This window comes from Ostrea edulis, chromosome 9 (assembly GCF_947568905.1).
Source record: "Ostrea edulis chromosome 9, xbOstEdul1.1, whole genome shotgun sequence".
Lineage (NCBI taxonomy): Eukaryota > Metazoa > Mollusca > Bivalvia > Ostreida > Ostreidae > Ostrea > Ostrea edulis.
In genome coordinates this window covers 36,466,726-36,610,904 of record NC_079172.1, presented here as the reverse complement: position 1 = coordinate 36,610,904, position 144,179 = coordinate 36,466,726, and the positions used below count along the sequence as shown (strand labels likewise).

General features: G+C 35.4%; 4 protein-coding genes and 1 long non-coding RNA gene across 8 annotated transcripts in view; 2 read left to right on the top strand and 3 right to left on the bottom strand.

Annotated features, from left to right (window-relative positions):
- The window catches only part of LOC125668589 (sarcoplasmic calcium-binding protein-like), a 15,525-nt gene extending 12,256 nt beyond the window's left edge, over window positions 1–3,269 (bottom strand). The window contains exon 1 of the mRNA XM_048902886.2: window positions 2,945–3,269. The gene's annotated coding sequence lies outside the window, so the exon portion shown is untranslated. The remainder of the gene's footprint in view (window positions 1–2,944) is intronic.
- A 21,153-nt stretch (window positions 3,270–24,422) lies between these two features.
- LOC125668554 (transient receptor potential cation channel subfamily M member-like 2) lies at window positions 24,423–78,217 on the bottom strand. 3 transcript variants are annotated; one of them, XM_048902820.2, is made up of 27 exons: window positions 77,904–78,208; window positions 73,247–73,573; window positions 72,840–72,949; window positions 72,571–72,674; window positions 69,786–69,955; window positions 65,215–65,388; window positions 63,253–63,447; window positions 62,675–62,849; window positions 62,295–62,460; window positions 60,293–60,440; window positions 58,869–58,935; window positions 55,389–55,508; window positions 53,955–54,085; window positions 52,414–52,661; window positions 51,719–51,862; window positions 50,944–51,085; window positions 48,228–48,305; window positions 43,862–44,002; window positions 43,455–43,586; window positions 42,069–42,320; window positions 37,307–37,484; window positions 36,894–37,065; window positions 33,473–33,651; window positions 32,193–32,316; window positions 31,477–31,717; window positions 27,961–28,505; window positions 24,423–27,779 (listed from the first exon to the last, which is right to left on the bottom strand). In XM_048902820.2, exons 2-26 carry the CDS (start codon window positions 73,505–73,507, stop codon window positions 27,969–27,971), a joined length of 4,389 nt encoding a protein of 1,462 aa, XP_048758777.2. In that variant the 5' UTR covers window positions 73,508–73,573; window positions 77,904–78,208; the 3' UTR covers window positions 24,423–27,779; window positions 27,961–27,968. The 3 variants fall into 3 exon arrangements, with proteins under 3 accessions (XP_048758777.2, XP_048758776.2, XP_048758788.2); XM_048902819.2 differs by having other exon boundaries at window positions 24,423–28,505; window positions 77,904–78,217; XM_048902831.2 differs by lacking the exon at window positions 48,228–48,305 and adding an exon at window positions 48,101–48,175 and having other exon boundaries at window positions 24,423–28,505; window positions 77,904–78,217.
- A 3,528-nt stretch (window positions 78,218–81,745) lies between these two features.
- LOC130050116 (uncharacterized) lies at window positions 81,746–83,869 on the top strand. The gene is made up of 2 exons (XR_008798517.1): window positions 81,746–81,825; window positions 82,065–83,869. It is a non-coding gene; the product is annotated as an uncharacterized LOC130050116 (long non-coding RNA).
- Window positions 83,870–85,270: 1,401 nt separating this feature from the next.
- Window positions 85,271–132,214, bottom strand: LOC125658700 (MMS19 nucleotide excision repair protein homolog). Its single transcript, XM_056149032.1, has 26 exons — window positions 132,081–132,214; window positions 129,021–129,069; window positions 127,058–127,161; window positions 126,713–126,798; window positions 126,036–126,186; window positions 124,196–124,321; window positions 121,589–121,650; window positions 120,830–120,991; window positions 117,793–117,870; window positions 117,551–117,631; window positions 117,299–117,356; window positions 116,750–116,904; window positions 109,995–110,070; window positions 109,176–109,383; window positions 106,792–106,886; window positions 105,189–105,296; window positions 104,152–104,395; window positions 103,299–103,386; window positions 102,987–103,058; window positions 101,975–102,101; window positions 97,435–97,592; window positions 96,942–97,128; window positions 92,129–92,211; window positions 88,857–89,024; window positions 88,421–88,581; window positions 85,271–85,348 (listed from the first exon to the last, which is right to left on the bottom strand). The coding sequence occupies exons 1-26, from the start codon at window positions 132,160–132,162 to the stop codon at window positions 85,315–85,317; spliced, it is 3,003 nt and encodes a 1,000-aa protein (XP_056005007.1). The 5' UTR covers window positions 132,163–132,214; the 3' UTR covers window positions 85,271–85,314.
- A 166-nt stretch (window positions 132,215–132,380) lies between these two features.
- On the top strand, window positions 132,381–142,587 carry LOC125668548 (ubiquitin domain-containing protein 2-like). Of its 2 annotated transcripts, none has more exons than XM_048902808.2 (3): window positions 132,381–132,725; window positions 135,676–135,903; window positions 138,684–142,587. In XM_048902808.2, the coding sequence occupies exons 1-3, from the start codon at window positions 132,659–132,661 to the stop codon at window positions 139,070–139,072; spliced, it is 684 nt and encodes a 227-aa protein (XP_048758765.1). In that variant the 5' UTR covers window positions 132,381–132,658; the 3' UTR covers window positions 139,073–142,587. The 2 variants fall into 2 exon arrangements, with proteins under 2 accessions (XP_048758765.1, XP_048758755.1); XM_048902798.2 differs by having other exon boundaries at window positions 132,393–132,725; window positions 135,667–135,903.
- The last annotated feature ends 1,592 nt before the right edge of the window (window positions 142,588–144,179 follow it).

Here is a 144,179-nt window from a genome sequence, read left to right as displayed (position 1 = left end):
CAAACTACACAGTGTGAGCAAAGTTACATCTCCACTCTTACGATAGACTTCGTGAAAGCTGTCACAACATGCAATGCTCACACTAACTATTGCTGTTATGGCCGCCATTACACCACCACTCAATACGAAAATATAGGCATTATGAATGGGATTTACGAATTAGACAATATTGACTCCGTTACATCACCGTTCTCTCGAACTTGACATTGTGAACCTCTTTACATCATCGCTCAATCGATAGACATTATGGATGCTGTTATACTTCCGCTCAAAGAAACTAGATATTGTGAATGCAGTTAGATCAGCGCTCATACGATAGATGTATCAACGTCGTTACACTCTGCTCATATGAGCTACGGTAGACGGTATGAATGCTTTTACACCACTACTTATACGCCACCAATTATACAACTAGACATGCAAACGCCGTTATATCACCGCTCAATACGACCTAGACAATGAGAGCACAGTTAAACCACCGCTCAATACGAACTAAACAATGCAAACGCTGTTACACCACGGCTCAATGCTAACTAGACAAAGTAAACACCGTTACACCACCGCTCAATACGAACTAGACAATGTAAACGCCGTTACACCACCGCTCAATACGAACTAGACAATACGAGCACAGTTACACCACGGTTCAATACGACCTAGACAATGTAAACCCCATTACACCACCGCTCAATACGAACTACACAATGTAACGCCGTTACACCACCGCTCAATACGAACTAGACAATGAGAGCACAGTTACACCACCGCTCAATACGAACTTGACAATGTAAATGCCGTTACACCACCGCTCAATACAAACTACACAATGTAACGCCGTTACACCACCGCTCAATACGAACTAGACAATGAGAGCACAGTTACACCACCGCTCAATACGAACTTGACAATGTAAACGCCGTTACACCATCGCTCAATACGAACTTGACAATTTAAACGCCGTTACACCACCGCTCAATACGAACTAGATAATGAGAGCGCAGTTACACCACCGCTCAATACGAACTTGACAATTTAAACGCCGTTACACCACCGCTCAATACGAACTAGATAATGAGAGCACGGTTCAATACGACCTAGACAATGTAAACGCCATTACACCATCGCTCAATACGAACTACACAATGTAAACGTCGTTACACCACCGCTCAATACGAACTATACAATGTAAACGCCGTTACACCACCGCTCAATACGAACTACATAATGTAAACGCCGTTACACCACCGCTCAATACGAACTAGATACTGTGAGCACAGTTACACCACCGCTCAATACGAACTTGACAATGTAAACGCCATTACACCACCGCTCAATACGAACTAGACAATGCAAACGCCGTTACAAAATTGCCGTTGCACCATCGCCCATACAAACAATAGACCGTATGAATGTTAATACACCATCGTTCATACGACTATTGTTTCTTGTGTGTTCGCGCGTGTTGAAGCATGTGTTATCTGCACTAAGCAAAAGAGGATCTTATATCCTATAGCACTGTTTATTGTTGTTTTTATCTTATATCCTATAGCACTGTTTATTGTTGTTTTTATCTTATATCCTATAGCACTGTTTATTGTTGTTTTTGTTTATTGTTGTTTTTTACTGTTGGTCCTTGCACATGTTCATGCTGTAAACTCTTACTTATTGTATTACATGTACTCTACTTTTTCAACACATTCATAAGTGGACACATTGTCTTTTAACACCGGTTCTTGTTGTAGACACATTGTCCTTTAACACCGGTTCTTGTTGTGGACACATTGTCCTTTGACACCGGTTCTTGTTGTAGACACATTGATGTCCTTTGACACCGGTTCTTGTTGTAGACACATTGATTTCCTTTGACACCGGTTCTTGTTGTAGACACATTGATGTCCTTTGACACCGGTTCTTGTTGTAGACACATTGATGTCCTTTGACACCGGTTCTTGTTGTAGACACATTGTCCTTTGACACCGGTTCTTATTGTGGACACATTGTCCTTTAACACCGGTTCTTGTTGTGGACACATTGTCTTTTAACACCGGTTCTTGTTGTGGACACATTGTCCTTTAACACCGGTTCTTGTTGTGGACACATTGTCTTTTAACACCGGTTCTTGTTGTAGACACATTGTCCTTTGACACCGGTTCTTGTTGTAGACACATTGATGTCCTTTGACACCGGTTCTTGTTGTAGACACATTGTCCTTTAACACCATTATTTATTGCTCTGTGTCTGTGTGTATTTATTTATTTACTCGATCAAGACATATCTTTGTCACTTAGCAATACCACTATACACAGTATATGCCTTCACTTATCATTTTGAGCAAATGACTAGTATATTGTAGCTGTGTCCTTAACTTAAGCCATATTCATTAAAGACTCAATGTTATAAACTAATAGAATATATACAAGTTAAACAACAAGAAATCGCACAATATCTTATGTTAATTAAGGAATTTAGTAATCATTCTATATCTTTATCTGAACAGGAGTTTGTTCTGTCTGGTGTGCAAGTGTAATCGTGTGCTATATGTCGACGTCATGAAACTCTATTTAAAAACAAAACACACATCAATGTATATATTTCACTATGATATTGTATATTTGCATACCTATATACATTCCTTTGACATTACTTTTATCAATACACGAAATTTCTGTATTAGAAATCATGCACCACTTTCATTGTGTTTTGAGCGAATAAAGCGAATGTATGGCTGAATGGAAAAAATAATTCTAATTCTAAATCGGTGTTTGGTGGATCTCAGGCGTGGGGTTAAAGGGATTTATTCAGTGTTGGGCGCATTTACCACCTAATGTCGCAGAGAGAGAGAGAGATCTTTACGGAATATTGACAGCGTACAGCACATAGCCCTGGCGTATACATAGGAAAATAAAAACTTTACAGCAAACAAAATACAAAAAAGCGGTCTTACCTTACAGAAGCACCGTCCTAGGTTAATGGCGTCGATGTAAAATATGAAAGTAAATTGTATTACTGGCTAACTATAAACTCGATAATGTATCCCAGTTGATTCAGGGAAATCCAACACGGCAACGAGAGGGTGTTTCGTTTTCTGTCTTTTTCCCCCCTCAGTGTGAGTGGTTTGTGTGTGTGTGTGATTTTAAAAGCTGTAGATGAAGAGCTATGGAAGTACAGTGTAGTAAGTCGGGCACCGATTGTAACATTTATTTGATCGCCACTACACTTAAATGTAAAACTCTTAACATACAATTCACTTAGAGGACTCCATTTATAGGCATCACAGGCCATCTAACATTACATACTGTGTCTGACCCAATTTTCCATTGCGACATTCATGGTACAAAAAACAGTAGCCCCTTTATCATTGTTTAGGAAGAATGCATCAAAGCTACCCAAGCGCGTGAAATGTCTAGCATGTTTCCCTTAGTAATCGGGGTCGTTATGTTTCTTTCCCTTAAATACGCGTTTGAAATATTTGTCTCTTTTTTTTTCAAAATGAAATAGTGTCTTTTTTCATTTTCTGATAAAGTGTTTACAGCTTGTGGCGAGCGATGGAAGTAATGCAAACTTAAGTATTTTAAAAAGCAGAATCGCTATCAAATCAATGAAAAGTTGACAAAAAATACTGTATTGCTCGCATAAAAACAAAGTCATTAGGTCTAAATACCAAATGAAACGAAATTGTAAAATTAAAAGCAAAAATTAAGCAGAGAGAGAAAGAGAGAAAAACAGAAAGGAGATATTCAATTTAAGTCAGGAACATAACTGTATTCTTCATTGAGAATCAGAAGGTTTGTACTCTCTCTCTCTCTCTCTCTCTCTCTCTCTCTCTCTCTTCAAAATATGGAAATTAAGATATTTACCACCACAAGACTTATTTCACGAGAATACAAAAACAGACCTATGAGTCAAACATTGACACTCTTAACATAATTCACATATTGTACATCCATGAAAATGTGTATGCAATTTTTTTTTTGCTTTTGAATAATTAATGTACATTGGTTCAGGAATGAGGCATTTTCCTGTATCAGTCATATATAGCCATCTGGGACCAGTGCTGGCTTTTCAGCGACACTGAAGAAATTGAAAAACACACTGGTGGATGCAATAAAAACAAGAGGCCCATGGGCCACATCGCTCACCGGAGTCACCTTGGCCCATATCTGAAGACTTTCCATGTAAAACCTTAGTCCCTATTATGGCCCAAACTACCCTTTGCATACTTGAATCTACACTATGTCAGAAAACTTTCATGTAAATGTCAACTTCTTTGGCCCAATGGTTCTTGAGAAGAAGATTTTTAAAGCTTTTTCCTATATTTGTATGTAAAACTTTGAACAACCCCCCCTTATGGCCCCATCCCACCCTCCGGGGGCCATGATTTGAATAAACTTGAATCTGCACTAATTCAGAAAGTTTTCTTGTAAATATCGGCTTTTCTGACTCAGTGGTTATTGAGAAAAAGATTTTAACTATATATTTGTATGTAAAACTTTGATCCCCCCTTGTGGCCCCATCCTACCCCCGGGGGCCATGATTTGAACAAACTTGAATCTGCACTATGTCAGAAAGTTTTCATGTAAAAATCAGCTTTTCTGGCTCAGTGGTTCTTGAGAAGAAGATGTTTCCTATATATTTGTATGTAAAACTTTGATCCTCTATTGTGGCCCCATCCAACCCCCGGATCCCATGATTTGAACAAATTTGAATCTGCATTATGTCAGGAAGCTTTCATGTAAATCTCAGTTTTTCTGGCTTAGTGGTTCTTGAGAAGAAGATTTTTAAAGTTTTTCCCTATATATTTGTGTCCAAAACTTTGATCCCCTCTTGGGGCCCCATCCTATCCCCGGGGGCCATGATTTGAACAAACTTGAATCTGCACTATGTCAGAAAGTTTTCATGTAAAAATCAGCTTTTCTGACTCAGTGGTTCTTGAGAAGATTTTTAAAGATTTTTCCTATATATTTGTATGTAAAACTTTGATCCCCTATTGTGGCCCCATTCAACCCCCGGAGCCCATGATTTGAACAAACTTGAATTTGCATTATGTCAGGAAGCTTTCATGTAAATCTCAGCTTTTCTGGCTTAGTGGTTCTTGAGAAGAAGATTTTAAAAGTTTTTCCCTATATATTTGTGTGTAAAACTTTGATCCCCCTTGGAGCCCCATCTTATCCCCGGGAGCCATGATTTGAACAAACTTGAATCTGCACTATGTCAGAAAATTTTCATGTAAAAATCAGCTTTTCTGGCTCTGGTTCTTGAGATGAAGATTTTTAAAGATTTTTCTATATATATGTATTTAAAACTTTGATCCCCATTGTGGCCCCATCCAACCCCCGGGGCCCATGATTTGAACAAACTTGAATCTGCACTATGTCAGAAAGTTTTCTTGTAAATATCGGCTTTTCTGACTCAGTGGTTATTGAGAAAAAGATTTTAACTATATATTTGTATGTAAAATTTTGATCCCCCCTTGTGGCCCCATCCTACCACCGGGGGCCATGATTTGAACAAACTTGAATCTGCAATATGTCAGGAAGCTTTCAGGTAAATTTCAGCTCTTCTGGCCAGTGATTCTTGAGAAGAAGATTTTTAAATGACCCCACCCTATTTTTGTGATTATCTCCCCTTTGAAAGGGACATGGCCCTTCATTTGAACAAACTTGAAAGCCCTTCACCCAAGGATGCTTTTGGCCATGTTTGGTTGAAATTGGCCCAGTGGTTCTGGAGAAGAAGTCGACAATGTGAAAAGTTTAACGGACAGACGACGGACAAAAAGCGATCAGAAAAGCTCACTTGAGCTTTCAGCTCAGGTGAGCTAAAAATTCATTGAAAACAAGGGGGTGCGACCCAAGTTTATACGGTTATACCTTTTCAGCCTAACAAGGGTGATGGCAAAAAAAATTAACTTTAACCACACACACACACACATATATATATATATATATATATAAAAATATACTCAAAGTTTGATAAGAATCACTAGGTTATATGTGTGTAATTTACCACTAACATAACAAAAGACATAAATTTGACTCAGAAACGTGTTTACTCAGGTTATGAATGAAAATTCATGAACGGCATGAACTTTTATCTATACGGAATGCTTGAAATCTGATAACAACACCAAAAGGCATTTCATTACAAAAAGTTAACAGCAAACCAGAGAAAGAATTACACAGTTTTTGGGGATAGTCCATCACAACACTTAGTCGATGAAGTGTCAATACCGGGTATGGCCTCCCCTTGCATCAATGACGGCTTGACAACGTCGAGCCATGCTGTCAATAAGCACCCGGATGTTTCCAATGGGAAGGTTGTTCCACTCTTCCACGAGAGCGTTTCCGAGCTCTGCCAAAGGCGTGGTTTGTGCTCTACGGCGTGAAAGGGCAGCCTGCAGCATGTTCCATACATGCTCAATCGGGTTCAAGTCCGGCGAGCGCACTGGCCAGTCCATACGGACAATTGTCTCCTGCTGAAGGTACTGCTCCACCACCCTGGCGCGATGAGGACGGGCGTTATCATCCATCAGGATGAACTCGGGGCCAACAGCACCAGCGTAGGGTCTGATGTAAACATCGAGGATCTCATCCCGGTACCGCACCCCCGTCATTGTTCCTCTCTCCAGGACATGAAGATCTGTTCTTCCATCCCTGCTGATTCCACCCCAGACCATGATGGAACCACCACCATAACGGTCATGTTCACTGATGTTGGCATCATGGAAACGTTCACGTTGTCGTCGCCACACTCGGTGCCTCCTGTCTGTAAAGTCCAAACAATACCTGGACTAATCGGTGAACAGAACTTGAACCCAATCGTTCTGTGTCCAAGTGGCATGATCTTCAGCCCATTCCAATCGCTCCCGCCGGTGTCGAACAGTTAGAGGGACTCGAACACATGCCCTTCTCGAGTTGAGACCTGCATTGTGAAGCCGATTCCGTATCGTCTGAGTGGACACATTCACCCCCGAGGCGTTCAGGAGGTCGTTACGTAGGCTGGTTGCTGTCCAGAAGGGATGGCGTCGTGCCTGAAGAGCCACAAAATGGTTTTGACGTTGGGTTGTCGACCTCTGACGACCACCCCTATGTCGGTGTGCTGCTGTACCAAAAGTTTGCTGTCGGTTCCAGGCCCTGTTTACAACGCTCTGGCTGACGTTTAGTGCATTTGCAACGTCACGTTGTGAATAGCCAGCGTCAAGCATTCCAATACATCTGCCCAGTTGTTCTGTCGTCAGGCGACGCCTTACACGTTGAGGGGGCATTGTGTTGGTAAACGTAGTGTAAACACTCAAGTGAGTTTGAAATTTTAGAAAGAATCAGACACCGATGCCTGAGTGAAAATCGTGCAATGGTAGCAAAAGCATAAACTGTGATGAGAAACGCATTTCCCATGGCATGAAATGCACGTGCAAGTTTGTTGAAGACGTTTTTGATTTCACTTGGACACAATATTGCCAGTTATGCAGTTATTAATTTTTTAAACAGAAAAATATCTATGATCCTTATCAAATTTTGAGTAGTATATATATGTGACAGCTGGTGACACCGAAACATTAGTAACACACATAATGAACTCGACCTACATAATGCATCACAGTAGTACACGCCACTTCGTCTTTAGTGAGAAAATTAGCCCGCTTAAAAATTTTGAATCGTCAGGAGTGCATATTCAGAGACTTACGGAAGCCGATAGATGCCAGGGTAGAGAATTATTTATTTAACTGACGGCCACCACTTAATTTCTTATTATCTGGCGGCCGCCATATAAATTAACTGGCGGCCGCCACTTTCAGTTTCTTTTTATCCGTGAGGTATGGCTGATTGGATTCACACACACAAACACACACACATATATATATATATATATATATATATATATACATGTATATATATAGGCAGTACAGTAGATATAAAGATATAATACATACTGAATTGATGTGGCGGCAGCCATTTAATTCATAATTCAGCTGGCGGCCGCCAGTTATTCCTCTCTCTCTCTCTCTCTCTCTCTCTCTCGCAATCTCGCAAAATGAAAGGGGTGCAATTTACCAAGTTATATAAATGTTGACGATATCAAATGTCGACAGATTCGCACACGGGCAAATCTTCATGTGTACTTAATATACCAACGTATCAGGCACGTAGAACCAGGGGGCTGACCCTCCACTTTTTTGACAACGTTCATTTTCTGTTATTTTCATATGCAAACTAAGTTATTTTTACGTGTGCAATAAGATTGATTGGCGGATTGGCCCCCACCTCCACTCTTTTGGTGGTAGTAATGAATGGTAAAAATGTAACATTTAATGAATGAACTGATATATTGAAAACGAATGGAGCCACCTCCCTCCAATTAAGGAGGATGAAGTTTGTGCAATAGAGAATTTTTTTGGGTTTTTTTTCGCTTGTCAGCAATTGTAGAAGACAATTTCTCTTCCGACTGTCCCTACACTTTGAAAAACGATGTTACGTGTTTGCTTACTATTCCAAATCTTTCAAAAATAATTACTCGGCAATATGAATTAAATTGTTTTTGAAATTGGCAGTCGACATGTATATAAAAAAAATTGCCGATGACTCATATTTTTTCCCTTATAATTAGTAAGCTTATTTATGGAGCGCCAAATTAACATAAACTCAAATAATTGAAAATATCTTCAATTATTTGAAGATATCATCAATTCAATTATTGCTCTCTGTAATTGAATTAATGCGCGCATTAAATCAATTATTGCTCTCATCAAATGAATTAATGCGCGCTTCAATTCAATTATTGCTCTCATCAATTGAATTAATGCGCGCATCAATTGAATTAATGAGAGCAATAATTGATTTAATGCGCGCATTAAATCAATTATTGCTCTCTTCAATTCAGTTGGTGCGCGCATCAATTTCTGTAGTGCAGAAATCCTGGCCCCTGAGGTTTACAATAGAGATTCTCAGTTTTACTTGAGAACATATTCAACAGTAGCGGGGCCACATTAAACAAGTTGAAGAGAAATAATATATAGGAGTATATCACTATTATAGTGAGATATCATTACGCTGTATTTTCAGCCGTAGATAGCCTCGCTTTCCTCAAATTACATACTGGCTGATTAAAGGGTAAGTCATGGTGGGTATAAAAATGAACAATAATTGGCATGCTTACATTTTATGAATTTTATTAAATTTTCTACGGAACGTTTAATAATGCGAAAACGGCAGATACATTTTTTACAATGCAACCGGTGATTGCGCTAGTAATTCAAGCATGATTGAATCTCACTTTAAAAGAACATATGGGCCTATATAGTTCAAAAATCTTATGTGAAAGTACTCATAAGTTTCCATGAAGCTTCCTAGCAACAAGGAGAGTTAATTTTGTTCATGTTGGGCTTCAATATTCAACGTAGTGAGGGGTTTAAGTACATCACAAAAAATGTGCGACTCCTGGGCCACCACCCGGCGTTCGTTATAAATATATGTAGCATACAATGTATGTCTGTTCATGTTTTATGTTATATCTTGCTTTTATGTACATGTATATTACGTTTTGTTGATTATGCATTTATTAAGCTTTTATACTCAATGAAATTAGGGTATTATTTCTCTTGTGTGGTAACATTTATAATCAACGCTTTAAATATCCTTCGTGTAACGTATGTACTCAGAATTTTCTCCAATATATGACACAGATTCAAGTGCCTGAATCAGCAGGCTGACCTTGATTGTCGGTAGCCTGCAGACGGTATGGTCTCTGAACCATTCAGAAGAATCTCGGCTAAATGCCAATTACATCGATTTCTGTATAATATGCCTTAATGCCTAGTCATCTGAAAGTTTGATTTACAGCTGTGTTTATCTGATATCCGATGTAAAGTGCACACTCGTGTAACTGTCCGTCCAACTTTCGAAAATTTAAGGAGGTATAACACTTTTTTATAAAATCAAAGTAAATGTTACCGTTTCAAATTTCAAAAACTAATCAAAACAGCTACTAACAATCTGTAGACTTAAGATTTACTGAACTTATTTCATCGTAACCCAACTTACGATAATAAAAACCCGTTTACTTATGTTACGTTAAAAATAAAACTCATCGCAACTTTACGACAGGCTGTAGACTATATCCTAAATTAAGTTAAATTTTCTTTCTTTAAAACAAAAATGCCTGTCCTCGTGCTGTTTCAGGACAGTTTTAGAGAAATGAAGATTGACCCCCCCTCCCCCCCCCCCCCCCCCCCTGTCATGATCGACTTTTAAGTACTTAAGGACAAATTTGATTTAGTAAAACAGAGGAGTCATCCTTACGAATTTCTTAAGTCAGAGAATTGGGGTTTTTTTTCCGTGAGATAAAAAGTTTAGTAGGCCTAGCATATTCAGCTACTGAGATAACTAGCAAAGTAAAGGAATTAAATGTACAAAAACTAATTGTGGTTGGAAAGGAAGTCAGCCATTATGGCAGTGTGTTCTACCTCCTTAAATGTAACACTGGTGTGCTGGGGTGACAGGTCGACAGGGGATGCTTACTCCTCCTAGATACCTGATCCCACCTCTGGTATGCCCAGGGGTTCGTGTTTGCCCAACTCTCTAATTTGTAAATAAATTTGTAATAAACAAAGTTGTCAGATTTATTTTAAATCTAGGTCCTACGGTTAGCATTTCTAGTGAATTCTAGATTCTTTGGGCATGTTAAGAGTGGATGACAGAGCTACTCAATTAAGACTGAACCATGTATTTAATATATTTCATGGTAAAGCCCCACGTTATCTCTGTGATCAATTTGTTCTAAACAATAATAATACTAGAAGTGCTACCAACAAACATTTATCATACCTAAGATAAAAGACAAAGAATCTTCTTGGGTTTTTGTTTTGTTTTTTGTTTTGGTTTTTTTTACAATGCTATCAAGGATTGGAATGATTTACCTTTCGATACAAAAGATTTGGCAACTAAGCAAAGTTTTTAAAAAACTGTAAAGTCCTTATTAGCCAGCAAGGCAAGGGACATAACCAGATAACATGTACAATTTTGTTTAATACTTACTAGTATTTTTTTAATCACTTTAGTATTCTAGTATAAAATATGTTTGAAGCTTGTCATTTTTCAATGCATTATGCAACTATTAATCAAAACCTGCCAAAAGTCCAATTGTAAGTCATGTAATGTTTATTCTTTCTGTCTGTTGATCATATATAATATAATATAAATATAAGGACCCCATTGAAAATAAGCTAATTTAAGCTTTTATGGGTTATCCTTGGGTTATTTTACCATCCTTTGTCATGTTATTCATACAGTCACTTATTCTTTAACTGTTATAACTGCATAGTGCTATACATTATGCCAGGTTTGAATTTGTTATTTTAAATTTACAATCATGACATTCTGTGATATTTTATACCTTAATAAAATGAAATTCCTTTTGGGAGTTATGAGATTGATCACTGTTCGTTATCTTCACCTTTATAGGAGTTATGAGATTGATCACTGTTCGTTATCTTCACCTTTATAGGAGTTATGAGATTGATCACTGTTCGTTATCTTCACCTTTATAGGAGTTATGAGATTGATCACTGTTCGTTATCTTCACCTTTATAGGAGTTATGAGATTGATCACTGTTCGTTATCTTCACCTTTATAGGAGTTATGAGATTGATCACTGTTCGTTATCTTCACCTTTATAGGAGTTATGGGATTGATCACTGTTTGTTATCTTCACCTTTATAGGAGTTATGAGATTGATCACTGTTCGTTATCTTCACCTTTATAGGAGTTATGAGATTGATCACTGTTCGTTATCTTCACCGTTCATACATTAACATACTCTGTTTTGTATGCGGTATCGTACATCTATATACTTTTTAGTACATCTGAACTGTCCATTGAGCTCTAAACATCATGCTGAAGTCAAGCGTATTCGTCCGTATGTGTACCAACAACATTACAGATTCTGGATAAAATACAGAATTGAGTCATCATAGTGAACGGTGATTTACGAATATAAAGAAACAACTAATATGAAGAAAAAAAGTGCAAAATGTTTTGAGCATCAATGTAGTAATAAAAACCGCATGAAAGAGTGTTCCTACAAGATAAAGTCAATTTTGAAATGCCACTTTGTCAGTGTTCAAAATTGTCTGAAAATTCTTCTCAAATTCTAGCATGTTTTCACCATTTCTATGTCCAATTAATATTTTAGTGAATTAGAATGGAGATTGAATGACCTTGCGTCTACCTTCAAACTTCCGCGTCAGATTACAATCTTCTATCTGTATACGGAATTACACACGACCGTAAACGACCATTCTAGAAACCCTTTTACAAGATCGGAATCGATAGGAAGCCAGGCAACAGTGGATGGAGACAGATGGCACCGGGACTCCATATTTCATACGGTTCGTAGTTTCCCCCGAGGCCACATATGTTTGCCTGAGCATCACGAAGCGGCCCTTGGTAATCAGGCTTTTTGACTTTGTTAATGGGTTTTTATCAGACAATATGAGTCTGTACGATTTGTTGACTTAATTAGTCACGAACGTTTTTATCCTAGGCTAGCTTTTTTTTTTCTTCCCCCAAATGCCTGAGCTGATTCATAGACATGGTCGATATCCTTTAAGCACACATGATATCATCATTGAGTGCTGGTGACAGTTTTCCAATGTTGTCCTCTTTAGTTTAAACTGTGTTTATTTCACAGATTAAACATACAGGGCATTTGGAAAAGTAGTGCGTATGTACCTATATCCAAATGGCGATCACGTTTTAGGCAAGAAAGGAAAGCGGGCAAAAGCAAGACCTGAAGAACAGAAAAAAGAGGTTTAACTGGAAGAATTACAAGTAAAGCAAAGGCAAGAAATATGAGAATAAATGATATAATACGAAATTTACACAATATGAGTGTTTACATGTGTATGTAGCATGTTCATCGTGTAGATAAACAGCGGATTGGCATTATAAATAATAGAAACTAAAAATGTATGACAAATTTACAATATGAATACAAGAGGTACTGTGAGCAACGCTCACTGGGTGTAAAAAAGAAAGGGCATGACAAAACCTTGGGTAGTCTCATCTCTAGGAGTGCGCTTGACCTTTGACCTTTTGATCCCAAAATTGATAGGAGACATCTTCGTCCCATGGGTAGTACATATGTATGATATGGTGACTGTAGGTGGAAAGGATAATGCTTTAGAGCCCGGAAACCATATTGCTACTTTGATGTCCAGTGCGCTTGCCCTGTTGACCCCAAAATCGATAGGGAACATCTTCGTCCCATGGGTAGTTCATGTGTATGATATGGTGACTGTAGGTGGAAAGTATAACGCTTTAGAGCCCGGAAACCATATTGCTACTTCAATGTCCAGTGCGCTTGATCGTTGATCTTTTGACCCCAAATTCGATAGGGAACATCTTCGTCCCAAGGGTAGTCCATATGTATAATATGGTGACTGTAGGTGGAAAGGATAACGCTTTAGAGCCCGAAAACCATTGCGTCTACAGACGGACGGACAGACGGACAACCCGATTCCAGTATACCCCCCACCCAATTTTGTTGGGGGGGGGGATAGAAATACATGTAGACAAGAGATACTTCCGTGGGGATCTTGGTTAGAATAGGTCCTCGGTACCCCTTGCTTGTCGAAAGAGGCGACTAAATGGGGCGGTCATTCAGAAAATCGGAGGCTTTTATAAGAAGTGGATCCGTACCTCTCTGATACATGTATACCCCCCACCAAAGTCGGCCCGTGGGGATCCGGGTTAGAATAGGTCCTCAGTACCCCTTGCTTGTCGTAAGAGGCGACGAAAAGGGGCTGTCCTGTGGATGAGACCGCAAAACCCGAGGCCCCGTGTCACAGCATGAGTGACACGATAACGATCCCTCCCTGCTCAAAGGCCCTAAGTGCCGATCATAGGCCTAAATTTTGCAGCCATTCACCGGCAATGGTGACGTCTCCATATGAGTGAAATATTCGCGAGCGGGACTTTAAACAATATATCTTTACAATCTATGTTGTAATTGAACGGAAGCCGGTAGGTGGTTGGGTATAGAATTAATATTACTTTAACTGGCGACCGTCAGATCTAATTTATGTGGCTGCCACGTTCTATTAATGTAAAAATCAAGTGGCAGCCGCCAGCATCCCATACCCTGGTACCCACCGGCTTCCGTAGTTTTTACATGCTTATTTACGCATTTGTCCAAGTGGTAATGTAACTCAACAAACGCGGATTGCCTCTACCTTTGCAACAATCTACAAAATACTAATACTTTGAATGATAGTTGCACAATAAGCAGAAGTTCGTGACCGGAATGTATAAAAGTGTGGAAAACTAAACCTTTAGCATAAGTTCATAAAACTCTTAAAATTCAATCCACTTTGACTTAAACATGTCTGTAAACATATATTAGTGAATCACGTACCAATTATCAGCTTCCTAAATCAAATCATATTGAAAAAAGTCTGGAAAACAAACATACTGTTCATTCAACCATGAAACCAAGTCTTATGAATATTAGTTAAAATACTTCAACCATAGCAAAATTGAAAATTCATCTGAATCTACTCATTGGGTAACCACATGTCAAATTTCAGAATTTTATTAATATGTTAAACTTCTCCAAGTTTATTTTTGAAATATCCATTGCTCATATTGTTCATTTTGACTGAAAATGGTGTAGGTTTGTATTATTTGTCATTAGTATGAATTTTTGGCAAAATGCCCAATTCTACAGTTTTCATGCTACAATAGATCAATTGCACTACGTTTCACCATTAATCTTTTTATTTATATTAAAAGTCTTTGATATGGACATCCTGATTATGCTGTATGTATTTTCCAAATTATCTAAATTCATAAACGAAATCCAACAAAAAATCACTTTTTGACAAAGTGCCCAAATCTACAGTTTTCATGCAACAATAGATCAATTGCACTACGTTTCACCATTGATCTTTTTATGTAGTAGTACAAATCTATTCTAATTATTTCTTATGTATTTATTCATTTTCGTTTGATTATATTTTTGAAAAGTTTAGTAAATTTCGGATTGAGTAGGACTTCTACTGCGCATCTGATTGAGTTGATATTTTTGTAACGCTAAATTTCATTCGTCGTTAAGTATTACCCATTAGTCATAATTCACCTTTAACTATATAAGTTACCGTTCAAACTGAGTAAATCAGAGCAGTTTACATTTTACTTCAAAGATCTAGCTGTCCAGCTTTCATCAGGTGCATCTTGGGGTACGCAAGAATCATATTTACTTAGGTCTTACTTTATTACAATATTTTTGTATATGACTCTTATTCTTAATTGCAACGTTTATACTTTATTGCATTTTTGCAGTTAAAGTTGTCTAAGTATATTTTCAAAATTTGTTTGTAAGTCCAAAGGTCAATTTCTTACAGAACATATTTTTCTATTATGAATGTATGCTGTATTATTGGTAACTTACTGTCAACAGTTTATCTACATTATGAACTTGTACTTTTTGTTTAATACCATTGTTATTTGTTTTGTTTATAGGTCAATGCCTTATCCTTATCCTTATACTTGTACATTTCTACAAAAATAAACAACGTTAACATAAAGCCAAATAAAGATTTTCCCTGCTGCTCGGTTACATTTATATATATTAAGAGTCTTTGATATGGACATCCTTTGATGACAGTTGATTATGCTGTATGTTTTTTTCCAAATTATCTACATTGTAAATTCATCAATGAAATCCAACAAAAAATCACTTTTCGGCAAAATGCCAAAATCTACAGTTTTCATGCTACTATATATCAATTGCACTACGTTTCACCATTAATCTTTTTATATATATTAAGAGTCTTTGATATGGACATCCTTTGATGACAGTTGATTATGCTGTATGTATTTTCCAAATTATCTAAATTCATCAATCAAATCCAACAAAAAAATCACTTTTTGGCAAAGTGCCAAATCATAATACAATGTACATTGGTACAGCGGTCAGTAACACACTCTTTACCATAGGTGGATATAGATATCATAAATAAGGAGGGAATTTTATGGGGAATCGAGATTTATGGAGAGAATTAGTTATCTTTTTTTTATTTTTGATATACCACAAAGACAAAACATCGGTAAAACGGGCTGAATTTTGCAGTTCAATTAGCCCTCATAGACTGCTGTCAGTTTCCATGACAACGGATGGTAGAAATGTGGTGGTGGGGTTAAAACTATGCAAGATGGTGCAAGTAAAGTTAATACTGTGAAAATTACAGAAATCTGTGACATTGAGTGGCCAGACCCTATCTAATTTCTTTGATTTTTACATAGAATTGATCTTCACGTCCCATAAACATTGTGAAAAGCGCTCAACTGTGACGAAACTTAAGTATGATCTGTAAACAAACCAAATGTACCAATTTCAGCTTCCTTAAAAAAGCATGATAAAACAAGAAATGTTTCAGAAACATGCATGTCCCTATATAGAATGTTCTGTCATCAAAGTGATAATGTCCTACGGACCCGGCCTGTCCCGAGACACAGTTAGATTATTCTAACTAACATCCACCCAAGGTGCAAATTAAAAAGGGTAATACACATGTACCATTTAATTGATAGTAGTACCAAAACAGATCATGATATTGAGTGAATAATATCTCCCTATATCCAAAGTGGATTGACCTTTGACCATGTGACCTCAAAATCAATAGAGGTCATCTAATCTCGGCTGAGATTTGGCTTGGCTGAATATTTGGACTGACACCTTCACCGAATCTCGGAGCAGTCCTTCATAATTCATGTCTGGAAATTTACTTTCAGCTTCGGCCGATTCAGGCAATTAATGTGCTGTTCGCTTCAAATAAGTTACTTGACTATTAAACCAAATCTGTGTCACTATTAATGCTGCATTACTTACCGCCAAAGTATGTAAATTCCATAAAATAAACTATTACTAAATTTTTCGTTCAAATTATGACTTCAATGGCGCAATATTTTATCTCCCGAAATTGAAGAGTTCCAATAGCTTGTTTTTTAAATTAGCGATATATAACACGGTATGTGGAGATATAGTGTATCATTTGAACGGAAAATTTATTGCATATTTTCATTTTGGGATTTTTATACCTAAACGGTAAGCAATACAAAATTAATAGTGATAGAGAGTTTAGTTAGTTTGATATAGTCAAATCACTTATTTGAAGCGAACAGCAGTGTCAAATAAGTGCACATTAATTGCTAGAACTGGCCGAAGCTGAAAGTAAATTTCCAGACATGAATTATGAAGGACTGCTCCGAGATTCGGTGAATGAGTCAGTCCAAATATTCAGCCAAGCCGAATCTCAGACGAGATTAGGGGTCATCTACTCCTTAGGATGTACCTGTGTACCAAGTTTAATGTCAATCAAGCTAATGATTTTCAAAACATAGAGGAGACAATATATTACTATGACTAGTTTGACCCTGGGCTGCGACTGAACCTCCTTGTGATGTAGCAGTGTACCAAGTTTGATGCCGGTCAAGCAAAGGGTTCTATAGATAGAGAGCGGACAATATCTTCCGATGTCCATAGTGGATTGACCCTTGATGATGTGAGCTCGAAATCAATAGGGGCCATCGACTTCTTACTTTAAGATGTACCAGTGTACCAGGTTTGATGCCGGTCAAGCCAAGGGTTCTAAAGATATAAAGCGGACAAGACCTGGTTTACAGACCGATCGACAGGGGCATATCAAATATACAGCCCTCTTTTTCTAAGGGGGCATAAAAATGTGGAAAACCAAGTCGAACAGGGTGCGTTCACAATTCTCCCATTGGTTGATATTGATGGTGCAATTTACCATTGGCAAAACATTGGTACTAATGTTTACCATTGGTAACATTTATTGGTTACCAATTCTGCAGGCCAACCACATTCACCGTAGAATTACCAACGCGAGTTTTCGTTTATTAGAGTCACCGACAAGATGGCGGTGGAAATCGTTACTGATAGTATTTGGCATAATTTTAACTAGTGCAGATCCTGTTCTTTTCATGGATTTGTGAAAAGAACTTTTTGAGACATTAAATCGGTCTGACATGGATCTTATACTCTCAAGGTTACCTGCAATGATAACGTTTAAGTCTGCAATGCTAATACTACTGAAACCCGGTAATAAGACATTTTACTTTATAAAACAAGCAAGTTTAATTTTATGTGTTACAAATATTTGCAAGCAAATGAGAATTTTGCATACCCATGAACCATAAAAACATTAGAACATCTTTTTCAACATTTGGAATTGGTCCAGTTGTTTGAATATGTTCAGGTAGTGGTCGCAAATGCAAGCATGTTGCCTGTTAGGTACCTCTTGACATTCGAAAGTGACTTTTAACTTTTACTGTGGAATAGTAACCTCAACATAGTGTTGCATACGTGGTACAAATGATCGCTTTTTTAGCAAATGAATATCACCTGATGACAAGTGATCATGTCCATGAGATTAGTTTCATTTTGTTTCAGCAGTGCAACAAATATTCTTGTAAGGTTTGTCATTGCTGAAAATAGCGGAAAACTAAACATTTGGCGTTGGTAACCATTGACTATCACTGGTTACCATTAGTAACCAGTGGTACCAATGGTCAACATTGGCAACCCGTTGGCTGTTATTTTGTCTTTGGTTTGCCAATTTGTCGTTCACTGTTTTAAGGCAACCAATTGTACCATTGTTCAACATTGGTACCAAAGACAACCAATGGCAAAATCGATATTTGTACCAATGGAAGAATTGTGAATGCAGATGATATTCGTGATCATTGAATGTGATGTGACAGCATTGTAAACTATTCCTGTTTTCGCGCTCCTGACATTCTGATGAAGCCAATGCGTCGATACTAACCGAGAACTGTATACGTTAACCGCCTTTGTGATGAACTTTTCATGATATGGACTTTTCTTTGAAGAGAACTTTTGTTAGCTCTTCTGAGACGAAGGCTCAAAGAGCTAATCATATGGCCATATGTCTGGCGTGCGGTGTGCGTCAACTTTTTGGGAAAAGGGCAATATCTCAAGAACCCCTTGGCCAATTGTTGTCAAATTTGTCACAGGGTATCCTTGGCCCAAGGGCTTTCATTTGTACTAAAATTAGGGTTGTGACCCTTTAACAAGGGGAGACAATTAGGAAAATGCAAACACAAGTAGTGGTTGCTAAAAAAAATCTTCTTCTCAAGAACCACTGGGCAAATTATCACCAAACTTATGCATAAGGATGAGGATAGGTTGTAGATAAAAAAAAAAATGTACAAGGCATCATCCTGGGGTAAAGGGTGCGGTCTTAAGGTCACTTCAAAGTTGACCTAATATCATGTTGTTTCAAAAGTAGGTCATGGTGACCTACTTTTTGAATTTCGCAGGTAATTATTATTAAATGGATTTTGATGCATATATTGGATACTTTTAAGCCTATGATCATCAAAAGTTGTCAGTTGATGGATCATGGGACCTTGAACTGCGTCATGTGAAAAGTATGCCACCATGACCTACTTTCTGAATTTTATGGCTAATCATTTATGAATACATTTTAGTTTGTTATTTCAGATACGGAGAGGTTTAGAATCATCAAACCTTGTAAGTTGATGCGTCTAGAGGCCTCGAAACATATTTATAAAAGAGTAGGTCACAGTGACCTACTTTTGAATTTTGTAGACATTAAAATTTCACATTTTAAATTTTAAATGCATATTTTGGACACTATGAAAACTAGGATCATCAAACTTTGTCAATTGATGCATCTTGAGTCTTCATAGTTTGTTGACTAAAATGTAGGTCATCGTGACCTACTTTTGGAATTTGACGGCTATATTTTAATATTTCAGATACTATTTGAATTACAATTATCAAACTTTGTCAGTTGATGCATGTTGAGTCGTCAGAGTGTGTTGACTAAAAAGTAGGTCACCGTGACCTATTTTTGGATTTTGACGGCCATATTTGAATATTTCAGATACTATTTGACTTACAATCATCAAACTTCGTCAGTTGATGCATCTTGAGTCTTTGGAGTGTGTCGACCAAAAAGTATGTCACTGTGGCCTTCTTTTGGAATTTGACGGCTATATTTGAATACTATTTGACTTGTCAGTTGATGCATCTTGAGTCTTCAGTTTGTCGACCAAAAGTAGGTCACCGTGACCTACTTTTGGACAGTTACATTTAAATTTTCAGGTACTATTTGACTTAACATCATCAAACTTTGTTAATTGATGAATCTTGGTTAGTGAGAATTTTTGCCTGTTCTACAATGTATCAGAAGAGCGATTCTAGGCCCATGGGCCTCTTGTATATTATGTATACTGGACATTTATATATTTTGTACATTGTATACCATTGCTTTTCATGGAAAGGAGTGTCTTTTTTCATTTCTATTATATATACTAGCTTTGATTAGGCATGTTCTTTGAAAAGGAGAATATATTACTAAGATTGCATTGAGATGGACACCTGATGGAAAGAGAAAAAGAGGACGCCCAAAAGAGACATGGCGAAGGATGGTAGAACAGGAGATGAAAGAAATAGGGGGATAAAAAAGAAGGCAAAAGACAGGCAGTTGTGGCATCAGCTTGTTGAGGCCTTGTGTGCAGATAGACACGAAGAGGATATGTAAAGTAATATACTAGCTTTTTAGTCAAATGTATAGCATTTGTCTTTATCAAAGGTGGGTTGGGATATGGTGGTTTCTGTTTAACTCTTCCTTTTATTTCTGAATTTCGATCCCAGTGTAAATTATTCACCTGTTCTATTTGACGACGCCCACTTTATCTTTCAGCAAATAACTTTAATGACAGTTTCTATTGTCCAAGTTACTATATAAAGCCATGCAGCGAACAGTTTGTCGACGCGAAACAATTGGCCTTGCTAGCTATACTTCTTCCATTCTTCCTATACTGGGATCGTGTCTTGTTCGTCTGTTTGTCCCTTTTGACTTACTAAATTATTATATCATCTTGGGTTCGAGAGATAGTCTAAATTCTAGGCTTTAGGAGTGTGTATTCGTCACTTTTATACTGGTAATAAATTTGGCAGTAAAGCGTTGTTAATCTATTTTCATTTCTATTACTTTTACTTTCAAGTTCCTAATCATAGCGAGGTCGTTTCGAAGTCACGGCCATAAAACAAGCACAACGCGAAGTACAGATTATATGAACGGCAGACCTGCTACACATATTATAGGTACAGACTATAAGAGCGGCTGACCTGCTACACATACTATAGGTACAGACTATATGAACGACAGACCTGCTACACATATTATAGGTACAGACTATATGAACGGCAGACCTGCTACACATACTATAGGTACAGACTATAAGAACGGCAGACCTGCTACACATACTATAGGTACAGACTATACGAACGGCAGACCTGCTACACATATTATAGGAACAGACTATACGAACGGCAGACCTGCTACACATATTATAGGTACAGACTATAAGAGCGGCTGACCCGCTACACATATTATAGGTACAGACTATATGAACGACAGACCTGCTACACATATTATAGGTACAGACTATAAGAACGGCAGACCTGCTACACATATTATAGGTACAGACTATAAGAGCGGCTGACCCGCTACACATATTATAGGTACAAACTATAAGAACGGCAGACCTGCTACACATAATTGTAACTTTGTAGTTCTCAAACTGATTTTCAATTAATTTTCCTACGTATTCCAATGTAAAAATTGACCTGGATATTATGATCTATGTACCACAGCCACAGGAGTAACGATTTTTATTATATAGTTAATAAATCGTCTGATATAAAATCTGCGTAAAATCTAGAGAATGTTAGCGTTCAATATCCTGAGAATTTATTGAACGCTAACGTTGCATTGCGTAAATTGTATGCGCCCGAAACATTCCGAGTATGAGCGTTCAATATTGACGTTACCGTAACGACGTAAACAAGCCAAAATGGCAGACGACGGTCCTCCGAATCTGACAGAGCCGGTATTTGCTATTTGCTTAAGCAAAATGTTTTGCTGTACATAAATTATGATGTCTCCATTTACAAAATCAGTTTGCTTCATCCATTAATGACGGGTTGAATATTGAACAGTTAAGAAATGCATACTGTTATTGCACACTGCCAAAATGGATGAATTCTCGTCTATTTTGGAGTAGTTTGAGTGAAAAGAGATATAATTTTTACAACTAAATACTTTAGCTATATAATAAAAGGGTTATTGAACTTATATAGGTGAATATTGGCACTCGTTGGCTGTCAAAATGCACTCGCAAGCTCGTGCATCTTCACAGCCAACTCGTGCCAATATTCACCAATATAAGTTCAATAATCCTATAGTATTCACTTGAATCTCATTAAGGTTTTATACTAGTTTTCTGATTGGTACCTGTAAAGTGCGAAACGAAATCTACCGAAACGAAACGAAATCTACCGAAACGAAACCTACCGAAACGAAACAGATTGTATAACCGAACTCTTTTAATTATAATAATTAAAAATGGTATCTTGGGTCCCTGTAAAAGTTACCACATATAAATAAAATTCGCCTCCCCTTTAATGTAGGATTTCGGCTTGACTGATACAAAGTTTTAAAAGTTGGAAAGGGGGAGGGGGAGTCAGCACAAAGTACATATCGGAAGTTGATTAAATTCCATGTCCAATTAGTTTCGGATCCATAAATTTCAGAACGGAGCTGGGTTACAATTTCAGAGGTCTGAGGAAACACACTAAACGAGGGGTGGGGTCACCGGCGGTGGATCCACCGTAGAGTATAGATACATTGTTTGAAGAAGCTGGTGTCTGAGAAAGTTGAAAGCAGGAAGAGCTCTTAACCCCTTATTTTATCTCTTACTGCTGAGGTGCGAGTACTTTCAATAATGGAAAAACATTAAATAGTATACCATATTATATGAATGCAATTCGGTAAGATATATATACATGTATTATTAAAAATTATTATTGATATGTAGTGAGTCTAAAGATAACTCTATACATTTAGGATGTTGCTAAGACGGGGAATTGAAAATGGGACGGAAAACGGAAATGTGTTATGCAATAATATCAGGAGGAGGTCAGCATTTTGTAAAATCAAAAGGCTTATGAACAAGGGAAGCAGAAATTACAAAGAGAACGGGAGGACATACTTAGAATCCACCGTTTGATATACGACATACAAATACACAATATCCACATTTATACATAGATTTGTCTTTAGAGCAAAAAATACTGAAACATGTATTATGCCCAAAGGTGGATCCAACACCGGCGACCCTACCCTCGTTTAGTGTTTCCCCAGACCTCTGACTTATAAGACTGTAACCCTCCGTTTTATGGATCATAACTAATTACACATGGCATTTAATCAACTTCGGATACGTACTTTGTGCTTAATCACCCCCCTTCCAACTTTTAAAACTTTGTATCAGTTAAGGCGAAAGCCTACATCAAAGGGGAGGCGAATTTTATTTATATGTGGTAACGTTCACAGGGGCCTAAGAAACCGTTTTTAATTATTATAATTAAAAGAGTTCGGTTATATAATCTGTTTCGTTTCGGTAGGTTTCGTTTCGTTGGATTTCGTTTCGTTAGATTTCGTTTCGTTTCGCACTTTACAGGCACCCGTTTTTCTGATACATGTACTGAGATGTTTTAATTATCTCTCCTCGCTAGGGGACATGAAAAAACTGCAAATGATAGTATTGTTTTGCCACCTACTTCTTGAAATTTTTTTAAGTTATCATTTTAAAATGATTTTTATGCCAATAAAGATATCCATATGAATTTTCATAAAAGTTGATTTATTTGACAAAACAAAGAGAGATAACTCTATAATTTGGGTTAAAATCAGGAATCATTGGAAAACGGAAATTATTTGAACCCCCAACCCCACCCCTGGTGAAACAAATTCCTTTTTGCAGGTATTTTAAATTGTCATTTAGCAAATGTATACCAATACTTTCGTTTTAACGATATATAATAATATATTTAATATTATTTACTCAATGATATAAAGTAATTTGACAAATTAAATGGTGATTTATTGATATCAATAAAGATTTTAAAATATATGATGTTTTAAAGCCCAGTTTCAAGGAACACGTTTTTCTAACCCCTTATCAAAAGTTGAAATTAAAAGGAATTAATTACTTAACACTGGTAAAAAAGTTGACAATCAATTAGTAATGGATTCTACTTTGCATTTAAAAAAAATATCATTAGCAAAATGGCAAAGCATTTTAAAATATACGAGTTGAAAATGTAGGTGGGGTTCCAGAGTTAGTGTGTGTAGTTCTTTGACTGACCCCCTTTACCTCTTTTAAAAAATGTAAAGTTCACAGGCAGACAGATAGACAAACTATGATTAAAAATGCTCACTTGAGCTTCAGCTCAAAAGAGTTTAAAACAATACCCATACCCTACCCCCTGCAATAAAGATGGAAACAAGACAGAATTAAATATTTATTCATCAACAAATGTAATAAACTATTTAAATATAAACTGAAAGTTAGAGCAGACTAAGTCAGTGAACATTAAACACTTCGTACTTGATTATATTAAGGAGGCATGACACATTGTCACCATTTTTCAATAGGACACTATTAATCAGATATATATTTTTTGTCCTTTTAAATTTTTCACCCGTCTAAGGTTACTCAGTGGATTAAAGTGTGAAGCTGACAATCTAGACATCCTGGTTTGAGTCCTTGGGATTCAATGTTTTTCTTGAGCATTTTATACTAAATAACTTTCCACTACACAAGGCAATATTTCAATATCTAACACTATAACATGTTGTAATTTCTTTTTTCATGACAATTTTTGTGGATGAGTTATGCCTCCTTAACTATTTACTTTCGTTTGGTTCTACTATATGAATATGCATGAGGCACATTAATTTTGGTCCTAGTACATGTATCTGATTATGAATGAGACACTAAGTATATGACTGTGTATTTTCTAGGTACTTATCAGCATATCATACATATCAATACCTAAACAGCTGTGAGTAATATCAGCACATAAATTTACGTTAGATCTATAAATAGATATACTGGCTGGAAACTAAGTCACCACAGATCCACAAGTAAAACACGTTTCACATTTCCCATTGTTACAACAAGATTCTATCGCATCTTCACATTATATAATTGTGCAATAACCTGTAATAACACTCCAAAAAACAAACCCGAGATGGTGCATCGAGGACCGGTGGGAATTTTCTTGACTTATTAACAAGTCCGCATTTCCTGGTTTGTTTTTTTTTACCATGAGGAGAAAATTTGAAAATGTGATTGAAATATTCTACTAACACACACCTGATGTTACTACACCCCAACCCTTTTCTTCTTATCATTATTTATTTATTTTTCTTTCTTTTTTGACAGTGATAATTTCTCCAAAATGTGTGGATTCCCTGTCAATCTCATCCCAATTTCGATTTATGTAATCGTTTCACGCTTTTTGTAAGCTTCAAAGATTGGCCTTTTACCGGTATAATAAAATACATTGTATTAGTAGTAGTTGTATCCATTCTTCAGGTGCCTGTGCTTAGACAAATAATCAATGAAGATACCACTAAGGGTAAACTTTGGAAACTCGTAAATTTGCAGACATTACTCACAATAGAATCATTGTGAATAAAAACAACTTTGAGCAGTGGGTGTGTAACATAATAATTTCCATGGCAATTATTTTGGACTGGAAATAAAACAGATAAAGACAGTTCCTCTATCACAACACACTGGTTTGTTTTACTATTCAATTGTGATCAAAATTATCACAGGGTTTTTATGTAAAGTATGATAAATCATAAAGAATGTAATGAGCATTGAGAAAAGTGTACATGTATATGGACGGAATCATCGAATTAAAATAATATTAATCTCAAAAGGAATACACAACAACATAATATTCGAAAGATACCTAGGTTCATCGGTAAAAAATGAAAATAAATTACAGTATACAAAAATAAGAAATTAAAAAAGAAAAAGTAAAACAGATGAAAGGGCAGACATATTATCACAAAATCAGATAAAATTTATAACCCTGTATAAATAATTATTGAAATATTCTATCATGGAATGTTTATATGATATGGTTATTATTATAGAATAAAATGGTTTTCTGGAAAATCAGATCAAACATCTTACAACTTTCATTGCATAAGTCTGAGCAATCAAAATACTAATTGATGAAAACTGACTGCAAGCTTCGCTACAAAGTGACAGCTACGCTACAAAGTGACTGCTACACTACACAGTGACTGCTAAGCTACATGAATAAATCAGCAATGACTAGGAGATGTATTGGCAATTAGTGTGTGATTATAAGCATCAAAATACACGTCCCAAATTTAACATCAGATACATGTATATCACAGTTGATCTGCTTTGTTTAAAATCTGCACTGACTACAAAAACACTAGCTAATTGTACACCTTTGGACAGTCAGTCAGTGCTTTTAATGGACTATGTTACTATCCCTGACAAAAACTCAACACCAGGATTGATCCGAATCACTGATAACATGATCCAGATATTTCCATGGTCCTCATTCGCGATACAGAAAATATTAATTTCATTGTCGTAAAATACAATTACTTGTGTTAATTTATATAAATAAAATAATTTTACAAGTACTAAGCATTCCTTTAAAAACATATGTACATCTCAAATTCAACAGTACCAGTAAGGAAACAGACTGTGATAGTCAAGACCTGAGTATTCAAACCAAAGTTCTGTGTCCATAATTTGTAACATCTATAAAACTAAATTTGATGAATATTATATTCACAAACACAATACAAAGAAATCCTTACATAGAACTGAACTTGCCCCAAAACTCAATAAGGAACTATATTGAGTGAAATTCCTTGAAACCTTAAAATCGTTATGTACCACTCATTACATAGTTTCAGAAAGTCAAAATGTTTGTCACAGGCACAATATAGGTCTTTATTACCCGTGAATCACTCAATGACCTTTAACCCTAAAAACACACAACGAACCAAATTTTTCCTAATATTCCCCAAATTTAACAATCTGAAAATTATAAAAATTAAAGTCGAATTTATGTAAAGTCCACATTTTTTCAATATCCAAACAAAGAATGAAATGATGCGATAGATTGAAAGCCATGAGAGGCATTAAAAAATCACACACCCTGTACATACTACAGTTAGTTTCACATGAAGGGACATAACTCTTCCAAAGGGAGTGAAACACAAGTTCAATCATTTACCATAAAATAGTATGCAGCTAGTTTCAATTCACAATATTATTGGGAGAACAGTGCAGAAAGCCTGGACAGACTGACAGACATCATGGTATCACAATATCTCCTGTCCAAAGACAGGCATATAAAAATAATCATAAATAAAATTTAAAATACATAATTTCATACATCATATATACAACCATAAATACCCCGGTTTCAAAATAGTCTCTCTTGACGGAGCTCTCTAAAACAGGAGATTAATTTGGCCAATAATAACATCAGAAAGTGGAAAAGATTTATGTTAATTTGTATACATTACAACTATGTACATTGTTGCATGCCAGGATGCATATCTTCAAAATTCAGTGACTTGGAAAAATATCCTCATATGAGATGTTTTTATACAGCTGCATCTTTTCAGCGTTTTAGAATTACCCAATGTATCACTGCTAATGTCATGTTTATCTGCTAACTTTTCCAATCTGAATTTGTAAAAAATCAGGTCATTGTAACAGAAAATAAGTCTTTTGTGCTCTTGCTTCCAACGAAAAAAATTCCTGCTACAACTGTTTTCACAACTCCTTGACCTAAGCAATAACATAAAACATCTTTATAGCAACTCATCATCTCATACTCGCTTCTAATAATGAAATTTGAAATTTTCATTCATATATTGAACAAAACATTCAGTTTCTAACATCCTCAATTCTTCAACATTATAATCCTAAGAAGGTAATTATTCAAAATAGCCTACACAAATAACCATACTTCACAGTTTAATCTGATTCGGACAATTGCCGACTTCGTCGTTTAAATATCCTCTTCTTGGATTGTCGCCGTTCATCCTCCGTACTGCTCTCCACCCGAAGTTTTGTTTTTTTCATCCGATGTCGTCTTGGCACATCAGAATCGGAATCACTGACCTGAAAGTTAGATGACCTTGGAGAGCGAGCAGGGGTGCTGAGAATATTGTAGGGCTCTTGACCTTTGACACGCGAGTTTTCCTCACTGTCCTCAGAGTCTTCAGACAAATTATTTTGCGGTGTGAGACGACGCTGCAAAAACAGACTTGTGGGAGCTGACTCAGGACTTGTTCTCGTGGAGAGAGACAGGTTTCTGGTGTCTCGGGGCTGTAGGCCCCAGGCAGGGGTGGGAATATCTTTCCAAGCCTCGCTTTCAGGCTTGGCATTATTTTGCTGGTCCATGTTTATGATTTTTTCCTCTTCCTGCTTCTCTTTTTTATGCTTCTTTTCCTTTTTGTGCTTTTTCTTCTTCTTTTTATCTTTTTTGACATGGTCATCATCAGCAACATCCTGTTAAATAAGAAGGTTGATCATTGTGACAGAGATCATGCAAATCATATACTCTAGTGTTGATGCAGGCTTTCTGCTTGCAGCTTCTAACAAATACACTTATACCTACATGTACACCTCCACTTATACCCACATGTACACCTAGACTTATACCTACCTGTACACCTAGACTTATACCTACATGTACACCTAGACTTATACCTACCTGTACACCTAGACTTATACCCACATGTACACCTAGACTTATACCTACATGTACACCTAGACTTATACCTACCTGTACACCTAGACTTATACCCACATGCACATCTAGACTTATACTTACATGTACACCTACACTTATACCTACATGTACACCTACACTTATACCCACATGTACACCTAGACTTATACCAACATGTACACATAGACTTATACCCACATTTACACATAGACTTATACCCACATGTACAAATAGACTTATACCTACATGTTCACCTCCACTTATACCTACATGTTGAACAGTAGCTGCAACAATATAGCCCGATCAGATTTGTTAAAATTCTGACGTTTTCGGGATAGGCTACAATTCGATAGGATCTCCGTACTGATGCAAAATAATTTTATGAATAACCAATAATAAACTCCGTGTATTTGTCCCAAATGTTGTTTATACCAAAAGGAGTACCAACTTTGTGCTTGGGCATGTCTAATAAAGGTGTTTTTAATTAAACATCATGTTCAGCATGCAAATTCTTCGTCTGCTCCGCCATGCTTGTTATCGCGAGATCTCATGGGTGGATCTACTGAAAAACCTAAACACTGACAATCTGCGTGAAAATGTAGTTACTCGAGCCACTCCGACAAAGAAAGGGGAAGCATATGGTTGCAGAAATAATTTAAACTCTGCTGTTCCTTTTTTAACTTGATATTAAATCTAAACCTTGTTAATACCGACGAAATAGCTTTCGCCTCCGTACTTGTCCATTGATGTAAATACTACCTTATATGGCATATGCAAATAACTTGACATCGGAAGTTGAAACTTCAGTACATCAAACATCTTGACATCGGAAGTTGAAACTTCAGTACATCAAACATGGCGCACAAATATGAATCAAGAAATTGGAATATATCGAAATTGTTGAAAACGGTAGAATAGAGCCTCACAAATCATAAATTTCGGGTTGTAAATTTATATATTGACTAAGAAACATAGAATATCATTTTATTTACGTAAAGAAAGTTGGCAAATGTTTAGAATGATCGAAAATGTTGCGGGAGTGAATCACTCCCGCATTTGCACCATTACGGAGATCCTATGGAGCTGTAGCCCTCCCCCCCCCCCCCCCCAAAAAAAAACAAATCAGAGGGCTACATTATTGCAGCTAGTTGAAGAGCAACTTTAGCCCCATGTCTCTTGATATCAGGGACAAAAGTAGAGAAACAAGTGGCCCATGGGCCACATCGCTCACCTGAGTCACCTTGGCTCATATCTAAAGATTTTTCCTATATATTCGCATGTAAAACTTTGATCCCTATTGTTGCCCCAACCTACTCCCGGAGACCATGATTTTTACAAACTTGAATCTGCACTATGTCAGGAAGCTTTCATGTAAACATAAACTTTTCTGGCCCAGTGATTTTTCAGAAGATTTTTAATGATTTTCCCTATACATGTATATTTGTATGAAAAATTCTGACCCCCTACCTTGGCCCCATCTTACCCTAGGGGACCATGACTTTTATAAACTTGAATCTGCACTATGTCAGGAAGCTTTCGTGTAAATGTAAACTTCTTTGGCCCAATGGTTCTTTAGGAGAAAAATTTTAAATATTTTTTTTCTTTCTATTAGTTATGTAAAACTTTGATCCCCTATTGTGGCCCCATCCTAGCCTCAGGGGTCATGAGTTTAACAAACTTGAATCTGCACTATGTAAGAAAGCTTTCATGTAAATATCAGCTTTTCTGGCTTAGTGGTTCTTGTGAAGAAGATTTTTAAAGATTTTCCCTATATATTTGTATGTAAAACTTTAATCCCGTATTGAGGCCCCATCCTACCCCTGGGGGACATGATTTTAACAAACTTGAATCTGCACTATGTCAGGAAGCTTTCAAGTAAATTTTCACTTTCCTGGGCCAGTAGTTTCTGAGAAGAAGATTTGTAAAGATTTTCCCTATATATTTGTATGTAAAACTTTGATCCCCTATTGTGGTCCCAACCTACCCCCGGGGTCCATGATTTTAATAAACTTGAATCTGCACTATGTCAGGAAGCTTTCATGTAAATTTCAGCTCTTCTGGCTCAGTGGTTCTTGAGAAGAAGATTTTTAAATGACACCACCCTATTGCATTTTTGTGATTATCTCCCCTTCATTTGAACAAACTTGAATGCCCTTCACCCAAGGATGCTTTTGGCAAAGTTTGGTTATAATTAGCCCAGTGGTTCTGGAGAAGAAGTCGAAAATGTAAAAAGTTTACAGACAGACGGACAGATAACAGGCGATCAGAAAACTCACTTGAGCTTTCAGCTTAGGTGAGCTAAAAAACTTGAGGGGACAAAGTATTTCTCCAATGAGCTTTTATAAAATAGGTCTTCAATATCGTATAAGCAGAATTTTTAGAAGAGGATTTAATTTTGGCATTATTATCGAAAGGGATGAGATCGCTAAAATTGAATATCGCTCACAATTTATTCTATATTGTAGGTAATAGTTATCTTTCCTGAAATTATAAAGTCACTATTTAGTCCGCATTAAATACATAAGTACATGTATGTATTACACATTTTTATGGGAAAATCGCTAAATCTGTGTCTCGCTTAGAATTCCGCTGATACATTATTGAGTCTTTGCTTTATATTGTGACAAAGTTTTGTATCCTTAACTTCGTAGATGCTGAAGTCATTATTTAATCTAAATACATGAAAGATAAGGACGTAGAAACATGGACAGTTAACAAAATGTTCAGGTGAAAGAAATGGTCACCAACCTCTGAATCCTTCGCGTCCTGCTTAACCCCCTCACCCTCCTGTCCTTCTAATTTCTTTGCATACTCGATGACGGCATCAGTTTTTGGCCAGCCACTGGGTTCTAGAGGACAGGTGGCATCCAGCTGTGTGGTCTCTCTGGCCATCTTGACCGTCTGGGTGGCACCTAAAGTCTGGTTAAAGGAACTGCTGCCATGGTCTGCTGTCAGTTCCTCCTCCACCAACTTAAACAGTTCCTCAACCCTGAGAAACAATATGTTTCATCTTATATGATCTTCATCATTAAAAACAAATTACTTGTAACTTTTTTTTTTTACATCTTATCAATCAGGACACTTTACTTTTTTTCACATGCATGTATACAGATCAAGTAAACATTTACATTGTTTTCTGTCCCTTTGAGAAGTTTTCACCGTTTCTATAGTTTAGACTTAATCAAATCTGTCTGTATAGTAAATACTGACCATTTCTATAATTTAGACTTGGTTGAGTCCATCTGATAGCAAGTACTGACCATTTCTGTTCTTTAGACTCAGTTGAGTACTTCTGAGTAATGAATACTGACCGTTTCTGTAGTTTAGACTCAGTTGAGTCCTTCTGAGTAGTGAATACTGACTGTTTCTGTAGTTTAGACTCAGTTGAGTACTTCTGAGTGGTGAATACTGACCATTTCTGTAGTTTAGACTCAGTTGAGTCCTTCTGAATAGTGAATACTGACCGTTTCTGTAGTTTAGACTCAGTTGAGTCCTTCTGCTCTGACTTGACTTGGCGAAGATAGTTAGCCATTTCCTCCTTCTCGAAAAGCTGCAGGAATTCCAGGTGTCTTTGTGTAAACTGTACACCTGTAGTCAGTGAAATAAATAATACTAGAGATTGTTTTTATGAAAAACTCACCAGCTCCCAAATTGGAAGTGCTCCAAATAAAACCTCCCCCCTTTAATGTACTGCATGGCATGGAGGAGAAAGCATGAGCAGGAATATAGACATTATGAACTCCCATAAGCCACATGGAAGAGGTGTTCACAAACTATTTTATAACCTACACCCCTCAGATCCACTATAACTTAAAGGAAACAATTGGACCCTCCTGTCCCTACAATATGCACATTTGCAAATGGCATTGAAGTATTGTATAAAATTTCAAGTCCATCAGATAAGCCATATAGGAAAAGCGTTCAGAAGCTATTTTAACATCCGCCATCCCTCTTAGATCCATTAGAACTTTTAAAAATAATAATTAAATCCTCCTGTCCCACAAATATGCACATAGATCTACAAATGGCAATGAGCATTGTACAAAGTTTCAAGTCTTTCTGATAACCTACAAAGGAGAAGCGTTCATAAGATTTTGTAAAAGAGAGACAGACGGACGGAAAGTACAAAAATAATATGTCTCCCCCTGAAAGAGGGGAGACATGACAATTTGTAAGTATACCATCAATCTACCAGGTGTCTTTGAGTAAACTGTACGCCTGTAGTCAGTGAAATAAATACTGTATACAGGGAAGTATTCGCTCCATTTATTTTTGTCCCTATCACCCTTGTTGTCACTGGGCAAATTTAAGACTGGGCGAAATTGGTTTTTTCTCATATCTCTCTTTAACACAACTGTGTCCGGGTGAATTTAAAATGGAGTGAAACCGTCAACAAGTGTAGAAAGGCGAAAATAACACGGGACGAAAATACCCCTGTATACAGTAATGTAATTAACAAGTATACCATCAATCTAAGACTATGGAATTCATTGATTTCACTCTTTATGATTTCTGATGTCTTAAGTATCATTATGTCTTGTTGCCCTAGATTTAAGCATAGTTCTTTAAAGTCTATAGCACAGTACTAGATATCAAAATATATCTCCCCTCTAACACTTGAGATGTACATCCCTTCAATCTCTACTGTTCAGAAATCCTCTACCAAACTGTTCATATCCTGTACCCTGCCCCTCATACCCATTTAACAAATTTCCTCTTGGTTTGACTACTGGTGGGTGCTTACCTTTAGACTTCTTTACACAGCAGGTCCTCCTGGCCAGCCACTTCAGACACAGGTATAGGTGGGGGAATATACTCAGGGGTGGCACCAGGGCAGTCTTGTTATCAAACTCCATTGTTAAAAAGTACATCTGAAACTTCCAAATCTCATTGGATTTCTCCTCCACTTTTGTAAAGATGTGGCTGGAAAACGAGTGAGTCAATTAAAACACCAGAAGGAGTCACATTAACCACCAGAGGGAGTCACATTAACCACCAGAGAAAGTTACATTAACCACCAGAGGGAGTTACATTAACCACCAGAGGGAGTTACATTAACCAACAGAAGGAGTCACATTAACCACCAGAGGGAGTTACATTAACCACCAGAGGGAGTCACATTAGCCACCAGAGGGAGTTACATTAATCACCAGAGGGAGTTACATTAACCATCAGAGGGAGTCACATTAACCACCAGAAGGAGTCACATTAGCCACCAGAGGGAGTTACATTAGCCACCAGAGGGAGTCACATTAACCATCAGAGGGAGTCACATTAGCCACCAGAGGGAGTTACATTAACCACCAGAGAAAGTTACAATAACCACCAGAGAAAGTTACATTAACCACCAGAGGGAGTTACATTAACCACCAGAGGGAGTTACATTAACCATCAGAGGGAGTCACATTAACCACCAGAAGGAGTCACATTAGCCACCAGAGGGAGTTACATTAACCACCAGAGGGAGTTACATTAACCACCAGAGAAAGTTACATTAACCACCAGAGGGAGTTACATTAACCACCAGAGGGAGTTACATTAATCACCAGAGGGAGTTACATTAACCACCAGAGGGAGTTACATTAACCACCAGAGGGAGTCACATTAACCACCAGAAGGAGTCACATTAGCCACCAGAGGGAGTTATATTAATCAACAGAGGGAGTTACATTAACCACCAGAGGGAGTCACATTAACTACCAGAGGGAGTCACATTAACCACCAGAGGGATTTACATTAACCACCAGAGGGATTTACATTAACCACCTCTATCTGTGCAAATTATTGAATAGAGTTACTGCATTGCTCTCTTACATATGTAGGGATTACCTCCCTTAAAACATTGGATTTTTTAGAAAATACTCACCATTTCAAAAGTATTAATGACCTGATTTTAAGCTGCAATTTACATTTCTCTACAGATGAACAAATTGACAAAATTTGTTGATTCTAGGACTCAAATCTACAAGAGCCCAAAAAAGGGTTATGCCATAAATGGCCATATCACCTTTATTATATGTCACATGACCTTGATTTAGGGTGCAACACAACTTCTTAAGATGCATTAACTGACCAAGTTTGATGATTATAGACAAAATAATTGTCCATTTACGAGTCAGACAGGATTTTCCAACATTTGGCCATATTATCTTAATCAAAGGTCACAGTGACCTAACTTTAAAGTGCGACCCACCCTCTACCAAAAATGTATCATCTGACAAAGTTTGATGATTCTAGGTCTCATAGTATATAAAGTAATGAGCTGGACACGAAGTGGGACAAATGGACACGATCACCATACCATAATATGTCCCGTCTTAGAGGGCGAATAAAAAAGCCCATCAGTTAGCAAGGACTGATACATTGCAAACCTCTCATTTTTCCCCATTTGGGTAATTTGCCCCTGATCAAAATTACAACATTTTTTCATCATTGAATGGCTTTTCTGAGGATAATATAAAGTCTACCACACTCACTTAAAGATGGGCACGAGAAAAGGTGAAACACCATCTCACCCAGGAAGTGTGTGCCAAAGTCATCAATGCAACAGTCATATCCCACCTTGACTATCACAATGCCCTCCTGCTTGGCATGACCGATTGCCCCATGCACCGACTACAAGTGGCTCAAAACAATGCTGCATGTTGTCTCACAAGAACATACTACAGACAACATATTTCGCCGGTACTTCAACAACTACACTGGCTGCTTGTAAAGCAACGTGTTATGTTTAAAGTGCTGACAACCATACATAAGTCACTACACTCTTTCTCAGCACCAGCATACATGAGAGAGCTATGTCCTGTTTACCAGCCACATAGGACCTTGAGATCATCATCTGACCAATGGAAACTGATAGTGAAGAAATCATCAAACAAATATGGTGCAAGAGCCATAAAAACACTAGGTGCACAATTGTGGAATAAAATGCCATTGGAACTTCGAGAGCTTGAAGCACATGGAGCATTCCGCAAGAACCTAAAAACACTCTTGTTCAAGCGTAAATTTGCCCTGTGAATGTAAAATTCAGTGCAATATCAAGGATTCCATGTTCAATCTCTTGCAAACAGAATTTTGAGCCAGTATACGAATACCTGTGTGCCAATTGTATCTTGTCTAGTCAAAGTCAACCATTTTGTCATAATACTACCATGTTTTATTTAAATTCTTTCTATTGTTTTATCATTTCCTTTATAGCTCTTGCAGGTCTTTTATTGGTATATTATAATTGATTATTAGCACAAACATTGTACAGCGCATAGAAACTATTTGTAGTTTTGTGCTTTATAAATGAATAAAATAATAATAATAACAAGATGTACTGTGAGCAATGCTCACTAAGAATACCCCCCGCTAGTAGGCGCTTACCCCAATCTCCCAAAGGGTATTGTTGATAGGTATAAATTACCTCTTTCCTGAGTGTAAAAATATGGTATGCCTTTGTAGAGAAAAGGGAAGATATAGTCCGAACACAAATCCATGGCATAAACCTATAATTTTGACCTTGAGATCAAAGGTCATAAAGAGGTCATGAATGTACATGACACATAGTCTCATGGTGATACACCCATGTCTTATGGTATGACTATGTCAAAACCCTATAATCAATTTTGACCTTGAGGTCAAAGTTCAAGGTCATATAGAGGTCATGAAGGTACTCGACACATCGTCTCATGGTGATACACTCATGTGTAAAATATGATATGCCTATGTCAAAGAACAAAGAAGTCATGGCCCTGACACGAATCCATTGTAAAAACCTTTAATTTTGACCTTGAGGTCAAGGTCATATGGAGGTCATGAAGGTACATGACACATCATCTCATGGTGATACACTCATGTGTCAAATATGGTATGCCTATGTCAAAGAACAAAGAAGTTATGACCCAGACACGAATCCATTGTAAAAACCTTTAATTTTGACCTTGAGGTCAAGGGTCAAGGTCATATAGAGGTCATGAAGGTACTCGACACATCGTCTCATGGTGATCCACCTGTGTGCCAAATATGGTATGCCTAAGTCAAAGAACAAAGAAGTTATGGCCCGGACACGAATCTGCACAGACAGACGGACGGACAGACAGACAGACAGAGTGATTCCTATATACCCCCCAGAACTTCGTTTGGGGGGTATAATAAAATAAGAAGTGTACATTAACACTCACTTGAATATGGCGATGAGGAGGTTAAAGAGGAGAACATTCCCCATAATGAGATACCCCGCACACAGAATGTACACCAGCCAGTAGTCATGGCGACATTTCATCAGGGCCACCATGCGCGATTTTGTGGAGTTCCATCTCTGGCCCTCTACCATTGAGACACAGTCTGTATCCGCTGAAAACAATCCATCTCAGTCAGTTCTAACTGTACATCGTTTATTTCCAGGATTATATATCAATAAGATTGATATGAAAATCCTTCACAGAATATAATTTGTTGTTGATTCTGTCTCTCTTTTTTTAGACAAAGAAATAAAATTTTCAAACAAGATGCGTTTGTAAAACACCCCCCCCCCCCATTCCCTCCCTTTTGTATAGCACTTAATCTGGCATCTATTTCTAAATTGGCTACTTACTTGACATGGCAGCTTCGAAATCAAGTTCTCCATACAACTGCCAGTATGGATAAAACACAATATCTCGCAGGATATCCCATGATGCATCTCTCTGACTGAAGAGCAGTGATTGGCTGGCAACACCATAAGCCAAAAGGAAGACAAACAAGACTAGCAGGAACATACGCATTTCGTCAAACTAGAAAAGACACAACAAGATGCATCTAGAAATCCAGTAAAAATATGTGTCACATCAATTCATTGAAAAAAGAAAAACATAGCATATACTGTACATCCCATCAAACTTTCAGAAACATACAGTAAAATACACTTATAACAAAGAGATGGGGACAAACAATTTTGATTCATTATAAACATAATTCACTATATCCAATAACTTCATAAAATGTTTTAAAATTAAAGGGAATGGAAATCACTTTGCTGTATTAAGCATGAATTTATTATAAGCGTGTTCACTGTAACTGTGTTTTACTGTAAGTGAGAATTCATTATAAGCATGTTCACTGTAACCGTGTTTAACTGTAAGTGTGAATTCATTATAAGCGTGTTCACTGTAACCATGTTTAACGTAGTTCCACACTCCTGTGACGTCATAGGACTTTGCAAAGTCAATGATTTAATGATAGGAATATAAATTTTGTTGGAATCTTTTTCAATAGTTATTGTAAAAAATCTTGTTAGCCATAAAATATTTCAAAAGTCTTAGTTATATTTGAATAGTCAATGATATGTTTCAAAATATTGAATCCAAGGACAATAACTCTGTTCTCATTAAATTATTTATCAAGTCCATAATGCGATAGATTTCCTTCATTTTTGACAAACATTTTACCAAGGTGATAAGGAATCATTATCTGTGTCTTTTCATGAAATTACATAAAATTTTAATCCCGAGTGATTTTAAATAGCTCAGCTTTATGGTGCAATACTTCAGTTTTTGATGGGGGTATATATAATCTGAAAGCTATAGATCTGAAATTATTAAGGAAAGGTATGGATTTTTTCCCATGAATAACTATAACAAATGTAACTTTACTAATATACACAGAAAAAATGATATGTAAACCATGTTATAAGGAAAGTGCGTCCACATTTGTTTGTTTTTTAACATTTTGGAGAATAACGCTAATTGAACATATTGAAAATGACATGTGTTTTAGTTATTGACATGTTTCCCGATAAATAAATGCAATTCAAAAAATATTTTGTTGTTTTTATATTAAAATAAAAACAAATAACTGTTTCCAATGAATTTCATAAAAATCTACATCGGGGTACATGGCTTTAGTGGTGTATGTAATGAAAATTAATATGGAAATCCTTAACTGTTTTGCCTTTTTTCATTACTCTGAATGTTAATTTATTGATTCCAAACAAAAAAATGCTACCTAAACCCCAAAAATCCAGGACTAAGGACCCACCTTAATTAACTGTAAGTATGAATTCATTATAAGCATATTCACTGTAACCGTGTTTAACTGTAAGTGTGAATTTATTATAAGCATGTTCACTGTAACTGTGTTTAACTGTAAGTGTGAATTAATTATAAGCGTGTTCACTGTAACCGTGTTTTACTGTAAGAGTGAATTCATTATAAGCATGTTCACTGTAACTGTGTTTAACTGTAAGTGTGAATTAATTATAAGCGTGTTCACTGTAACCGTGTTTAACTGTAAGTGTGAATTCGTTATAAGCGTGTTCACTGTAACCGTGTTTTACTGTAAGTGAGAATTCATTATAAGCATGTTCCCTGTAACTGTGTTTTACTGTAAGTGAGAAATCTTTATAAGCATGTTCACTGTCACCATGTTTTACTGTAAGTGTGAATTCATTATAAGCATGTTCACTGTAACTGTGTTTTACTGTAAGTGAGAATTCATTATAAGCATGTTCACTCTAACCATGTTTTACTGTAAGTGAGAATTCATTATAAGCGAGTTCTCTGTAACTGTGTTTGACTGTATTTATGATGGAATCTCATTAAACTTTTAAATACAGAAACATACACATCTCATCAAATCATACAATACCAAAACAAGAGGGCCATGGGCCACATCGCTCACCTGAGTCATCTTGGCCCATAAATTTTTTTCATATATATTTGCATGTAAAACTTTGGTCCCTATTGGTGGCCCTAACCTACCCCTGAGGGCCATAATCAGTGATTTTTTTGGTTTTTCAAACTACCACCCCTCCTTTTGAATTGGGAAAAATTAGCGACATTTTCCTCAAATTGGGAAAAATCATTCCGTAGTAAATTAAAATGGTAAAGATGCATAAAATAATCAAATAACAATTTTTTGTTTGAGGTTTATTTCAGATCTGATTTAAAATCATGAAATAAATCATTATTTAACATTAAATATGTATTGGAAGTCACACCTTGTATAGATATTATTTACTTTTTCTAAGAAATACTTATTGTTTAATTTCATAAACAAAATAATAAATTTTTATTTTCACCAGCATTTGTACCCATAATCTTGTAAATATTATATTAATAATCAAGTTTCCAGAATGTCTCTCCTGTTTGTATTTTTCAGATTTCAGTCTTCACGAAAACTCAGTGGTCCGAAGACCGAGGCCAGTGAATTTTAGGGTCGGGTCAGTGAAATTAAAAATTCAGGAAGTCCGATGGGCTTGTAGACTTTTTGTAAGTCACATTGAATATAATGTTGGATTTAGATATTCAAAACGTCTTATTTACTTAAATTACCATCAAAATAAAAATAAATCAATAAATAGCGCATAAAGTAAGTGTTTTGACATCGTGGTTTGTTTATTTCTTTAAAGTAAAGAACAATAACTATGTCTATACTTGTAATTGTTAAGATAACTTGTACGTTGATCACGTGAATATTCAACGAACACTTATTGAAACAACAAAAATGACTGCATTCTGTATCGTACTGCGCACTGGTAACTGCTGCTTTATTGCATTGTCAAATTAAAATGAACTTCGTCAATTGCAGTTATCTCTGATTTTATCAATTTCTTTAGTTTATAGAAATAATCAATCGTTTACATTTGATGTTGGTAGAGAAGGCTACTTCCTAAGGTGCACTCGGGCTGTTTTCATGTTTGTGAAAAATACGTGAATTTGTAGTCTTGTTGTTTGCGGGTGAAGAGAGAGAGAAAATACCATGTACAGTGTTGCTTTTCTGGTATCGACAGAAAGGATGTCTTAGGGTGGATATGAATATGAGTAATACGCATAGTTTCAGTAAATTGATTGTACAGTTTTACAATGCATTCCATAATGTATGTGATAAACATGTACTATGGAAATTTTGGGGGCCAGTAAATTTCACTGTGGGCCAGTAAATTCAGACAGTTCACTGGTCCGACTGGCCAGCAAGTTTTAAATGTTTTCGTGAAGACTGAGATTTTAGTAAAACCCTATACTGTTGACCACTTCCTGTTATTAGCCTGACCCTACATATAATGGCGGTCAAACTAAATTGTCAACAATGGCTTAATGTGTATCTGGAAACTATATACTTTGCTGCATATCTGCTTATATGGATGCCTCTATTGTTTTACATATTCTTTACAAAACCTTTTGCATGTGCAGTGGTTTGGAGAATAAAACTGAAGAAAAAAACATATTTACTCTTTGTCAGCAATATACGGTAACCTTTTTAAATGGCCTAATTTCCCTAGATTTGAAATTGGGAAAAACATATATATATAATTAGGAAAAAATAGCTAATTTTAGTGAGGGAAAACAGCCGAATTTCGGTGGCATTTTGGCCCCAAAAAAATCACTGATAATTTTTACAAACTTGAATCTGCACTATGTCAGGAAGCTTTAATGTAAATGTAAACTTCTTTGGCTCAATGGTTCTTGAGAAGATTTTTAAAGATTTTCTCTATATATTTGCATGTAAAACTTTGATCTATTGTGGCCCCAACCTAACCCCGGGGGCCAAGATTTTAGCAAATTTGAATCTGCACTATATCAGGAAGCTTTCATGTAAGTCTCAGCTCTTATGACCCATTGGTTCTTGAGAATAGGATTTTTATAGATTTTCCCTATTTATTCCCATGTCAAATTTTGATCCCCAATTGTGGTCCAAACCTACCCCCGGGGACCATGATTTGAACAAACTTGAATCTGCACTATGTGAGGAAGCTTTCATGTAAATTTCAGCTCCTCTGGCCCAGTGGTTCTTGAGAAGAAGATTGTCAAATGAACCCATCCTATTTTTGCATTTTTGTGATTATCTGCCCTTCATTTGGACAAACTTGAAAGTCCTTCACCAAAGGTTGCTTTGTGCCAAGTTTGGTTGAAATTGAAGATGAAAATGTGAAAAGTTTATGCTGATGCTGACACCAAAGTCAGACAATGAACAAATTTTGAAACGTTCATATGAGCATTCGGCTCAGGTGAGCTAAAAATTTAATTAAAGTCATTATAGGAAAATACTGTAAATTTCCTAAAGTACAAGCATCTTGCAAATAGTCAGTGAAATTCAACATGCATCTCAAGTTATCTACCCCCCCCCCCCCCCTTTTCATTGAACATTTTAACAAATTGGGTCATTTTTTGGCTATTTTAAGGTCTTCAAAAGGTCCAAACTTATGCCGCATCCCCCCCCCCCCCCCCCCCCCCCCCCATCCCTTTGAAAATGTTCTGGATATATATCTATATCTATCAGCTGGACATCCATTAGTTGTTGTACACTGCTATGTCTTTACCATAGACTAAGGAAAGCTTCTACAGGGGGATGAAGCTGCTCAGTTTATGTGATAATCTTACCATCATCTTAATCATCACAAGTTTGGGTCCTAGACTGCTGTTGGCTGTGTAAAGTTTCATGATGCGTAGGTAAAAGATGATGCAGTTCACAGAGAAAATGACCTTGGCTTCATGAGCATACGTTTCCATGGCAATGACCCTGATAATGAATGCCACCAGCGCTAGGAGCAAATTCAACATGTCCACCATCTTCAGGATGCCATACCAGTCACGTATCTTTCCATGAAACGTTGGTGACGGAAATGTCAGAAGCTGAAACGCAATTTTTCTGTGTCATAAATAGAAACTCTTCATTGAAATACATTTAAATACTAGCTTTCATTTTGGTGTCGGAAATTTTTGTTGCAAAATTGTGATTTACTATTTCAAAGACAGAAAACAATAAGGTTTAATAAACTTTTGTTATTAATATTTGTGTTTGAAAACCTATCCAGAGGCTCTGAATGAAATAAATCTATATCATTGTCTCCCTGTATAAAAATTGATTTCTTTTTAATGCTATATATTCAATAGAACTGAAATCTTTATTTTGATGAAATCTTAAAACTTTATTTTGATCTGATCAATGACTATGGTTAAAGTTACATACAAAACAATTATAAATCATTTTCAAAACAAATTTAGAGCTATTATTACTATTATTACTTTAAATGTGAAAGAAATGAATGAGATGTAAACTAGATGTGTGGAAGCAACATAAATATCCCTGCCCAAGGACCATAACTCTGCAAAAAGTTATCCAACTGGATTGACCCTTTAAAGTATTTGACCTGTTTATTTTCATGATATATCTATATCCTAAATTTTTCAAAGTCCTAGTTGCTCTACTAATCCAAAAATTATTCGAACAGAATTAACACGACCTTAACCAAGGGGCATAACTCTGTCAAAAATAAGTAAAAAATTGACCTAGATATTCTTATAATGTGTCTATATAATAAATTTCAATTGAATATGTGCATCTGTAGCAGAGATAATGAACGGAAAATGGATTATGATGAACGAAAAGGAAAAGGCCACATTAAATGCCCCATCCATTACATCATCATCAGGCGGGGGGCATAAAAAATGTTTGAGTCAATGTATTTGCAAGATCTTCATTCAGTTTGTTGATTCATATGTGCACAATCTACGTATTGTAACAAAAAATATTTGAAAAAGATCATTTTTCATTTCATAAAATAATGCATTTAACAGTATTAGATTTTTTTAAAGTCTAGAGCATATATGTATCTCATGATTACATTTGCTTTATAATCATGAGTGTCCAGAAAAATGAGAAATTCATCATTAAACTAAAATTAATGGCCATGTAGCAAAGTATTTTACACAAAAGTATTTCCGAATTTTCAGTTCTTATTCCACAATGGATTCATTGAAACTTACTGTGTAAAGTTCATCCACTATAAACGTGAAAATCCACACTATGCAGACAATCTCTAAGTTGGTGATCTCATAGAACTGATAGTCCACCAACAGGAAGTATGTAAACACGGCCACAAAGAACATGTACAGGAACTGTAAAAAGACACGGTAATATGTTTACAGGGCCACACAGAACATTACAGGAACTGTAAAATGACTTGATAATGTTTACAGGGCCACACAGAACATTACAGGAACTGTAAAAAGACATATGTTTACAGGGCCACACAGAACATTACAGGAACTGTAAAAAGACATAATATGTTTACAGGGCCACACAGAACATTACAGGAACTGTAGATAATAGTACATTTACAGGGCCACACAGAACGTGTACAGAAACTATAAGTGTTAAAATTTCTACTCACTGCATGATGGGTAAACTTTGTAATGGGTGCTGTGTAAAATGTTAGGATCTTCTGGAAGGTTCCCGCTTTCTTTTCACCCATCGCGTTAACTTCCAAAAAGGATGAAAACAGAAGGAACGGACAAAATACTGTCACCAGCACCTAAACGTTAGAAAACATTTAGAGATCTGAGGCATTTGCTAATTAACTGATGAGAAAATTAAGATACTTCGATCACTGCATGATTACAGCTGTTCTACACACAAATTTTAATGACATTATAGTAATCATAATGTTCATATGCATTAAAACTCTCCAGAATCACCATCAGTAAGTGAAATTTCCATAGGATATATATGTAATATCACTCTTATATGTACCAATACGTTGTGATAAACGGTGTATCGGTGAAGAGTTACAGATCCTGAAGCATACTACAACACCAAATGAACTGTTCCATTACAGTTCCGTTCTAGACTAGAATTGTTCCATTCCTACACTGAACCAGTCTGTTTAAACTATTCAGCATTCCAATCTCAAGCCAAGGACAAAGAAAACAAAATAAATTTTGATAAAAAAAACCATGAAATTTGTGGGATTTTTCCCCAGATCTGTCGCTAAAGGGATTTTGATATAAAATAAGATTTTTAAAAATGATATGCATTGTGTGGTTGCATTTACTAAGTTTTAGATTGATAAAAACTCAACATGTTTTGGTAAAATTATTGAAAAATTAAAATGAATTTTTTTACTTGTTATAATCTTCAAGTGAAATGCTGTCTTCAAGTGTGGATCATGTAAATTGAGAAATTATGAGTTGCTGGAGCAATGGTGTACTATCATATGAATATAGTCCACACCTCAGGTGAAATATTAGCTTCCTTGATATCTGCGTCTTCATTTGTGTCAAAACAGTACTTACCCGAGCATGTGTACTGAATGGATATATATATTTATTTATTTATAATTTATCCATTTAGTACACACACATATATATACATGTATATGGGAAAAATTATGAATAGAAGTTATTTTAAATAAATTTAAGTCACATATACGTAACTGTCAGCAGCCTAGCTTGGGGAAGATAAATATGGAAGCAGAAAGGGCAGGGGGTTTGGGTGGGGGCGAAGCCCCCAGAAGCTGGTGCATTTTAGACAATTAAGAAAGGTATTTTCAAAGTCTCCAATACACATTTTCTTTAATTTTAAACACAGGTAAGGACATCGTAACTTCCTTCAATTAAAAAAAAAACGATTAGGACCAATAGTTTTACTGCAATTTTTTTTTAATTTTGAGACGTTTTGTACTCTTTTTTAAACAACTAAATTAAACAAAATGACGGCGTAATATGATCAACTAAATATGGTGACTAACAATCCTACAAAATTTTAACAAAATCCATTGAGCGGTCTCTGAGAAGTTGCATCTGCAAAGTGTTTCTATAGTGTAGCATGTACAAATTTAAAAAAGTCCCATTACTCCTGTACAATTTGTTGAATCAAAATGGCGGTGCCATATGATCAATTACATATGATGACTAACAATCCTACAAAATTTGAACAAAATCTGTTGAGCGGTTTCAGAGGAGTTGCGTCCACAAAGTCAAGTGGGACGGACACACGAACACTGGTATTTCCATGTCCCCTTTCGCATTGCGGTGGGGGACAAAAAAATTGTCAAGAAATATTAGTGCAATAGTTTTTTTTACCATGTTGTATAGAAATTTGAATATCAAAAAGTTGAAATGTCAAAGAAATGCTGTATACAGCTACTACACTCATGCTGAATTATCACTTATTTTGAAATACTGCCAGCTTGTTTTGAACTAAAACAAAATCCCTCAGTCTCTCAATTTCTTTAAATTAAAATATCGGTTATTAAATTTGAAATATCGCTTATTTTGAAATCAATTATCAGTCTAGTGTAATGATTATGACTTGTGTTGTTTTTATAAGTTACATTGAAGTCCCCCTAGTTCTATGAAGATATTCATTAAGATGATTTGTTTCTCACTTGATTTGTTTTCATTGCTTGTTTTTATATCAGAATAAAATAACAGCAGAGTATGGCCACTCTTTGACAGCTTGTGGACATGATCATTAGTGAAAATGGACATCCCATCAAAAAAGAAAAACTTTGTTGAAGGACACAAAATAGGAATTAGTAACTGCAGTATATAAAAAAATAGCAATGGATTTTGGGGTTATAACCCCAGTATTTCAACTCTGGTTTTCAAACAATCTGCTGCTATCATTAATGCTGTAGAGTATACTCGCGGTTTTCCCCAGAACAGAAACGTATGAGATATGGAAACTACAGAGATATATGACTGTCTCTGCAAGCGGTTAACAAATGCTAAATCATTGAATATAGCGATTTCTAGCTAAGTCCTAGCAGAGAAGTCTGAGGAATTCGCAGAAATATACAGTTAATAAATTGACAACAAACAACACAACTGATTTGGGTTTATATTCTGGGGTGTTTTTTTTATCGAATTTGTGCTTTCAATATGGTTGACATTTCCAATTTTACTAATTCTGAACTTCGGTTATTGAATGACAAGAATATCAGTAAAACTGATGGATGGGGCCCAAACTGTATCTAACCAATGAACTACTTCATATGACGAATGATTCACACAATGATCAATAACAGTTAAACTACTGTTGAAATGAAGGGTTTTTTTAATATAAGGTATACATTGAGTTACCTTCACCTTTCCAAAATGACCTTGAGTGACCTTTGTCTTTGAAACCATTTGCCTGTTACTTAATTGTTTGATGTATGATCAATACTTGTTCAGAAACTGTTGAAATAAGAAACGTTTCTTATAAGGTATTTGTTCTGAGTGACCTTGACCTTTCCAAAATTACCTTGGTCCAAAATTCTCTAGTCCCAAGGAATATTTGTGATCAATTATGATCAATTTCTGATGAAAGGTTAAGGAGATGCAACTTTTATATGAAAAAAACTGTTGAAATAAGGATTTTTTTATATGTTCTGAGTAACCTTTGATCTTTCTAAAATGACCTTGAGAGACCTTTGTTCACACGTCCTTGTCTCAAGGAACATTTTTGATCAATTATATGAATTCCTAATGAAAGATTTTGGAGATTTGAGCTCAGTCAGACAGAAGGACGGACACAACAGCAACTATATGCTCCCCCAAAATTCTCCAAGGAACATAAAAAAGGTTGTTTCCCCGAATTTCAATAGGTAAGCTGTATACAAACCCTATTCCAAAGAAAGGGCAAACTATGTGCATATTATAGACCATAAAATGTCTTCTAAGCCAGTTCAGTTGATTTAAATAAAACAAGGAAGTGTGGTTTTGTTATCATTATTGGGGAAGATGACGGCAATCAGCATTGTAGGAGAATTGCACACGTTTACGATGACAACAAAAGTGCACTTCCTTGTTTAATTAACAACTGAATGAACTATATTGATCTATATTAACAGTAGTGACCGCCCCACACCTGATGGAGTGGGTATAATCTCAAGGTTTGCGTGGCAGTCCCCCTGGAACAGCTAGACGCCACACCTTGTCCTGTTATGGTCATTCCAGTTGTGAACGACATGTGACCATTAATCCCCACCACCACCACCACCACTGATACACTAATGTTAAAATTAAGTGCTTACATGCAAGGCAAATAGTTACAATACACCGTACACAAAAAACACAGAAATACATGTTACAGTAGCATGCCCCAAATGGAATGTTAAAATCATGGAGATCGATGTTAAAATAATCAAAATTCAACAAAATCATCCATCTGGCAATTCTCTTTTTTATTCATTCTGAGAATACATGTATAATGTGACTTTAAAAATTCTGTGTATAAACCGTGAAACATTTTATATTATATAAAGTAGCAAAAGAGGTGATATTACGTGTTCAGTATTACATATGTATTAGAAAAAAAATCAGGAGAAAACTAAAGCAGCTACCAAGGACACTGACAGTGGACATCAATCAATGGTTTACCAAACCCGGCAGAGACAGGCTGTCAACAAAAGTCTGTCCAGTCACACTGGGTATTATAAAGAGCCAAGACATAAAAGTTCAGAATGTCTGTTAAATTCAGAGATGAAAGTTTTTCCTTTTTATTCTAAAATATAAATGTGAGAACCGATCTCACTGCAGGACATGTTGATCTAATGAAGTTATTCAAAGCCTTCTTTTGTTGACAGTTTGTGCTCAGTTGTTAATCAGCACGTCTACGACTTAATTAATAGGGTGCACTTGTTTACCTTCCATCGAGAATAGATTCCACGGCGCCATGTGGCATCGATTGAGTTTCGACATGCCACAGAAGAAAGATATACCTTCAAATACACAAAAGAAAAATTACAGGTGTGATATCTATGTTGTGTTTACCTGTGAAGGCTGTGATTGAATTCCTCTATTCCAGGTGTTATCTATAGAATTCTTGCATGCCACAGATGCCAGGTATGCCTTCAAAATAATAGGCCAAGGTGAAAACACTGCAAATGTACATATTAATCATTTTGATTCATATAAATTGAAATATTGTATGCCCTTGCAGCAACAAAGAAATGCTCCAAGGTCCAGGTCACATGTCAAAAAACTTTGGTACAAAAAGGTCTGGTCACATGGAATGCACAAGTAAAATAGAGAGCCCTAGCCATCACTCACTATTCAAAAGTTATGACCAAGATTAAAGTTTTGGTCAAAGTTTTGAAATTTAATGGGTCAAAGGTCAAGGTCAGAAAGTCAAAGATCATGGTACCAAATGAAAGGTCTTGTCATAAGAAATCTATGTACAAAATATCAAATCCCTACATTCAATACAATTGTCAATGAATATCAGTGGTTATTTCGAATACCCTACTTATGTCTAAGTCGATTGCCAATCCTAGCCATTTTCCCTACATATATGATTTGAAAAACTCCTGATAATCTCAAATACAGTGATCTCAAATAACCGCCTTCTGTTAATGTGTCTTCAAGGTCCCAACATGTAATTTTAAATGGGATATATCTTGAAGTGCATTTAATTTTTCCAGTCTGCTTAAGATACCTGGTCTCATTAATTCACACATTCACACCTTTGGCTATTCACTTCAGGTCAATCTAATTAAAATCAAATGTTAGATCCAAGTATGTGAGCAGATCTAAGTTACATCTAAGTTAATTAGATTTACACCTGCAGGTCCTATTAAAACTGGGGGTTGCTAAATGAACCCCACTCTATGCAGGGTATCTAAGTCACCCTAATTGGTGATAAGTACCATCTTTCTTCACTCATAAAAATGAATTAACACATCCAATATTACTAACAGATAGTAATTATCTAATAATTAACACACAATATATAGTTAACAAGTCTTATAGGTATCAACTGAAGCCAAGATTTTAAAAGTGAACTTAGATTTCTACAACAATTATCAAAGCATGATAAATCATGCCATATACTATTACCATGGAGATTAGATCAGACACGGAGATTTTTAAAGTAACACGTCAGCTGTCCTTAAAAAGAAGCACAAAAACTTATTATCTGACAACTTGTCTCAGAGATGTCACACAACACAAGAGATCTTTTCCCGGGACTTCTGAGAATTGAACACCGTACAGAGGAATTACGATCTACAATGCTACCACAGACTGTATTACAGTGTTCTGAGACAGAGAGGGTGACAGAAATAGGTAGTGGTTTCTGATTTATCCAGTATTATAACAGATCTTCCATGGCAATGACAGATTTTGTGTGTTTGAGATTCTCAGGTTTGTCGAAGCCTTAGATACATAATGTAATACATGGTGCTGTTTTTATTGTATGACTGTGTATTTTTTGTATTTTATATAATGTACTGTTATCAATTGTATAAATATTGTCAGTCTGATTAAAATCAAACCTTCACTATCGCTTTTTTAATTTTGATTATTGCGTGAAGTGCGACAATCAAAACATAAAAAGAGCTAGCGAAGGTTTGATTTCAATCAGACTGAAATATTGTGTGTTCATTGTGCTACATTAGACATTGATACCCCAAAACAATTTTTTAATTCCTCGTTTTTGTTTTTTAACTACAATATAATAACTACAGTCATTTCAAGCTTGAAAATCAATACCGTAGGCGGTCAATATATTCCCCGCACTTTTTCTGGAGACCAGCAAAGTAAAAATGTGACAATGTTATTTTCAATCAATCAATAAATGTGAAGTAATGATTTCAAGATTATTGCACTTGGTGCAAGCCTGTCGGCATACAAAGATGAGAGTGACCAAGGTCTGGCCTAGCTGTCCTCGGTCTCCCAGTGGTCAGTGATCCGGGAGTATAACTCCTGACCGACAGCAGTAAGCAAGGGATCTGTGCAATCGTATTTTAGATATGTACAATGAATTATAAAACGAGGGGGGGGGGGGGGATTCTCTGAATTTATATTTACTATTTTGATTTATTTCTTACATGGAATATAAATAACAGAAAACAAAGGAATTTGTTGCTTATAGTGCAAGTGTTATGCAGCAAATGAAATTATGCAAATATAGGGGAAGTACATTTAACTGAATTGAAATTGGAAGACAAGTTCGGATATCTTGAACACCTGGATACCTCGAAGTTTTGTTGAAGACCTCAGGACTTCGATATACAGATATTTGACTGTTGTTCAGGAAATATTACCTTTAATTTCATTTAAAGTATGTCAAGCTCCAAGGTCAAGGTCACACAAAAAAAAGTTCGTGTCAAAGGGAATGCACTTAATAAATGTGAGAGTCCTATCACTCACCATTTAAAAGTTATGAGGAAGGAAATAAATAAACAGATAGACGGACTGACAGGATGAAAACAACATGCCTCTCAGGGGCATTTTCTTCGAATAATCATCTTCTGTCAAAATTTTGTATCCCTTTGGAGTTTTTTCTACTTCACCCTTGACCGTTGATAAAAGAAAATTGAAACTTCATGATGTCTTTTCATGTGTGTGTATACACACATAGTTTAAAATTACAGGATCTTCTTAAGAATGCATTTTAAATAAATTAAAACCTTCTGAATCCATGCATTATTTGTAGATTAATTGCCACATTAGCTTCATTCTATCTGATCTAATTAACTCTCTGTACCCTGTTTTCGGCTGATGCTGCGATTTGTAAACTGGTCATCGTGCTCCAGGTCGGCGACTTCCTCTCTGCTAACATCATCGCTTTCTCTTGATGTTTCACATGACACTCCTCAAGGACACTCTTAGCCAGATGTTCAAACTCACTGGAAATATATCAATCAAATAATGCTGTATTCACTTACCAAGTCATGATGAAACATTAAAGTGTGAAATCTGCCGGCTAAACACAATTCATCATTGTACCTCTATAATTCTCAGCCTACATATATTAGATGATTCATAATGAATGAACTTTTTCATTTTGTGCTGATCTGTCCCAATATTTCTCAGAGAGCTACAAGTTCTGCAGCTAGTTAAAGGATACATAAGTATTTAATTTGCCTCAGGATGACTATTTGCTCCAGAGTGACTATTTGCCTCCTAGGTGACTATTTGCCCCCAGAATGACTATTTGCCCCCAGAGTGTATTTGCCTTAGAATGACTATTTGCTTCAGATTGACTATTTGCCTCAGGATGACTATTTACCCTTCGAGTCACTACCAGGTAGACAGTCTGAAACTACTATAGCAGACATGTAAATGTGCGCTCCATGACATAAACTGTTTTACATGTGAACTTAAAATCTCATGTACAAAATCGAGTCAAACTCATGCACAAACTTGAGTCCAGCTCATGTACAATCTCAAGTCCAATTCAAGCACAAGTCATATACAACTCATATACAAACTCAAGTCCAATTCAAGTACAACTCAAGTACAACTTGGCCATGACTTACTCCTTGTACTCCACAATCTTCTCTTTCAGAGCAGATTCGTTGCGATGGATGTGTTCAGCCATGCTTCCATAAATTCTGGACGCTGCCACAGCACTGGTCACTGGTTCGCTTCCCATCTGCCAGGCAAATTTTGCCATCTTTTGTCTGAAAAAGATAGACTTGGCAATGACCTCATATCTACATGGATATCTCTATCTTTAATTCTTTATCACAGTCTTAAGACAAAAACCACTAAAAAAAATATCTGTAGCATATACACATGTACACGAATAACATTTCATTTGTTATTTTTTGAACATCAAGACCCATCAGATAGGTCGTTTCAACAAGAACACACAAAACATGTAATAATTAAAGAACACACAACACGTAATAATTAAAGAAGGAGATAAAAATCTTTGGAACAATTGGGTATCAAACCCGGGACCCTTGTATTTCTAGTTATAGGATCTAACCACTGAACTACCCAGGCTAAAAAGCATGGTAAATAACATTACTGCAGTATCAAATTTCAACCTACTTGGATTTACAGAAAATGTCAGAAACATCACATAACATTGAACACATTGAACAAACAATATTTCAGTCTGATTAAAATCACAAGAAAGGTGAAATTTGACAATGTATATTTTTAGCAACAAAGAGAATTTGGTACACAGACCTACATGTAACCCACTGTAGTATTTCATACACACCTTAACATCAAGATTGACCAAATCATCAGCTGTTTGTACGGCCACTTAAAGTGCCTCTGCCCGGCTGTCCGAACTGTAGTGACCTTCACACTATTCTGCCCATCTGACTCCTCTTCTTCATAGTCATGGTCGTACTTGTCCATTAAGGACTCCAGGAGATGCGCGAGATTATCATACGAGAACCTGTGGGTGTTGATCTTACGGTCCATCAACTTCTGGAGGTGAATACTGTCTGTTCGTGCCAGGGACTGTAAAAAGCAATTGTAAAAAAAAAAACTGGATTCACACATTATCGTAATGGCTGACAACTTGATCCGAGTGCTGCGGACTACATCACAAAATACAGTTTTTATAGCGCAAGATTTCTTGGATTTCTGCTATATAGTTTGTAATGGTGGTACTTTAAGTATCATTTCCAAGATAAAAATCACAAGACCTTCTCTAATAACATATAGCTGATTAGCTGTACAGAAGAAACAAATATTAGACATTACTAAAATATCATGGGTTTGAAATACTTTTGAACTAATGCCACACCCAGAATCATTCCAGATCAATGACTAAATGTAACTACAACTGTATCGTGATATCATACCGTACACACATTTAATTTCATTGGAATTTTTTTTTTAATTGTTTGTGTAGTGAAAACAATTTCATGAAGATTGATTCTAGTTGTTTGTGATCACTTAAAAAATTACATGTTAAGCATACTACAATGTATGTATAAACACTGTTGCTTATCTGCAATCCTAAAAAAATTACATGTTAAGCATACTACAATGTATGTATAAACACTGTTGCTTATCTGCAATCCTAATTTGCTTAAAAACATATTCCATTTATTCGTTGAAGAGTCGTTAATACCTGTTCACGAAAAAAATTAATACTCAGCGAACCTACATGTATGTAAACTTGGGTCATTAAATTGATTTACTCAAAACAGCCATATTCTAAAGCATTTATTTGGGTGTCACCCACCTATCAAGTTTCCAAATAACTGTTGTATTACACAAACTAAAAGCCATGATTGTTCTACTTCCAAATCTTGTCTACCCTGTTAGTTCTAAAGATGAATGCGTACTGTTGTCAGGCTGGATAGCTCAGATTGAGGATTAATGCATACACCTGGCTAAATAGCTCAAAGGACTAATGCATATGATTGCTTAGCTCAATAGCTTAGAAGATTAATGTGTTAATCTGTAGATCGAGAAATCGAGTCCCACAAGGGTTTTAATTTTTTCCTGTGACTATTTGACTAGATCTGCAATTATCTAATTTTAATAAGTTTTAAATTTTAAAAATTTTATTGTATACTTTTTTCACTTCCCATCCATAATAATTTTCTGTGATGTATCACTCCTCCTTAAACGACAGCGAGATACCATTTATTGTGTCCTTGTGAAGGCCTTGGGTTTTATAATTATCAGTCTTCGCAAATAATCCACCATCCCGATGTACAAGGCTACTAGATTCACCACTTCTACCTCAATCCTTTGTGTACATTGACAAAAAGGTCTTTAACATGTGTGTAAACTGACCTTCTCATACAGATCCTGCATTCTCTGCGATGTCAAAAACTCTTTCATGACGACATTTTGTTGTAATATCAAGGCTACAAAGTCCACTCTCTCCTCAATAATGGCCTCCATTAAAACATCATTCAGACTCCCTGAGAAATTTCAAAAGTTGGATTTAAATACTGCATTAATTGAAGGTATAAAGATGAAGATTGGTCATGTTAAGATTCAAAGGTAAAACCTTTTATTTCACAAATGTTTGCAATAATTGTGAAAGAAGTTTTTAATAGTTCATTGCATGTAAAATTGTACTATAAACTGAGAAAATAAAATTCAATACTTTTGGTTTCTTGTTTTTTGTTGTTGTTTTTTTCACAAAAATTATTGTAAGTACAGTGTAAGCAATTCAAATGCAGAGCTTATGTCCCCTGATCGTTCAACCAATCAAAATACTGGATACATCTCAATTTCTGTGAAATCATTAAATTTTGTGGGAGACTCAATATTCGTGGATTTTGTGGGTAACCTTGTGAAAGGTGAAGATAACAAACAGCAATCAATCTCATAACTTTTATAAGCAATATAAAATAGTTGGGCAAACATGGACCCCTGGACACACCAGAGGTGGGATCAGGTGCCTAGGAGGAGTAAGCATCCCCTAGCTGTCAACCGGTCACACCTGCCCTGAGCCCTATATCCTGATCAGGTAAATGGAGTTATCCATAGTCAAAATCAGTGTGCCAAGAACAGCCTAACAATCGGTATGAAACACATCAGACAGCATTTGACCCAATGATAGGTTGTATTGACGAACTAGATCGTTATAACGACAATAGAATTTGCCAAATGCTGATTTCAATCGAGACTGTTGAAACCCCTGTACCATCAACTTGTTTGTCAGTAGCTTGTCCAATGAATTTCAAACCACAACAAAATACAAATTTAAACAATGAAATCAAATCCACGATATTAAATCCCAATGAAACCGTAAAATCTCCACAATCCACAAATATTGGCTCCCATAAATTTAAATGATTCCACAGAACAATCAATTACAGCTCCTTTTGTATTTCGGTTGCTTACCTGTGGAATAATTAATTACAGCTCCTTTTTGTATTTCGGTTGCTTACCTGTGGAATAATTAATTACAGCTCCTTTTGTATTTCGGTTGCTTACCTATGGAATAATTAATTACAGCTCCTTTTGTATTTCGGTTGCTTACCTATGGAATAATTAATTACAGCTCCTTTTTGTATTTCGGTTGCTTACCTGTGGAATAATTAATTACAGCTCCTTTTGTATTTCGGTTGCTTACCTATGGAATAATTAATTACAGCTCCTTTTGTATTTCGGTTGCTTACCTATGGAATAATTAATTACAGCTCCTTTTTGTATTTCGGTTGCTTACCTGTGGAATAATTAATTACAGCTCCTTTTTGTATTTCGGATGCTTACCTGTGGGCCAGAGAACATCCTCTCTGAAGATTTCCTCCTGAGCAATGTCTGCACGATCCCAGGTCAGAGCCAACTTCAGCTGGTTCTGTCGAATTTCATCTGATGTATCTCCAGCTTTAGCTATAAAGACACAACAACACAATACTGAAAAACACAACAACACAATATAAACAGAACAACACAATATAAACACAACAACACAATATTGATAGACACAACAACACAATTTAAACACAACACAATATTGATAAACACAACAGATTTAATGAAGACCACAACAAGACATCATTCAAGGAGTGTGGTCTTCACTTGAGCTTTCAGCTCAGGTGAGCTAAAAAAGATAGCCATTACGATTATGGAATTTTTTATTTAAATTTTTTTTATTGAATACAGTGGAGTCTCTGTAATCCGGACGCCATTAATCTGGACGCTTCACCTTCCGGATGATTTTTCTAGGGAACGGAATTTTTATACGTTAATTTGCATCATTAATCCGGAAATTCGCGTGCCGGATCCAGATGGTCATTTTTAACTACAAAACGTTAAAATGCTTTGAAAATTGTACCGTTAATCCGGACAGTAATTTTTTCGAGGGAAGGTCTTTGTTGGACAATTTTAGCAAGGCGTAAATTGTAAAGAAAACAAGTCAAACTGTCTAATTGAAGGGATTACCTGTGCCCTGTCAACGCCTTCCTTTGATTAGGTGGCGTGTGATGATAAGTCAGTTAGATAGCACGTGTCGATCGAGACATTGTATTGCCAATCTTTGCACATAAGATCTGTATTGCGTGTAGTGTTGAATTTTGTAAATAAATCTGTAGCATATTTCCTAATAGTCTTGATCAATAGCCTAATAGTACAGTGGAACCCCATTATTACGTTCCCCCTTTATTACGTTAGTCCGCATATTACGTTGGAATTTCAAAGCACAAAACCATTTCTTAACAAACCTATATAAAATAGACCTCGTTATTACGTTGTCCTAAAATGCCGGGACTCTGTATTACGTTGTAAATATTCCGACAAAAACGTAATAAACCCCTAATTATTCAATAGTGATTCTCAAAAATAATAAGCCATTCACACCTTGACTGCCTGAGGCAGTCACCACGTAAATTTCCTGGTCTGTTTGGGGATTAGAGACGCTTGACTGATCACGCTTCGATAGATATAGCGACATCAATACAGGTGAATACCCCGTATAGAAGCCAGTGATAAACAATTAAATAACGTTTATTTAGAAATTGTACTCTATGAAATTTACTTCATTTTTCATATTTTGATAATCAAAAAAATAATTTCTCAACCACCTGCGTGTTCAGCATAGTGTGATTACCTTCGCTATTAAAACTCTATTCACGGACAGCTTTGGTACCAAACAAGAAAGACAAAATTTATCGTAGCAAAGTTACAACCGCTTGGGTAACTGCTTGGACATAGGTGACTAAAGGTGTTCAATTAAAAAAATTGTTCGTTGTTTGGACATGCAGCTTGGGTGTTCGTAAATCTCGTCCATACATACACCAATCTATCGGCCGATTTGTGCACGGCATTTACCTCAGTGAATATTTTAAAATCCCTTGATGCGCACGTGATTTTAGTGCCATCATTTAGCGTTATAAATGAAATCTTCGTGCATCATTATATTTTTTTTTTTATGTGGATTGAACTTAAATTGTTCTCCGTGCATGTTTATCGTTGGTGAGAAGTGTGCAAGTGTTGGGAATCGTGTGCGTTTTGTGTCTATAGTTTTGTTGTTTTTTGGGTGGGATTTTTTTTATTGTGTTGTGTATTGTGTAATTAGAGAACTTAATAAAAACGATGTTTTGTTATTTTTTAATATGAATGTTGAATACGAACCGGAACGAGTTATTGAGAGAAATTTACATGAACGCATTGTTTTAAAGTTGAACAAAATGGCGGTCCATACGAATGCAGAAAAAGCAACGTTTATCAAAACATCCTTATGTATCCTACACCGAAATAAAGAAAAGGGATAAGAACATGAAGAATTACGGACATATTAAAGATAAGATGTAAATAAAACAAAGTATCATAGTCTTTTAAACAAAGAAACAGTAAAGATATATTCACACACCCCTTCACGGAGTACCAACGGATGATATACAATTTCCAAATGATATTTTTAACGGATTTCACTGGGAACGTTTATTACGTTGCCCCCGGTATTACGTTATTTTATCGTGACAAAATGGAAAACGTAATAACGGGGTTCCACTGTATTAATGAATTAAACATCATGCCGTAATTATATGTTTTATTGAACTGCTACACATATCAGTTGTACTCATTCGTAAATTGATATCGTCTTATTCAAATCTGAAGAGTGTAAATCATACTTCTAGATTCTGGATTTTATACTGTTGATTGGCGTGAAATATACATGTATGTTCATGCACATGTATATGTAGTAAGTTTTTAATGTTTAGAATGTCATGCATGTAGAATGTAACTGTGTACGATTGATTCTTATTACGATGTTGTAGAGCTTTATTGCTTTCGAATTCTTAAACTCTGGGTAGAAGTGAGAAAATTACCATTTTAAGGAAATTGACAATTAAATTTTGCATGTACCCGTAATGTTGGTTTCACCTGAGTTTTGTTCCGTTATTATCGCATCATGAAATTAATAGGTGCGCGTGGCTAGATCACAGCAGTAGTAGATCTTCATATTACGGGCTTAAATGATTTTGTTCTCCCGATATTGGCTTGGATAATTATAGAATAAGAAATATAAGTTCTGACAGATGGAATTTTGGTTAAAGAATAATGTCAACTGACATGATAAACACGAAATTCTTAAATCAACTTTGAACGATGAAGATTGTTTTAACAGACCGCCGAATCCGTAAATCGTGACAGATGGAAATCACCGGCCTCTTTAAGAATTAAAAGTGTGATGAAATGTTTGAAGTGTAAATGATTATGTTAGTTACTAATGATTTATTTATTTATAGTTATATATACGGCTTCATTATTTGTTTTAGTGCATACGGTGCACAGTTTTGTGTATTTATTTGTAGTGTTATATACATGTATAATGTCAGTATAGGCATAATACACTGCACATGTATATTTCAATTTTAGTGCTTTGAAATGCATGTAAATATTAACATTTTCATAATTTATTTACTAATGCAAATGGTTAAATCCAATGATAGAATGTGTTTTATTCACTACGAATCAATAAAGAAAGCATATTGGTTACTTATGTATAAAGATTTTAAAAAATATGCGATTCAGTTATCCGGACGCTTCATTTATCCGGACGATTTTGCTGGGAACCAAAGTGTCCAGATTAACGAGGCTCCACTGTATATATGTAGACTCAAATTTTCTCTGTCCAAATCCTTAAAACTCACCGTTATCTGCAATTCTGATGGGAGCAAGGTCTGTAATTGTGTTTAAGGTATTGCTAATAAAGTTTACTACTGCCATATTGTGAAAACCTGTACTTACAATTCAACAGGGCTGTTAAAATGGCAATGTCCAAGTCCTCATGCTTGTTCATAGGGAATATGTTGATCTGAAACCAAAAAAGGCAATGCAAAAAAGATATAAGATATAATTTTTTTATTTTCCAAAAAAGTAAAAGTACATTAAGTAAAATATTCTGCTTGCAAGAAAAGAAATATATTTTCAGAAATTTAAGAAAGCTAGCCCGACATAGACTAATATTTGTGCACATTAAATTGGGTAAGTAATCAACATCCGAATTTTAAGAGGCAGTAATATAGCTCATTCTGCACTACAAATCAATACAGATGATTTCCCAGCTATGAAGATGTGCCTAAACTACATAAAAGTTTCAAATTTTGAAAGCCAAAAAATTCAAATACTACTCCCTTAAAATTAGAACATTTCTATGGCTAATGAGCCCCACCCCCTCCTAATAATAGTCATTAGACATGTGGAAATCAACAATTTTGATAAGTTACATCAAATGTAGTAATTTGTAGTGGGCTGTAGTAATTTTGCAGTGATCTGTAGTAAGCTGTAGTGATTTGTTATAGGTTGTAGTGATTTGTTATGAGTTGTAGTGATTTGTTTTAGGTTCTAGTGATTTATAGTGGACTGTGCAGTGATTTGAAGAAGGTTGCAGTGATTTTCAGGGGGCTGTAGTGATTTGTAGTGGGCTGTAGTGATTTGTAGTGGGCTGTAGTGATTTGCAGTGAGCTGTAGTGATTTGTTATATGCTGTAGTGATCTGTAGTGGACTGCAGTAATTTGTAGTGGGCTGCAGTGATTTGCAGTGGGCTGTAGTGATTTGCAGTGGGCTGTAGTGATTTGTAGTGGGCTGTAGTGATTCACATTGGGTTGTAGTGATTTGTAGTGAGCTGTAATGATTTACAGTGGGCTGTAGTGATTTGTAGTGGGCTGTAGTGATTTATATTGGGTTGTAGTGGGCTGTAGTGATTCGTAGTGGGCTGCAGTGATTTGTAGTGGACTGTAGTGATTTGCAAGTGGGCTGTAGTGATTTGCAGTGGGCTGTAGTGATTTGTAATTTGTAGTGGGCTGTAGTGATTTGTAGTGGGATGTAGTGATTTATATTGGGTTGTAGTGATTTGTAGTGGGCTCTAGTGATTGAATGAGTATTCTGGAAGTTGCCTGAATGAGTTGTAGTGAATACTAATGGGCCATATTGAGAAACAAAATGTTGTAGTGAGCCATATTTGATAACAGTAAGTTGTAATGGGCCATAATGAACCACGATGACTCTTAGTTAGCTAGGTTGAATCGTAGCGAGTCATAATGGGCTGTAATGAGCCCACTGAGTAAAACTGAGCTAGAGTGAGTCTAAATGGGCTGTGGAGAGTTGACACCTTTAAAATTTGGTTCATTATTTGTTCAAGACCTTAATTCAATACTGAAACACCCACTTACCAAATCTCTGTGATCCATGCAACTTTTGACATTTTTCAAATGCTTCTGTAAATTTTCATCAATCTCCTTTTCTTTCCATCTTTCTCCATAAGCATCAAAAATCTTTTCTTTCAATTTCTCCTCATGCTTGGGTTTCAGCTCACCTTTACTGTGCAGAATTACAAATTTCATAAAATTAATCAACATGGAACCCAGGAGCACCTGATTTTGGCAAAACGTCAATCAGGAAACTGAAAATATTCTTAAACCATTCAATTTCATCAAAGTGAATTTGATTTTGAACATACAGGCAGTGTTTATCAGACCTCAGTGTGCTTATCTTAACATCTTACAAAATCAATTTTATAATTTTTGAAAAAAGCATACCACTTTATACCATGACACTAGCATTAGTTTGTGCAACTCATTTCACTAGATACAGATTGACTAAGGTCAGTTTGACTTTCTGGGGGTAAGTGCATGACTAGAATATATCTGCAATACTTCCTGAAAGTCTAAGCTTCAGCAAATTTTATCACACCAATACCAATTTAAAGAGCAAGATAATTTGGCCATATTTGTCTGGAAATTAAACCGATACACAAATTATAGGATTTGTATACATTTTTCATATACTGTAGACATTGAAGCAAATATATAAAAGCTTCATAGGATTGAAGTTTTAATTCTTATACATACATGTACTATACAGTCGAACCTCGTTATCTCGAACTAGATGGGACTCAGAAAAAACTTTGAGATATCCAAGGATTCGAGATATCAAGGGTACAATACTTAAAGAATAAGTGGTTGGGACTTCTGAATCACTTCAACATATCATGGTATTCGAGATATCCGTGTTCCAGATGCCGAAGTTTAACTGTATTACATGAATATCATTATCGTTAAAATGCAAATTCAACACAAATTAAATTCAGTGTAGATAAAATTTTGTGCATATTCAGTCATTCGTTTTTGGTTCAGTAAAAAAATAAAACTTGACATCACAAAACTCCACAAACAAAAGCACAGCAGCATTGGCAATGATGGCATTACACGTACATATAAATTCTGGGATTATTGCATGATGAATCACGATCAACACATCAACCTGATGTTACATAAATAGATGGTACGGCACACTATCTAATGCAACAAGAGATTAGGCCTTAATTATTACCGATCTCTGAGAGTTTTGGAATCATGATGAACGTGTCTACAGAAAGGAAAGCCATTGTTAGATGATACTGAATAGAATTAATATTCCAATGTATTTTCTAGTGTTAAATGTTATAACTGTAAGCAAGAAACATTAATGTGGCCCCGTGACCCACGTTTCATGACTGAAGAAAATACAAGCACATGTGATGCATTTCTAAGACAGTCTTTTCTAATTTGTCACAATAAAATCTACAGAAAACTTAGATTAATTCTAAAAACAATTTAGAAATTTTAGAAATCCTTACTAGATCTATATCAAATCTTTATACAAAGCTAAAATAGAATATACACGTTGCTATATAAAGTCACTCCAAATATTTTCTAATCTTAAGGTTTATGAAAACATTGCAAATTGCCCGAGAGTAAACCATGGCTGCCCAAAAATTACATATTTCATATGATGTAGGATTTGTTTGAAAGGGGGATGGTTACTTTTTTCCGTGTGGTGCATATTTCAGCATTATCCACAGCAGTGAAAAATTGGGGTATTTTAATTTTATTTCAGCCAACTAGAGGTTTTCTAAACAGGTATGATATCTATAGAATTGCACAAAATCTGCAGAGTCTTGTACTTGTGGATTGGCCTGAAAAAGTGAATCTGTGAATTTCAAAATACATGTAAAAAGTCTGTTGATGCGTACATTACATGTAGAGTACACAACATACTGTCCTGTTCCTTGTTAGTACAAAACTTATCAGACCTAATGACTTAGAACTACATTGACACAAGTTAAAATTATAACCATTCTACCTCATATAAAGCCACATATACATGCAAAGGGAAATTACTCTAAAATCTTACTTGCTGCGTGTGTGGGAGTATGCATAAGCTAAGATGTCAGCCGCTCGCCCAGTCCCTGAGCAGACAACCACTGGAATGTTATGTTCGAGGGACACCATGGCATCATGAATCGCATCAGTTCCGCCCTCCAGAATCACCAAGACAACGGGAATTCCCAGACCCCCCGCTGAAATTAGAAAGGATTAAATGCTGCAGTCTATCTGAATTAAAAAATTTACGAAGTTTACAAACTGAAATGTACAAAATTAGAAATCAAATTCATTTGAATCATTAGTTTGAAATGAGAATATGTACATAAATTTTTAAATCAGGCAAATAAACACAAATCTCGAGAAATTTAAAATGCTAGAAGATTTCATTCAACAAATGAAAGACCTTACCCTCTGTAGGTTTGGAAACCTTCTGTTCAAACTGCGCTCGGAATTCCGAGGCTCCAGTGTATGTATTTCTGACTCCGTCATCAACAAACACAAAATGGGTGTGGTTTGGATTGAGTGGGACGGGCTTACCATGAATAATCACATTGCTTGTCTTAAAATGCACTGGAAAACGACCCTAAAAATTGGAAGACAGATTTAACAAATTCTAATTCACTGGATAAAATCATCTAAGTAATGCCCATCTTACAGAACAGTAATTCAATATAATCCTACACAACAGAATTGTTTTTTTACCTAGACAAACATCTGCACAATACTGTAGATTCCAAGATATATGTGAGAAATTTATTATCCCATAATTTCACGAGAAACATTACTTATAAAATAAAATTATTCACTTGTTTTTCTGTTCTTTTAAAAATTACATGCAAGAACTCTTGATTAACAGACCACACGCGAATTCATGTTTATGCAGTTTGAGGTATATGTGTCATTTTGCCATATCAAGTACTCACTGAAAATAAGAAATCTACTGTACTATTTATCAGACAAACACCTGCATACTGTTTTTTACGTACATTCCCATCACTCTCGAGGTATTTCCTATCTTTCACGTATCCCCAGGGACCGATGCCAATCAATCGCAGGGTGTGAGTGATACGGTCATTGTCCCACAGGAAGGACTGCCCCTCACTGACCGCGTTTCCCACTGCCTTCATCACGCCCACATTTGATCCTGTTGTAATCAGCCAGGCATTGGTTGTCTTGGCAGCCTGCAATATTTAAGGACACCACACAGCTACAATATTGTGAAAGTCAGTCATAAAAAATTTAGGACACAACACAGCTAAATGATTGTGAAGGTCTCTCATGAAGAATTTAGGACACCATACATCTACGTGATTGTGAAGGTCACACATAGAGTTTTTAAGACAAAGCACAGCCAAAAGACTGTGAAGGTCACTCAAAAGGATAGCAGATTTCAACAATACAATGCAGATCCAAATTAATTCTTTAAATGATAAATTCCCTGTATAACAAATTTAAGAAAAAAAATGTTGTACCAAATTTAGTTTAATCTTTACAAAACTCTCCTCCATGTTCATTCTAGTTTTAATATGACTTTTAAGGCAAACAAATGCAATAAGTTGTTTTTAAAACATTGCAATGCCTTTAGTATGTGGATATAGAAGAAACTCTTAACAGATCTCTTAACAGATTTTATAAATAGATACCAATAGCAAGAGTTCGAATTGACCGGCTACCTAACATGGCTACGTCAACAAACGAAATCATCTGAAGCTGCGAGTTTTCTGGTCGTGTGTGGCTTTAACGAATATTTGAAGGTATGTTTGGACACAAAGTATATAGTATGAAAATATGTTATGATTTTTTTATATTGAGTTTATGAGGCAGCAACACAAGAATACACCGATTTCAGGCCTCAACCGTCCGCAGCTTTTTGTGACCCGTAAATCGAAGGTTTTCATAAGAGGTGGATCTTTTCAGAGAGCTATGTACAGTTCTCCAGCTACACTGAATCTGCTCGAGAAAGTGGGCGGGCTGTAATCGGCCAATGAAAACTCTTGTTGTATTACATCAAGCATGTCATTCAAATTGTTCAATCGTCTCATTCAATTGTGTCGTCACACAACGCAATACTATATAGGGTAAAGTGTTCTAATTCAAAGGTGAATTGCAATAATATGAATAATGTAGCATCATACATGTATCATTTTACACATTTTAAGTTCGTTACTTCCAAACAACATTTCAAATGTTAATTTTTTGTAAATTTTATAATCCTGCATTTTGGCATAGAACATCACCATGCAATACATGCATTTATCCCAAGCATGTGTTTCTTACAGATGTGTGAATGTGAGAAGATTTTTTAAAATTGGCCAATTTTTGCCTGGCCCCAAAGGTCCTGGGGGTTGCAAAAGTCCTGAATTTTATAACATATGGCTCCCTGTTCCAAAGATGCTTGATACCAAATTTGAAAAAATTGAAGAATTGGAATGGTAGCTTTTAAGAAGAAGTTTAAAAATGTTCAATAGTTCAACACATATCGTACGATGATAGACGCGGACCAATTACTGTAGGTCACCAGAGTGACTCAGGTGACCTAAAAATATTCAATTATTAATGCACGAATGACGATGGACAATGTATGATGCTGATGGACACAAACCAATAGCAATGGGAACCTGAATGATTCTGACTCATTCCAATTTACAAAAGGGTTAAAGTCAAATTCCTCCAAAAAAAAATTCTCCGCAAAACAGTCACCAATGGTCAGCTTATATGCAAATGTTTACAGAATATTGATAAAACTTGTTGGTAGGGGCAGTGAACATACAATAAAACATAGTTATGGTAAACCACTCAAAAACAGTTTATTATTTACTTTGTTATATCCAATAAAATTTTATTTATTTTCCTCTCATAGTGAAATAGATAAGTGTGAAATCATTATATGCGTGTTCTTCATGTTTACTGTACATTGATGAGACACACAGGGAGGGCAGTCCACGTACCTTGATGAGACCCGTGTTGAAGGTTTCCCTCATTTTGTTGTCTAGCTTGAAGCTCTTCGCTCCTCCGATCACGGAGATACATAAGCTAGGCGGCTTAGGTTCCATTATCTTCCAGTGTTTCCCCATTAACTCCAGACATTTATCGACTGAATCTTTGTGACTCAGTCGTACATACTGCAAAAATACTGAAACTGTCAACCAATTTACCAGTACAATAAAATATTGAAACTATCAACCAATTTACCAGTAAAATAAAATACCGAAACTGTCAACCAATTTACCAGTATGATAAAATACTGAAACTGTCAACCAATTTACCAGTAAAATAAAATACTGGAATTTGTCAACAAATTTACCAGTATGATAAAATACTGGAACTGTCAACCAATTTACCAGTACGATAAAATACCGAAACTGTCAACCAATTTACCAGTAAAATAAAATACCGGAACTGTCAACCAATTTACCAGTAAAATAAAATACCGGAACTGTCAACCAATTTACCAGTAAAATAAAATACCGGAACTGTCAACCAATTTACCAGTATGATAAAATACTGGAACTGTCAACCAATTTACCAGTACGATAAAATACCGAAACTGTCAACCAGTACGATAAAATACTGAAACTGTCAACCAATTTACCAGTAAATAAAATACCGGAATTGTTAACCAATTTACCAGTAAAATAAAATACCGGAACTGTCAACCAATTTACCAGTACGATAAAATACCAAAACTGTCAACCAATTTACCAGTACAATAATGAATGCAGGCATTGTCTATTCAAACAGCTAACCTCAATATTAATCCCACTATAATGTGTGTATACATACTTCAATGACTGAATAGAACTATATATCAATGTTTGCTGACTGCAGTCACATGCCAATATTCCTGCCATTTTTTCTTAAACACATTTTCATCTCTTCATAAAAATTTCTTGCAATGATTTCCAAAATTGGTCTAAATCATTTTGTTGTACAAGTATTACTATATTTCGTATATCGGTTAGCTCTGTGGTTCGACCTAGTAAAAATAATATAATTCAAGTTTTTTTTTAGAAAAAAGATTGAATGCAAGTGGATTGCCTAAAATATTGCATACATTTATACATGTCAATGAGAGAGATTGTGTGTGAATGTCTTTAAAGGTCAAGTGTAATAAAAATAGATTTGAAAATAAAGTTTATAATTCATTAAAACCCGTTTTGAAAAGTTTATTGATGTGTTTATTTTTTTTTTTTTAATCCAGGTAAATGCGCAAAATATCTATTCCAAAATCGTTGTTTATAGAAACGAATGAAGGGATTGTCGCCCTTTCTTATGACATCATTTGAGACAATTGTAGTTGTTTACGCCTGTATATCATCGTTTTAAATTCTGTGAGAAATTGCCAGTTTTAGCAACACCGTGGATAGTGACGGTGAAATACCGTAGATACAATTGAGTTTAGGGATTCAACCTTTATAATGTTTGTACCTACACCCGTTTCGAAACCATCAGATAGTAATATTTATATGATATATACATTTATATGTTCGACAAATATCTCATTGGAATCTCATTTAGAAATTATTTACTGTGCCAGTCCATAGAAAATTGGGAATAATATTGGAAAAAAATGTTCTATCAAAAGATAACCTTTGTATTTTACACAATCGAGACTAATCAAAATCAGACTTCATAGATACTCGCCATATACTCTATTGTAGCGATTGTGAGCGTATTTAACTAGATTGACTCTCACGTTTGTATTTTTTTTATTATGGGATTTACTTGTATGAGATTAATCAGATCCAGATTATAATGTGTTTAGCTAGATATATATTTAATTGAAAAATGCCTTTTTGAAAAAAGAACAACAAAAGACAAAAGAAACAAGAGGCCCATGGGCCACATCACTCACCTGAGTCACCTTGGCCCATATCTGAAGACTTTCCATATATATTTGCATGTAAAACCTTAGTCCCTATTATGGCCCCAACTACCCCTGGAGGCCACGATTTTTGCAAACTTGAATCTACACTAAGTCAGAATGCTTTCATGTAAATGTCAACTTCTTTGGCCCAATGGTTCTTGAGGAGAAGATTTTTAAAGATTTTCCCTATATTTGTATGTAAAACTTTGACCCCCCCCCCCCAACACTTGTGGCCCCATCCTACCCCCGGGGTCCATGATTTGAACAAACTTGAATCTGCACTATGTCAGAAAGTTTTCATGTAAAAATCAGCTTTTCTGGCTCAGTGGTTCTTGAGAAGAAGATTTTTAAAGATATTTCTTATATATTTGTATGTAAAACTTTGATCCCCTATTGTGGCCCCATCCAACCCCTGGGGCCCATGATTTGAACAAATTTGAATTTGCATTATGTCAGGAAGCTTTCATGTAAATCTCAGCTTTTCTGGCTCAGTGGTTCTTGAGAAGATTTTTTAATTTTTTCCCTATATATTTGTATGTAAAACTTTGATCCCCCCTTGTGGCCCCATCCTACCCCCGGGGGCCATGATTTGAACAAACTTGAATCTGCACTATGTCAGAAAGTTTTCATGTAAAAATCAGCTTTTCTGGCTCAGTGGTTCTTGAGAAGAAGATTTTTCCTAAATATTTGTATGTAAAACTTTGATCCCCTATTGTGGCCCCATCCAACCCTCGGGGCCCATGATTTGAACAAACTTGAATCTGCACTATGTCAGAAAGTTTTCATGTAAAAATCAGCTTTTCTGGCTCAGTGGTTCTTGAGAAGAAGATTTTTCCTAAATATTTGTATGTAAAACTTTGATCCCTATTGTGGCCCCATCCAACCCCCGGGGCCCATGATTTGAACAAACTTGAATTTGCATTATGTCAGGAAGCATTCATGTAAATTTCAGCTCTTTTGGCCCAGTGGTTCTTGAGAAGAAGATTTTTAAATGACCCCACCCTATTTTTGCATTTTTGTGATTATCTCCCCTTTGAAAGGGACATGGCCCTTCATTTGTACAAACTTGAAAGCCCTTCACCCAAGGATGCTTTTGGCCAAGTTTGGTTGAAATTGGCCCAGTGGTTCTGGAGAAGAAGTCGAAAATGTGAAAAGTTTACAGACATACCGACGGTAAAACAAACGGACGACGGACAAAATGTGATCAGAAAAGCTTACTTGAACCTTCGGTTCAGGTGAGCTAAAAAACTTATTGTGCACAACGTTAGTTGTAACCGCCCCCCCCCCCCCTTTTTTTTTTTAAAAGATCTACATGTAGATACAATATCATAAAATGTAAATTAGGCCAATTAGTACATGTAATTTCTTCACAACACACGTCAAATGCGAAATTGATATATTACGGCACAAAGTTAACAAATTGTAGCATTTTGAGGTGAGAAATTTTGCCTGAATGATTCATGATATATTAATTGATGTAGCACTTAAGAGCATATTAGGAAAAGGAAAAACTTGTACTTGTTTTCATAATGAACTTGAAAAAAAACACTTTGGAAATTGGACTGACCTCGCAATAAATAAGGTTTTATCAAAATGGGTTTTTAAAATTAAATTCCTTTCCATTTTTACTATACTTTATTTTTTCAAAATATATATAGTGAAGAAATGAAATGATGACGATGAGTCCCTTATAAATATAGTATGAGCACGACAATATTCGAAAGATATTTCATTTAATAAAAGAAATGAAATCAATTCGAACTAGGTAATGGGTGACATTAAATTTTATGTGCAATCGCAAACCCATTGAATACAATGTCGCATTAAAGCATTCAGTTGTGGATGTAGAGAGGGGTGGATTGCATCCCCCCTTTCTGGGCTGAACTTTTTATATAATTAAAATAACATCCCTCCACTTGTTTTGTAGGATGCCCAGTTAATCATCACTTTGCACTTTGTTTGGAGTCAAACAGGATGATGCGTCAGGGTTGATGGAAACCTGATCCTTGTTAATTAAAGTGTCACTCACTGATCCTTGTGGCTTGTCACAAATCTCAGTGTCTCTTTCCAGTTTCAGTGTCCAAATTCTTCGAAATTTAGGGTCTTTTGGGAAAAGAAACATACTTAATCCCTGTCCTGATTTCACATTGCAGTTCAAAGCAGCGTATTGTACCATAAATACAGGACTTTTCTATGTAAACACTATAAAACCCTATCAATGCAATCAAAAGTTGTCTCAGATGACGTCATAAGCTACGAGCGATAACTCACGTCACAACACATTTATCGATCGCTCAGGTAAAAGTTTGATAGCGCTGTGTAATTCACGCCAAGTGATTTTTATCAAAATTGCCATGGAAATTAATCCATAAGTGTACGACAGACATTTTTCTGTATAAAATCACCGTACTTGACCTTTAAATATCAAATCATTTGCTCCAAATTTTCTGAGATAATAAGACTGATTACTGCGTATATCATTTACTAATGTGCATGCCTTCTTTAAAAGTGTTGAGAAAAAGCGATAAGAAGCTACGTATATCACGAAACCTATATACTGTACCATAGTTTTGGTGGCAGATATTCATGATAAATCAAATCAAAAATTTGAATGCTATGGTATAAAACAAGTCACCCTAAAAAGCCACTTACCTTTGCAGGTTTTGAGCCCCCAATCTGGTTATCATTGTTCACAAAACTTATTTTCCCAAAAGTCGTAGAAATATTCTCGCGGAAAGCTTCTTCTTTGCTCCATGGAACTACAGGAATGTTTTCTGGAGGGGCTTTGAAAAGGGTTTCGCGGTTTACGATTCTACGTAACTCTAAAAAAAATACACAAAAAACCCCACTGAAGAATTAATCAAATATAAAGCCAAGTTTCATATATTACAGTATAATAATTATTGCAGAAGTCATCGCAACAATCATTTCAAATTGTCAGTCCATAATCAATTTTACGCTAGTCCAATACATAATTCTATAAAGCAATTTTACTAGCCTGACAAAAAATAGGGTAGCCACGATCATCTGACTAGTGCTTTTATACCCAACCTGATCAGCGCACCAAGTGCATGTTTATATCCAACCCAAATCAACAGGTCAGTGGTTTCTATCTATAAACTATGATTACCGGGTTAGTGGTTTCTATCTAACTATGATTACCGGGTTAGTGGTTTCTATCTAACTATGATCACCAGGTTAGTGGTTTCTATCTAACTATGATCACCGGGTTAGTGATTTATATTTAACAATGCAATCACATGTCTAAATATGATTGAAAAATTCTCAATGAGACTTTAAACAATCAATCAATCAACAGCAATCACCGGATTAGTGGTTTTTATCTAACTATGATCATAAGGTTAGTGGTTTTTATCTTACCACAATCATCAGGTTAGTGGGTTTTATACAACCACAATCACCAGGTTAATGGTTTTTATCTAACCACATCATCAGGTTAGTGGTTTTTATCTAACCACAATCATCAGTTTAGCAGTTTTCATACAACCACAATCATCAGTTTTTATCTAACCATAATCATCAGGTTAGTGGTTTTCATTTAAACCACATCACCGGGTTAATGGTTCATATCTAACCACATCATCAGGATAGTGGTTTTTATCTAACCACATCATCAGGTTAGTGGTTTTTATACAACCACAATAATCAGGTTAGTGGTTTTTATCTAACCACATTATCTGGTTAGCAGTTTTTATCTAACCACATCATCAGGTTTGCAATTTTTATCTAACCACATCATCAGGTTAATGGTTTTTATCTAACCACTATAGCCAGATTAGTAGGACTGGGAATCGCTTGGAAAAGTGCAATACGTAATAATACAGAGAAACAATACATGACGCATATTGCCAGTTGTCAGTCCTGCTCTACAGCAAATCTAGTACTCACTCTGAGATATGATATAAGTTTAGTACTCTGAGATAAGGTATAAATTTAGTGCTCTGGGATAAGGTATAAGTTTAGTACTCTGAGATAAGGTATAAGTGTAGTACTCACTCTGAGATAAAATATAGTTATTACCGTATACAATCGCCTATAAGTCGGTCCGCCTATAAGTCGGTTGTATTTTTTAAGGTTATTTTGTAGGAATTTGCTATTGACCTGCTTATAAGTCGGTACAAATTTTTGTCAGAATCGGTTGACAATTTCAAGTCAATGCTCTAGTGTTTTTACCTATGTTTCAAAAAATATTTTGTGGAATTAATACTTATGAAGTGCTCAATATCCAAGCCATATCTGTTTGGGGTTTAAATGCAACCCTTGATCTATTATGGGCAATGATCACTTGTTTACCTAAGCAATTATGGTCTCCTAATTACCAGTACCTGACACCGTGTTTACTTAGTGGCACGAACCTTGTGAAAACTGTTATTGTGGGATTCCGGTATAATTCATTGTATCAACAATCGAGTTTTTAAGAGTCAAGAATGATGATCTAAATCATCTGTTAACAATATTTGATCTTTTATGAAATATATTTCAGTCAGTATACATATGAATATTTCAATATTAAATCGCGTTCGTAATTCAATTTTACCGATAAACGATAGATTAGTTGAATTGAAAGTATTTAGTTACCGTTATGTAAGTAATTTTTAACTAGATAAAAATATGTAAATACTTGAACATTATACATTAGAATTATACATAAACAATATGATATGTCTAGATATTTGTGAACAATAATCATTTGTGTGGTAGTCCATGATAATCGTCAGAGTTGTTTAAAAAATACTACATTACGCCGCCCAGAAAAATACCAATCTTCTTAGGACACGCCTATAAGTCGGACATAGAGTTTTGGACCAAAAATTGACTCCCAAAAATCCGACTTATAGGCGAGTATATATGGTAAGTAGAGTACTCTGAGGTAAGATATAAGTATAGTTCTCTGAGATAAACTATAAGTTTAGTACTCACTCTCTGAGATAACATATACATTTAGTACTAAGGGATAAGGTAAAAGTTTAGTACTCTGAGATAAGTTATAAATTAAGTACTCTGAGATAACGTATAAATTAAGTACTCTGAGATAACGTATAAGTTTAGTACTATGGGATAAGGTAAAAGTTTAGTGCTCTGGGATCAGGTATAAGTTTAGTACTCTTGAGATAAGATATAAATTTAGTATTCTGAGATAAAATGTAAGTTTAGTACTCTGAGATAGAATATAAGTTTAGTACTCTAGGATAAGGTAAAAGTTTAGTACTCTGAGATAAGTTACAAATTTAGTACTCTGAGATATTAGGTATAAGTTTAGTACTCTGAGATAAGGTAAAAGTTTAGTACTCTGAGATAAGATAAAAGTTTAGTACTCTGAAATAAAGTATAAGTTTAGTACTCTGGGATAAAATATAAGTTTAGTACTCTGAGATAAGGTATAAGTTTAGTACTCTGAGACAAGTTTAGTACTCACTCTCTGGGATAAGATATGCTTCCACAATGTCCCTCTGAACATTATTCATTGGTTGTGCATTGGACAATCCGGCATGTTCCGTCAAAATCTCTCCACAGTGGCACCTGGTAAACATAGCATGCATAGTTTTTAGCTTCTTAAACATTTAAGTCATACTTACTTGAAGTGTCTGACTGAGATTTTGGACCAAACTTACTTTAAGTCTCTGATTGGTTTTGAGGTCAAATTTACTTTTAAAAGTCTCTAGCTGAGTTTAAGGTCAAACTTACTTTAAGTCTCTGATTTTCTTCACTAAGGTCTGATTAGGTTTTGGCACAAATTTACTGCACTCTATCTGTCTAAAATTCTGCTTCACAAAAGTGACATGCTCTTGCTTCCTCTGAAAAAAAAATTAAGCATTTTACAAAATTCATTACCAGTGGCAGATCCAGAAAATTTTCAAAGGGGGTGGGGGGTGAAAACCACAAAATGACAACCAAAGAAGGGGGGTGTAACCCCTGTAGTCCTCCTCCACCTCCTCACCACTGCTCATATACATATACAAACATACAGTCATTTTTACAAATTGTGTATTTGAACATACTGATGGGTAAAACTTTTAGAAAATCACCATCAAAAGCATACATGTAAAAATAAATCTTGCACATATAGAGAAAAGAAAAATGTTAGTGCATACTTTCCAAAACTCAATATCCTGATCCTGTTTGTGAATGCGGTCCTTGGGAACACGACCCAGTCCTGGTATTTTTTTGCGCATTTCTGAGTATCGCGCCTCCTCAAGTGTTAGGGAGGTCTGCACCTCATAGAATCTCTCTTGCTGGTACCGCTTGTAGTCTGGCATGGAGGAGGAGGCTGCACCACCCTGCTCTGCCGAAAATGTGACTCGGTCATATTTTTCTCTGGGATAAATCTTTGTGTCCACCCCAACACCAGCCATTTTGAAAATATTTTCTTCCTGTGGTGGAGGTGTGGGTCACTAACAGGGTATCACTCAATGAGAAATCTGAAATAACAAAGACGCAACAGTGAACATGATGAATCAAGGAAGCTTAAAAAAGGTCTCACTTACACTATGATCAAGAAATAAAAGCATTAAGATGCATCTAATATTAGCTTACTTAAATTAAGAATTCCATCATTTCTAAACACGAATTCAACACAATACTTATACAATTCAAATATTATCCTGGCTATATAGCAAGCTCTGATGGTAACCTATGTGCATTGTATAAAGAAATTAATAACATTTGATCAAATTATCAAAATCAAATATAATACATGCTTTGACAAACATTAAAGGTCATATGAAACGATATCCTGAAGAAATTGAGTTATGTATGGAAATTCATTAATCAAGGTTTATCAAACAATATTTCATTTTTAATTTTTTTTATTCAATCCATTATAACGTCACAACAGCTGATCAAATGTACTCGATCACGAAAATGATTTTTGATGATCGCAGCTTATCTCCCTTGCTGATGACGTCAAAAAGACCCACTGTGATGTAAACAACTAGGCTTATAACATGGTATAACTAAGTATAATTAACTGCATAGCTTTGAGATATGCCACAGTGTGCTGCATTTAATTGTAGTACATGTGTTAGAGGGTAGAAGAGGGTGCATATGTACCTCTTCCCAAGGGATACTAGATTTAGAATTTTAAAAAATATAGGCTATGGGTACAAAATCTCTGACGCGATCACGCGATGGATTTGCTACCATGAACACTGCACTTCAGTACATCCTAGCCAAACAATGTGGACACAGATAGATCAATTTAAAATCAGACGCTGTGCCAATCATTTTTTACTATCCAAAGACGAGACAAATCAAAATATAAATTAAAATCAACCGCCTAGTGAAAGCGAAGACACTGGATGTAGGCCCTATTAGCCTACTAAATTACACAACCGTTGGTTATCATTGTAATCACAAAAACACATTCCATCAATGAACGTGAACTTTGAATAAATCTACTCAAAATTATATTCTATTTTCAAATCTTATCTAGCCTACATTACAAACTCTATCAGTCAACAATATTCGTATAGTTTCATGTTAGCCTATATAGCTACTACTAGTATCCCAAAAGTGTGTAATTTTTATTTTCTTGTTATTAATTGTAAAATTCAGTTGAATTAAAATTATCAATAAACCTTTCATTCTCAAATTCAAAAAGAAAATCATGAAGTATCATTCAGAAATTATAATTTATATTCCATATACTATAAATATCAGTACAGATAACTATAAGCATGCTTATTAAAAAATCAATAATAAAAAAATTCATTAAAATATTTGAACAGCGGGGATGTAAAGTAAGAAAGTAAATACCTGCTATAGAATTAACGCAAGCAATATTTATGTATAACTTACGATTGAAAAATATATAAGCACCCTCTCCCCCATTAAAAACAACAATTTGTGAATTTTATACTTAAATTGGGATACACAAAGAAACACTAGTTATCTGATTATGAAAAATCGTGCGTCAGTATCACAGATAACATCCATGAAACATTTGCCACATTTAGGGTACTCTACACCTACAAGAACATTTAAGCTGTGGTTATTCGTATCCCGTGGGATCCGGGTTAGAATAGGTACTCAGTATGCCTTGCTTGTCGAAAGAGGTGGTCCTTTGGATGAGACCACAAAAACCGACGTCCCGTGTCACAGCAGGTGTGGCACGATAAAGATTCCTCCCTGCTTAATGGCCATAAGCGCCGAGCATAGGTCTTTTGCAGCCCTTCACTGGCAGTAGTGATGTCTCCATATGAGTGAAATATTCTCGAGAGGCCGGGGTGTAAAACAATATTCAATCAATCGCATAAAAAAGAAAATGCCCGGGATTACCATTACAGATGTTAGACTATTTTTATTACGATAATTCATAAATGAAATGTACACAAGTTCATACGACTTCTAATCCTTTTAAAATGATAGTTAACCTTCAGTATCTGATGGCATGGGGTTTTGAAATTCACAGGCATCTGATGTATGGACAGTACTAACCCCCCCTCCCCCCATCCTGATTTTTTTTTTTTTGCGGCGATAATTTCTCCAAAATATATGGATTCCTTGTTTATCCCATGCAAATTTCGATTTATGTAATCGTTTGACTTTCCCACTTTTTGTAAGACTGCCCTTCTATCGGCTTTATTATTACCGGTAGAAGGCCAATCTCTATAAAGCTTACAAAAAGTGGGAATGGATTACATAAATCGAAATTTGCATGGGATAGACAAGAAATCCATACGTTTTGAAAGAGAAATTATCCCCGAAAAAAAAGTCAGAAGAGGAGGGGGTAGTAGTGGCCATACTTCAGGTGCCTGTGCAGTGTTGACTTCTTCAATATCATCCTCTGTTGAAGAACGTTATTCGCTTGCCGTGCATCATTCCTGACTGGTTTAAACTGATATGCTTGAACCACAAAATCGGGCAGTTCGTCAGAAAACAGAAATTAGTCCATATCCATTAACTGCAGTAAGATATTTCGTTGAACAAAACGTTAGGCCTACACTATTTTCATTGCGTGATTTACATTGATGGGTCGTTGTGACGTCACGAACACCCAGAATCAAGAACGATAAGCGGGTAACAATTTCATTCTATGTACAAGTTTACAGCTTTATTTCTCATCAATCCAAAGACAATAATTTTTTATTAAACGCTATTTGACCTTCATTCATATACCCATCTTTATGTTTTTAAAGTAAAATACCACTGTTAGAAATCGGTTCATATCACCTTTAAAATCTGATTTGTAGATTATTCACTGAAATTTCTCACAAAGGAACTTCAGACTGAACACCAATTTTCACTTTCATATAAATTTCAGGTTAACTGCTGATTTTTTATCTTCTTATACATTTCAGGATAAGCACTTTTTTCACCTTCTGGCTAGGAACTTGAAAGAGTATGAATACCCAAGTCACTTTTGTGGATCACATCAACTCGGTGTCTAAATTTTTACCTACCAAACCCAAGGACATCCCTATCTATACAGGATTTCACAATTAGTTATATAAGCTAGTTTACATTGTGGTTCTGTCTATAACATATATACATATCGAGAACATACATCACAAAACATGGAAATATGAGTTTATATACATACAGATGAGAAGTACATGAGAAGAGACCATAAACACATGAGTATTATTGAGGATCAAAATAATGTTCGAGATAGGCTGTTTTAAAAGATGTGTTACTTGTGCATTTTCTAATAAAACCTGGTAATGAGTTATATAAAATTGCTGCTGAATTGATATAAGATCTTCTAAAATATTCTGTTTTGGCTCTAGATAACACAGATAAAATTATTAGAGCTCTGTCTTGTATTTCTTGTGTTTATATCATTCACAAATCTAAAAACATACTCTGGAGTCATATATTGCAAAACTTTATAAACAAGAATAACTTTTCGATATATGAAATAGTCAGACAAAGGCATCCATCTCAAATTTGATAGCATACAAGAAGTTGACATTGAATGAGGTAGGTGAAAAATGATCCTTGCTGCTCCCTTCTGTAATTTTAAAATTCTATCAGTATTTGTCTTGTTCTTTGTGTCCTGCCATACTGTACAACAATAATCAAAATGAGGAAAAACAAAAGTATTGTAAATTTTGAGTAGTCACTAGTGTCTCCTTTGACATAAATGTGTTCAATCAAACTCATATCTTATTGATTCTAACGTTTTATATGGTATATAAAAGTAGTTTTTCATTACTGAGAACAAAATTTTTTTTCAAGTAAATCACCACAAAAGCAGTATAGATGTGAAATAAATATTTTATCATATTTATTGTGCCCAGTCTTCATTTTGAAGTTATAATAATGTAGAACTTTATAACTACATCGTGATGAATATATAGTTTATATCATATATTCGTGGATTTAAACAAGATTTTTTTGGTGCAATCTGATATGCCCAACCCCAAATTTTCTCATAAACCAAAGTCTGCCTCGAACAGATTTAGTTCTATCGAATAATTTGCAGACCTCCTTGGGAGTAATACATATTTCACACGAATGAGATTTGCAACAATTAGTTGTGCTTGTCCTATCGATACAACCAATAGGGCAACAACAAGTCTGTAACCTCCATTTTAACCAGCACTACCCCCTTTAAATACTTACTTTAAAGTGGCTATTGGACCACAGGACCGGGGTCGTAACGAAATATTTAATCGAGTCTTCAAAAAGTTGACCATCCAAATTTAAGTTTTAACTAAAAATATTTCATGACCAGCCTCTGTTCATACATAAAATATAATTAAACTTTGTACAGTAAGCAGTTAATAATATATCACTTGTCATTACCGATCTTTCAAGTCGTCATTGTTCTTCTTAACTATTTCGCCATTTTCTTCTGCATGTTTCAAAGACACACCGGAAGTTTATTACGCTGCCATGACGCCATTGTTTACAATATAGGCCTATAGGTTTTGCAAGAGACCTAATTAATGAAATCTTTTACTTGATTTAACCGCCTTTTTCTTGATTTTTTCCTTAAATAAAAATCCTCTCAAAGATTATTTCGAAAATGAAATCATGTAGACGTCAAGGCTAGTCTAACTTCGAAATTGCAGTGCTTGACATCCACGTGCATAAAATACAGAATTGGAATAAGCGTCGTTGAAGATTCCGGTTATAGCTCTTCATCTGATTTTTTTCTCTCCTTTTATCTAATTGTGATAGACAGTTGCACGTTTTGAGAATATTGACAAGTACATCTGTTTTATACCAAATGGCTGTAGATCAGTAAATTATGTTTTATGGAAACACACTAGGGCACATGCAGGCACCTGAAGTATGGACACTACTACCACCCCCACCCCCTTTCTGATTTTTTTTCGTTGATAATTTCTCCGAAATGTGTGAATCTCTCATTTCATCCCAATTTAGATTTATGTAATCGTTGCACGCTTTTTGTAAGATTTAGAGATTGGCCTTTTACCGGTACACGTGTAAAATTATCACTGTAACTCACGAAGCGTTGATAGAAATACAACAACAGCGTAAATCCTTGTTTAAAAGTTCGTGTTTATATTTCATTCAAATAGTATAAATTGAAATGCCCTGTAACAAACAGAAAGCCGCATATCAAAATGACATGAATATGTACATCACGTCAAATACATATATACATTTTATACATGTTATATATACATATAAATTGTATCATTTGAAACTTAGCATAAAGTTATATCAAATGATATTCAAGCACTTTAATCACAATTTATAAAAGTGATCCACCGAACTTATTTATATTTAATAAGTGAGAAAAATAAGATTAAAAACAAAATATTTATATTATTGCTTTAGTTGACTTTTATATTGTTTAAACAGTCTAAATAGTACAACTTACCAAAGTTATTGACTTTAGGCTTGATATTTATCAAATGTAAAGCTGTAAACTATATTTCAAAGCTTCTTTGGTGCAACTGCAATAAAAGTTAAACATGTACTTTGTTAGATATTAGCAATATAATTAATAGCGCCAACTGCGATGCTTTTGCTTCCATAAAAACAAAGAAAAACCAGACATACCACGATGGCGAAATAACTCCAACTATAACTAAAACTCAAACGTCTGAACAATTCAAACCCACTGGACAATATGAAAAAATCCAACCCTGGTCTAAAGTCACATGACTATAAGAGGCGCCAAATGCTCACCAAACTTTTGGCGGGAAAATACTAATTACATCAAATTGGAAATTAAATAAAATCAAAGCTGCTTGCCATTGTTTTGGCATAAGTTTCTAGTAGAACTTTATTATACAATCTTATCAATTGCAAATTCAATTCTTTTTAATCATAAAACTTAAAAGTTATTTACAAAATTTTCACACGGCTACATTATCACCACCAAAACAAAACAACAAAAAAAAAAAAACAGAAAGGAGGGGGTGTCGTACTTGGTGTTCACACTGTGTATTATGGCCACAGCAATATCTTTTGTTTAGTTTGTTTTATCAAATTATCAACATCTGGTATAACAAATTATCAATTTGTTATTTCAAATTATTAATTTAAAAAAAAACACAACTATAAACAGTTTTCAGTGGCGGATTTCGTGGTATCTTGTTTAGAAAAATGTACTAAACGACAAAAGAAGCAATAAATGACAAAATCTTTTGATTTCTTGAATTACTTTATTGGGAGAACTTAATTTTTTCGGAAAACCCTTAAAATTTGCTTCATTTTATTAATTTCACCTTATAAAAAATGATAGAAAATAGTACAAATGACTAAATAGGAGACATATTTCAAGCCCTATAAAATCTGTAAAATCCAGGAGCTTACGGGGGCTTCGCCCCCTGGGCCCCCACCAAGGTTTCGCTTCAAGGCGTCCCCCAGCCCCCCTGCCTCATAAAGTGGTGCCCCTCGTAACTGCAATTCCTGGATCCGCCCCTGGTTTTGCTACAAAGGTCTAAAATCACAAAGTGTTAGCGTTTGGAAATTATAATTTCAAATGTTGCAAGTTCAAGTATAAAATATTCATGGATAATATTTAAAGAAAAAGGAGAATGAAATCCACCAGTACAAAAACTTCTCAATCAAAATTTTTTTAAAAATAATTTTGAACTGTGGAATGTAATACTACAAGTATTACATCTCATTGCATTGTACACATGTATACTTAATTCATGTTTTACTTATAAGCTGTTTTGGTTACTGAGAGTACAAGACCAACAGTCTGGTACAATGATTTCTTACCAGACTGTTAACAGCTGACATTGGATCGTCCTGTAACCAGGTCAGCAAAACATGCTTTCTTAACCATTTTTAATCACATAGTGCAATTATTTTCATTTTAATATATAATACATCATTCTAACATACATGCTTTAGACATGAAACATTCAGAACATTTGGATCCTGCATATATTGCGCTATCAAATTGTATTCACTAAACTCTTGAACAGCTGTTGAATTGATATTGGTTATAATTTTGTATGTATTCACCTTACATTATCCACGGTTTCTGAAATGTGTGAAGCAGTTTGGTTTTTCTTATTGTATATCTCATTATGTTAATTCAAATTTCGTCTACAGTCAGTATTACATACATGTATCACTGTGTTAAATGTGGGCAGTGCAGCAATGTGAACTCTGACACTAATACTAGTCTGAAGCTAGCAGCCACTAATCGGCAGCCAATTAGAAAATTAATCAAAGTACTGATAGTACTCCTACGGAATACAAAATATTAGACAATGTTTCATTCATACAACGTTTAGTAAATGGTTACTGAGTAAATTTTATTCAACAGTGAAAGGTTTATTCAGTAGGTGGTTTATTCAGTGTGTGATTTATTCAGTGAGTGGTTTATTCATTGAGTGGTTTATTCAATGAGTGGTTTATTTAGTGAGTGGTTTATTCAGTGTGTGGTTTATTCTGTGAGTGGTTTTTTCATTGAGTGATTTATTCAGTGTGTGGTTTATTTAGTGTGTGGTTTATTCAGTGGGTGATTTATTCAGTGTGTGGTTTATTAAGTGACTGGTTTATTCAGTAAGTTGTTATTTTCAGTGGTGGTTTATTCAGTGTGTGATTTATTCAGTGAGTGGTTTATTCATTGAGCGATTTATTCAGTAAGTGGTTATTTTCAGTGGGTGGTTTATTCAGTAAGTGGTTATTTTCAGTGGGTGGTTTATTCATTCAGTGGTTTATTCAGTGAGTGGTTTATTTATTGAGTGGTTTATTTAGTGAGTTGTTTATTCAATGGATGATATATCTAGTAAGTGGTTTATCATCTCTATGGTTTTTATCAACGTTGCTTTACAGAAAGAACATTTATTGAAATATGTACGAGAGAAAAAGAGAGATGTACGTCCATGAAAACATAAAAATCAACCAGGTTCATCATTATCATCAAGTGTTTATGCTTAGTGTAAATGAGGGCAATGGAAAATGATACTGATTAGAAAGCGGATGCTTAACGACATCAATTTGTTTTCTACGGTACTTCAGAGCTCGCCTATTGTATCAGGTCAAATTAAGATTATATGGAAATGATAAGATGTCAGAGAAAAAAACACAATCCAAATCAATGGGATCTTTATATACGAACAAATCACTGTTCCACCTCTTCATTTTGCTATTTTAGCATCTAATTGAACCACTTCCGTTTGAAGTGTGTAATATTGTTTGTGCACGTCACGGAAATATCCTCGAGCTCAGTCGAGGAAATCGATATGTGATGGCGAGGTGACGTGAAAGAATCAATATGATCCCCGTAAGTATAAAATATGTAATTATGGTACACCAGACGTAAACATTAAATAATCTTACATATTGTGAATCTTTACTTGTATTATATTTTCAAATTTTCCAGTTATATTGTATATTATCATACTCATATTACGCCCCGATTATAATCCCCTATCACGTTACAAATTAAATTGTTCAGCTAGAAGCACGGGTTGTATTTATTCCTGTAATAGCATTAACCGACGTGGACGGTTCTTTTTCTAGATACCATATGCATACTTCATATAGCAGTTTCGCACAAAATGGCCGTCTTGAATGCTGCGGCACAACACTACCTAGAATGCGATGAGTGCGAACACCACTGCGAGTTCTATTGCCTCATATGTCACAAGAAACTGTGCAACCATTGTAAAACTGAACACCAAATAAATCCTAACACACAAACTCACGACGTGGTCTTATACCAGCACCGACACAAGAAGACTACAACAGAAAAGTGTCCCCTGCACCCCGATAGTGATGTAGACAAGTTGTGCAAAGAGCGTGAGGTCCCCTTGTGTTGTAAATGTTTAATGAGCCCTGATCACCGTGGGCATAAGTTTGTTGATCTTGAAGAGATCCATGCCGAAAATTCAGAAATGTACCAGAAGAAGTTGTATGCGATCCATGAATATTTCTTGCCGGTTTCCAAGGAAGTTCTAAAGGACATTAAAGAAGATGTAACAAAAGTGAAGGAAAGAATTGGTGTAATAAGAGTAGCTATGACGTCAGAAGCTGATGCTGTCAAAAGAATAGTGGACTCTGTGGTCTCTGAGAACATGATTGAGACGAGATTGAGAGGCATATTCTTCAGGAGCTCAACACTCAGGACAAGACTCTTACTCTTGTTGACTATATGTCAACTCTTCATGAACTAGAACTGAGCTTTCAATCCAAACTTCCAAAGAAAGACTCAACAGGATTCACTTTCAAAGATGGCGAAGAAAACTTTCAGGGGATAAAACCAATCCCTGAAATCTTAGTCCCTGTACTTCCGGTGTATACGGAGGCCCAGATCAACAAATATGAGATTATAAAATTACTAGGGAAAGTGGAAAGTCTTGCAACAGTGGGAGAGAAAGGAAATGCTCGGCCCGAAACAAAAACTGTAGACCCCAAGCAATACAGGATCGAGAGGAATGCAACGAAACACAAACAAGAAGAATGAACTCACGTTCAAACAAACTAGCAAATTCGATATACTCCGTCACAAAGGTTAAGGACATTATGATACCGGGTATAAGTCAAACTTACCACATCTCACTCGATAAATCCAGCAAGCTCTGGGTCAGTGATCATTCTGGTCACCTGGTCCAAACCGATTTCCATGGTAACCTAATACAGAAAATTCAAGTTAGCAACATAGGAGCAGTATATCGCACCGTCACGTGGACTGGAGACTTACTATATACAGATATGCTGTGGAAAAATGCCATCATGATCAATAAACTAACGCCTGACAGAAGGGTGACAAAATTTATTTCAACTGGAGGTTGGGAACCCCTGTGTTTACTCTTCTCGTCTTAATGGGCACGTTCTGGTTGGGATGTGTAAAGGTAGGGATGCGCGGATGACGAGATACAGCACCAGTGGGAAGATGCTTCAGCATATCAAGATGAAAAACTTAATACATTCGATGTATGAATTTCCAAAATACCTCGTGGTAAACGGCAATGCGGATATATGTGTATCCGACTGGGGCAAACAGGCCGTGATCGTCGTGAATGAAAACGGCAAGCATCGATTCACTTACACAGGTCATTCAGCAGTCTGGTTTCTACCCCCATGGAATATGTACGGATGTCCTCGGCCACATCCTGGTGTATGATGCCAACAGTTCCTCTGTCCACCTCCTGGATCAAACTGGACATTTCCTGTCTATGTTGATCACGCAGCAACACGGAGTATCCGACCTTCGGGGTCTGTGTGTGGATGATGAAGATACTCTTTTTGTGGGAGAGGGTATCAGTAACTTTGTGAAGTTGTACAAGTATTTAGATCTTTGACCACAATAAAGTTCATTCACTTAACTACCGAGTATATCTCAATTCACCAGTCGGCAAAGTTTACATGATCAAATCTTCCCAAGACCTTGCTGATATAAGAAACAATGCATTCCTACCTCTGTAGTTTGACGGAACAGTGCAACCTTTCCGTGCGGATCCGGGTTAGAGTAGGTCCTCAGTACCCTTGCCTGTCCAAGGTGGCGAATCACGTGACTGACATGATCAGTAACACGAAAAAATGGCGACCAAAGTCAACACAAGGGAAAATTTAAACGAGAAAGTAACACATTTATCATGAACGAATTGTCACATAACTTAAGCAACATTTGAAGAATGTTCTCAGGAACAAGTCTATACTAAAATGGTAGTTCTACGTGCGATAGCAGAGAATACTGATAGTCGCACAGTGTTTTGTTTTCAGTCAAAAACTTTCCAACTGGCAAAAACAATTCATTATTGATTAAAGTGTTACTTTCTCGTTTGAATTTTCCATTGTGTTGATTTTTTCATGTCAAAATCACGTGATTTCCCACCGTATTATCGTAAGAGGTGATTAAATGGGGCGGACCTTTCGAATGAGACCGCAAAAACCGAGGCACCGTGTCACAGCAGTTGTGGCAAGATCAAGATGAAAAGTGAAGATAACGAACAGTGATCAATCTCATAACTCCTATAAGCATAAAATCACAGCAAAATTCAGACTCTAGAGTATTTTATTTGCAAACAAAGTACCTATTTTGTCAATCCCGGATAAATCACAAAAGAAAAAAAAAATCATATAAAATACTTGAGAGCTTGTATCACTTATTCGATGGTGAAATCATATTTCATAAGAGGTGTTTTAACGAGCTATTAATTAAAAATTTAGTGTAATGAGCTGCCTTAAATTTGTTTATCATAGTTGCTGTATAGTTCTGATACTATATTCTGATGTTGACCCCCCTTTTTTTATTTATAGCCCACTGTGTCGTTTGATACTGCTGAATATCCTGCGCCTAGCTTGGTATTTTAAACTGTCTATTTCATGATAAGCGCCTATAATCACCATCTTATTAAAATCAGTTCCTCGATCCGCTCCTTTATCTTATGATGTCGTAACTTCTGTAAAATAAAGGAGTGGATTTCCAAATCAGGTTCAATTTGCAATTCAAAACGTTTCAATTGCTTGATCCATGCATATTTATGCAGCTACACATTCCCATCATTTTCAGATGTGGTCCAATTATCCATGACCACAGGCACTTGTTTCTGAAAATAACTTACGACCTCTGTATACTAATAATATAATGTATGACCTCTGTATACTAATAATATAATGTTATTATTACTATAAAGAGGTTGTAAGTTATTTACAGAAACAAGTGCCTGTGTCGTGACCCAATTTAAAATTCCCAAGTCTACACCTGAACGCAGATTAAAAATAAGAAGATTCAATCCTTTATTAACATAAATACAGATTATACAATGAATCAAGGCCTTCCTCCTGGTTCTCCCAGCAAAAACCTAAAATTCAAGTACCACACCATTATTAATCAAGGTACTGAAACAAGTATCACATCATTAGTAATCAAAGTACTGAACAAGTCCATTAGTAATCAAAGTACTGAAACAAGAATCACTAGAATTCATCCATTAGAAATCAAAGTACTGAAATAAGTATCACACCATTAGTAATTAAAGTGTTGAAACAAGTACCACACCATTATTAATCAAGGTATTGAAAGTACTGAAACAAGTATCACATCATTAGTAATCAAAGTACTGAACAAGTACCACACTATTAGTAATCAAAGTACTGAAACAAGGATCACACCATTAGTAATCAAAGTACTTAAACAAGAATCATATCATTAGTAATCAAAGTACTGAAACAAGAATCACATCATTAGAAATCAAAGTACTGAAAAAAGTATCACACCATTAGACTAAGTAATTTTAAAGTGTTGAAACAAGTATCACATCAATAGTAATCAAAGTACTGAAAGTACTGAAATAAATATCACACCATTAGTAATTAAAGGGAAAGGCAACCCAAAAGATTGTTACATGATAATTGATAGGATTAATTATATGATAAAGATATGTTGATATACGGTCTAGATAAGCGTCAGTACTAATTTGAAAATGCTAAAATTTGAAATTCCCACTATTTATAGAGGCTGCCATGATGTGGAACTCTTTTGTATTCAAGACCACAAAAATCAATGATTTTGACATCACACCGTCTGTTCTGGTTTTGATGAGATTCTAAGATCATCAAATAGGTATGAGGTAGATTTTACGAATAAATAGGTTGGTGCATTCCTCTCAAGCAGTTAATTACACTATTGCGAAGGCTAGGTGTGAAAAAAGTTTCTTCTCTCGAAATACCCGACCCAACCAATTCATTTGAAAAGAAAAGACTACGTAAACTGTGGATCCATCATTTCTGTAATGACAAAATGAGATTAGAGACATTTGTATGAAGAAACGTCTACCATCTGCCTGATCTGCGACTCAACCGAACATCTTTTCTTAATTTCTTCTTGCGAAAGAACAGGCTTAAATCTATACATCTCCAAACTTAACTGTTCATGACTTGTCATGTTTACAGTTCTACTGATGAAATAAACCGAAACAGACGGTGTGACGTCATAAATTAAACATCAATGGTCACTCGCTTAGCGGTGGGTAATTCAAAATACTTGATACATTAATATTGATTTAATTGTTAAGCAAGGATTTTTGTTGTTAAAGACTGTCATATACGATATCAGTAAGTAATACTTTATTCATAACAGCAACAATGTGGTTAGGGTTGCCTTTCCCTTGAAAGTGTTGAAACAAGTATCACATCATTAGTAATCAAAGTACGGAAACAAGTATCACATCATTAGTAATCAAAGTACTGACAGTACTGAAGCAAGTATCACATCATTAGTAATCAAAGTACTGAAACAAGTATCACACCATTAGTAATCAAAGTACTGAAAGTACTGAAACAAGTATCACATCATTAGTAATCAAAGTACTGACAGTACTGAAGCAAGTATCACATCATTAGTAATCAAAGTACTGACAGTACTGAAACAAGTATCACATCATTAGTAATCAAAGTACTGAAACAAGTAATATACCACTTTCAAGTTTTTTTTTGTCAGTATTATGCTGTTTAAAATTAATTCTACGTTTAACGTCACCTCAAGACTTCAAAACCTACGAGGGAGGGAGGAAAAAAATAAACAAACAAAAATTTTAAACAAATGTGTATTTATAGAAAATCACCTATTCAGTAACCAAAAAAATCAATAATTTCAAATAATAGACATTGTAGGGTTTTATATTTAAGTCCAAGTCAATTAAAATCACCAAATTTTATGACCAAAAAAGTAATATGTCAAATTAAACACACTGTAGGATTTGATTTTCAAGTCCATGTCAATGTTTGCGTTTTCCCACCAAAGACTTTTTCCTTAATCTGGGTTTGTATCCCTTCTGAGAACACACCATGCAGATTGGGTGAGCAGAGGAGTAGCTTGCGATAACATCAGGTGGTATATCCAATGGATTTTCATCACCACGAACATAGCAAACTAAAGGAAAACTTTTCCTTTTGTGGAAATAGTTGTTAGACACATGTGACTCACAGTTACAATTAAAATTATGATGACAATATTTCATACATTTTTGTAATGACACATCTTAAATTTTAAAACATGCTTTACTTTGTTTTGTTTTGATTTTTTTTTAATATACAATTTTCTATGTACTATTAAACAGTTTTGAAAGGAAGATGCTAATTTGGTGTACCACAACTAAAAGATCAGTATTGTACCTTCACTTCTACAAATACAAGGCAGGGTTCTGATAGTTTAGGACGCCTTCAAATATTACACAGTTTTGCTTTTAATTTTTATGATTAAATGCTTTGTACAAAGTAATTATCAGTCAGTAAGTTCTGTATTTCCAATCGAAGTATAAACTGTCATGAAATAGTATATCGGAACTCTTCAGTGTTGAGAAGGTAAATATGAAATGGTGGCCATTTGCAATGGCTTCGAAAACAGCCATCTTTATTTACTGTGGGATTTACACCAAGTAAAGGTAAGAAATGCATGTTTCATTGTGATAGGGAGTTAATAGGACGTCTAAGTCGAAAAGTTGAAGCGATCAAGGAATTCAGTTTAACCCATTTTAATCGCAATAAGCGGCCGAAGTCCAGGCAAGATTTCCTGAATCACTTTGTGCGACACTGGTCTGAGATTCGCAAGAGGCATCAGTCCAAATATCCAGCCTCGACCAATCTCGCTGAGATTAGTTCGGTTCAAACCTTCTTTGTACGTTTTCTTTACTTTAATAGTGGCATATACTTCCATTTTCTTCATGTAACTTGTAAGGACCTCTGATTAAATTTTTCAGTGCATTTTCCTCTTACGCAGATGCAGAATTAAGTTGCTACATGAAAAACCAAACCTGAACGACTACTTCAAATCCGGATTTGTTTGTTTTTCAAAACGGCAATTTCGCCGAAACCTACGCGCGCGGGTGACGTTAAACGTAGAAATAACTTTAGGCAGCCTTAACAATGAACTATACCATTCATTCCTAGCTCTGACAGCCTCTAGTCTTACGAGCCTCTTTTTATCATCCAGCACTCCCTCCAGAACCTTCACCACTCGCATTTTGTACGGTAAAATTACAGGAGAGGGAAGGTTCACCAGGTCACACAAACACTGCAATGCCCCACATCTGACCCTCTGTAAAATGTTCATTATAATCTTGTACTTTTAAATCATTCATTTATAATTTTTGCGTTAACCTTCATGATGAGGTTTTAAACAAATGACTCTTTAAAATTTTCTTGACAGTATTAAACATGTACATGGAATTCAATTGTATTCACTTTCTGACAGGTTAGTTTTTTTCTTTCTGTTTAAAAGTTTTTTGAAATAGTACTTTTTCGAAGAAGAGTTTAAGCAGAATGAAATGAACACATCTTCATAATATCCATGTAATCTATCAATTTACTCACCATGGCTGGTGTGTATGTGGTTAATTTCAGAAGCTGAGGAATCACTGTATCCACATGTTTAACAATGATGTCTGGGGTATCCGTGATCATTGTACACAGTGTTTCCATGGTTGATTGCTGTAGTTGAGTGTTTTCACACAGCAGAGATTGTACAAGCATTGGAAACAACTATCAAAATCAAAAATGCATTTTTTGTATATGTACCTATCAAATATTATACTAATTTATTATATATCAGGATAGATGCAGGATTTTTTGCCAGGAGATGGAGGTTGGTCATCATATGCCGGACATTTACTGGGAAAGGAAAAGAGAAAAACTGAGGAATACCTTGCTTTAGTGAGGAATACCTTGCCTCTGTGAGGTGCTTAGTGAGAAATATTTGTTTATACAGTGAGGCGTTTAGTAGCACTTGGGGAGTGGCCATACTTCAGTCATGTGACCATGCAATGTGGTTCCTCTACATAATAATCCACAGGCACCAAACCTTGTGAAAACTTTCCCCCATCATACAGGCCTAAAAGTAAATCAAATGTGTGGGGAACCCAAATCAGGAAAACAAGGCAGGTATTCGTAGGGGGCTTCATAAACAGGGTCCTTGGCAATGCCGTAATAAGGAACAGCAATATCCTGGGCTTTAACATACATATTGCCTGGTGGCATTTTGCCAGAAGAGATATTGAATTCCTTTGGTTTTAGTAATTTGTGACCTGGAGGGGGCCCATAAGGTTTAGCATACACTATATATTGTGTAAATTTGGTGATTTAGTTTGAGACAATAGCAAAATAGCACTTCATCTTTTTTCCTGTAATAACAAATGCAAGGTTTTCATACTAAGTGATACTATGACCTTGACCTTGAAAAACAAAAGGCATCCTCTGCTTGGTATAAGGTGTATGTGTACGAAGTTTGATGGTCTTAGCACAAACAGTTCGGTCTGTATCCTGCCTACAAGATTTTCCTACTACTGTAAACTTTTTTATTATACCTATTCTGATTTTTCACTATATAAACTTAGATGGTTAGATGTGGCTAATTCCTAGATATTGCCGTTGTGGGACTAATTCCCGTTTTGTCATGCGTTAGTCCATATTGAACTAATCCCGGCTTTCAAAGCTAATTCCCGGTTATCCGTAATACTCTAGATTTTACTTTGGAATATAGAAAAAGGTCCGAAATGTTCGCCATAGTTTTTTGGCCAATGAAATCGCGTTACTCGGCAAGTGATTTCTAATTTTACAGATAACAACAATTTGATTGATCATGGCGACGTCAACAAGGTTTTATGATTTAGACGAGAGTGAATTGGAGAATCTACTTGACTCTAGAGATAGTGAAAACACAAAGAAACTCATTAGGGCATCATTGTCTGTATTAGAAAACTATGCAACCGAGAAAGGCATGGATTTATCAGAAATTGAGCGACAACCAACGGATCAAATGAACTGTTTTCTGCGAAAATTCTATGCGGAGATGAAAAAAGTTAATAGAAAACGATATGGTTTACAGAAACATTTTTTGAAGGTGAGAAAAGAAGACATTAACGATGAGAGATTCAAAACTGCAAATGAAATGTTTAAAGCCGTGCTTGGCTTGTGAAACTGAAGAAGTCTGGCACTGGGGAACCTAAATCGAAGGAACCTCTCACACAAGAAGACATGAATACACTATGCAAGACTGTTTTCAGCTTGGAAAATCCAGAAAATCTTCAGAAAAAGACAATGTTTGAATATATTTATTATTTCTGCAATCACGGACATGAGAATCTGTATGAACTTCAAAGGGACGAGTCACGATTTCAATATAGCCATGGATTCTACAGGAAGGGAATATGTAACAGTCAGGGAATGTCAAACGAAAAACCATAGGGGGAACGACCTACAGGATATGACAGTAAAGAATGTATAACAAACCTGGTAAGTGAAACGTATGTCAAACTAGTATTTTCCGGAGAGGGTTGGTTGGTTGGTTAGTTCAATTCAATTTCAGTAGATTTTAAAATTATTGAAAATGAAAAACATTTTTGTTTCATGATTAACTTTGTTTATTCTAAAGGTGATCCTCTTTGTCCAATAAATTCCTTTAAAAAGTATATATTGGAAAGCTTCATCCAGAAAACCCTAATTTCTGGCAGCGTCCCAAGAAAAGGAAATACAACGAAAGTGAAACGTGGTATGAAAATTCATCCGTCGTGTCGGAAAAAACACACTTTATTCTTTCATGGCAAATTTAAGTAAAGAGGTCAATTTTAGCAAAACATACACTAATCATTGCAACCAAGCCATGGGTATAACGACCCTGGACCACAAGGGGGTGGAGGCATGACACATAATGGGAATTAGTGGACATCGTAGTGAAACATCTATCAAATCTTACAGCTCCAAACTTAGTGAGGCGAAAAAGAGGGAAATGTCTGACATTTTGTGTAGAAATACATGTATATCTGCAACATCTGACATGTCTGAAACTGTGTCAAAATCGGATAGTGCAGCTCCACCTGAAAATGCGTGTCCTGATTTTCTGGAAACCAATCTAATCAATAAACTGTTGAACAACGAGTTTATTCTAGAAAATGTCGAAAGTGGTCCTTTTGGAAATGTGATGCAATCTGCCAACTTGTCATCCACAAGCAACAATTTGTTTAGATTTGCAAACTGTCAAGTCACTTTTAATTTTTCTAAATAAACATACTTGTATACAGTGAAATAATTTGTCTCTGGAATTGATTTTTTGTGTTCAAAGTTAAGGACATTTGAACTTGTTAATTTTCTCAAAATATTTGTTTTATGTTAATATAATTCAACAAGAATATAAACATTTGTTATCTATATTTTCAATCTGTATCGGTATAATAAAACAGTTAAATTATAATCATTGAGGGAGTTAGCAAGATTCCAGTTCCCCTCAGCCAGGACTTGGGACCTCGGCTAACACCTTGGAAAATAGTCCTGGCTTCAGGGAACTGGAATCTTGCTAACTCCCTCAATGATATACTTTAACTGTTATTAATTTGTTTCGGATCAAATTTCGTGGGAGTTCTCTGACAGACTTACAGGTGGAAATCCTCAGACAGACTTACTGATGGGATTTCTCAGACAGACTTACTGGTGGAAGTTCTCAGACAGACTTACTGGTGGAAGTTCTCGGACAGACTTACTGGTGGGAGTTCTCAGACAGACTCTGACAGACTTAATGGAGGGAGTTCTCAGACAGACTTACTGGTGGAAGTTCTCAGACAGACTTACTGATAGGATTTCTCAGACAGACTTACCGGTGGAAGTTCTCGGACGAGAACTGACTTGGGAAGAGATCGGATACAGTGTGACAATGCCACCAGGTAATTCCTCTTTGTCTCTGTAAAACAGTATGTTTATATTGTACAATCTTTGTCTCTATAAACAGTACGTGTGTATTGTACAATCTTTGTCTCTGTAAAACAGTACGTGTGTATTGTACAATCTTTGTCTCTGTAACACAGTACGTGTATATTGTACAATTTTTGTCTCTGTAAAACAGTATGTGTATATTGTACAATCTTTGTCTCTGTAAACAGTACGTGTGTATTGTACAATCTTTGTCTCTGTAAAACAGTACGTGTGTATTGTACAATCTTTGTCTCTGTAAAACAGTATGTTTATATTGTACAATCTTTGTCTCTGTAAAACAGTATGTTTATATTGTACAATCTTTGTCTCTGTAACACAGTACGTGTGTATTGTACAATCTTTGTCTCTGTAACACAGTACATGTGTATTGTACAATCTTTGTCTCTGTAAAACAGTACGTGTGTATTGTACAATCTTTGTCTCTGTAACACAGTACGTGTATATTGTACAATTTTTGTCTCTGTAAAACAGTATGTGTATATTGTACAATCTTTGTCTCTGTAAACAGTACGTGTGTATTGTACAATCTTTGTCTCTGTAAAACAGTACGTGTGTATTGTACAATCTTTGTCTCTGTAAAACAGTATGTTTATATTGTACAATCTTTGTCTCTGTAAAACAGTATGTTTATATTGTACAATCTTTGTCTCTGTAAAACAGTACGTGTGTATTGTACAATCTTTGTCTCTGTAAACAGTACATGTGTATTGTACAATCTTTGTCTCTGTAAAACAGTATATTTATATTGTACAATCTTTGTCTCTGTAAAACAGTATGTGTGTATTGTACAATCTTTGTCTCTGTAAAACAGTATGTGTATATTGTACAATCTTTGTCTCTGTAAAACAGTACATGTATATTGTACAATCTTTGTCTCTGTAAAACAGTATGTGTATATTGTACAATCTTTGTCTCTGTAAACAGTATGTGTATATTGTACAATCTTTATCTCTGTAAACAGTATGTGTATATTGTACAATCTTTGTCTCTGTAACACAGTACGTGTGTATTGTACAATCTTTGTCTCTGTAAAACAGTACGTGTGTATTGTACAATCTTTGTCTCTGTAAAACAGTATATTTATATTGTACAATCTTTGTCTCTGTAAAACAGTATGTGTATATTGTACAATCTTTGTCTCTGTAAAACTGTACGTGTGTATTGTACAATTTTTGTCTCTGTAAAACAGCATGTGTATATTGTACAATCTTTGTCTCTGTAAAACAGCATGTGTATATTGTACAATCTTTGTCTCTGTAAAACAGTACATGTGTATTGTACAATCTTTATCTCTGTAAAACAGTATGTGTATATTGTACAATCTTTGTCTCTGTAAAACAGTACGTGTGTATTGTACAATCTTTGTCTCTGTAAACAGTAAGTGTATATTGTACAATCTTTGTCTCTGTAAAACAGTATGTGTATATTGTACAATCTTTGTCTCTGTAAAACAGTATGTGTATATTGTACAATCTTTGTCTCTGTAAACAGTACGTGTATATTGTACAATCTTTGTCTCTGTAAACAGTACGTGTGTATATTGTACAATCTTTGTCTCTGTAAACAGTACGTGTGTATTGTACAATCTTTGTCTCTGTAAACTGTACGTGTATATTGTACAATCTTTGTCTCTGTAACACAGTACATGTATATTGTACAATCTTTGTCTCTGTAAACAGTACATGTGTATTGTACAATCTTTGTCTCTGTAAAACAGTATGTGTGTATTGTACAATCTTTGTCTCTGTAAACAGTATGTGTGTATTGTACAATCTTTGTCTTTGTAAACAGTATGTGTATATTGTACAATCTTTGTCTCTGTAAAACTGTACGTGTGTATTGTACAATCTTTGTCTCTGTAAAACAGTACATGTGTATTGTACATTATCACGCCTCAGACAAAATTGTTGAAATCTAATTGGTCAGATCTTGGTCACATGACGCCGTGAAAAAAACCGTATCATGCGAGTAAAATCCGTATTGGGCGAGTAAATTTTATTTATCGTCGGGTTTGACTTGCAGCCGTGTCAAAAGGAAAGACATTTGACTAAGTTGTATGATATAGACCCCCACATATACAGTTAGAGGTCTTCGACGTGATAAATTCGTTACACAGTTAGTTAGTGACCTGATACGGAAAAATACATGGTGTGAAAAGAAAACCCGTATCGGGCGAGGCTTCGCCTCGCCCGATACGGGTTTTCTTTTCACACCATGTATTTTTCCGTATCAGGTCACTAACTAACTGTGTAACTAATAATCTTTGTCTCTGTAAACAGTACGTGTGTATTGTACAATCTTTGTCTTTGTAAACAGTATGTGTATATTGTACAATCTTTGTCTCTGTAAAACAGTATGTGTATATTGTACAATCTTTGTCTCTGTAAACAGTACGTGTGTATTGTACAATCTTTGTCTCTGTAAACAGTACGTGTGTATTGTACAATCTTTGTCTTTGTAAACAGTATGTGTATATTGTACAATCTTTGTCTCTGTAAAACAGTACGTGTGTATTGTACAATCTTTGTCTCTGTAAACAGTACGTGTGTATTGTACAATCTTTGTCTCTGTAAAACAGTATGTGTGTATTGTACAATCTTTGTCTCTGTAAACAGTACATGTATATTGTACAATCTTTGTCTCTGTAAAACAGTATGTGTATATTGTACAATCTTTGTCTCTGTAAAACTGTATGTGTGTATTGTACAATCTTTGTCTCTGTAAACAGTACGTGTGTATTGTACAATCTTTGTCTCTGTAAAACAGTATGTGTATATTGTACAATCTTTGTCTCTGTAAAACAGTACATGTGTATTGTACAATCTTTGTCTCTGTAAACAGTACGTGTGTATTGTACAATCTTTGTCTCTGTAAAACAGTATGTGTGTATTGTACAATCTTTGTCTCTGTAAACAGTACATGTGTATTGTACAATCTTTGTCTCTGTAAACAGTACATGTGTATTGTACAATCTTTGTCTCTGTAAAACAGTATGTGTATATTGTACAATCTTTGTCTCTGTAAACAGTACGTGTGTATTGTACAATCTTTGTCTCTGTAAACAGTACGTGTGTATTGTACAATCTTTGTCTTTGTAAACAGTATGTGTATATTGTACAATCTTTGTCTCTGTAAAACAGTACGTGTGTATTGTACAATCTTTGTCTCTGTAAACAGTACGTGTGTATTGTACAATCTTTGTCTCTGTAAAACAGTATGTGTGTATTGTACAATCTTTGTCTCTGTAAACAGTACATGTGTATTGTACAATCTTTGTCTCTGTAAAACAGTATGTGTATATTGTACAATCTTTGTCTCTGTAAAACTGTACGTGTGTATTGTACAATCTTTGTCTCTGTAAACAGTACGTGTGTATTGTACAATCTTTGTCTCTGTAAAACAGTATGTGTATATTGTACAATCTTTGTCTCTGTAAAACAGTACATGTGTATTGTACAATCTTTGTCTCTGTAAACAGTACGTGTGTATTGTACAATCTTTGTCTCTGTAAAACAGTATGTGTGTATTGTACAATCTTTGTCTCTGTAAACAGTACATGTGTATTGTACAATCTTTGTCTCTGTAAACAGTACATGTGTATTGTACAATCTTTGTCTCTGTAAAACAGTATGTGTATATTGTACAATCTTTGTCTCTGTAAACAGTACGTGTGTATTGTACAATCTTTGTCTCTGTAAACAGTACGTGTGTATTGTACAATCTTTGTCTCTGTAAAACAGTATGTGTATATTGTACAATCTTTGTCTCTGTAAACAGTATGTGTATATTGTACAATCAGGGGGTTGGAAGCTTGTCTTTACTGTGCGGAGACACATTCATCAATGTTGAAATTTTTGTGCCTCTTTTAATATGCAGCCGTCATCTTAATTGTCTAATTTCAGTTCACTTTGAACATTATTTTCTCTATTTTTCCATGCCTAAAGCATAATAAATATTAGTCTTCATGTATACTTGACATTTATTCATAAATCTTGTTAATAATACAATGTGTATCATTAAAACAATACTCACAATATCGAGTGTGTTTATTTATAACTGGCTATGAACTTAATCATTTTATGTTCAAAGATTATTATGCTAAATACCCAAGCTATCCTACTAATTACCGTGACATGAAAACCTCGAATAAGATGGAGGTTGATTAGCAATATCCAGTTATAACTGGACTGTGAGTAGCTGCAGGTGAGAATGTGTGAAGTAACGAGACCAGGCATGTTTAGTAGACCGAAAAATTGACTGCGCTTTGAGATAAACCAGGTGAAAATAGGGTTAGGGACATTGAAGACACTTTGACATCAGAGAGGTACATGTATTTGAGATTACTGTGTTCGAAATATCAGGGTTTTTTTAAAATTATCTACGTAGTGATCACAGCTAGAACTGTTGATTGGCTTTGACATAAGATGGGTGTTCAAGATAATCAATATTCGAGATATAGATATTGTACTGTATTTCCTAGTATGTAATATGTTATTACATATCTCCTAAGTCTACGCAATATGTAACTGTATATCTCCTTGTAAATGTAATGAAATACTCTCTCTATGTTGATATCAATACGTAATACATACAAGTATATCTGCTATGTTTTGATAGCCTTGTATTCTTCCCATGTTAAGAAAAAATTATGTATATTTTATAAAATATTGTAGTCTACATACACACTGCCATGATTACCTGATGAAGCCTGTTGGAAACATTCGATGAGGTGGCTGGAGTTTTCTGTGAAGAATCTCTGTTTGTACAGGAAGCGAATATTGGCATGCATGACTGGATTCAGAACGTCTTCATACATTGATAAAATGATTCCAAATCCCTCTGCAGCCTGGTTGCCTAGAGACTCACATCCCAACAATGTCAGCAGCTGTCAAGGAGAAGGGGTTGTAAAAGTGTGTGAATTCCAAGCCCTTTTCTAAAAAGTAATCCAAAATTCCTCCGACTTTTTCTCCCGCCTTTATAAAGTGACATGTGGGGGAGAGTCAGAGTGGAAGCCATATTGAATATTGGGCATTCTGTGACATCAAATGATGCCACTACTTCACCTTTTTTTCACAACTTTACTTCCCAGATCTGGCTTCCGAGATGCGAGAAGTTTAATGTACAAATTAATCATGACTATTATGATGCCTATTTGATGTAATAGCTGTTTATTTGATCATTTGTAACTCACTATTTTGACAAACTTGTAGGCTTCCCTGTGCCCTCTCATGACAAGAGCCTTTGTGACCCAGATGGACTGCTGCAGACAGGAGCTTTCTTTGTTGCCCGAGATCAGATTCTGTTCATAAGATTCATATCTCCTTTCTAAGTATACGGTCAGAACTTCATCTGCAACAAACAAGGAAATATTTCTTCATTAGGTTTTTACACGTCATCAGTTATACGAGGGCTGTTCGATATGTAATGTGTATTGTATGATATCTCAAAAGCATTCGACTCAAATAGTGAAATGAACGTTACATCCCTTCAAAGTATTCTTCGCAGTTTGAAATACATAATTTCAATCTCTGAATGCAATTTCTGAAATGTGTCACAATACGCTGATTTAGATAGACTTCTGAGGCACTGACTGATGGCTGAGCCAAGGGCTTGTCGGGACTTGTAACAACGACCAGATAAGAACTTTTCAAGTTTTGGAAAAAGGAAAAAGTTGCATGGGGCTAGATCTGGAGAGTATGGTAGGTGTGGCAAGACAGTAACCTTCTCCCGACTTCAAAAAATTGCTTCACAAGCTCAGATGTACCGTATTTCAGGTTTTTTCCGCGTGTATCCAATTTCCGTTTTGTTCACGACGATTTCCAAATCGCGGAAAATAAATCTGCATAAATTTGATTCAAAGTTTTGTTTTTGTAATAGAGTTATATATCTTACAGGTAAAAGTACGATGAAAGTTCTCTTTTCAATGTGTTTTGTTTCCCCCTGTATCCGACAAGCGCCAGGTTACAGATATGTAAGCCTTGGTGTTTATGTAATAAAGGACAAGCTAATTAAATGGGTCACATTCTTTGCTTCAATCAATGTATAATTATACCTGAGCTACTCATACATGTAACGGCACATGGTTTATGGCCGTTTTAAACTGAAAATAATTATCGATAAATATTTTGTATTAGTACCATTATAGCTAACGAACAGTGATTTACGTTACTATACCATCAAACTGTACATATTTACAATATACTTGAGTGTAAACATAAGTGCAAAATTGTTTTTGAAAACTGGTTCGCAGCATAGGTGTATGATCAGCTGAGCGCGTCTTCCGAAATTGACGAGGTGAAGTTCGATTTATCTCTCACCCGGATGAAGCCACTTGGAGCGAAATGGATGACAAAGCTCTATGATTACATGCGAATAAAACCTGACATTGTCACAAATGGATTCAGAGAAGCAGGAATATAATCCATATTGAGATTTGATTATAATTGCGACAGTAGTTCAGAAATCCTGTAAATCGTTTCATTGACTGAATTTTTGCATAAAAAATTAAGAGTTATACGTACAAATGATGGTCCCCCCCATCCCCCACATTGCCTTCATAAGTTTAAATAATCGTGAATTATATTTTCGCTATGACTTTGATATAGTGAAAATTTGATTCGTGTAAATTTGATATACTGTTTTAGAATCTGATTCACGGAAAAAACCATGATGCGGAAAAAACCTGATATACAGTATGTGATGGAGCATTATCATGAAGTAGACGAACATGCTTAAATCCTGACACAGGGTGTCGTTTATGATAATATTTCTTGAGCTTTTTTAGTATAACATCTTGGTAATACCAACCTGTAACACTTTTGCCCTTCGGCACCGGAATTTGTACGGCTATCCCATCACATGAGAAGAATATGCAATAAAGAACCTTCTTTGTGCTTATGGTTCTTTTGGCAATTACAGGCCTTCTACCGTGTTTAGTTAGCCATATTTTGTTTCCAATTTTTCTTACTGGTTTGAAATAGTGAGCCCATGTTATGTGACCAGTAACAATGTTTGCAAATTGTCTTTGATTGAATTTGGGAAACATTTTGAGCAATTGCCTAGCGGTTTGTACTTGTACCCGTTTTTGGTCATCTGTCAATACATGCAGTATCCATCTGGCAGAAATCCTTTGAACTTTCAAAATATGCTTCAAAATTAAATGCACCCGCTATAGCGAATTGCCAACAGCTTTGGCAATTTCACAAATGGTGTATCTGCCATCACTTTCAATTATTTCCCTGACTTTTGAGACATTTGCCTTGCCTGTTACAGTCTCAGGTTGGCCAGATTTTGCTGCATCTTTGACAGACTCTGTGCCAGTCAGAAATTTCTTTCTCCGTGTACGAACTGTCTCATAAGATACCTTATCAGACCCATAAACTTCCCCCAATTCAGTAAAAATCTGCATTATTGAATGACTTTTGTAAACTGATTTTTATTTCCATGCCACAAACACATGTCCGTAACTGATCATTATTATATACTTTCAATTTCATCTCTTCTTTTTTCTTTAAAAGTTTGCGGGCATATATCACACGATATTTGCCCGGAAACATTCCGGCCCGCAAACATTACGTCACAATCAAATTTCTACGCCGTTAAAATTCAAATTTTTCGTGTTTTTCATCCTTTACTCAGTTAAACCGATAAAGTTGTTGTTAAAAATAAAATTATTGTTAGTTTCTAAATGAAATTGAAAGTATATAATAAAAAGGTTATAGACTCTGTATGGGAAATATGACGACCTCGTTTTTTGTCGCGAACAAAAAACTCGGTCGTCATATTTTCCCATACAAAGTCTATAACCTATAATAACAGCCCTTTCTAATGAGTATTTGCCACCATAAACATTCACTTCTATGCAGAAATCAATTAAATTTCCCATCAGCATTCACTAAATACTAGAGAACTACAAGGAACATAAGTGAAGAAATGATTCATAATACACCCACCACAAGATTGTGCAGGTTGCTTTTATTAAAGGGAAAGGTCAGGTATAACATACATGCATTTCTAGCGAAATAAATAAACTAAAGTATGTTGTATACACCCACCATATATCTTATCTTATAATGTCATCTAAAGCCATAAAACTTGGTTCAGTTATACGGTCAGTGTTAATTCTCCTGCAAGCGCATGGAGGCTGTCATGATAGCATCTCTGTGACGTCAGCAAACTCCTTTGTAAACTGACCTGCAGATGGTTACAGCTAAACAAGAATGGCACAAGAAAATAACCTTGGGATTGTTCCATATGCATTTGAGCCTTGAATATATGGAAGAATTACTTGAAAACATCACTGATAGATGCACCAAATGCAGTTATTCCTACATTAGAGGAATGGTGTTCCTGTGGACAGTGTGAGGACATGCCTACTGCATGTGTTGTAAACAATGTGATTATACAGTAGGGAATATGGGGGAGCTCCAGTGTATAACTGACCATGAACAATTTGATTTATTGATTATAAACCCAGATGTTCTTGCAGTTGCATTTATTCAAATAATGATGTACAAAAGACAGCAAGGATGTGCACCAGAATATTTATCTAACAAGTAAGATAGTACACAAAAGTTTCATAACACAACTTCCCATTCTTCAAATTAGTTATTCATTGTTTGCATCTTCATTTGGATGCAGCATCTTTAGCAGGGTTTAATATCACAAAGAAACTTGCCGTGCATTGTCCTTGCTTATGTGTGCAATTAAAGGCTTGACAAGCTGGCAATTTTAGAAACACATTACTATTATCAATCTTCCCTAGAGAACTGATAAGAACAGTGAAAGGGGTTTGCTGACGTACAGTGTAGCAGAGCATTTGGAAGGGATCAGGATTCTGGGATAAAACCTGATGATAAGCTACAACATATTTAACTCTAAACAATGAAGAGCATCAAAATGGCAGCCTGCATGATTTTGTCAAACTCTGATTTTTAATCAGTGATTAGTGTTTAATTGTGTATATTTTGAGAAAATTAGAATGATTAAATATAATTGTCATGGTAATAATCATTATTTCAACTCTTTTTTCTTTTTGCCTGACCTTTCCCTTTAAGGTGCTTGTTTTCTATGACATTTTATTAGTTCACGTGACAAAAATACCAAGAGTTGTAGAACTTTACTTAGATAGTATCATCCATCATCAAGCTGTGACATACTGTACTCTATAAATAATATTTCCAAACAGAGTCTAACAACCTGCACATCTTACATACCCATACAAACACTTTGTAAAATAAGAAGGTTCTCATTTGGAAACAGTGGTATAAGTTAGAATTTTCTCAAAAATTCAAATTCCTTGCCACATGCACCTTCAATACTAATGTAAACACTTTGTAGATTAAGAAGGTCTTATCCTGAAAACTGTAGGAGAAGTTAAATGAGTTATATAGACAATGAACCCTCCCTCTCAATTTTCAAATAAAGGGGCAAAACTCCTGCAAGAGACGTCAAAATTAATTAAAATTGCAATTTGTGACTTACAAAGAAAGTACACAGCAAGTTTCAGCTGGATATATGACAGAGAAACGAAAATAAAACAGTAAATTTCATACAAATGAATAGACAAACAGACAGTAAATCAGATGACAGAAAATGTGAACAGATAGTATTGCTGTGCTTTGACACAAACAGCAGTCGCAAAAAAAATAATAAAAAATTCAATCATAATCATTTTCTCAGAAAGATATTTTCACTGTGAGGAATAATTCATATGATCAAGGATAATTTACCGTCAGTGGCTTTGTTCAGAAGGCCGGCCAAACATTTTGCTGCTTCAGACTTTGTGTAGTCATGGTTACTCCTAAGTGACAAGTCACAGAGTTTGTCTCTGTATCTCTGGACATCAGGTAACATATACTGGAATCAAAATCATATGATTTCATAAAGATAATATCAAAGTACATTTTTATCTGCTAGTAGGAAATGATTTAATCTGTACATCTGATACATTTTTCAGTGTTTTATTATGTATGGCAAGCTATTTAGATAATCAGAGTGAATGTTTAATGAATCTGTGATGTAACAATAGAATAAAGTTAAATCATATCGGTTTTAGTTTTCTCTTCTGAGTATGAGAGATCTTTAGTTTAAGGATACATGCGACATATTTCAATATTATATATTTTTCACAACATTTCACGTACAATTCACCTGCATTTTATCTCGTTTCTACTACAAATCTTGTGGTATATAACCATATCTGTTTTAAAGTTAGTATATTTCGGTAGTTCTTGGTTGTTGCAAGTAAAAATATAGAGTCAGCTTATGTAGTATGTTTACTGTAGCAAAGAAGGGAAGGAATAAATCTTTTGGAGCAATCGGGTATTGAATCCGGGACCATTGCATTACTTGTTAAGTGATCTAACAACTAAATTACACTGGCCAGTATATGTATAGAAATGTGGCATATGTCCTATAGATAAACATTTGTGAATTGGCAACTTTACTGAGTGTGTATTTAAACAGAAGCTGTGTGATAATGAAGAGAGAAACAGAAGAATGGATTGACTCCACCCACCTTCTGGCTGTGTGATAATGCAGGGAGTAACAGAAGAATGGATTGACTCCACCCACCTTCTGGCTGTGTGATAATGCAGGGAGTAACAGAAGAATGAATTAACTCCACCCACCTTCTGGCTGAGTGATAATGCATGGAGTAACAGAAGAATGGATTAACTCCACCCACCTTCTGGCTGAGTGATAATGCATGGAGTAACAGAAGAATGGATTGAATCCACCCACCTTCTGGGGACAGGAACACAGCACAGGTGTCAAAAGTGTCACGAGTGAGGTCTGCTGCCACGGCGACGACCACTGTAACAGTATGATGACATATTACACATCTATTATCAGACATCACCATTCAGTTTATATCAAAGCATTTTATTGAGAAAATGCATTTTAAATCATTCGTTTTTGACAATTACTGAGCAAATAACACAAAACATTGTGCTGACATCATAACGTCCATTGTATTACATAGTCATGTATGTCAAAAAGCATAATCCTTCACGGATTAAGTAAAATCTCATAAAATGATTTGTATCACAATACCTCAAGCGGCATGAACTGTTTTTGTAGATCATCCTTATCAACTTCACAATACAGGTTTGTTACATAGGTGTATAATGTGGTGTACATCCTGTAAAATGCATAGATACACGAATTTCACTTAAAATTACAGATATATGAATAAAAAAATAAAAATAATAAAACCATTAGCAATATGTGTATACCAATTTCAAAAATAAAGAATAAAAAGAAAATTTCTAACTTGCAATAATTCTAATTGATAACTTTTATATATTTTTTTAAAGAAATTAATCAATGATTATCACATTGACTCTAAAACCATTACATTTTTTTAGACAAAAATATTTTTGCTGCAATGAAACCATGAAATTTTAAAATGTTATACATGTACTATAAACTAATATCATTGTAATCATACACATTGTATTTTTACTTCTATGTATTTCTATGATGATAGTCAATAACTTCACTCGGCAATGGTATAGAAAATTTTGCATAAAATCATTATGTGCACACTAATATACTTATCAACACTTAGCGCAAGTTACATCCCTTGTCTATCATCTTGCGGTTAAAAAATCGTTATTTCCCTATGTTGGACTTTGTAATTTTCTGATCTGCAGCTTTGAAATTTGCTATTTTTCCATCAATTGTAGTCAACTACATTAATACCCCAAGGTGGTGCAATCCATATGAAAACTTAATCAGCTATAAATCACGGTAGCAACGTCTTATAACCTGTACAGTAAAGATGGAAAACTTGACTTTTCGCCAACTTGCCTTTGGCTGACCCCGCAAAGGGACGTAACTCACGGCGAAGCGTTGATACGTGGATTACATACATCTCTAATTATACATTGTTATAATTACTTACGTTAAGTCTAGCATAACCACAGTATTTCTTATAAATGTGGACAATGACTGTAGCACTTTGGGACTAGACAAGACTTCACTGTAGTTGTCAGACAAAGCATTACGCACAACCAGTTGGTAGACCCCGGGGACCGTCTCAGCGCACAGCGTGGACACACAGTCCGAATTTCCTCTGACATACATAGAAATGTCAATGAGACAGGACGTCAGTGATAAGCAGGTCTGTGACGCTGACTCAGACATGGCTGATTAAAAAAAACAACGATCTAAAAGACATGACATCATTGATAAGCAGGACCGTGATCTCAAACAAACAAAAACATTCAAAAGTAAATATAAGAAGACAATGCAATCAAAAGCTGACCTCCGTGATTCAAATGAAGAGATTAATAGAATCCTTCATTAGTACGAGTGTGAGATAGGGAAATTCCACCGAGGGAACAAGATTCGCAGTCTTGGACGAAGCTTTGCCGAGTCCTAGACAGCGAATCTTGTTCCAGAGGTCGAATTTCCCTATCCCACACGAGTAAATAATGAAGGATTATTTTTCTCACATTTTAACTACAGTTTAGTGCATAAAATTAGGAGCTTTCAGAAAATTCTAGGTTATCAAAATCCTCATTTGAACTTCGATGCAAAACCTAATTAGATAGGCAGAAAGAGCATACCCGAAAATGGTTTACACTGTAAGTGTAAACAAAAACACCCAAGGTTGTCCACCAGAAAGCTACCGGGTATACTACATTAAAATTTAAAGATAACAATGCAAAATATTTTTACTTCACTGTGTAACGTAAATCAACACCATGTAACGTAAATCATAGAAAATATATGACATCACAATCAAATGACATCGCAGCAGTGTGAGACAGAAAAATCTCAGGCTGTCTCACATGGGTAAAGTCGATCTCACACTGGTGATAATGTGAGAATAAAAGATCTCATTATAAGTAGATTGTATGTGAAGAATTTTTTAAATTTATTTTCACCAATTTCAACTGAATGATGCTGTGCTCTGTGTGTATAAAATATTTTTACCAAGAGATTCTTGTTGTAGCTTATTCAGCAACTGTTGGGTGGTATTTGAAATAACTCTGCTGTCTGCTGCAAATATGGCAACAAAATCAAAAATGTCCTCTCCTTCCCCTGTAGAAATTTTTTAAAAAATTCATCATTGTAAGTGTGCAACAATAAAACTAGCCTTCTTTTCATATGTATGTACATATGTATTTATGTATGTATGTTTGATTGAATATTGTTTAACATCCCACTAGAGAATTTTTCACTCTTATGGAGACGTCACCATTGTCAGTGAAGGGCTGCAAAATTTAGGCCTATGCTCCGTCCACACAGTATTTGAGCAGGGAGGGATCTTTATTGTGCCACACCTGATGTGACACAGGGCCTCTGTTTCTGCAGTCTCATCCAAAGGACTGCCCTATTTAGTCACCTTTTACAACAAGCAAGGGGTACTGAAGACCTATTCTAACCCAGATTCCCATGGGTTGTATGAATGTATGTATAGATGTATATACTGTATAGCTAAAAATAAAAATAAACAAGAGGTACTGTGAGCGATGCTCACTATGAATACCCCCCGCTTACCCCAATCTCTCAAAGGGTGTTGTTAATAGGTATAAATTACCTCTTTCCTGAGTGTAAAAAAGAAAGTCCATGACAAAACCTTGGGTAGTCTCTTCTCTAAAAGTGTGATTGACCTTTGAACCCAAAATCGATAGGGAACATCTTTGTTCCATGGGTAGTCCATATGTATGATAAGGTGACTGTAGGTGGAAAGGATAACGCTTTAGAGCCCGGAAACCATATTGCTACTTTGATGTCCAGTGCACTTGACTTTTGACCTTTTGACCCCAAATTCGATAGGGAACATCTTCATCCCATGGGTAGTCCATATGTATGATATGGTGACTGTAGGTGGAAAGGATAATGCTTTAGAGCCTGGAAACCATATTGCTACTTCGATGTCCAGTGTGCTTGACCTTTGGACCCCAAATTCAATAGGGAATATCTTTGTCCCATGGGTAGTCCATATGTATAATATGGTGACTGTAGGTGGAAAGGATAATGCTTTAGAGCCCAGAAACCATTGCGTCTACAGACAGACAGACGGACAACCCAATTCCAGTCCCCCCTCCCAACTTTGTTGGGGGGGGGGGGGTATAAAAAGAAATATGAAGATGTATACCTAGTAGAGTTTTAGCATTTTTACTTTTCATTTCAAATCTTCAGAAGCTTTACATTTAGTAACATAGCGTCATTAAGTCACAAACATTGGAAGTTAAACGCATCTCGATATCATAAGACACTGAAAGTTGAAACGTATTGTTCATAGTGACGTCATCGTAAAACGATGCGGTAAAACTGTAAAACTACATTATGGTAATGTTAAGCTTCTGAAGATTTGAAATGAAAGCGCTAAAGCTTCACTATAAGTCTTCATGGTTATTTTAATTTTTTTACCTATACTTTTACCAGTCATTATTATCTATATGTGTGTGTGCGTTTTTCTAGTTAAAGTGCTAAAGATATAATGTAACAAGTTATCAAGAGATGTATTAATTGATTGAAATAAAGTTTAACATTTTTCCAAAATTTCAAACTTGATTTTTAAATGAATTACCGGAGTTAATTCTGTCCATCAGTCTCGGTATAATTTCTGCTGATAATTCTGGATAAACCTTCATCATCTCTTTACAGGGTTCCACACAAGAACTCCTACGATAGAATAGAAAAGAGAGATGTATTTCAGCTCAAGTGAAAGAGTAAGGAATCATCATGTTCCCTGTTAGACCAATGCAGGAAGAGGATCATTTCACGGCATTATCTTTGAGAAATTGAATTGGATCAATTCCTGATGATGTGCAAATTTCCTCTAAATTAATTGCTATTATTGGTAATTGTGACCATGTCGTTATGATTCTGACAAATATTCCTCAGACATATCTAATATTTCAAGACCATTTGTGTTTTATTGGACTGACCACAAGGCATTCTGAAGTCTGGAGAATTTGTGTTCTATCAGACGGACCACAAGACATTTGGAAGTTGGGAGAATTTGTGTTTCATCAGACGGACCACAAGACATGGAAGTTGGGAGAATTTGTGTTTTATCAGACAGACCACAAGACATTTGGAAGTCGGGAGAATTTGTGTTTTATCAGACGGACCACAAGACATTTGGAAGTTGGGAGAATTTGTGTTTTATCAGACAGACCACAAGACATTTGGAAGTCGGGAGAATTTGTGTTTCATCAGACGGACCACAAGACATGGAAGTCGGGAGAATTTGTGTTTTATCAGACGGACCACAAGACATTTGGAAGTTGGGAGAATTTGTGTTTTATCAGATGGACCACAAGACATTTGGAAGTCGGGAGAATTTGTGTTTTATCAGACGGACCACAAGACATTTGGAAGTTGGGAGAATTTGTGTTTTATCAGACGGACCACAAGACATGGAAGTTGGGAGAATTTGTGTTTTATCAGACGGACCACAAGACATTTGGAAGTTGGGAGAATTTGTGTTTTATCAGATGGACCACAAGACATTTGGAAGTCGGGAGAATTTGTGTTTTATCAGACGGACCACAAGACATTTGGAAGTTGGGAGAATTTGTGTTTTATCAGACGGACCACAAGACATTTGGAAGTTGGGAGAATTTGTGTTTTATCAGACGGACCACAAGACATGGAAGTTGGGAGAATTTGTGGTTTATCAGACGGACCACAAGACATTTGGAAGTTGGGAGAATTTGTGTTTTATCAGATGGACCACAAGACATTTGGAAGTTGGGAGAATTTGTGTTTTATCAGATCAACCATACGACATTTGGATGTGTGGAGAATTTACCCCTATGTTTTCAGGAGACCTAAAACTTGTGAAAAACCATGTACCCACAAGCTATAACAAATCATACTGGTGTCCCCATTCCCTACACCCTAAAATCAAAAGGAATAGCACTATATCTTTCACAATTCATTGCTTAATACATGTAGATCTATATAAAATAAAACTTGATGTATACTTTGTTATATGAAGTAAAAGAAAGTTTTTAAGACTTAACATATGAAGAGTGACAGTACATTGGTGAATGCGAGGGTAAATATTTTCCAGTCATGGAGATTGACGAATGTCAAGGAGTCCAGAGGGACATGGAAGCATACAAGAGCAGACATGCTAAAATTATATTTGTTTAAAAGATGAAAAAAATATAACACTGTATATATTTTTAGATAAATGCCTAGAAATAGTTTAAAATGCCTATCTTTGAATACATTTATCCCTAGAAATAAAGTTTTACATGCCTAACTTTGATTACATTTACATATAGAAATAAAGTTTTACATGCCTAACTTTGATTACATTTACATCTAAAAAATAAAGTCTTACATACCTAACTTTGATTACATTTACATCTAGAAATAAAGTTTTACATGCCTAACTTTGATATACATTTACATGTACATCTAAAAAATAAAGTTTTACATACCTAACTTTGATTATATTTACATCTAGAAATAAAGTTTTACATGCCTAACTTTGATTACATTTACATCTAAAAATAAAGTTTTACATGCCTAACTTTGATAACATTTACAAGTACATCTAAAAAATAAAGTTTTACATACCTAAGTAACTTTGATTATATTTACATCTAGAAATAAAGTTTTACATGCCTAACTTTGATTACATTTACATCTAAAAATAGTTTTACGTGCCTAACTTTGATTACATTTACAAGTACATCTAAAAATAAAGTCTTACATACCTAACTCTGATTACATTTACATCTAGAAATTGAGTTTTACATGCCTAAGTTTGATTACATTAACATCTAAAAATAAAGTTTTACATGCCTAACTTTGATTACATTTAAATCTAGAAATTGAGTTTTACATGCCTAACTTTGATTATATTTACATCTAGAAATAAAGTTTTACATGCCTAACTTTGTTATCCCTAGAAATAAAGTTTTACATACCTAACTTTAAAGTTTTACATACCTAACTTTGTTATCCCTGCTGTTTAAAACCTGGTCCAGTACACAACCACACACTGATTTCACATCCTCTGCTGTCAGAACATCGGGCAAGGACACAAGTTCACCTAGTCCTTGAACAGCCATAGAGGTCAAGGCCACATTGGACTGAGAGGTTGAAGACATCAAAATCCTTAGAGAAGATGACATCATTCCTGACACAAGCTTGGGAGCTGTATGATACACACACAAAAACAAACAGAAATGCATAAGAAACTCTAAAAAATTAATTTCTTTGTAACAGGTCATTTGATTGACTGAGCAACAAAAATTACGCTTTATTTTTCAGGAACAATAACTTGCTATGCAATGTATTGTAAAATCATTATTGCATTGTGTTTTTGTTTAAAAGTAATCTTGAAAACATATTAATCAAAAGGCATTAGCATAGTCTTCCACAACGTCGCAAGCCACGCCTATTGTCTCCGTTTACACTACGTCAAAAGAGGCAGGGTACGTAGTACCGGACTCAGTAACCATGGCTAGCGACAATGAGTCTTCCAGTGATAAATCAAAGGACTGAATTTATTGACAAAGTACAGTGTATGTAAACACATTTGCCATTAAAGTCATCCTGTAATGTAATTCTAAGCAACAATGACATAAAAGTCTGATTTGAATTTAAGACATGATGCACAATAATTCATTAACTTGATAAAAGGATATGATACATAATGTTTCGTTAACTTAATATGAGGATATGATACATGTTTCATTAACTTGATATGAGGATATGATACAAGTTTCATTAACTTGATACGACGATATGATAGACAGTACCTACCCCTTCCTCCAATGAATTCTCTGGAACTACATAGAAACTTGGAAAGCATTTCAATGATTTGTTTTCTTTGGTTTACCTTAAAAAGAACAAATTTTTTAATTTAATAAGAAAAATCTGAAATTGAGCATATTTTGCTTACACCGGCCCCCCTCTATATTTGGACTTCTATGGGAGAGAGAGTTCAGATCAATCATTTCAAATGATAAAAAAAGAAGTTAGAGTGTTTTTTATGTTAGTCTGACAGGCAGACAATCTTTAATCCTTGATGCTGTGAATTCACAAATGAATAGGGCAAAAATGATGGTGGATTATAATCCATTAAACTTGATTGCATGAGAAATAGTGATGCTCCTAGAGAATTGCCATTGGATCCACCACACAGAACCTTAGGTACCCATGACCTATATACCACTACATACACATATAATACAAAGTTTGAAATCTTGATACAGTACTTCAAGATATCAGGGTTATATTTAGTAATTAACTTTTCATGTGCAGACAGGATAACAGACAAGAAAAAGCATCTATTAATATATCCTATCTGTTAGAATCAGAGACCAAAAACCTTGACATTGTCATGTTATGGTTTAATTCATCTTTGAAAGTTCAAAGAAGACCTTCACATTGTTGTTATGAATCAGTTTAATATTTACATTATCTGAAAGTTCAAACACAGTTCTCTCCCTGTAAACGAGACCTACACACTGTACAAATGTTGTCCCACTGCTGTATCATCCGTCATCTGTCGTACAGTGAAACCTCCCTAAACCGGAGGGCTGCCGAACTGAATGAAACGGCTGGATTAGAGGAGTGGCCAGTTTACCGAGAACTTAGCATTTAGTGATACGCTATCTCAATTACAGTGTTTCTTTGTACCATAAACCACCTTGCAGACTAGCAATATTTGTGTAGAAATTTAGACAATCACATGTCTTCATAAAAAAGTATATGTAAAATAGTGTTCGATAATGATTTAATTTTGGGAAAAATACAAGCTGTATCATTGCTGTAATCATCCCCAAGCTGCTAGGTAGATAAGATTACAGATCCACAAGCTGATAGGTAGATAAGATCATAGATCCACAAGCCATTTAGTCATTAAGTCGATAAAATTATAGATCCACAAGCTGCTAGGTAGATAAGATTATAGAACCACAAGGTGCTAGGTAGATAAGATCATAGATCCACAAGCCACTAAGTCGATAAAATTATAGATCCACAAGCTGCTAGGTAGATAAGATTATAGATCCACAAGCTGCTACAGTCCCTGAAACGTTCTACGTTACCATTTTTCCGTTCGCTCACCATTCGTTCACCGTGTGTTCACCATTCGCTCTCCATTCGTTCACCATGCGTTCACCATTCGCTCTCCGTTCGTTCACCGTTTGCTCTCCGTGCGCTCTCTGTTTACAGTTTTGCGCTCACCGTTCACAAAGTGTTCACTGTCATTTGGAACACCAAAGTCAAAGAATCGATTTTAATAGCAAGGCAAAAATGAAAAAGGAATTTGTGCATAAGAGTGAAAGTATATTAACTTATTATATCAGAAATTTAATTTATAAAGTACAAATATCAGGATTATCAACTGCGAAAATTCAAGGAAAACTGCGGATCACTCATCAATATCAAAGAATAGAATAAATCATTGTTATTATCATTACAAAACAAGTATTTTGGGGTAAAAAGTAGAAGTTCTGAATGAGAGAAAAATGCAAGATCCTTCAGTTATGAATTTAACCCTTATAAATGTACATGTGCATATAGTGAAGAACGAGCAATACCTCGCCCCACCCGAATTATCATTTTAATATTTTCAAGTATGGACAAAAGCACAATTTAATATATTTTATTTTGTCTCAATTGACAAGAATTCTATATAAGTTTATCATTTTTCTTAACACTCCCTTCTCTCTTACTTAAAAAAGCTATGCTACACTGTACATTTCAATGCATATTCGTGCTCAAATGTCAAATTGATTTGACAAATATTTCTGATTATTTTACGTCTATCTTTATGAGAGACATTGTCAATAAATATATTTACTCCTTTCCCCGAATTTAAAAGCTTTGAACCGTTTGTCTCTAATATAAAGAGGAAATATTTATCGTATATTTCTGCCCCACATATGATATACATGTACGTATAGTTTAGTGCAATAAACAGTTTTATCCGTATCAAAAATATACAAATATTGCACAATCTAAATGTAAATTCATGGTCACACTATTTATTTTGTACTTACGTACATTAATTCTTGGAGATTATTTCCTCAGTTCGATATACTATATCTGTATTTAAAGTAAAGTGAATTACGCAAACTCTCTGTGGGAATAAACCTTTTATACTATTTAGAAGCGTTCAGGTGTCAACATGAGGTACATGATGTACCTGTTCTACCCATGCTGGTTGTTCAAAGCATTTATCTTGACTCCTTTTGGATATGTTTCTTTTTTAATTGCATGCAATCCAAACGACCGCGCTTGTAAATTTTGAAGTCATGCATGTGCATCTGTAAATCCTTGGCGCTAATTACTAGACTATCTTTAATTCACATGCATCATTTATACTTTTGTATTAAGAAATTTTAAAATACTATGCATCTTAAGTCAAAATATATAATTACATGTAGCAAACCAAGATGACGCACCGATAATCATGATTTATGAAAACGTCAAGAATTCTAAATATCATAAAATATATGTTTCTAGTTTTCATGTATACATGTATCTGTACACAATATGCAATACTGTAAACAATGAACATATAAAATTTTCTTTTGTTTGTCCATCATTGTTACGTGCATTGATGTGAAATTTACGATTGTTTTCATTACAGGCATACATCCAGTATTTGCACAAAAATGAACAAACAGATGTATTCATACATGTATGTATATTCTCTACCTGATTATAAAGTAAGTACAATCCAGGGAAAAATCCGAATGAATATACCATTTTGCGTTCACCGTGTGCTCACCGTTCACTTTGCGTTTACCGTGCGCTCACCATTCACCAAATAGCGTTCACCGTTCGCACTGCGTGTGTTTACAGTTCGCTCACCGTGCATTCACCGTTCAAGTGGGAAAGTAGAATGTTTCAGGGACTGTAGGTAGATAAGGTTATAGATAGATCCACAAGCTGCTAGGTAGATAAGATTATAGATCCACAAGCTGCTAGGTAGACAAGATCATAGATCCACAAACTGCTAGGTAGATAAAATCAGACCCACACGCTGCTAGGTAGATAAGGTTATAGATCCACAAGCTGCTAGGTAGATAAGATCATAGATCCACAAGCTGCTAGGTAGATAAAATCATAGACCCACACGCTGCTAGGTAGATAAGATTATAGATCCACAAGCTGCTAGGTAGATAAGATTATAGATCCACAAGCTGCTAGGTAGACAAGATCATAGATCCACAAGCTGCTAGGTAGATCAGGTTATAGATCCACAGGCTGCTAGGTAGATAAGATCATAGATCCACAAGCTGCTAGGTAGACAAGATCATAGATCCACAAACTGCTAGGTAGATAAGATTATAGATCCATAGGCTAGATAAGATCATAGATAGATTGACAAACTGCTAGGTAGATAATGTTATAGATAGATCCACAGGCTGCTAGGGAGATAAGATTATAGATCCACAGGCTGCTAGGTAGATGATATAGATCCACAAGGTAGCTTATTGTTCACGTTCATCCTGGTGATCTAAAATTGCCATCTGAATAATTATCGGCCGACATCTACTTAATCGACTAGTACCTAATTAATACCACACATGTACATTATTGACATTCCAATGAGCTCTGTTTACATCTTCATTGCTGAAGTAACTAACAAATTCGTCTAAACATTTGTGAAAAGTACAGTTGTTAATTTGAAAATATGAATATTTCACAGGAAATTTTCAGTGCTGTAAAATGGCCAAAACCGCGTAAAACCGCAATCAATTAATCAATATATGGAAGTCAAGAAAATGAATACCCTGGTATGTCTTTTGATAAAACATTAACGCTTGTGTGTTTGCTCTTTATTCACTGCTGCTTATTTCCATAACAAACTATGATGCAACAATATGACAATTCATATTCATTCTGAATAAGCATGTTCAATATTACGGTATTTAATTTTGTACAGAACTTAGAAGGGTCATTTGGACTGTTAAAGTTATCATCCCTGTGAATTTGCTGCACATATGGCTTTTGAATTAACTACATGTAATTTATTACCCCTGTAAAGAAGTAGGTACAGTTTCTAAAGTCATCTGGCCCGAAATATCGATGATTTCACTTGGAACTCAAACCCTGGCATTCAAATAAAAAATAAATTAGCAAACCCAAAATTTGCTCAGTTTGATCAGGGCTATTCCAGCAAAAAAAATATGGGGGGGGGGGGGGGGGGGGGAGGCACTTTATTTTTAAGACAGCCACCCATACAATTGAATTTTCCTCTGCTACCACCACCCATACAATTAGATTCTCCCCTGCCATCACCACCCATACAATTCAATACTTTCATTTAACGTAACAAATGGATCAACCATATGATATTTTAGAACTTAATTCTAGTTTATATTTTTAAAAATGCAAAAAATAAAAACAATAAAATGTCTTTCTTTGTTGTTTCATCGGGAGATGAAGGTAGCAATCATTGCAGAAAAAATTACATATTTTGGTTTCCAATGCAATTTTGTTAGGGAGAAAAAAGGATGATCTCAGCATATAAAATGAAAGAAAAAATGCAATTAATTTTGTATACTCTGGAAACATGCGAGTTGTAGAAACCTAAGCTCTGTTTGCTTATTATAAACGAACAGTTTCACTAGATTAATGATGTGGAATATTGTCATATCATTTCTGGACTAGATGTGCATGTCCTTTTTACTCATGTCATGATCTGGGTGCTTGTTAATTGTTGAAAAAACAAGAAGTTTTTTTTTAATGATATAAAACTAAATAAAATATGAATATATTATACCACTTTAAATTTAAATTCACATATATTGTTACTCTCTTTATTGCTTTTAAAAGACAAGTGTCTTATTACATCAATTACAATATGTATACATAAAATGGCATTGTATAGTGGTGTACAAATTCAAGCAAGCAACGGAGAAGAACTTTTCAACGAGTTAGGTTTTCTCGCAACTTAAGTGCAAGACATAGATATTTCCCTAAATTACAAAGTGTATGCATATAGATTGCGACTTTTTTTACTTTTTCCCCTACAATCTCTCGTACAGGAAACTCGCGAATATTCCATTTAAAATTTCAGCCCCAAGCATAATATTTACCCGATTTATATCGCAATCAGGCAAATTTTCCACTCTGTTAAACGTAATGGTATACCAGGTGGGAGATTTCATATCCGAATTACCCCGCACATCTCAAAGTCTGTCGAAATTCACACCTTCGGAAACAACGGTCGTGATTCCCTGATCCTTGATTTTGTTAAATAAACAACAACTCGGGTTTTGGAAATTAGCCTCACACGATGCTGCATGTTAATTACATGTTAACCAATTGATAGCTTGGGGATAATAATTGATTCAGAGTGCCGATTAAAGAAGATCACTGCCGAACTATTACCTGTGCATTTTAAAACGAAAGTGTTAGGGGCGATAATTCCCAGAATAGTCATGCTCGACTGAAATCGAAAGTAGGAATCGCGTTGTAATCAAAAAAATGTACAGTCGTTTCATAAAGGTGAAATTACACGAAAAGGTTGTAAAACTCATGATCGTTGGTTGCGTTAGACAGGTGGTTGTTAAGGACAGGTACAATAATTGGGTAACGCCTTGGAGGGGAAAGGTTTACGGTAACATTGAGTTATCTGCCCATTTTTCAATCTTTTTTCTGTAGAATGGCTCCGCTTTTCTTCTTCTTTTGTAATAAAAGAAAGGTAACGTGATATGTTTTCATTTTTATCATAATTCACAGGCACCCATGTTTTTTATTTAACCTGGAAGACAACCACCCATACAAATATATTTTCCCAAATCACCCCCACCCATCCAAAAAATATCGGCTGCCGTCCCCCCCCCCCCCCCCCCCCCCCCCCCCCCCCCCCCCCCATGCATTTTTTGCTGGAATAGCCCTCAGCAAAATGATTTGTGTCATATGACGAGAGCTTGAAGTTGGCATAAAATTGCAAAAATGCCATTTTCAATGAAAATATTCACAAATTCAGGTGGTTCTCCTTTCAGAAAACATACAGCGCATGTGTCGAGCAAATTCATATTCAAGCATGTTTTTCATCTTAAAATAATACACAATATATATAATTTTCATTTTGCTCGACAAATGTGCACATTTTTTTCTGAACAATAATTTGTATGACTTTTGACAGTTTTCAGGCTTATTTTGAGAAAAAGGCGGGAAATGTCTTATCCATGATGTCATAATGCTATCCATTTAGGAATATCATTCTGATTTTGTTGACATAGTATACCTGGCATATACATGTATTTTACTTTCTTAAAATGCTGATTAAGGTTAATTCCAGACACATTTTATAGAGAGAAAATTTTGGGGCCTTTTTATGTATACAATCGTACCTTGTTCTTTGTTGTACACATGGCTGTTGTATTAACTAAATTATTACCCCAGGAAATTTGTTGTACATGTGGCTGCTGTATTAATTAAGTTATTACCCCTGTAAATTAGTTGTACACATGGCTGTTGTATTAACTAAGTTATTACCCCCTGTACATTTGTTGTACACATGGCTGTTGTATTGACTAAGTTATTACCCCTGTAAATTTGTTGTACATATTCTCCAGTAAGGGCACCATCTGTTGTAAAATAACACAGCATGCGTGATCAGAGCCCAGTGCCACTGCAAGCAACAGCTGACAAGAGGGTGTGAATAGCCTCAGATCCTCATCTGAAAAGTGGCGCTTACAATCTGAAAAGGAAATGATAACATTATTACAGCAACAGAACAGGAGATTCCTTTGACATAATTCATAGCACCAAGTTCCTTTTTATAATTCCATTCATGAAACTCTATAAATACATTTCAGTACAGTAACTATAACTAAATACCATATTTCAAGTATATATCCAAATTTTGCTTTGTTGGTGAATATATCTACATGTAACTTGCCAAAAAAAATTGTGTGTCCTTTTTTGCTCTTTAGTGAGATTTCATTTTAAGTTAATTTGACTCTCATCAGCAAAACAATTGTTATGCATAAAACAACCACATATACATGGTTGGGGCTTTACAATGAATTTGTTGCACAGCAATGCTAAAAAAAACACCATTACTGTAAAAAAAAAATTCTTTCAAAAACAACCTTGCGTGATTTCCTTTATGAAAACATCCACCTCTGAATTGTCTGTAGATAGACCAACCTAAAAGTAAACATACTGATTTGTCATCACCATGGTAACAGTACACCTAGAAATTACATCTTACATAAATACATCTTTTTTAACTTAGCATTATGACATTAGTGTAAAAAGTTCATTACTTAACTCTTCAGCATGAGAAACAAATAGTTAAACTCCCTATGATTCACCAATATCTGTAAAGTGTATATTCGTACCTGAGGAGAAAGTGCAGAGGATATTGCTGTCAAGGCAATGTTAGCGGCAGACTCTATCTCCGGTGATTTGGGACTGAATATCTGGAAGAAAACACAATTTGTTGTCATTATTAAACAATCAATGTCACATCCGGCATTATTCAACAATCACATCTGGCATTATTCAACAATCATTATTCAACAATCATATCCGGCATTATATCTATAATAATTATCTATATTCTACAATCAGTGATACCCACCTCTTGTTTGATACACCTGTAGAGTGACCCCTGAAACTCTGCCACACATCTCAATTCAAATACCAGGACACCAGCAGCCTGAATAGAATAGACACATTAGACCAGCAGCCTGCAGGAAATAGACATTACACCAGAAGCCTGCAGGAAAAAGACATTACACCAACAGCCTGCAGGAAATAGACATTAAACCAACAGCCTGCAGGAAATAAACATTACACCAGAAGCCTGCAGGAAAAAGACATTACACCAACAGCCTGCAGGAAATAAACATTACACCAGAAGCCTGCAGGAAAAAGACATTACACCAACAGCCTGCAGGAAATAGACATTAAACCAGCAACCTGCAGGAAATAGACATTAAACCAACAGCCTGCAGGAAATACACAGGCAAATGTGCCTCACGTGAATTTCACGTGAAAATTTCTATGTGAAATTCACGTTAAAAGAGCATCAAATGTGAATTCACACGAAAAAAAATCACGTGAAATTCACATGAATTTCACGTGAAATTCACATAAAATTCACGTGAATTTCACGTGAAATCTTTAACATGAATTTCACATAAAATTCACGTGAATTTCACATAAACTTTAAAACGTTAAATCATACATGGATATTTTGATACCCTGAATCTCGGGTTCAGATGAACACAAAAAGGAGTACAAATCTGCTTTCAATCTGCTGATAATTTAATTGATTGAATTTGTTTTTACATGGTTGTCTTCATCGTCTTTTCTTTCTTTCTTTTAATCTCTGAAAAAGAAATATTTATGTATTAAAAGGACTGTTCAATATACAAAAGGAGTCATCTTAAGCCTTATGTACACATACTGTACTATGAATGAAATTGCATTTAGATGTAGCAGAAACGAAGAAAAAAAAGTTGCAAAATTATCAATAATTTGTGTTTGAAAGAAACATAACCTTTTATATATCATCATACAGAATAGAATAGAATTATTATACAAGATACAGAAGGAAGTCATGGAATATGTTTTCAAATTGTCATGTTCTAGTCCAGACAAACTTCCACCAGAGTTCGTTTGCTCTGATGAATAAGGAAAGATTAACAAACCGTGTAGAGTTATGCGATTCTGCGACATGTCCCCGAAGTGACTTCCGTATTTTCGCGGTCGTGCCTATTCGTTGACGTACCCCGTCTAAAGTAATTCTCATCAGTCTGAAATAAGCGGTTGCATTAGGAACTTTTGATCACATAAATGTAATACGCCTAATGGCTTGAATTTACACTGAACATTTATATATTACAATGCTCAATCTCATCTTACCTGTAGAGTTTCTATGTACTTTCACATTCGCTGTCTTGCATACGTCAGACGCGTCAGACGGCTTACTCGAGTATGACGTCACAGTCTTGTAACTATTACCGGAATCTGACTGTTACAGTGTAAAGCTTTATATATTTTTTTAAAAGTTATCTAAATATACATGGACAGTATTGTTAAGAATTGTTCATGTTTTTCGCTTTCTTCCGAGCGCTAGAAATCTGTGTTTTCCTTTTGATTGACGATCTACAAATTCGGGATGGTGAATACGGCTGATAGAAAATTTTCATTTCTACATGCGTGTATCAGCAATTTCCAATAAGTCTAACTTTATGCATACACCAGCTTCCAAGGTATCACACCGGTAATTATTCTCGATGTATCTAATAAGGAGGGGGGGGGGGTTTAATTAAAATTGATGCCAAACTACCGACAGCGGAAAACAATATCATGGCATTTTTTCCCACCTGCACAATACTACTCTCAAATCACATGTATGTAAACAGCCCAAGTGCACCCCGACAAGTAGCCTGTTACTAACATCATAAAGCAGCGAGATAAAAACTTTAACTCATCTTCAGTAGTTTTACAAAACTGACAAAAAAAACAATCTTTTGGAATGCATGGTTTTGAATATCCACCAGTTTCAATTTCTAAAGGGTGGGCAAATATTCTTAGCTATTTAAAACGTACTACTCTCACAAATGGAAATTTCAAATGGTCTTATTAGTTTTAATTCATAGTTCTTTCTGATTTTAGTGTAAAATAGTAATTGTCCATGTGTAGAAAATTTCGTGGTTTTGAAGTTGCATATTCTAACTCTATCAATATAGTGATTCTTCAAGTAGTTGGAAAATATGCTTTCATTAATATCTATGATGATGGGAGATTTAATTTATATTTTAATTCTTACGAGAAAAAATAATGGGAAATGAGAGAAATCAGGTGTGGAAAGTACATGTAATCATACTGCGTACAGAACTACAATGCAAGTTAATAATTTCGCAAATAAACGAGGAGAGGGAGGCGTGAGCAGGATCTACTTTATTGGTCGTTTGCCTACATTTTATAAATGTACTCTAACTTTTGAATTGCCTAATCTCCATATCGTTTTATATTTTACCTTAATTTTATTTATTTTTTCGCTTGAATATATTAAGAAGTATGAATATTTCACTTTAATCGCTTTTCTTGTGAAATTTTTAACGTGAATAGCTTTTCACGTGAGATTCGTGTGAAATTGTTTGTGTGAATTTCACATGAAGAAATTTCACGTGAAATTCGTGTGAATCTTTTCATGTGAAATTCACGTGAATCAACGTTCACATTATTTCCTTGCGAAAATCAAATCACATTAAAATTTTCGCAAGGAACTAATGTGAAAAGTGATATAATGCTTTTCACGTGAAATTCATGTGAAAAATTTCACGTGAATTTCATGTGAATTGCTGTTCACGTGAATTTCATGTGAATATTCTAACGTGAATTTCACGTGAAAAGTGATTCACGTGAAATTCATGTGTACATATTAATGTGAATTTCACGTGAATCACTTTTCACGTGACATTCACATGAAATTTACGTGAATTTCACGTGAAATGCTGTTCACGTGAAATTCACGTGAGGCACATTTGCCTGTGTATTAATCTGTTTCTAACCCTCTCTGAACATTTTAATCTATTTTTCCATTTGAAAGAAATTTTTCATTTCTGACATTGTTTTAAATGGTACACATAATAGACACTGTTTACCAAAGTATGAAGAGAGTCTAGAATAGCACTCTGTATGTCGGACTGTAGTTTGTCCAGTAATAGCGGGATACACTGGGGTCCAAACTCCGGATGGGAGGACAGGCAGCCCCGTAATCCGTGAATCAGGTCCTGTCTGGTGATGCCGTGATCCTCATTGGGTGGCTGGAACAAATATAAGTTATCAGTTTGATTCTGTGCATTGTATTTGGATATAGAAGAATGTTGATATAAAGTTTACATACATTTACTTATTGATGGATAAAAGTTGCTTTTTTTTACATGCATCGTGGTTTACAGTATTAAGTGATAGACACAAGATTTCCTGGCCCATATGGTTTTTAAATCCATCATACAAGTGACATCACAGTCTCTATATCACGCCCACTTTTTTGGGATACACATGTTTACAATTTCACTATACACATGTACATCGACAAAAGTCTCATATCAGAACTCTGAACACCTCATACAGTGTCCGCTTCCATAAGTAGTCTTGCTGCTGTCAACAGAACATTTAGCTTAATTCTCTCTGAATCTGTCAATCATCGATCGATCACACCCTCAAACAACAACAACCCATGACCAATAACAGCCCTCGACAAATATTATCCCTCAACCAATATCAGCCCCTTCCATCCCCAATGATATTGGGGTCTCCCGTTGGTATGGGGTGTGATAAGTATTATCTTTTACCGATTAGTCACAAAAAATATCAAGTTCATCTAAACCTTTAAAAAAAGAATCAAATCGTATTCTTACCGGAGTAAAATCAATTGGAAAGTAGCAGGAAATGACTTCAAACATCTCCTCTACAAAGGGACCTGAAAAAAGAAAAACATGAAATCTAATTAATCACAACCAATTTTTGTTTTGTTTTTCAAACTTTATCCTTACACTCCTAATACATCTCTACTGGGGCCTCATTCTGGATCCCTCATTACACTCCTAATACACCTCTAATGGGGCCTCATTCCAGTTACCTCATTACACCCCTAATACACCTCTACTGGGGCCTCATTCCAGTTACCTCATAACACTCCTAATACACCTCTAATGGGGCCTCATCGTGGTTACCTCATTACACCCCTAATACACCTCAACTGGGGCCTCATTCCAGTTACCTCATTACACTCCTAATACACCTCTACTGGGGCCTCATTCCAGTTACCTCATTACACTCCTAATACACCTCTACTGGGGCCTCATTCCAGTTACCTCATAACACTCCTAATACGCCTCTAATGGGGCCTCAATCCAGTTACCTCATTACACTCCTAATACATCTCTACTGGGGCCTCATTCTGGTTACCTCAATACACCTCGACTGGGGCCTCATTCCAGTTACCACATTACCCTCCTAATACACCTCTACTGGGGCCTCATTCTAGTTATCTCAATACACCTCTACTGGGGCCTCATTCCAGTTACCTCATAACACTCCTAATGCACCTCTAATGGGGCCTCATTCCAGTTACCTCAATATATTCCTAATACACCTCTACTGGGGCCTCATTACACTTGTAATACACCTCTACTGAGGCCTCATTCCAGTTACCTCATTACACCTCTACTGGGGCCTCATTCCAGTTACAATGGTATTTGAATTGAGATGTGTGGCAGAGTTTCAGGGGTCATTCTACAGGTGTATCAAACAAGAGGTGGGTATCACTGATTGTAGAATATAGATAATTATTATAGATATAATGCCGGATATGATTGTTGAATAAAGATTGTTGAATAATGCTTGATGTCATTGTTGAATAATGTCGGATATGATTATTCAATAATGTTGGATATGATTGTTGAATATTGCTTGATGTGATTGTTGAATAATGCCGGATGTGATTGTTAAATAATGCTTGATGTCATTGTTGAATAATGCCGGATATGATTGTTGAATAATGCTTGATGTCATTGTTGAATAATGCCGGATATGATTGTTGAATAATGCTTGATGTCATTGTTGAATAATGTTGGATATGATTATTCAATAATGTTGGATATGACATTGTTGAATAATGTAAGATATGATAATTGAATAATGCTTGATGCAATTGTTGAATAATGTCGGATAATTCAGAGGATTCAAATACCAAGACACCAGCAGCCTGAATAGAATAGACACATTAAACCAGCAGCCTGAATAGAATAGACACATTAAACCAGCAGCCTGAATAGAATAGTCACATTAAACCAGCAGCCTGAATAGAATAGTCACATTAAACCAGCAGCCTGAATAGAATAGATGCATTAAACCAGCAGCCTCAATAGAATAGATGCATTAAACCAGCAGCCTGAATAGAATAGTCACATTAAACCAGCAGCCTGAATAGAATAGACACATTAAACCAGCAGCCTGAATAGAATAGACACATTAAACCAGCAGCCTGAATAGAATAGACGCATTAAACCAGCAGCCTGAATAGAATAGTCACATTAAACCAGCAGCCTGCAGGAAATAGACATTAAACCAGAAGCCTGCAGGAAATAGATATTAAACCAACAGCCTGCAGGAAATAGACATTAAACCAGAAGCCTGCAGGAAATAGATATTAAACCAACAGCCTGCAGGAAATAGACATTAAACCAACAACCTGCAGGAAATAGACATTAAACCAGCAGCCTGCAGGAAATAGACATTAAACCAACAACCTGCAGGAAATAGACATTAAATAAACAACCTGCAGGAAATAGACATTAAACCAGAACAAGAAATGTGACCCCACAATCATGCTTATTTCTCAAGTCAAAAAATCTAACCCCACATTCAAGCTTATTTCTTATGTCAAGAAATGCACAATTTTTTTTTACTAACAAACTTTTCATATACAGAGATACAAGTACAACTTATGACCCAATAAACTATAAAGGCATTGAGTGATGTATAATTTAAAATCAGTATTTAGTAGTGAATGGGAGGGGGGCTTGAAAAACAATGCTTTCATACAGTATGCAATTTTATGCTTCTTTGCCTTTTAAGATTGCTATTTGTTGTGAAGTTTACAAAATTGTATAGACATATTGAAGATAAACTCTGATTGGAATGACCCAGCCTGTTCAAAGACTTATAACCTTTTAGGCAATTAGATGTCATGTTCAAATCATAAACTCAGGACTGAAGCAGATTGAATTTGAAATGCTCTTTAAAACAAATATCTCAACACAAACTGGAATACATACAGTTTACAAACCTCACCTATCTCATCCAATCCACATTTGATAGGGGATACATGCATGTATAGTGCTTGGAGTGTTACATATTTTTACTTCAAAGGATGTCTGCATCGAGAACTTCCAACTCATAATACTATCACTGGGAGTATATAATCTCACTGATTTCTGAAAGGCAGCTAAGATGTTGATTACCTAGAGAGAAATTCAGGATGATAGTTCTTGCGCAGTGGAAGGCCAACAGAAGATTTCGAGGGTCCTTTTCAGTATCCATGGACTGGATAAAGCCAAATACAAAGTCAGTCCCCATCGTCTGCAACTCTGTAAATACACAATACGTTCTCAGTCCTATATTTCTGTACACAGGTATACCAAACACTTGGAAACCTAAAGTATTTGTATTGTACCGACTTAAACAGACATTTATTGTACCAGCCTAAAACAGATATTTATTGTACCAGCCTTAAAACAGATATATATTGTACCAGCATAAAACAGATATTTATTGTACATGTACCAACTTAAGGCCAATTCAACTTAATTGATAGATTATCATCCCCGCCCGCCCCTCAAAATTGGCCCGCCCCGAATTTTTTTATTTTGCGAAACTTGTGATTTCCGGAATATTTTCATGTCTGACTCCGGTATTTACACTTCTTGTTTACATTTCCGGTATAGGAACATGAAAAGTCACCTGAAGAAAGTAGATTTATATGGTTTTCTTAATTTCTTGCGTTCTTACAGACGTAAATCTTGAAGAAGTTCAGTATATTTCTGTTATATCCTTAAATTAAAGCTTAACCTGGAATTAGTGTATGAAAATAGCATAGATTGATATCCATCTGCCATTAAATGATGCGGATCTGTTGGGGAAAAAAACTCATTTGTCTTTAATATTTTACTCAGAAAATAAAAATTCAAAAATAAAATCCTCCCACCCGCCCCATACTTTTTGCTGACCCTGGATGATAATCTACTAATTAAGTTGAATTGGCCTAAACATACATTTATTGTACCAGCCTAAAACAGACATTTATTGTACCAGCCTAAAACAGACATTTATTGTACCAGCCTAAACAGACATTTATTGTACCAGCCTAAAACAGATATTTACTGTACCAGCCTAAAAACGGGTATCTATTGTACCAGCCTAAAACACACATTTATTGTACCAGTCTAAAACACACATTTATTGTACCAGCTTAAAAACAGGTATCTATTGTACCAGCCTAAAACAGACATTTATTGTACCAGCTTAAAACAGACATTTATTGTACCAGCCTAAAACACACATTTATTGTACCAGCCTAAAACACACATTTATTGTACAGCCTAAAACAGACATTCATTGTACCAGACTAAAACACACATTTATTGTACCAGTCTAAAACTCACATTTATTGTACCAGTCTTAAAACAGACATTTATTGTACCAGCCTAAAACAGATATTTATTGTACCAGTCTAAAACACACATTTATTGTACCAGCCTAAAACAGACATTTATTGTACCAGCCTAAAACAGACATTTATTGTACCAGCCTAAAACAGACATTTATTGTACAGCCTAAAACAGACATTTATTGTACCAGCCTAAAACAGACATTTATTGTGCCTAAAACAGAGAAAATAGAATTTGAACCAGCAAACAGATAAACCTGTCCAAGGTGAAAATAAATCATTAAGTGTACACAAAATGAATCAGAACCCGTGACCTTGAGATGCCAACTACAGCCACGAGACACCTAGGTCCTCCACTATCAATCTTCATTAAACATATACAATATAGGCCTATTACTACTCTAAATTACAGTAAGAGCAATAAATTCAAAATACACTAAATTTATTAGCAAGACATCTGTCTTGCAAAAACAAAAGTCTCTGTTGGATTAAAGTTCTTTGGTGTGAAGTATTCCTGATTTTTATGAACTCGTGAATTAATGCTCAGCAATAATTTCACCAAAACTAAGTACTCGTGCAACATTAGAAATCTGAAGTAATTATAGGAGTGTGTAAATATCTCATTATGAAATCACCTGAGAGTTTTTCTTTGAGGAGTGATGTGTAAATGTTGTAGATGGTACATCTGTCTGTCTGACACAGGGATTGAACCTGTACCTCCTTAAAAATCTCTTTACACACTGCCTCCGCACACCCCTCAGGTAGTCCGGATCCACTCCCAACAATCTATAAAGAGAACCTACAACATTACAGCTAAAACATAAAACGAAGAAAACAGAAAGGGCGCCGCAATGAATGTATTAATCTAGTGCTCTTCCACTGAACTATGTGTTTCTGGTCAAGGGGTTGGTACATCCACTCTTTAATTTTTCCTGGACTTGAGGATATCACATGCAATAAAAAGTGTTTGTCTTCTAATTGAAATTCAAAAAACTTTCTCACGACTCTATAACAACAAAACAGATAAATCTGAAATCATTGAAAGGAGTCTTCCTCTTCCTAATTCAAGCATTACCTTTAAATTCTATGAAAATCTTCTCAAGTAATCTCAAGTTATTCTGTGCCATAGAAAGAACTATCATTTTATCAATATTAAAAAAAATATGAAGTCCCATAACTCCTAAAGTTTAAAACTAATAAATCTGAAAATCAACAAAAGTTTTTTTCTGCCTATTTGAAGTATCATGTCTATCGTTAGTAAGATAGGAGACCGCCCACTCTGGTTGTCTATTTATAGAACTGACCACCCTACCAGTGTCAGCAGTGCCCTGAGAACTAGGGGCTGTATGGAGTGATGGTCTTGAAGTCTCTCACACAAGTATGTCACCAACAGCTTCACTGCAAAAGAAAAAAGGTATTACCGCAATGTCATAATATCAATCTAAAAGGCATTACCGCAATGTCATAATATCAATCTACTTTCTGACGTACTGCCTGACCATCACCTACACAAAGCGTGAATCTTAATAAACATCAGTTGATGTAATGTGTCAATCAGGAATACATTTCAACAAGTTGTTTCAAAGGCAATTCATTTAAATTCAAACTTTCTTGAAATTAAAATGACACCAAATTCAACACTTTCTGAACAGATTACCTTCCACTGAAGACAGAAGACTACTTGGAATGTTGACAAGAACATCAGACATGAGCTTGATGACACGCCCCCTCACCTGGTGATCCTCATTGGTCAAATACTCTCTGAAAACAATCAAGTAGAATTTACATTTATCTTACTTTTTACACAAAATATAATCTACATACATGAAAAATCTGAAAAGCAATATTCTAGTAGAAATCAACCACATGGCCTAGTTTCAGCTTTATACTTACAATATATGTGAGACCTCTCATAGTTTGTGGTTTGATACGATTTATATTCAATGATTTGTGATTTCTATCCCTGAGCCTTGGCGAGAGGATAGAAAACACACGAGTTGAATATAAATCAAATCAAACCACAAACCATGGGAGATTTTTTTTATCATAACAACACCCCCCCCCCCCACTTCCGGTTATTCATTTATTTACTGTATTGTTGGGAGTTTGCTTCCTGCCCTTTTGTAAACTAAGTAAAAATGACGTTTGCTTGTGACATCACAAACGGCACAGGAAAACATAGCATAATAATTAGAATTTATGTAATGGGTGGTATCTACTGGATAAAGGAGTAAATATGTGATAAAACAAAACAATATCATACATAAAATTACATATACAGGGGTTCATCATGAAGATAAAGTTCTACTGGTCCTTGAGATAAAATGCTTTAAAATTTTTGAAAACCAAATTAAGTCATTTCAATAATATGATTCTTGACTTTCCCAAAGTTTTAAAGTAACAAGAGATGTATGTAAAACATATATGCCCCCATGGTGTAAAATTGAAAAGGGTTATACATATGTATAATTTAATTGATAGTAGTATCACAAATTTGAAATATTGAGCAGACAATATCTTCCTATGTCAGGAGTGGATTGACCATGTGACCTAAAAATCAATAGGGGTCATCTACTCCTTATGCTGTACCAGTGTACCAAGGTTGGTGTCAATCAAGAAAATAATTCTTAAAATATAGGAGGAGACAGTATATTACTATGTCCAGTTTAACCATTGACCTTTGACCATGTGACCTCACAATCAATAGGGGTCATCTACTCCTTATGCTGTACCAGTGTACCAAGGTTGGTGTCAATCAAGAAAATAATTCTTAAAATATAGGAGGAGACAGTATATTACTATGTCCAGTTTAACCATTGACCTTTGACTATGAGACCTCACAATCAATAGGGGTCATCTTCTCCTGAAAATGTACCAGTGTACCAAGTTTGATGTCTGTCAAGCAAAGAGTTCTCAGATATTGAACAGATAGTATATTCCTATGTCCAGTTTAATCCTTGACCTTTGACCATGTGACCTCAAAATCAATAGGGCTCATCTTCTCCTGAAGATGTACCAAGTTTGATGTCTGTCAAGCAAAGGTTCTCAAGATATTGACAGTGTCTTCTTATGTCCAGAGTAGATTGACCCTTGACCTTTTGACTTGAAAAACAATAAGGGTCCTCTTCTACTCATAAATAACCCACAAATGAAATGTCATTACGATCAAGTGAATGGTTCTTAAGATATTGAGCGGACAACGTGGTCTACCAACCGACAGGTGCAAACCAATATGCCCCTTTTCTTTGAAGGGAAGCATAATTAAAATGAATGTGTTTTAACGCACTCAAACATGGACAAGTTTAATTGTGACAAACTGACCTTAATCTAAAACCTTGACAATTATCAATTAAATTGGTTTAACTTTGACCTTTTAGTACACAAAGAATGAATTCTCTGCCATGTGTAGCTGAAATGTTATATCCAAATTAGAGTTAAAGTCACACACAACAAAATTAAAAATAAAATCATCTGCCCCCCTTCCCCCTACAATCTTCAATCTAGGGAGAATAAAGAGTGTCTGGGGTAGGGTAATACACAAGGTGTTTCTTAAGAAACTGAAAATGTAAGTAAATTTAGTTTTAAGAATGCACTACATGTATCTATCTAATTATACTTACCCAATATTTTCAATAAACTGAAGCAGAGAAATTGACTTTTCTTGCAATCCTACAAAATATTAAACAATTTTACCAATATCTTAATAAGAAAATATGGGCTGCAATTCTTATTCTTGCTCATCGTAGATTGCTCCAAACTAAGTAAAAGGAAGGAGAAAGAAGAGGGATGGAGTGAGAAAAGAAAGCGTGAAGTAGACCCCACCCCCAGACTGTTTGGTTCATTGTGCAAGTCATTCCCGCACTACCTGCTACCTACTACTCATACTGCAGTTCCCTAAGTAATTCTAATCAACAATACACTTTAGGCTTGGAAAAATCTAGAAATTTTCGAAGTACGATATCATTCTATGGAATGTCAGATAAAGGGAAAAACAAAACAGGACAAAGTCCTTTAAATTCGGATGACAGTTCAGCAAGTTCAGACAGTTTATTAAATCATTATTTGTACTTATGTTTTGCGCCGCAATTTAGATTTATTCTTGTGGGCAATATTCCATGTGCTAAAGATTTAAAAAAAACAAACAAACAAAACAGAAGAATTTTGATAAAAATTGAGATTCTTTTATTTTATCTAAATAAAGAGGTCTACTTTGATCCTGGTCATGATTTCAGTGAATACTTATTCAAACTTCTATACTCGAAACAAACTCCTTCCCCCAACTCACACATACCAAAGATCTAAATATTTGCATACATGCCTGAAGGAGTGATTTATTTCACACCTTTATAGGTGTCTGTATTTAAATTCTCATAGGAAAATCTGTCCGGTAAATTCGGACACTATTTAAAGTGCAGTTTATTTATTATTCTGTGTGAACTTTATTGTTTGTATATTTAAAAAACACATTCTTGTACGTCATAATTTATCACTAAACATTTTTTAAATATTTAAAAGATTTTATTTACTTGCAAATATAAGTTTTCTATGACTGCAGTAGGTAGTCAAATTTTCCAAGGCTTGTAGTTTTTGACGGAAAAGATTGATATGGTGTCCCTTACAAGAAATAACTATTTATAGGTATCCGAATGTGTCATTTTCGAGACTTCTGTGTATACTTCGTAAACAAAGGAACGAAATTAAGAAAACAACTCAAGTGACAAGAGGGACTAGTACATCTAATGGAGGCTTAGAAATATTTCGTCCAAATTTCCCGGCCGACCGGAATTACAGGCATTAACCCATATTCTTACATCCAAAGTACAATCTGAATACAGATTATTGATAAAGATCACAAAATCATTCCCATTATACATCACTTCTGTTCTATCAATTATTGAAAACAATCATGTTTTATTTCCTTGATAACAGTATGACTTAAATAGGATTTGAACCTAGGTCCCTCCAATTGTATTCAAGTACTGAATCATTTAACAAAGTTAACAATAAAATCACGTTGATCCTAGTATTCATCCCTTACATGTTAAAAATTCTCACACCTTAAAGACATCCCAAGATAAAATCAACATCACCAAAGTAACAGAATGGGAGAGTATACATGTAATAAGGTGCCCTTTCAATTGAGCTATACAACAAGGTGTCCTTCCAATGAGTTGTACTGCATGGTGCCCTTTCAAATGAGCTATATACAACAAGGTGTCCTTCCAAATGAGCTATACTACATGGTGCCCTTTCAAATGAGCTATATACAACAAGGTGCCCTTCCAAATGAGCTATACTGCATGGTGCCTTTTCAAATGAGCTATACTGCAAGGTGCCCTTCCAAATGAGCTATACTGCATGGTGCCCTTTCAAATGAGCTATACTGCAAGGTGTCCTTCCAAATGAGCTATACTGCAAGGTGCCCTTTCAAATGAGCTATACTGCAAGGTGTCCTTTCAAATGAGCTATACTGTATGTAATCTCAGCGAGATTCGTCGAGGCTGGATATTCAGTGTTGAGAAGGTAAAATATGAAATGGTGGCCGTTTGCAATGGCTTCGAAAATAGCCAACTTGAATTACTGTGGGATTTACACCTTGTAAAGGTAAGAAATGCATGTTTCATTGTGATAGGGAGTTAATACGATGTCTAAGGCGAAAAGTTGAAGCGGACAAGAAATTCAATTTAACCCATTTTAATCGCAACAAGCGGCCAAAGTTCAAGCAAGATTTCCCGAATCACTTTATGTGACACTGGTCTGAGATTCGGAAGAGGCGTCAGTCCAAATATCCAGCCTCGACGAATCTCGCTGAGATTATAGAGGGCGAAGCCCTCTCACGGCCCAAAGGGCCGTGAGAGCGGAGCTCTCCCTATAGGTAACACGTATATACATGTTTAAAAGGAAAAGATAGGGAAATAATGAAAAATTAAACCATACTTATGGAACTTGAAAAGTTTGGTACCAATGGCGTCAATTCGAATATTAGCGCGTGGACATGTATTCCTCCATTTTAAATCTCGTTTACCCTAGTTCACGTCGTTCTGAGTTGTTACATAAAATCCGTAAAAGCATGTAAATATTATTTTCTTAATCATATATAATCACTCCACGATTAACGCCATGTTTTTTGTTGTGGTTCAAACACTATGTTTGTAAATTTGCTAAATAACGACGCTGAATATGACGTCACAATGTACTGTTTACATCAATTGCGTTATATTTCCCGCGTTCAATATATAGGCGGATCAAATATTCAAAATTAGGATGCTTTGATACGGCTCTGTCCTCGTGCTAACTTCGGGTTACTTTTGGATATAGGTACTAATGCCAACACTTTTTTGCTTCGCCCTCAAACACGGTCACGCCGTAAAACATATTACTGTATGGTGCCCTTTCAAATGAGCTAAAATGCAAGGTGCCCTTCCAAATGAGCTATACTGCACAATGTGCACAAATAAAGGGATCAAAGCCCTGTTTCAAAAAATTTAGTGACAGCCAAGGGATGAGAGTTTTTTCTTCCATCATCCAGGGCATAAATTTCCAGTGTTGTGACAATACATTACATAACGTCATAAGTTTTACATCATACGTGTACGACAGTGTCGAAACGCAGCGCCGTGTGTTTAAAATCACCAACTAACAGTCAGTTTCATTGGTTCACAACTGAGAAAATTACATACCGTTACATAACATTTCAAGTGAAGAACCCTCGGAGTTTTTTATGTATCTATCAACTTCGCCCTTCCACATGGGCGCAGCCATGTTTAAATGAACACAGTGATGAAGAAACCTTACACGACGATAAAATTTCCGGATTAATATTTGATTTTGTGTTTTGTTTTCTGATTTTTCATCAAAATTATGATAATCGTCATAACACGTCTTGATATATCAACCGACGTGAATGAAGATTTTCTCGACAGTACAGGTCAAAACAGATTGATTTGTCCGGAAATAGAACAGTTTTACTGAATTGGTTTGTTAGTTAATATTTTTCCTTAATAATTTGATTTTTAAAGCAATTTTTTTAAACTTCCTTATTCTGTCCAAAAATTCAAGTATTTCATACCAAATCAAAATACTGTCTTAAATATATATATGTACATATTTTTAAATACCACCAATCACACCGCAGCTTCATCGATCTCCGGTACAACAATATTTTGGACAGAACGTCAAAATAGGAAAATAAGATACGCCAGTAGGAGTTTTTCAGGAACTAATACTTTACATAAACTCAATACCCCTCCTTTTTGAAATGGGAGGATGTATTGGGTCGAACCGAGAGAATGGACCGTCGTCTGGGGAATCCTCGGACGCAGCAGGTAACGGTAAAACCCGGGGGTCCCAGCTGGTTATCAGCTGTGAAAGGTGGTGGGGGTTGTTGGAATTGATTTATTGAATTTCACTTTTGACGTTGATGGTAACCCTTAGTAGTGAAGATGAAACATTGAAAAGCGATCTTTATGGTGCCGCCTTTGTTAACAGGTTAATATTAAGTACTTCCAAATTAAAAAAACATACACTGCTAACAGTAAAATGAATTGTTTATGTCTCTTGTAAACTACAATTTTGGGGGTGGGGGATGTGTGTCTCCAAATTTTTTTGAACCTGATTGAGGTTAGAAATGGATTTTTGATACTGTAATTCAGTGAATGAATATCGATACACAATGTAAACTGATAGATCTCTGAAGTTAGCTGACAGTGACTAGTCCTACTAAACAGAGAACCATAGAGATTTTCATTTATTACATGTAGACTGTTTGACGTCAGTAATTACATGTATTGATGATAGTGTAAATGATAATCAAACTAACCAATTTCCATCTACACATATATTCAATTTATTGGTGTGGATACTGATTAGGATGAGTTTTATGACTGTGACATGAAAAATTCATTTGTCAATGAATTTTTCTTTTAGGTGATATGTCCAAATCATGTGGGTTTCTTGTCAATGTAAGGAGTTACAGCCATGAAACAGTGACTTCCCCCAAAACTATGTGTATTCCAAACAAAAATTATATCATTAATTTGTTAAACTTTCCCTGAAATTTATGTCTACATGTATCTAAACTTCACACCACATATACTATATTTACAGCACGTAACCTTACATTCTGTATATTTACAATACGTAACCTGACATTCAGTATATTTACAATAAGTAACCTTACACTTTGTATATTTACAATATGTGACCTTACATTCTGTATATTTTATTTTAGAATGCGCAACCTTACATTCAGTATATTTACAATAAGTAACCATACATTTAGTATATTTACAATACATAACCTTACATTCAGTATATTTACAATACATAACCTTACATTCAGTATATTTACAATACATAACCTTACATTCTGTATATTTACAATAAGTAACCATACATTTAGTATATTTACAATACATAACCTTACATTCAGTATATTTACAATACATAACCTTACATTCAGGATATTTACAATAAGTAACCATACATTTAGTATATTTACAATACGTAACCTTACATTCAGTATATTTACAATACATAACCTTACATTCAGTATATTTACAATACATAACCTTACATTCTGTATATATTTACAATACATAACCTTACATTCTATATAATTACAATATGTGACCGTATGTTCAGTATATTTACAATATGTAACCTTACATTTTGTATATTTACAATACGTGCATAACCTTACATTCAGTAAATTTACGATATGAACATGATGAAACCTGACATTCGGTATATTTACAATATGTAACCTGCCATTCTGTATATTTACAATACATAACCTGACATTCTGTTTATTTACAATATATAACCTGACATTCGGTATATTTACAATAAGTAACCTTACATTCTGTATATTTACAATACGTAACCTGACATTCAGTATATTTACAATACGTAACCTGACTTTCCGATGTTTACAATACATAACCTTACATTTTGTATGTTTACAATACGTAATTTTACAATAATCTGTGCATTTGCAATACATAACTTTACAATTTCATTTTGTAATGCTGAACATTACGATTCTGCATATTTACAATATGTAACCTTACATTTCCATATCGTAGTGTAATGTTACAATTATGTATATTTACAATAGTTTTGTTTTTAATACATAACCTTACAATTTCGTATTGTAATACAGAAAGTTACAATTTTGTATGTACACTACATAACCAGCATTTTTAGCTTATTTGAGTTGAAAGCTCGATTGAGCTATTCTGATCTGTTTTCAGTGGTCTTGTTTATCTGTATGTCTGACGGTAATCTTTTCCCATTTTCATCTACCACTGGGCCAATGTGATCCAAACTTGGCACAAAGCATCCGTAGGTAATGTGCTTCCAAGTTTCTTCATTTTGGGTCCATGCCCCTTAGCAAGAGGAGATAATTAGCAATTTCTTGAAATAGAGTGGGTAATTAAAAAAATCTTCATAAGAACAACTAGCTGTGCCAGAAAATGCAAAACTTATGTGAAAGCTTACTTGAAGAGTTATATTCATATGCAAGTATCCACAGGTAGTGCAGATCCAAGTTAGTATTCTCAGAAAATTGTGATATTGTTTGTAGATTATTTCACATGATGTACACAGGCATCTCATAAGGAAAACTGTATTGAAAGTAATTTTGTACATAAGAAATTATCCCTTTATATTTTGTATCTAGGAATTAATTATTCCTTTATATTTTGTACCTAGGAATTAAATATTCATTTATAATTTGTACCTAGCAATTAAATATTCCTTTATATTCTATACCTAGGCATTTATCCTTTCATATTTTGTACCTAGGAATTTATCCCTTTATATTTTATACCTAGGAATTTATCTCTTTATATTTTGTACCTAGGAATTTATCTCTTTATATTTTGTACCTAGGAATTTATCTCTTTATATTTTGTACCTAGGAATTTATCTCTTTATATTTTATACCTAGGAATTTATCTCTTTATATTTTATACATAAGAATTTATCTCTTTATATTTTGTACCTAGGATCGAATTATATTCTATACCTAGGAATTTTATCTTTTTGTATTTTATACTTAGGAATTTATCACTTTGTATTTTGTACCTAGGAATTTATCACTCTGTATTTTGTACCTAGGAATTTATCTCTTTATATTTTGTACCAAGGATTTTATCCCGTTATATTTTGTACATAGGAATTTATCCCTTTGTATCTTGTACCTAGGAATTTATCCCATTATATTTTGTACCTAGGAATTTATCCCTTTATATTTTCACTTAGTTTCTATAGGGAGGAACCAACCTTTAAAACCAGAGAAACCCAAATGGAAGAGTGAGGTCCCCTTGACTGATGGTCAGCTGCGGTCGAAGCGAGACGAGTTTTGGGACACGGCCCCTGCGTTTGAAGGACGGAAGGAGATCTGGGATGCCTTAAAAGCGGCAGCATACGCCTTGGAGACGGGAGACCACGCCTTAGCGCAGGCAATCATAGACGGAGCGAACATATCACTTCCTCATGGTAAATGTGATAAGCAAAAAAATTATTTGTTGCCTTTGTAGCTGTTTCCATTGTTAGCAAAAGGGCTTTCCAAATATTGTTTCGTAGTGGATGGGGAAATAAACAAATTTCTTCACATTAATCTAATGGCAGGGAATATAACATAGATACTTCTCAAAACCAGTAATTCCAGTGAATATAGCATTTATCCATTTTAGAAGTAATGTGGTGGCAAAATATTTTTTTATGAATGATAGACTTTTATGTGCAAATTGAATTTACACCCCAAAGTAATAGACAACCTAGTGTAGAGAAATCGGTGTACATATGTAGTCATTTCTTGAACATTTTTAAAAAAAATGGAAGAATTAAGAATGGAAGGAATTGTTCAAATAGCTGATGTGAAGCTTTTATCCTTGGTGTCTGTGTAGGAGAGCCTATACTATGTTCCTGAAGTATGTGTAGGAGAGCTAATGTTATATTCCTTGTGTGTGTGTGTGGGGGGGGGGGGGGGGGGGGGGGGAGGTGTTGTTATACTGTCATTATTCCTGGTGTCTGGTGAGGGGAGAATTTATACTGTTATTTATTATTCCTGGTGTCTGGTGAGGGTAGAGTTTATACTGTTATTATTCCTGGTGTCTGGTGAGGGGAGAATTTATACTGTCATTATTCCTGGTGTCAGGTGAGGAGAGAGTTTATACTGTCATTATTCCTGGTGTCTGGTGAGGGGAGAGTTTATACTGTTATTATTCCTGGTGTCTGGTGAGGGTAGAGTTTATACTGTCATTATTCCTGGTGTCTGGTGAGGGGAGAATTTATACTGTCATTATTCCTGGTATCTGGTGAGGGGAGAATTTATACTGTTATTATTCCTGGTGTCTGGTGAGGGGAGAGTTTATACTGTCATTATTCCTGGTGTCTGGTGAGGGGAGAGTTTATACTATCATTATTCCTGGTGTCTGGTGAGGGGAGAATTTATACTGTTATTATTCCTGGTGTCTGGTGAGAGGAGAGTTTATAATGTCATTATTCCTGGTGTCTGGTGAGGGGAGAGTTTATACTGTCATTATTCCTGGTGTGTGGTGAGAGGAGAGTTTATACTGTTATTATTCCTGGTGTCTGGTGAGGGGAGAGTTTATACTGTCATTATTCCTGGTGTCTGGTGAGGGGAGAGTTTATACTGTCATTATTCCTGGTGTCTGGTGAGGGTAGAGTTTATACTGTTATTATTCCTGGTGTCTGGTGAGGGGAGAATTTATACTGTCATTATTCCTGGTGTCTGGTGAGGGTAGAGTTTATACTGTCATTATTCCTGGTGTCAGGTGAGGGGAGAGTTTATACTGTCATTATTCCTGGTGTCTGGTGAGGGTAGAGTTTATACTGTCATTATTCCTGGTGTCTGGTGAGGGTAGAGTTTATACTGTCATTATTCCTGGTGTCAGGTGAGGGGAGAGTTTATACTGTCATTATTCCTGGTGTCTGGTGAGGGTAGAGTTTATACTGTCATTATTCCTGGTGTCTGGTGAGGGTAGAGTTTATACTGTCATTATTCCTGGTGTCAGGTGAGGGGAGAGTTTATACTGTCATTATTCCTGGTGTCTGGTGAGGGTAGAGTTTATACTGTCATTATTCCTGGTGTCTGGTGAGGGTAGAGTTTATACTGTCATTATTCCTGGTGTCAGGTGAGGGGAGAGTTTATACTGTCATTATTCCTGGTGTCTGGTGAGGGTAGAGTTTATACTGTTATTATTCCTGGTGTCTGGTGAGGGGAGAATTTATACTGTCATTATTCCTGGTGTCTTGTTACAAGCATTTCTTAAGATAAGAGGTCTTTTATATGAACATTGTTTACGTCTTCTATCGATGTTCCAACTTACCAATAATTTCATGAATACATGTATATATAGTGTAGTAATTAGGGCTATACGGACCGTGGATATCGGCCTGGATAGCTCAGTGGTTAGAGCACCTGACTAGTAATGCAGGGGTCACGGGTTCGATTCCCAGTCCAGCCAAAGATTTTCTCCTCTCTCCTATACTACATTTGGTGCCATTGACCACCCTTGGATTTGCAGGTTGTCCTGCCAGGGGCGAAATGAACCTGGGTTGATATTGAAAGACAATTATAAAATTATAATTGATCTTAAGGAGGGAGGAATGTAGTAATTAGGGCTATACGGACCGTGGATATCGGCCTGGATAGCTTAGTGGTTAGAGCACCTTACTAGTAATGCAGGGGTCCCAGGTTCGATTTCCCGGGCCAGCCAAAGATTTTCTCCTCCTCTTATATTACAATAGTTATATTGATAGTTATGAAGAGTTGATAGTGAGTTGTCTTACATCTAATTTCAGGGACACTGATTGGTTGTTCTACTTTTGATTTTATTGATTGTTGCATATAGTTATGACGAATTATCTTTCCTTTGATTTCATGAAAGTTGATGGATAGTTATGATTGGTTGTCTTACTTTGATTTTAGGGAGACTGATTGGTTGTCTTACTTTGATTTTAGGGAGACTGATTGGTTGTCTTACTTTGATTTTAGGGAGTCTGATTAGTCTTACTTAGATTTCAGGGACACTGATTAGTTGTTTTACTTTGATTTCAGGGAGAGTGATTGGTTGTCTTACTTAGATTTTAGGAAGAGATTGGTTGTCTTACTTTGATTTCAGGGACACTGGTTGTCTTACTTTTATTTCAGGAACACTGATTGGTTGTCTTTCCTTTGATTTCAGGGAGATTGATTGGTTGTCTTACTTTGATTTCAGAGACACTGATTGGTTGTCTTACTTTGATTTCAGGGACACTTATGGATAGTTATGATGAATTGGGAAATCGTTACCAGCTTCCAGTCTATGCCCTGAGTGCCCCCACAAACTTAATTGAGGACATAAGTGAGAATGAGGCTGGTGTTGATTCGGAGAACCAATCTCCGGGCCTGGAGATGCCTGTCAAGTTCAGAATCTCTACCACAAACAAAGACCTCAAACTCTACGTACGGACCACAGACAGTGTTCTGAAACTCAAAAAACGTATCTGTGATGAATTGGGCATCGAGCCTCGCCGACAGCGCTGGTACTTTTCTGGTCGCCTATTAGGCGATAAACTTCGATTGGAGGACGCTAAGATTCCAAAGAATTGTGTGGTTCAGGTAATAGTATCTCCTGAGCCGGGGGACGAAACTACCTGATTCAAGTCTTTCTGTTTTATTGGTACATTCTTTTTTTTATATTAAGGATTTTTATGCTGCACAGCATCGTGGATATTCCTAGTTTTCATGCTTTGTAATTGTCTTTTTTTTGTTTTTGTATTATTGGACAAATGAATTTGTAATAAACTGTAGCGTTGTCTTACTGTTATTACCAGGATCATATACCATTTTTTATGCTGATTTTTTTCTTTCTTCAAAATATTTGGCATCAAAGAATGCATGGTTTATGATGTAACTGTTGGTTTTTTTATGTTATTCCTTCAAATTTTAAATTCATACATGTAGAATAGTAAAAAAAAAAAAAAAAAAAAAAAAGTGGATATTTTCAACGATTCTGTCAGATTCTTTTACATTACCTTAATTGGAATTGAATCCAAGATTGATATTGTGTGTGAAAGAGATAGTTTATGAATTGTGATGTTTGAAAAACAACAACAAATGTTGAACTGTCAGTAGAGTGTTGATGGTGTAAGAGTTTATGTTATTCATGGCGTCCAAATATATATAGATGTCCGTCACAAACACAAAATTTACATGTGTACAAGTGTATGTGCATTATTTTTAACTTTGTATGATTGTTTTTTGAAGTCATTTATCTTTCTCGCAGATTCTTACCACAGATGTATTTTTAATACACCCAGGGTATTTTGAGGGTGTCAAATTAGTGCTTTGAAATTTACAGGTGTGCATTTTAATGATACAGGTGTGGCATTAGAGATGACGACATTTCACATAGGATATTGTAAGTGCACACGATAATAACACAGGTGTTATATAGGCTGTTAATTTACTTTGTGTTTGTAGATGGTCCATACAACTCATAAAAAGTCTTTGGTCTTTGTGAAGTCATAGAAAATAAGTCATGGGGTGCATGAGAATCGTGGAATATAACCAGTTCAGGTGTCATTGAGAGGTGCTTCAATCTCAACATCTTCCATCCAATCTTTCTTGAAATTGTGAAATTCAATTATCATTTATCAAATCTGTATATATTTATGGAAATTCAATTGAAAGGTCTGTACAAACTAGCTGCAATAATGTAGATTATCTAATTTTAAAAAAAATTGTTCCCATGTTCCCCCCCCCCTAAAAAAATGTTGGCGAGGGCTACATAATTGCAGCTATTACAAACCAATGCTGTTATCATGCATACGTTTGAAACTTGATTCTTTTCTTTTAAAAAGTCTTTGATCACATAGGATATTCATATTAATTAACGATACACTAAATTAAATAGTCATCTTACATGAAATGCCAAATTTAAAATCAGTGGAAACGTAAAAATTCCTGGGGGTTGGGGGGGTATTGGAATAGGAAAGAATTCAAGGGAATTTATGCTTATCAATGATAAAACCTGTACAAAGAATTTCACAGATATCAACAAAAGTTAATTTATCCAATGTTCAGACCAAATATCAGTCATTCCAGATATGAAACTGAAACAAGCACCCAGTGTTAATCTACATCTTGGTAGAGCCTCGCGTGTTAATCTACATCCCGTTAGAGCCTCACGACTGTTACGTGACTGATGCACGATTCGTGTAAAGTGAAATGAGTTAAGTAATCAAAATTGACGTCATCATTTCCTCAATGCACTATGTTTAAACTTTGAATCACTTGTGTATTGTAAAACTTTTTTTCCCGCGAGTTCTTGAGATTTATCTGAGAATCGTGCTAATCACCCAATGAGAGCTTGTGAGGATGTATGCAATTAACGCTGAAGTGGATGAATAAAAATCAAGTTTAGAATTGTGATATTCCTACTCATTGTAATGCACTTGTCTACGTCTATTATAAAAAGTCTTTGGCAACTAGGTGATTATTTTTATTCTCTTAAAATTTGAAGTTGGTACCTATTCTGATGGATTACTTAGAGATCGTAATTTTCATTGATGTACAATGGTAGCACTGTGCATAGAGAGAGACATAATATACGTAGGACACTATAAATACCAGACCTGTTTATTGATGTATAATCAGCGTATCACAGTGTTTTCTCATTCTACATTATGTACCTGGATATAAGGAATGATGCTGTATAACGGATTATCATGAGTTGCCCCTGTACTGTTTCTGTACTTCATACTGCTCTGTTTGAAACATTTGATCATTATTCATCGTGTATGGGAAACGTGGGGTTTATAACAAGTGTTTCTACATGCCTACCCCACAAGATGATCGTATGTCCTTGTCGTGTGCCCTGTTTTTATCATTGTGGCGTGTTTATCATCTGTTTACCATCGTTACCAAACCGGTGATAAATACGTCCAAACATTTGCGTAAGTAAACAACATTCTCTTCTCTCTCTCTCTCTTTTTTTTTTTTTTTTTTTTTGTACCATGCAAAACGGTACTGTTGTAGTCATTTGATATAACAATTGTTATATACAATGACATAGGTGATTATCACTTCCTAGGTGTTAATAAAGCACGGTATCAACCTCCTTAAAAAGATGTATGTCAAGCAAGTTCTACTTTGCCCTTGTCTTTGAAAAAGACAACTTAATAGACTTAGCATTTAAAATTCTGCCACCTTTATTTTGTGTAGTTCAGTTTGACTAAAGGGAACAAAAGAATATTACTAGTAAATTATTGGAGCCTCTTTCAGTAATTAGAGTGATCAGTTAAAACATGTGAAAACCTTTAGTAGGCTAAATTTCTCAAACTTTAAGAGAGATGACTTTGATACTTCAAGGATCTTGTGGCAAGCGCTTTCTGGTGGTGCCACATATGACGAGACCTTGTCTTTTGACTTTGACCCACTTATTCAAAGGTTAAACGTTCGTAACAACTTTGGACACTTGGATTTTTTCGTTAAAAAACCCTCAAATTTAAGAGTTTTCTTTTACATGTATTTGGGTAATCAAAATTTGTCAATGAGTAAAATCTCAAGAGTTTCAACTGGAGTTTTTAAAAAAAGAGAAATCCGGGTATGCTCTCTCCAATCATGTTACATACTTGTATAACAAAAAGTGTTAAAATGGGCTCTACTGTCGATGTGTGCATCAACGAACACATGTTGATTTTTTTTAAAATATACCATTTTGTTCGGTGTCGTTATCAATTTCATGACGTTGGGTAAAGTAGGGAATGACCTAAGCTTGTAACATTTTGTATTGAATGAATTCTGATATTCTCTAAAAATTTAATTATTATTTTTTATAAATAAACCAAATTTCACCGCCAGAGGTGAGGACCAATGACTGAAATGGTGGCGGGGGGGATCCTGTCTTCAAACACTTTTAGTAGGAATGGTTAGTTCAAAGATGAAAAACAAAATTAAATTTAGACCGTGCAATATAACATTTTTAGCTGAAGAAGAGCAGTGTTGAGGTCTGGTTTATTTATGTTTGTGCAATATACCGGAAATGGGAAATCTTGTGATCCATAACATCCGTTATAGTCACGTGTTTTGTGATGTTTAGAAAGTGAACTAAAATATTCTTGTATTGCTTGATATTTGTTAACACAATAAAATTTATTTCTCCATGTAAACAGAGAAATATTTTGTGTTTTTATAGATTACAACCTATCATTGGGTCAAATGCTGTCTGACTTTTTTCATACCGATTGCAAGGCTGTTCTTGGCACATGGATTTTGACTACGGATAACTCCGTTTACCTGATCTAGATATTGGGGTCACGGCGGATGTGACCGATCGACAGAAGATGCTTACTCCTCCTAGGCACTTAATCCCACCATGTATGGTATATCCAGGGGTCCGTGTTTACTCAACTCTATTTTGTATTGCTCACAGGAGTTATGAAATTGATCACTGTTCTTTATGTTCACCTTTCATTAAGAAATGTAACAAGTGAAAGGCGAAGATAACGAACAGGGATCATTCTCAGAACTCCTATAAGCAATACAAAACAGAGAGTTAGGCAAACACGGATCCCTGGATATACCAGAGGTGGGATCTAGTGCCTAGGAGGAGTAAGCATCCCCTGTCGATCGGTCACACCCACCGTGAGCCCTTTATCTTGATCAGATCAACGGAGTTATCCGTAGTCAAAATCAATGTGCCAAGAACGGCCTAACAATCGGTTTGAAACAGGTCACAGAACAAGCTCTTGCATATCGAATCAGTTGAGAGATGTAAACACCATATGCAGGTGATAATGGAATATTGCTACATAAATATGGGAAGTTTACGATGGAGAAGGTGAAATCATCCCATTTGTCTTAAAGTTGAGTTGTTAGTGTGACGTTAATATCTACTTTTAATAAAATATCTAAGTATGAAGCAGAAGTGGACGACTCTGTGGTGTCTTTTTCTTTCCAGTCCACTGGGATATATTGAATCGACATATGAAAGAAAATTATTATTGTTAACAGAAAGTACGTCGTTGATATATCTTAATATCGAATTGAAGGTCACAGCACGAGATTGTTTCTTCTCATGTAGAAGTTTTTGAATACATTCTGCTTCATAGGAATATAAAAACAGGTCAGCTAACAAAGGTGCACAATCCGTGCCCATGGGGATTCCAACAGACTGTTGGAAGACCTGATCATCAAAGACCACAAATATCTTGTCAATGAGGAACTCCAGCATAATTTTTATTTCAATTTCGGAGTACCTGTGCGTGGAATCTTGCTTAACGTCTCGCTCGAAAAATTTTCACTCGTGGAATCAGAGTGGCATTTAACAAAGTAATTTTTGGATGAATCATGACTGATCACTAGATAGGAATATTTGCGTTTTCTATCTTTGTTGAAGAAGCAACTGCCTATGATGTCAAAAAGTCTAGTCTTTAATTTATCGTGAGAAATGGTCGAGTAAAGAGTTGAAAAGTCATACGTTTTGATGTTGTTGATTTGAGAAAGTTTTGTGATTTCAAGTTTACTAAAAGTTCTTTAGAATTTTTTAGAATCCACATTTGATTTACACCACATCTGGCATATGTAGTCGCACAGTATGTTTGGTTTCTCCTTCATAGTTGTTGATATTTTCGTGAGGTGCAAAGATAGGGGCTTGGTAAAACATTTACTGGATCCAGCAATGTATCTTTGTAAGGGTTTTTATGAAGTTTAGAAATTCAGTAAAGGTACGGTAACTCATATTTATCCGACCCATTGACTG

Coding starts and splice junctions, on each gene's coding strand:
- LOC125658700 (XM_056149032.1), bottom strand. CDS start 132,162: ATGGCTGCGCCCATGTGGAAGGGCGAAGTTGATAGATACATAAAAAAC. Junction 117,632..117,792: donor ACAGGTGTATCAAACAAGAG/GTGGGTATCACT, acceptor GTTTTCTTCCAG/ATATTCAGTCCCAAATCACC. Junction 109,384..109,994: donor AGAATTCATTGGAGGAAGGG/GTAGGTACTGTC, acceptor TGTATCATACAG/CTCCCAAGCTTGTGTCAGGA.
- LOC125668548 (XM_048902798.2), top strand. CDS start 132,659: ATGGGAGGATGTATTGGGTCGAACCGAGAGAATGGACCGTCGTCTGGG. Junction 132,726..135,666: donor GGAATCCTCGGACGCAGCAG/GTAACGGTAAAA, acceptor ATTTTCACTTAG/TTTCTATAGGGAGGAACCAA. Junction 135,904..138,683: donor GAACATATCACTTCCTCATG/GTAAATGTGATA, acceptor CTTTGATTTCAG/GGACACTTATGGATAGTTAT.
- LOC125668554 (XM_048902819.2), bottom strand. CDS start 73,507: ATGGCTGGTGTTGGGGTGGACACAAAGATTTATCCCAGAGAAAAATAT. Junction 52,662..53,954: donor TGCAGGATCTGTATGAGAAG/GTCAGTTTACAC, acceptor TGCTTTTTACAG/TCCCTGGCACGAACAGACAG. Junction 32,317..33,472: donor CTGTGTAAAGAAGTCTAAAG/GTAAGCACCCAC, acceptor CACTGACTACAG/GTGTACAGTTTACACAAAGA.